The sequence below is a fragment of the Zalophus californianus genome, chromosome 1 (assembly GCF_009762305.2).
Source record: "Zalophus californianus isolate mZalCal1 chromosome 1, mZalCal1.pri.v2, whole genome shotgun sequence".
Taxonomy (NCBI): Eukaryota; Metazoa; Chordata; class Mammalia; order Carnivora; family Otariidae; genus Zalophus; species Zalophus californianus.
In genome coordinates this window covers 39,001,969-39,146,147 of record NC_045595.1, presented here as the reverse complement: position 1 = coordinate 39,146,147, position 144,179 = coordinate 39,001,969, and positions in this window count along the sequence as shown.

Sequence of the window (144,179 nt, the reverse complement as noted above, 5' to 3'; positions counted from 1 at the left end):
CAGTCAAGGTGTCAGCTCCCCTCGTTCAGGAATCAGTAGCTGAGGCCAGTCCACTGCAGATCACAGGGCCTACTGTTGGTGAGGAACTCATCCGTCATGAGCCTGACAGACTCGCCAGGGCTTCTGGCTTTTTAGTACCATCCTTGAGAAGAGCTCTTTGACTCTGGGGCGGAGATGGGGGTCTTTGATATCCTCAGAATCCCCAGGCTCTGTCCCACGTCCTCCTCAGCTCCTGCCCCTTGCTCTGCAATCCCCCTCTCATGGGGTACAAAACACCTTCTAACTCTTCATAACCACAGCCTGGAACTTGAGACTGTGGTGTTTGTCAGCCCCCTCCTCCCAAAGCTTCCAATGATGGAGTCAACCTCATTAAAAGGAGGGGAACTAGGGTAAAGTGAAAGAAAGCCCTTCCCATAAATGTTTCATTTTTATGGGGCCATTAGTACACTAATCTTCTATGGGACTCCGCCAGGCCCTCAGATGCCCGAGAGTCTCAGCCAGATCCCAGGAAATGGGCCAACATGGAGGAGTTAACAGCCCTTCCCCTCCCCTAGTTTCTGTAATCTGTGAGTGTGTGATTTGGGAACCGAGAGACAATTGGGAGAGTAGAGGAGACACAATGACCCACCCAGACCGTGTTGTCGCACAGAGAGCGAGGTGACCGGAAGCCTCTGGGGAGAGAAGGTCCAGGGAGCTGGACCCAGGAGTCCAGTCTGGATTCCGTGTGGGAGAACTTTTGCTGCGTTTCACTCTCCTTCGAGCAGAGCTGCCAGGTCTGGCCAGTGCTCAAGACCCTGCTGTGGCGGAGGGCAGGGCCCGGGCGAAGGGGTGTAGGAGAAGGGAGCAAAACTGGCATTTACTGGGCCTTTATGATGGCCAGACCTTTCCCATTTATAGCCCATTTAGTCCTCACAACAGTGCTGCGAAGTGTTAACAGCCATGGTGGTGTTAGTCATGGTGGTGGTGGAGCAGTAATGGCGAAAGTAGTAGTAATGGCGGGAGTGGCAGTAATGGCAGGAGTGGCAGTAATGGCGGGAGTAGTAGTAACGGGGGAAGCAGTAATGGCGAGAGTAGCAGTAATGGCGGGAGTAGTAGTAATGGGGGAAGTAGTAATGGCGGTGAAAGCAATAATGGTGAGAGTAGTAGTAATGGTGGGAGTAGTAGTAATGGTGGGAGTAGCAGTAATGGAGGGAAGCAGTAATGACGGGAGAAGCAGTAATGGCGGGAGTAGTAGTAATGGCGGCAAAAGCAGTAATGGCGAGAGTAGCAGTAATGGCGGGAGTAGCAGTTATGGTAGGAGTAGTAGTAATGGAGGGAAGCAGTAATGGCGGGAGTGGCAGTAATGGTGGTGGTGGTAGTAAGAGTAGTTGTAGTAGAAATAATGGTAGTAATAGAAATAGTTCTCACACTCGCAACAGTAATAATTAAGATGTCTTAAGTACTTAACCGTGTGCCCAGCACTGTGCTGTTGGCCTTTATAGACACTATCTGTTGAATCTTCACAAGGACCCCATGAGAGGATTCTCTGGACTCTCTGAATAAACACAGAACAACCAACCAAGGTAAGTACACTCTGCTTTCCTGTGACAGCTCCAATGTCATAGCATTTTAGAGGGGAGGAAACTGGGGTACTACAAGTTTACTAACTTGTCCAGTGTTCCATGGTAGAACCAGGACTTCAACTTGGAAGACTGACTGCATGCAGAGTACTCCCCTAGACCACTGTGTTTGCTGTTCATCGTGGCTGCCATGGGACAGGCAGCGGTAAACAGCACCGGCCTGTGTAGGCCACATGGTCTCTTACAAATACTCGGCCAGCCTTGTATAGCGAAAGCCGCCTCAAACAGTGTGATGACTGAACAGGTGAAACTGTGTGCAGAAAAACTTCATCTACAAAAGCCCATGGCAGGTGGGTAGGGTTGCCAGAGAAAATCTAAACCTGCAACCTTAGGCGAGCCAGATTTTGACCACAAGCCATAGTTTCCCAACTTCTTATCTAATGAGTGCCTAACTTTCACACTTTATAAGCATCCCCTTAATTCCTGGAAGACATCAGTAAGGAAGGAGTTACTGTTTGCCTTTGACAGATCAGGAAACTGAAGCTCAGAGGGAGTAAGTGACTTGCCCAAAATTATACGGATGGCAAGTGCAGACCTGGGTCTAGAATACAGGTCTCTTTGATGCCTTAGCCTCATTGTACCCCAAAGACCTAAGGCTCAGGGAATGAAGAGCCAGTGCTCCTGGCAACCTCATGAAATTTAGGCAAAAGGGAAAGACCTTCCCTGCTTCCCTGCCCTCTCCTCCATGTCTGAAACCAGGCTGTTGTTCGGCTTGTATCTGATTTCACCTGGATTAATGGGGGAAGAGAAGCAAAGGATGAGGAGCTTGCTTCCTGGTGACAGCTATGAGCTTTCGGTTTAGTTGTGACTTCTTTCAGAGAGCAGGTAGACGTAACTCCCTATTCTTTATTTAAGCTGACTTCTCTGGCCTCACCCAAGCTAATGCAGCAGAAAAATAACTATAGGTCCCCTGAACTCTGCCATTGAGTCTAGGTCCGTGGTTCTCAATTGAGGGGAGGGGGTCCCAGGAAATCATGGGCAATGTCTGAAGATCTTTTGTCATAACTTGGGGAAAGTGCTGCTGGCATCTGGTGGATAAAGAGCAGGAATGCTGCTCAATATCCTACAATGCACAGGACAGCCCCCACAACGGAGACTTAGCTAACCAAAAAATGTAGGTAGTATGAAGTCAAGAAACTCTGGTCTGTGGTAAAGTGGCCAGTGGAATGGGTCTGCTCTGGACCTATGTGCTCCTCTCCTTTGGCTCTGTTCCCTTGCTATCCTGTCCCTCCTCCATTTTCTTGCAGGTGGGAAGTAGAGTGTTGACCAGTCAAGGCCCTTTGGGGTGAGAACTGCTGGTTGTTCTCTCCTCTTCCCTGTTCTCTGCAAAGGGTGGCTTTCCCTGGCCATCATAAACTTTGCCCTTATTTGCCAGACCACTGGATTAATCAGGGTCCAGTCAGAAAGACAGAAACCCTTTCGGCTGTTTGCAGCAGAGAGAATTGAATGTGGAAAACCGGAGGAGCTGAGAAGACAAGGGGATGGGCCACGACCAGGAAAGTGAAGAGGCGGGAGTGCGGGACCCCTGCGGCAGGGGCCGCCTGGGAAGTGGAGACCCGGTGGGCCTGTCCAGTAAGAACTGGAGCGTGGGGAGTTGCTGCCGCTGGAAGGGACAGGATGGAGAGGGGGAAATAGCCCTCCCGCCTCCAGCTGGGCAGAAGAGCTCAGCGAGAACTCAGCTGACCCCCACACCTGGGCAATGCAGCGTTAGCTCCTTTGACGTACAAAACAGAACTGGGAAAGAGTAGGCAATGGATATAAGAACAGGTCCAGGAAAGGCCTCCCTACTTCTCTCGCTGGAAGGAAAGCATAGAGGAATTCCGGCTGTACACAGGGACCCTGGGCCCCCCTCAGACTTTCCTGAAAGAGGGAGCTTGAATTAAGAACTGAGGTTACCTAAGCATTACCAAAAGCGTCTCAGGGAGGACCTGGTGTATAAATCTTCTGTATATTTGTACTTAGAAAAATCCCGGAAGGCGTTATAGATGCTTGAGTCAGTTTCCAATGGAGAGCTGTTTCTCCAAGTAGCAAGATCACTTGTGTCAGAATCCCCTAGGGAATTTGATCATGATAATTCCAGAGTCACACCCAGAGATCTAGAATTAGAATCTCCAAGGGAGGAAGAGGAGGAGACCAGCAATCAGCATTTTTTACAAAATTCTCCAGTGGTTCTTCTACACCCTGCAGGTTGGAGAACCACTGCTGGAAGGTCCTGGTCATGTTAGCCCTGGTTAGGGTAACCTCTCCTCTCCAAATTTCCCATTGTGTCAGTAATTTATGGGTATAACTCAATCCTTGCCATTCCCTGCTTTGCAAGTTTCTCTGGAGTGTGACCCAGCCTGTTGTATTGATAAACTAGATTCTTCAAAAAGCGAGAATTGGTCAGCTGTTGCTTTTCTCTTTGCTCCTGTGAATTGTATAGTGTGTGTTTGTGTGTGTGATTGGAGGCACAGGGGATGGGAGAATGGCCCAATCCCAAGACAGCGTTGATCTGTGATCCAAGAACAAGTGTGAGTTGGAGCCACTATTAGGTGTACCTGATTCTGAGATCCATTTCTTGAATGGGCTGATTTGCTGTCTGAGCGCCCTCTAACATTTCAGGAAAATGAAACCCTACTGTGTGTCAAACACTTTGAATATGTTGTTTGAATTCCTTACAAAAGCTCTGCCATGTCGGGATCAAATTTCCTCATCACAGTAGATGAGGAACAGAGACATGAAGAGATAAAAGAATTTGTCTGAAATCACAGAGCCAATGGAAACAGGATATGCGATAGAGTTTCAAATAAGGTTCAGAATAAATCCCCTCCTTTTCTCATTCTTCCAGGAAGATTATAAGTCAAATTAATATTTAAATACTCAGCTGGCTTCCACTTTTGGCATAACAGTGTTCAGGCCCTTGCTGACCTAGTGAAACTGGTGAAAACTGAAAACAAAACAAAACAAAACAAAACAAAACCCAACTCTGGTAATGATTCCAAGGGCGCACAGCAAATGAAGAAACATTTATTGAAGAAAATATAGTAATGTTCGTTAAGAGCAAGGAGAGTCTGTGATGTTTGAACCAAGACCTGCTCGCTTTCAGCTTAGTGAAACAGACTCTTTTGAGGCTGACACAGCCAAGAATACAGGGCTCTGTTTCCCCCCAGCTCCCAGTCAGAGGGCCATCTTCCCAGAAGGGACGGGGTACCAGCTGTTCCCATCCTGTGTCCTCCTACCTGTTGCTAGGGCTAAGTTTGGGGCAAGTGCAACTGAGAGGTGGGAACTCATTTTTTTTTTTTTTTTTTTTGCCGAGCCCACATTCATGGAAAGGAAGTTCTATCTTGGATGCAGTGCTGTGGAGGGTACTGGGGACCAGAGAGTTCTTAGTTTGGCTCGTGGCGTGGTGTTCCATGCTGAGACACAAGCTGAGGTGACTTGACACTGCTGTCCCTCCCTCCACTGAGTGCTAGTTAAGATGTGAGCACACAGTTGTCCTGTCTCCAGCATGAGAGCCTTGACTTAGAGATTGATCCGGGGGGTAAGCAGGACATAGAATAAGGATCACCAAATACCTCCCCAAAGGAGCTGACTTCATTTGCAACAAGAAATGGAGAAGTTCAAGCCAAAGGGGTCTTGCAAAAACAGAGGTGGGGTGGTGAAAGGCAATTTGGAGATTGAGAGATTCATTGGAGGTATATGTTAAACTCTAGGTAACTAGTGTGCTGGAGAGAGGGAAAGATATAGCTGGAAAGAGCCCTCATGGCATCAGAAAAAAATCCCTAACATTGACCTCAGCAATTATCCCCTCCGAGCAAGCAGAATTGACTGGATCTGCCTGTAAGCGGTTGAGACTCCAGAGCATTACTGATAGCAATAAAGCGTCCAGTAGGTAAGTGAAGGCACTTAACAGCTGGGTGTGGTCAGGGAGAAAGAAAGTCAAAGAGAGTCTGCCAAAACCATTGTCATCCCAGGGTGACAGGCTATGACCCCTGAGGAGAAATGCGAGAAGTTTCACACTACAGAGTGACTTCACTGAGATATTGTAGCCAGTCATTAAACAAGTAAACAAGCAAACAATAATAATAACCCCCCAGAGAAGGTGGACTAATATCCAGAGTTGCCGTAGTATATAATCTAAAAATGTCCAATTTCCAACAAAAAAATTACAAAACATGCAGAGAAACAGGAAAGTATGGTCCTTATACTGGAGAATAAACAGCAAAAACACTGCCTTTGAGAGTGACCAGATATCAGGTTTAACAAAAACTTTCAAGTAGCCGTTATAAATATGTTCACAGAACTAAAGGAAACCATAATTACAGAAGTAAAAGAAGGTATGATGAAATATCACATTAAATAGAGACTATCAATAAAGAGAAATTACAAAAAAGAACAAAAGGCAAATTCTGGATTTGAAAAGTATAATAATTAAATGACAATTTTACAAGAGGGGTTCATCAGTAGATTCAAGCTGAGAGAAGAAAGAATGAGTGAATTCAGATAGATTAATAGGGATTTTGCAATCCAAAGTTAGAAGAAGAAAAGGAATGAGAACAACAGAGAAGAACAACAAGAAATGTGGGACACTATTAAACTCACCCAACATACGTGTAATGGGAGGAGAGAGAGAAGCCGAAAAAAAAAATAATGAAACCATGACTGAAACATCCCAACTGTGAAAAAAACTTTATCCGTTCAAGAGGCTCAATGAACTCATAGTACAATAAATCTAAAGAAATCCACAAATGGACACATCATAGTGCAAATGCTGAAAGCTGAAAGCAAGGAGAAAATCTTGAAGGCAGCAAGAGTAAAAGGACTCATCACTTACAAGGAACCCCAATAAGATTAACAGCCAACTTTTCATCGGAAGCAATGGAGACCAGAGGCAGTGAGATGACATATGTAAACAACTCAAAGAAAAACAACCGTGAACCAAGAACATTTTTTTCCAGCAAAGCTCCCTTTCAAAAATGAAGGCAAAATAAAGACCTTGTCTGCTAAATAAGAATTGAGAAAATTTATTGCTAGCAGCCTCACTTTACAGATACTAAAGGAAGTTGTTCAGATAAAAACAAGCAACTCAAGATAATAATTTGAATCCATGAGAAAAGGCATAACAAATTACAAGTAAAGGTAATTAATTATAAAAGACAGTATGCATGCATGTTTTTTCCTTCTTCTCTTAATTGACTTAAAAAGCGATTGCGTAAGACAATATGTATATAATATATTGTTGGAACTATAACATGTAGAAATGTAATATATTTGCCAATAGCAGCACAAAAGAGCCGGGTTGGAACAAAACTATATTGGACTAAGGAAAGACTCCAGATGGTAACCCAAATCTACAGGAACAAATGAAGAGCATCAGGGGAAAAAAAAAAAAAAAAGGCTAATATAACCAAAGCTATAAATATATACTTACGCTCAGTTCTTCTCTTAGCTTCCTTAAAAGACATAGACCTATAAAAAAGTAATAATTGTAACAATGTGTTGTTTTGGTTTTTAACATTTATGGATATAATTTGTATAAGATAATAACCCAAGAAAGGGAAAAGGGGAATGGAGTGATAGATGAAGAACATATCCATGTCTTACTGGAATTAAGTTCTTATAAATCTGAAGCTGATTCTGAGAAATTAAGATGCATTTAGTAAGCTCGAGAGCAACCGCTAAGGAAATAATTGTAAAAAATACTGAGAAAAATCACTAAGAAAGTTAAAAATGCTTCTTTTATGTATGAAGAAGTTTATTGAGAGGAGTCAGTGCGTGTGATTGTGGCAGCGAGAGGCTTGTGGTGGATCTGAAATCCGTAAGTCAGGTCCTCGGGAAGAACAGGATGGAAACTCTTGGGCAGAACCTGGCATTGTAGTCCACAGGTAGAATTTCTTCTTCCTCAGGCAACCTCAGTTCTGCTCTTTAGGTCTTTTGACTGATTAGATCAGGCCCACCTGATTATGGAGGGTAATTTCCTTTACTTAAAATCAATTGACTGTAGATGTTAATCACATCTACAAAATACCTTCCCATCAACACTTAGATTAGTGTGGAATCAAATACCCGGGGACTCCCGTCTAGCCAAGCTGATACATGAAACTGACCGTCATACCTCCCAAATAAACTCCTTATGCCCAAATTTTTGCTGTAGAGGCAGCTTTTGGAGTAAGCTAAACTAAGATCCCTCCCCCCCCCATACCACCCTCTTCCTTGACTCAGGATGGCATGCTGTTGCCCACCCCAAGGGAGCAGAGTTCATTTCGAAGGCCAGCAGTTCCCATGACAGCCCATGCTCTCAAAACCCTGTGGCTTGTTGGGTTTTCTCATCCAGAATGTTATACGTTTGGAGATTGTGTCAGCTCTCTCTTGGATGGTGTTTGCTCATGCAAGGCCAAGTTTGACACATTATTTTGGCTGCCACAACCCCTTGTATCCATAAGCCAGTGTTTTCTGTCATCACCTTTGCTAAGCGTCCCCGGATCCAAATAAATACCGCATCCCCTGAGTAGTATTTAAACCTGTCTTAAGAAGGTATTCATAGGAAGGTTCCTGATTTAAATTTTTTTTCCTATTTCTCCTGAGCCCAGCTTTGAATATTTTCACTACAAATATTTCACTAACTCAGGACAGAAAAATAGCAGATAAACACTGCCATATGTTTTTTAAACCACGTATGATTTTTTTTTTTTTTTTGCAGTGAACTGATACTACTCTAAAAGCTTCAGATGGGGATCTCTTATCATTTATAGTTATTAAAAACAGAAGGAAGCAATTGGGCTGGAGAGGCTTCATCCTTTCCTTTAAGACTTTTGTAATTTCTACTGGAAAAATGCAGCCAGAACCTAAAGACTCTGAGAAGTACATGCGGGGCAGGGGGCCAGGAGCCAGCAAAATACTGATTATCTCTATTTAGAATAACAAGAGTTGAGACTTATTATCAGCTTCTGCTTGCTAGACACTGTGTAAGTGCTTTGCATGCTGAATCTCATTCGATTTTCAAAAACCACCCTGTGAGATGGGGGCTGTTTTTGTCCCTAGTTTCAGGATGAGGAGATGGAGACCCAGAAAAGCCAAACCATTTGTGAACAGCCCTGCAGGTCTAAGTGGCAAAGCTGGACTCGAACTCTTTCTTTGTCCGATTACAGAGTGTGCACATGGAACCACTGTGCTATGTTGTTGCTTCTCGTTCCTAAGGCCACCTGTGAAAATGACTTGGGCCTATTCCTAGCTCCCTGCTGGTCCTGGAGGTGGTCTTGTTTGGATGTTTGTGTCTCAGTGCTGGTGTTTAAAGTCATTGTTGCCTGTTGCCAGGCTGTCACAGAAGAGGAATAAGATTCGGAGGGAATGGTGAAAATTCGAAGCTGTATTCCCACAGGGGGAGAAAAGAACACCTCGATTTCCCGATTGCTTGCAACGTGTAAAGGGAAATAACCTTTGTGACATGGAAACAATGTTGCTTAAGACGCGGACTTGTCCTCCTACATTTAGTTAAATGATTAATTTTCTTCGTATTAACTTAAAATGAGCCCATTTAAAAGAGTACTTTTTTCCTTGAAAGCATTGCTCATTATGCTATCATTTTAAGTAATTAAATCAGAATAAATGGCTCTGTGAAGCTATTTTAATGTAACATCTAATTATATCTGACCTAGACTGTGAACTATAATCATTAAGTACATGAACTGTGTAATGTTCTGCGCGTTCTTTAATAATTTATATGGCAGGATTCAGCTGCATGGAGTCATAAGCAGGAACTGTATCTTTCATGACACCTGTTATCTGCCCGGGACGGCAGAGGTGGCCTGTCAGCTGCTATCCCCAGCTCAGCAAACTTTCCTCTCTGCGAATGCTCAACTCCCAGTGGGGGGAAATTGTGTTTATATTTTGGGTGCACATTAATTATTTTGACAAGAAACTCACAACAAATCGATGAAATGGGTAGCATTTACATGCATCTGGCAGTTGAAATGTTTTCTGAGCCTGACGAAAGGTGGCCTTGCCAGGGTAGGCACCTCCCCAAAAGAGCTAATTCGGTAGCTCAGAAGGGGGCTGGACCACCAGAGTCATGTTCTGGTTGTTACCGGAAGGGCCTCTCTGTGTTTGCATTTGCAACTTTTAAGTCTTGAACTTGGACAGGGGAATGTGTTCTTGGCTTCAGTTCAAGAGAAGACCTCTCCAAAACCAGGAGGGATGTTTCAACCAAATTTGGGAAGACACTTCAGTGTGACAGTTTTTGTTTTTAAATTTGTGAGCAAGGAAAAATTTTTTTAAATCCACGGCTGTTACTAAAATTAGTTTCAAGTTTGGATCCTTTGTTTTCTCCTTCTTTTTTGCATGTATCATTCTTATCCAGATATTGTAGTATTTTTTTTTCTCTTTTTAAATATGTAAGTATGTCATGTTTTGGGAAATAAAGATGTTTATTTCCATTGCCTCTTCTTAGGGGAGAGTGGAAAACAAAAGATTTGGGTTTCCAAAGTGTAAGTACAAACCCACTATTTTTTTGCAAGTTTGAAAAGTTTTGAAAACCGAAAGGTCTTTCATTACTCATTTGGTGTTAAAACCTGCCCTGACCTCCACTCATTTTGGCTAAACCTGACCTGTACTGACCGATGTTGTTGGTTAATCTCTGTGGTTGACCCGCCTCTGTCAATATTCACACACCCCACCGTGGAGGTGTTGATATGTTTGATGATCCCCTGCTGTGGGGAATCACATAGTACACTGCATACCTGAGAAGTTCTGATTCCTTAAACACTTCTGGATTCCAGGGTTTTAGAAAAGGAGCTATGAGTTAGGAATAACGATGGTATTAATAACTATAATTTATTAAACCTCACCATGTCCCAGACCCTTTGTAGGTACTGTCCCTTTTAATCTTAATAGTCACTCATTTTATAGATTATTCCCATCTAGCAAATTAGAAAGCTGAAATTCAGAGAAGTGACTTGCGCAAGGACCCGCGGCTACTGTGTTTATTACCTGAATATTCTTCTGGATAGATAAGGTATTATTGTAACATTTAGTTTTTCTGGCTGGATACGCAGAGTTTAGGGATTACTCAAAGTGTCTAGCAGAGAGGAGACTAATGAATCCGAACCGTTTGTTATTTGTACTTTATTTTATGTCACACCCAGAGCATTACAAACATTTCTTCATTCAGTGCTCATAGCTAATGGTCAAGGAGCATTTTCTACACATGACATGTGAACCATGGGTTTTTACTCATTTTATCCTCACAACAATTCTATAAGATAGGAACTATGATCTTCCCTCTCCTGCCCTGTTTTACAGATGGGAAACTGAACCTGAGAGAAGTTATATAACGCTTCAAGGATACACCACTCTGAAGTGGCCAGGCTGCAATTGGAGGCTGTTCCTCATGATATCTGGGCCAGACGACCAACCACCTCCTTGCCAGCTCACTCTAAAGCTTTGAAGTGTCAATATTCACCAAGATATGGGGAGAGAATTAAGTCACAGCCAATGTAACACACAGCAAAAGAACACTTTCCAACTGCAGGCCCATAAATCTGAAAATCTCCCAACTCGGTTTATGGAGCCAGCCCCCCAAGATGGGCCTCATTCCTGTCTGGGCTGGTGATGGAAGATCAGCCACAGAGAATCTGGCCATGTTGGAAGCATGAGAGTCACGGCGGGTGGAATAGGCCCATCGCAGACCATTCCTGGTCTTCTCCCTTGTCTCAAAAATCTCAGGTCAGTTTCATGAAGGAAGCCTCTGGCTCCTATATTAAATCAATGGATGGTTCCTTGAGTTACTGCCAGGTACCAGGTCCTTTCTGAGGGGACAGAGACAGACCTGTGAACAAATCAAAGTCTCTGCTCTCAACAAGCTGAAGTTCTAGTAGCAGAAGGGACAGTCATTAAGAAAATAAAGTAAAATAGGGTATGTGAGGTGACTGCTCCATAGGTATGGGCTTCTTTCTGGGGCGATGGAAATATTCTGGAGTTGGACAGTGGGGACAGTTGTACAACCTCAGGAATATACTAAAACTGACTGAATTGTGCACGTTAAGTGGGTGAATTTTATAGCATGTGATTTATAACTCAACAAAAGCAGTATCTTAAGAGGTAATATATTGAGAGATAAGATGAGAACTAAAGCAAGATGAAGAGCCAGAAAGTGATGGAGAGGTGCTGTGTTAGAGGGCGGAATGGTCAGGGAAGGGGCAGAAGTTGCTGTGGTACCCTCTCACCTCCTGGCTGTCTGTCTCGGATTCACTGGGGAAGCTGGTGTCCCTGCTGGCAGCTCCCTACCTCTAGCACCTGCATTGCTGATTCTGTGCCTAAATGCCTTCTTTCCTAACATGGAATATGCCCCATGGGAGCAGGTGCAGTCGAGACAACTAGGCAGTAGGGGGGATACTATGGGCTGAATTGTGCCCTCCTCATCCCCTAATTCATATTTTGAAGCCCTAACTCCCAGTACCTTAGAATATGACTGTGTAGGGGTGCCTGGGTGGCTCAGTTGGTTAAGCCTCTGCCTTTGGCTCAGGTCATGATCCCGGGGTCCTGGGATCAAGCCCCACATCAGGTTCTCTGCTCAGTGGGGAGCCTGCTTCTCTCTCTCCCTCTGACTGCCACTCCCCCTGCTTGTGCTGTCTCTCTCTCTCTCTCTGTCAAATGAATAAACAAAATCTTAAAAAAAAAATGACTGTATTTGGAGATAGGGTCCTTTAAGAGGTGAGTCAATTAAGATCAGCCTGTTAGGATGGGCCCTCATCCAATCTATTTGGTGTCCTTATAAGAAGAGGACATGAAGACACACAGAGATACACCAGGGTGGGTGTGCACAGAGGAAACACCATGTGAGCATGCAGGGAGAATGAGGCCATCTGCAAACCAAGGAGAGGGACCTCAGGAGAAACCAATCCTGTCGACACCTTAGTTGTGGACTTGTGACGTCCACAATAATGAGAAATAAATTCCTGTTGTTAATGACTCTCAGTCTATAGTATTTTTGTTACAGCAGCCTGAGCTGACCATGACAGTTGCCAAACCCACAACTCTCACTCGTGGTGTCAAGAGTAATATAATGTGAGGAAGGCGCAACCAGCCGTGGCCAGCTTGAGAAGGAAAGGGGGCCACAAGGTGAGGCATGCAATCACCCTCTGTAGAAGCTGGAAAAGGCAAGGAACAGTCTCCCCGAGAGCCTCAAGAAGGAATATGGCTCTGACAGCATGCAGATTTTAGCCCAGGGAGGCCCATTTTAGATGGCTGACTCCCAGAAAATATAAGACAATAACTCTGAGTTGGTTTGTTGTGGTGGGTGGCTTAAAGCAACACCAGTCATTCCATTCTCTGTGATGGTTGCTATGGGTCAGGAACTCAGGAAGGGTTTGGCTGGGTGATTCTGGCTCAGGAACCTTAGGCAGTTGCACACCAATTGTGATGGGAGCAGAGCAGTTAGGACTGGCTAGGCGTCTCTCTGTCTTTGAGTAGCCTCAAGGCCTTTCCACATGTTCTAGTTTGGGCTTCCTTACAACATGGCAGCCTTGAGGCTGTTGGATTGCTGCTTACATGGTAGCAGAAAGTGTCAAGAGTAAGTACTCTAGCAAGAAAGGAACTGAAGTGCATTTTATGACCTAAGCTTGAATCAGATGGTGTCACATCCGTACTGTTGCTTACAAGCTTACCCAGAATTCAAGGGGAAGGGATTCAGACACCATCTCTTAATAGCAAAAGTAGCAAGATTCTCAAATGTGAGTTGTTTTCAGCAACTAAGTTGTGGTACTTTATTACAACAGCAATCAGAAGCTCATACATGTAGTTTGAGTTGCAACTGCTCGGCACCGCTGTGGAAGCATGCAAGCAGTCACAGACAATATGTAAATGAAAGGGTATGGCTGTGTTCCAATAAAACTTTATTTATAGACACAGGTGGTGGGCTGAATTTAGCATGCTGCCCATAGTTTGCCACTGCAGGCAATATAAGTTCTCTACAAGAGAGTATTAAAGGAAGAGGTGGGGCTTTATGTGTTAGCATGGACCTATCTCCAAGATACTGTTAAGGAGAAAAAGAATGGTGCAGGAGACTCTGTTTATTCTCATTGGCAAGGAAAACAGAGATACAGATTCACACAAACACATATACGCACAAGTACATGCATATACAATTTCTGGAAGGTTACACAAGAAACATTTTCAGTGGCTCTTCTGAAGAACAGGACTGTGGGTCTGGGTGAGAGAAAAATTTATTATACAGTTCTGTACTATTTGAATCTTTGTGTTTGAACCATATGTATGCATCTTTTTTCTATTAAATAATTTTAAAAATGTTTACAAAGCACTTATTCAAAAGCAACATAAGGATTGTGCCAAATGTCCATTGTGATTTCACTTGGACAGCATTTAAGAAAGCTTTTAATTGGAGTCTAGTCTAGGTTCTGAAAGTCACACCTATTCTAAGTGTGCAAGCTGAGGAATTTTTATAAAGTAAACACACCTGTGCCCCAGTGCTCTATGGGAGAAAGAAAATATGCTGGCATGCTAGCAGCCCCTTCTGCTCCCAGATTAACAGCACTTGAGAGTAACCCCCCTCCCAAAGCACAAGAGCAGAAATGAGCTTTGCTTGTTTTCGTACTTGACCCAAATGGAATCCTATAACACCTACTCTTGTTTTGTGTCTTGTTTTTTCACACAATTTTATGTTTGTGAGACCAAGTCTTATTGTGTGTGCGTGTGTGTGTGTGTGTGTGTGCGTGCAGTTATCGATGGTCGTTCTCACTTCTGTAGCATCCTGTTGTGTGGATATACCACACTGTATTTATCTTTTTCACTCTGATAGATGTTTAGGTAGTTCCCACAGCAGGACTGTAATGAATAGTGCTACGTGCCATTTTTATTGTTTTGCCCTGTTTGATCCCTTTTTAAGAATTCTTTGCCTAACTCCATTATTTGAATGATGCTCTACTTTCTCGTCTGAGATCTTTATCTTTTACCTTTCATAATTAGGTCTGTCATCCATTAGGAATTAAGGGAAGGATAAGATACATTTTTTCCTCATAGAAATAGCCAGTTGACTCACCAGTGTCTACTGAAAAGATCATTCTTTCCTGACTGCATTGCAGTGTCCTGAACTTGACTTTTAAATTAGTTCGGAATTAAAGTGTTTTATACTTGAAAGTAACAAAAAATAGCTAGGATATCTGACTGATAGAATGTCTAGGGGCAGGGACACAAGTATTCTTTCTTAAACAAAAATGTGTGTGTGTGGGGTTGGGTGGGCGTGCGTGTCTGTTAGGTATACTTGTGTATGTGTAGCTGTGTGTATGCACGTATAGGTGTGTCTGTGTGTTTTAGGAGTGTGTGTATGTATATTAGGGGTGTGTGTGTGCGCAGTTAAGGGCTCCTATGTGGTAATTCTACTCAGGTCACCAGTAGAGGGTTTCAGGCCTGGGGGAGGATGGGGATTAGAATCCAGTGATATGGTAAGTAGGGCAAAGGGCAAGCGGCTGGCTTTTCGGAACGGGGATATAAGCTTAAGAGCCTAGCTGGCCGCACGAGAGAGTTTATGCTGAAGATCCAGAGTTAGGTCTGGGTTTCTCAAGATGGGAGCTCCTCGCAGAAGGATTTGCGGTGGCTGCCCCCATCGGGAGCTGGAGTGCCAGTGGTGGGGGTTGGGATGGCGGGCAGGGCCGGTGAATCCTGTGGTTCTGGTCGACCAGTCCCCCAGAAGGAAAGAAAGACCATGGATTCTCTCCCTGTTCAGCAGGCTAGGATGTGGGTAATCTGTGCAGACTGCCCTCTTTTCACTAAACTAGGAGCCTGCTTTTAGCTCCAAAAAATATATTTTTTAGTTTCAATGGGTGAATTTTCTCCACATCTACTTAAATAATACAAATTCTGCCACCCAATTTTTCTAAATGTCTGTCTTCTGTGTAATTTTTATGTCATGCTATCGAGACTGCTGCTTGAGATACTTCAGCAGATAAATTATTCTCTACTCCACTTCTGCAAAAAATTACACTCTTTGATGTGAAAATTATATGCACTTAGAGATATGCTAATACGAAAATGATTTGAGAAGTGTAGAAGAAGGGGTAGCAGCTGACTCGGAGGCCGCTATAGTCGTTTGCACCTGCACCGGGCGATTCCTGAAGGCGAGTGAGATCTTGCCAGCTCTTCTCAGCCCAAAGTGGCTTTTAGTTTCAAAAGCCATTGATTTCTTGAAATCTGATGGGGGGATTTTTATGCAAAATATGACCGTTTTTAAATATTAAGCGGCTGGGAGTTACTCGTGGAGATTAGCATGGTATTAGGGAAACTTTCATTCATCCATTCTTGCAAGAATTCAATGACTATTTATGGAACACCCCATGCTAGATATTCAGCAGAGAATAAAACAGATGGTGTATCTGCCCTCTTGGAGTTGTCAGAATTTAAGACGGCGAAGGTCTGTGGGCAAAGAACACTTGGAGCCTACTCTAGATGAGACCGTTGCTACTCTAGATGAGAGCCTACTCTAGATGAGACCGTTGCTACTCAAGTTGTGGTCCGTGGAGCATCCTTGGCAAGATGGTCAGAAATGCGAGAATCTCAGGCACCTGCTCCTCCAGGTTTAGTGAACGAGAATTTGCATTTTAATAAACCCTCAGGTGACTCATAGTCATGTTCACCCTTGGCTACTCATTAGAATCATCTGGGGAGCTTAAAAAAGTTCTAGAGCCCAGAATGCACTCCAAGCCAGTCAAACCAGAACCTCTGGGGATGGGACTCAGGCATCTGTAGAAAACCAGCACTCCTGGTGTCTGCAGTCAGTTTCTGGGGGCGGGATCCAGGAATCTATTTATGACAAGCCACACAGACAAGCGCTGGTGGGTAAGTGCTCAGTCAGAAGCCCTGGAGAGAGGAGGCCTGGAAGGGTTTTGGCATGGTAGAAGGAAACGGGGACATGAAGCAGAAAGGGGAGCTCAGTTTGGGAAGATGGGGGGCGGATTCCTGAATCTCATAGCTTTATAGTTTTCTTTCTTTCCTTTTTAAAAATATTTATCTGAAAGAGGGAGAGAGAGAGTAAGTGTACATGAGTGGGCAGAGGGAGGGGGAGAGGCAGAGGGAGAAGCAGGCTCCTTGCCGAGCAGGGAGCCTGATGCGGGGCTCAATCCCAGGACCCCAAGATCATGACCTGAGCCGAAGGCAGACACTTAACTGACTGAGCCACCCAGGTGCCCCTATAGCTTTCCATTTTGTTTTTTTTAACTTTTAATACTGACATTCAGACTTACTGAAAAGTTGCAAGAACACTAGGAAGAACTACCTTACACTTTCCACTTCCCAACCTAAATGTTTACATTGTATCACAGTTGTGCTCTGAGTTTGTGCTCTCTCTCTGAGCGTGAACTCCTTCTCCCCCTCCACACACACGTTTTCCCACCTCCCAATCCATTGAGAGTAAGTTGCAAACATGATTCACTTTTATTTTAGCATGAATTTCTAAAAACAAAGACCATCTCTTATATAATCACTGTACAATGATCAAAACCAGGCAATGAACACTGAAATAATACTATTATCTAATCTACAGACTATATGCAGATTTTATCAATTGTCTCAATACTGCAAAAGGAACCCCAAATCATGTGTTGCATTCAGTTCTCATCCCTCTTTCTCAGGTCTTCTTTAATCGGGAAGAGTTCCTCAGTCTTTCTTTGTGTTTCATGACATGACATTTTTGAAGTGTACGAGGCAGTTATTTTATAAAGCATGCCTCAAGTTGGGTTTGTCTGATGTGTCCTCATGAATGAACTCAGGTTATGCACTTTTGGTGGAATACCGCCGAGGTGAGGGTACATCCTTCTTGGTGCATCACATCCAGACATCCTCGGCATTGACCTGTCCCATTACTGGTAATGTTAACTTTGATCGTGTAAAATGCTCTCTGCTGGGTCTCTCCACTGCAAAGTTTCATTTTACCCTTTGCAGTTAATTTTACTGTGATGAGATACATTGGGATTGTGTAAATATTGTTACTCCTCAGACTTTTACCCACTGGTTTTAGCATCCCTTGATGATTCTTGATGGAATTCGTTATCATAATGATGGTTGTCAAATGGCCATTTTCTAATTTCATCATTCCTTTGCTATTTTTACTAGTCGGCTTTATTCACAATAAGGAAGAGCTTTTGCTTCTCCCCTTTTATTTATTTGTTTGCACAAGGTCACAGATTCTTAGTGTATTTCATGTGTTATGCTCATTTACTACTTAATGTTCAAATTGTCCCAGATTTGGCCAGTGGGAGCCCAGCCACCCGACTCCTGTGTTCTGTGGACATGTCCCCATGAGTCTGGAGTACTTTCTTACTTTCTGAGACACTAAGATATTCCAGGTTCAGGTCTTTCTTTATTCCCATCAAAATAAGTTGCGACCAACATCTCCTAGGAGGGTTATCACAGTTTAACGCTGACCTGAAGGAAGGAAGAGAATTTTTGTGAAGCACATTTGTAGGATGATCCCCACTGGGGTTTTAGAATATATGAGTGCTACACTTGACTTTCAACAATGGATGTTTTCCTGAAACAATGTACAAAAGTGGAGTTTGAGAGGGATTCAGATCTGTTTAAAATAATACAGTTGTCTTGTCTACACCTAACCCTAACATTTTTTTTTAAAGATTTTATTTATTTATTTATTTGAGAGAGAGAGAGAGAGAGAGAGTGTACACATGCACACACGCTAGTGGGGGGGTGGGGGTTGGTGGTGCAAGGGAGAGCAGAGTGGGAGGGAAGAGGAAAAGGGAAAAAAATCCAGAACACACTCTGTGCTGAGTGCAGAGCCTGGCCTGGAGCCCCACAAAGGGCTTGATCTCATGACCCTGAGATCATGACCTGAGCGGAAACCAAGAGCTGGACGCTCAACTGCTCAACTGACCGAGCCACCCAGGGGCCTCTAACATTTTTAAAGCAAGTTTCATTTATCTCCATAAGTTTCCATAAAATTTTAACTTAGTTTTCGTAGAAACAGCAACTTTTATTGTCATTTCAGTGTTTGAAATGAGTCCTCACCAATAATACTCTTTTAACAAATAATGATGGTGTTAAAATGGGCTCTTAAAAATAGATTTGGTATTGATCCCCTGAGAGACAGTGTTCTCTTGAATAGTAACTGTGTATTTTCTTGATCCCAGAACTTTCCCTAGAGCAGAAGTGGTCATCTGAGCGTGATTTTTGCCCCCAAGGGACATCTGATAGTGTTTGGGGACATTTTTGGTTGTCACAACAGGAAGGGGAGAGGTTGCTATTGGCAACCGTGTGGGGGAGGAGACGCTAATGGGCAGAGACCAGGGACGCTGCTGAACATCCTACAGTGCACAGGATAGCCCCCCAAACCAAGAATTTTACCCCCTGCAAATGTTAGTAGTGCTGACTTGAAGAACCCTCCTCCATGGTTTGCCAAGGTGTGCTTTATAAAAGGCTAATCCCCAGAAGTGCACACTCAAAATGGATCTGAGGTTCTTTGGAAAGTGCTGCGTCCCATGGCTCAATCTTGGGGATTTACAACACACCCAAATATATGAAAGGCCCGAGAAGACCTGAAGTTAAACAAGGAAAACATGAAGACACTTTGCTATTTGAATCAACTAAGTTATTCCTAATGAGCTGGCCTCTGGGACCTGTTATTTGTGGGAAACGTTGTGAAATCCTGAACTAACTAGTCTCTACTCTAGAAAGATGCACATGTCTGCTTTTTTACTGAGTTCAGTGAATCTGGCCTGTGGCCTCAGATAGCAGGGAAAAACGAGGGGTGGGGAACATCCCTAAATTCTCTATTCCCAGTAGATTTGGTGGTCATCGACTCACTTGCTTTCTATCTATTTTGTGGAGATCTAGAGGAGAGGTGTGGCGCCATTGGGATGTTTTCAAGAGCAATGGTGTTCTCTTCTCCCATTACCCACAGGTTTTAATTACGAATTGTTATGGGCTAAGTTGTGTCCCCTCTGCCCCCCTTTCCCCCCACCCCCTCTCCAGTTCATATGTGGAAACCCTAACCTGCAATTCGACTATATTTGGAGATAGAGCTCTAAGGAAGTAATGAAGGTTAAATGAGGTCCTAGGGTGGGGCCCTAATCCCATAAGATTGGTGTCTTTGGGAAAAGAGGAAGAGACACCAGAGATCTCTCTCTGCACATGTGTATGGAAGAGAGGCCATGTGAGGACCCGGTGAAAAGGTGGTCACCCCCAAAAATAGCCCTGCCGGCACTTGACCTTAGACTCCCAGCCTCCAGAACTCTGAGAAAAGAAACACCTGTTGTGTGAGCCACCCTGCCTGTGGTTTTCGCTGTGGCAGCCTGAGCAGACTAAGACACCAATAAATAGTGAGGAAACTCTATCGTAAGTTTAAATCCACAAAGGTGTGCATTTTTTTAGATGGGTGATTATTTTCATATTTGCATTTCAACTTTTGAATCTGTCTAATCAGGTTACAGATAGAAACAAAGAAACGTGATTAATTTGAACCTGTACATGACAGCCCATCTCTGTTCTAGACTTTACTGGACATATAGAATAACTTGGTCAAGTTTACTTTTAGTTTTCCATATGTGGCAGAGGCTGCTGGTTGCCATCCATTATCCATTCTCCCCTTCTTTCTGAGTAACGAAACCCCAGTTCTAGTTGAGGTGGCAATGTACCCAACAAAAAGGCAACATTTCAGTTTTACTTACAGTTAGGGGGTAGAGATGACTGTAATATGTTTGGGACTTGGGGGGAAGACTATGCAAAAATTGATACACTTGGAGGGCGCCTGGGTGGCTCAGTCGTTAAGCGTCCGCCTTTGGCTCAGGTCATGATCCCAGGGTCCTGGGATGGAGCCCCGTATCGGGCTCCCTGCTCTGCGGGAAGCCTGCTTCTCCCTCTCCCACTCCCCCTGCTTGTGTTCCTGCTCTCGCTGTCTCTCTCTGTCAAATAAATAAATAAAATCCTTAAAAAAAATTGATATGCTTGGAAAGTACACTCCTTTGTCTTTCTTTCCTTCATGCACTGCTGGCCTGGTATACACAGCCGGTAGTTGGGGCTCCAAGAACCATCCTAGGCCCTAACCTGACTCCAAGGATGGAAGCCACTCACTGTGAGTAGCAAAGCAGAAAGATAGGAGCATGCATGCCTGATAACACCACAGAGACACCATGGTAACACTGAGTTATCTGAACTTGGATTTCTCTTATTTATATGTGAGAAAAAAATTCTACTTGTTTCTATTGTGATTTGGGGCACATATAATTTTCAGTTTTTAATATAAACAGTTAATGATTTTCCAACTTTGCATTTAATACATATGTGTACATGCTCAATACAGATAGCCCTTGAATTAGAACATTTGTAGAGAACAATGTTCCCCTTTACAAAAGCATGTCCTTTCCCCTGAAGATAATTTATTTTCAATGAATACCTTCCCACAAGAGGTATTTTGCTGCTGGCAGAGGGAAGGAGTTCTTTTGAAAATGGTACAGTTTTTCTTCTGCTTACTTCATATACATTCCAAAATAAATGAGTATTCTAAAATTTAGTGCATGCCCAATGATTGGTGCCATATACCCCTGTCAGGAATAGAGGGGTTCGGTGCCTTTCCTTATCTGAGTGTTGAATTGGGTTCCTCACCTCCTGGCCAGCTTCCTCCATTTAGATGACCATCTGACCAGGACAAATCAGGTCTACGGGTAGCTGGCCTCACTGCTTCATCACAGTGGAACCTTCTGAGTATCTGTATTCACAGAGAGGCATTTCCCCCTCTTGTAGAAGATTTAAGTTAAGGGGACTCCAAAGCTAATTGGAAGGTTAGGAGAAGGAAGGCCATGTGTCTGCTCAGTGAGAGCTTTGTCCCGTGCTCCCTTGGGACATAATCTGTGCATTCAGGGTGAGGATGAGCATTACCTAGCTTTTAAGAGTTCTCCCTCCCTCCCTCCCTTCCTTCCCATCTCCTTCTCATGTGGAATAACAGTAGTTGACATTTATTGTGCATTTATTCCATGGTATATGTGTTCCACAACCTCTACTCATTTTATCTGTAGGCACCATTATTAATATCCCCAATTTGTAAAGGGGCAAACCAAGGCTTCTCTTTTTTTTTTTTTAAGATTTTATTTATTTATTTGAGAAAGAGAGAATGAGAGACAGAGAGCACGAGAGGGAAGAGGGTCAGAGGGAGAAGCAGACTCCCTGCTGAGCAGGGAGCCTGATGCGGGACTCGATCCTGGGACTCCAGGATCATGACCTGAGCCGAAGGCAGTCGCTTAACAAGCTGAGCCACCCAGGCGCCCTCGAGGCTTATTTTTCAAATGTTATGGAAAGTGCCATCTCTGAAGACCCCATTTCCAGACAAGGGTGCGCATGAGTTTGTAGGGGACACTCTTCAACTCACTCGAGTGCTTACATGTTTAACTATCAGGGCAAGCTATCTTATATCAAAGCCATCCCCATGCAGTGTTTAGTTTTGATTATGTGTGTGTGTGCATGTGTGTGTGTGTATTCCTCAGGGGGGAGAAATTTTGTGTAGAACGTTTAACGTTTCTCTAAGCACAAATTCTCTCCTAAGAGACTAAGATGTATTCTCTTTAACAGGCGTGAGGACAAGCCCAGCCCATTTGGCTTTTACTGGGTGCCCCTGCTCCATCTATCAGAGTTGCCTGTGTCCAGAAGGCTGTTTTCATGCATTTTTATGGCTGCTGGAGACTCCATTAAAGGCACGTTCAATCAGCAACCTGACAGTGACAGAGCCCAGTTGCTCACCAATTCTCTCTCTTGAAATTTATAGAGATCATAAAAGACTCGTAGGAAATCCTTTGGCCTCGGCATTTGGGTTGCCAAGTGTCTCCTTTAGACGGCCAAGTGCCACAGAAGACCACTTAGACACTTGTTTTTTGTATTTCCTGGGGTTAGGTTCCTGTAGCTGACCTTCCCGCCCAGCCCCTGGGCCTCAGGCTTCAAAACCCAGGCTTGAGAATGAGGGGGACTCGTTAGAAGGAACAAAAATCGTGCTTCTTCGCCTATTTTTTCTTTACCTTTCCTACCTTCCCACAGCCTGGAAGCCCTATCAGCAAGCCCCGACTTTGCCATAGTTTGCATCATAGCCAGCCCCGGATTTTACCATGTGGAAATAACTGGAGTGGGGCCATTTGTCATGTGGCCCTCAAGCCAGGGGTGGGCCTGACAGTCCTGGACAAATCAGATGCCTTTCCGACACTTGTGTTGGAACAATTAAAAAGCCCCCTTTCCAGGGAATTGTGCTGGGCCTTTTGCCTTCCTTGACTTTCCTCTCCCCTTGTCTGTATTCCAGGGGGCTGGCACCTGCACGCTACATTTCTCAGGCACCCTGGCCACCCTTCCCGCTGGGTCAGGCCAATCGAAGGCACTGGGGAGACTCCCTAAAAGTAGGGAGAGGCCAGAGTAGTTCTCCCTCTCCCTCCCTGTCCCACCCAGGCAGCAGCTGCATCTCCTCTGTGGCTCTGGTCCCCACCAGGCTGCTCCCCAGCTCCTGGGCTCCGGTTATACCCTCTTGTTCTCTTTGTCTCCGACAGAAGGGAGGAAGGGCCTTCCTACTATGGCTAAGGTCCAGATTAGTCAACATCCCTGGGTTGTCTTCTCAGCAACTCCATCACCACTGTAACCAATTCCCTGCATTAAATTTTCTCCAATGTAAATATCCAAAATGGTTTCTGTTTTCAAGAGTGATGTAAGAGAAAAGTAATCTGAAACTGCAGCAGGCCACCACATGGGAAGAGTTAGCCTGAGAATGACACTAATAGGGAGAACAGCAGGGTTCAGAGGGGGAAAATAGAGGAAGAGAGACCGAGTCCTAATGATGTGTGAGCTCCTGGATACAGCTGTGCCTGAAACCCCTGGGCTTTTCATTTATGTCAGCCAATAAATTTTACTCTTTTCCCACCTTTTTGTCCTTGATCCACTTTTAGTTGGGTTTGTGTCACTGCAGTTGGGGGGGCCTGTCATAGCAATATTGAATGTAGTGAGATACCCATTAAACATTGTTTTTTGTTTTATTTTAGTTTTGTTTTCAGCAAAAGGACTGCTTTTCAAAGGTACTTCGGTGGCAACAGACATCTTAAAATAGACAGGTTTTTTGGAAAGTCTTCAAAGATTCTCTTTTTGGCTAATATTCACTCAGAATTCCCAAAGACTTGAACAAACGAATTATTTCATCATTCTGAGCTGTACTGTTTTTTTTAAATCTGATTTATAAAAATCTATGTGTACATCATTGATATATACATGATACAACTAATCACACTGTGTATTTTATGTACTGAGTCCATGTTAATGATTCTTTAATCAAGTTGGAAAATGCAAAAACAAAAACCACATATAAGAGGCAGACAGGAATACTATTCAGCAATAAAAAGGAATGACCTGCTGTCAGGCTGGATACTTTTGATTTGACTCTGCAGATGAATCTTAGACTCGTTATGCCAAGTGAAAGAAGCCAGACACAAAAGCAGACATGTGGTGTCATTCTACATCTATGAAACTCTAGACAATACAAATCTAATCTATAATGACAGAAAGCAGATCAGTGGTTGCCTTCAGACAGGAGTAGGGGAAATTATATGAGATGAGACACGAAGCAACTTTTGGGGATACATAAATGTTCCACGTCTTAATTGTGGTCACGGTGATATGGGGGTATAAATAGTCACACTCATTAAAATATACAACTAGAATAGGTGCATTTTATAGTATGTAAACTACACCTCAATAAGTCTGATATTGTAAAAATCGATATGGACGTTCAATATAATGGTATTGTTCCTGAATGAAACACTATTATTAAATCCACAGTACGCATCTCCATGATTGGTGCATTAGAATGGAGGGAAGAGGCCACGTAAAACGAAGCCCCTACAGCCCAGAGCATGAGTGTTGTGTTCAATGGGGAGAAGGCATGGCCAGGCCAGGGAAGGCAGGGGGCCCTGAGAGTTCTTTTTGGGGCCTTCTTAGCTGGTACCTCCATTCTAATTCAAAGGCCTCCCGAAAACCAGGCGGGAGCCTCTGACAATACCTCTAGGGTCCATGGGTTTAAAGTGGAATTGTGCAAAAGCCGGGCAAAGACAGATGGGGGGAATCCACATTCCCAGAAGGTGGATGCTGGCTAGGGCCCTGCGAGTTTGGGTGAGGACAAGTGGACCAAGGCAACTGACCATGTTCATATGATTTTTCTGGACCAGATGTCCTCGCTGCCAAAAGTCTTGGAAATTCTTTGGTAGCCAAGTGCATGACAACACAGTGGACTTTGTGCCATTCACTGGATGGGCTGGGGGTCATCACAAGAACATTAAAAGAACACTAACAAAATGTTGACCTCTGTCCTGATGGAGGAAGGCATTTGGTTACAATACAATTTTGTGATCAATGCCACCAAGTGACCTCAGTTGAAAGAGGGTAACAATCGCCTAGCTGAGCCCCACGTGACTTTCTGGCCCACAAAATCACAAGATGATAAAATGGTTGTTTTAGCCACAAAGGTTTTGGGTAGTTTGCAATTCAGCAATAGATAATCAGAACACATGCAAGCCCTTAGCACTGTGTCTGACTCATAGTTGGTTTAGAAAATATTGCTAGCATCATTAGATCTGGGTAAACTCCCAGCTCGCCTCCCCCATTGGGTTTGGAATGCCTGTGGCTTAGAATGGAGGAAAAGATGGTAAAAACACATCTGGAGTCAAATATTTCACAAACGGTGTCCTAGACCTCCCCTAAGGGTAAGAACAGAGCAGGAGCACCCCCAAGGGCCACAAGGGGAGACCTAAACATGTAACACTGCTAACGTGGGGAATGGTAGAAACTCCTGCCTTCTCTTGGGTACACTTGTGCCTGAACCTTTGAAGAAAGCCAAAATTCAACAACTTTGATCCTCTTGAAATTCCAGGTGAAAGTGCTGCACCTACATGACACCTTGCGTTGCCTGGGTGAGTAAATGTGTCCCAAGACACCCCCCACATACCTTTAGGAGATTGAATGTGTATCTCACTTCAAGAAGCAATGCCTTACCTTCTAGAGTTGGGAAATTTCCCTATTCGAGAATGAAAATGTAGATAAATGATAAATATAATAAATATATCTGTGTTGGTGTTGTTCCTTTTGTTGTTGATTTGTTTGTTCCCTTGACATAGGGATTTGGCCATTTTCAAGGGAAACTGAGCAAGCAATATTGGGACTTCACCAAGTCCCATCTCCTTTTCTTCATGAGTCACAGCTAGACCCTATTTCCCAGTCTCCCCTGCAAAGAGATGGGACCACATGACTGACACATGCTCCGTGGGATGTAGGTAGCAGGGACAGACGCCCCCTCCAGGCCTGGCCCCTGATAGATCTCCTGTGTGATTCTTCATGCTTTCTTCCATCATGAGCCAGATAGTTCATGGAAGGACTCTGAGACCTTAAGGGGTGGTAGAAGCAAGGGTGGAAGAAGGTTGGGTCCCTGAATGACTGTGTGGAGCAGAGTCCCACTTCCTGGCACCATGCTGACTAGCACTGGACTGTGGGCTGGGCAAGAAGTAAGGCTTTTTTACATCAAAGCTACTGAGACAGGGGGTTATTTGTTGTAGTAGAGAGCCTTTCTTCATTCACACAAAAGTATGGGGTGGCAGCAGGTGGTGTCATTCTTTCTCCAAGGAGAACAAGCTGGGGAGTCCCAGCGCCTTTGTGGGAGAATTTACTGACAGCAGTCAGACGGCATGCCAAAACTCCAGAAGAAAGGAAAGAGCGGCTTGCAGGGCTGCCCCTGCCCTCCCCAGTCTCCTAAGGGTATGAAGGAGGAATCTTCTCTTCTCTCTTTCTCTCCGCAGGGAAACAGCGGGAAGATATCTAGCACATCATGTTCTGCTAGCTCCAGTGACAAGTAGATGAAATTCTATCACTTGTCCGACAGCAGACCTCAGAAGTGACTAATTTAATCCCTGAGGCCTCTTTAGAAGGAGAATCCTCTGCTTTCTCGGCAACTCCTCCCTTCCCTCAGCCTGGTTTCCACGAAGCAAGATAGTCAGTCGCACTCAAATCAGCTCGGCAGGGAGCAGATATTCTTGGAGCGATTCTTCCCCAATTTGGCTGACTGAATGGAATAGCTATTTATTAGAGCTCTAAAATGGTGCCTTTTGCATAACATGGTACCATACCCTGGAAATCAGTCCCTCCAGAATGAAGCAAGGGAGACGGATGCACACACCCGTGAGAGGCAGGATGGACCAGTGTCTGTGCAGGGCCAGAGTGTACTTGTGCAGGGAGATGAAGGGGCTGGGTAGGGCAAGAAGTCACATGCTACTGACTTCTTTAGCTTCAGGGCTTTGGATGTCCTTGGCCACCATTCCCTAGAGACTGGAATCCTGGAGGTTAGTATAGCACTGAGTGACTCAGAAAGGCAAGAGCCCAAATCTGGAGGTCCCACAAACCTCAGTGTGACTCCCAGCTCCAGCAAATGCTACCTGCTGTGTGATGCAGAGAAGTAACTCAACCTGTCTGAGCACCTGTTGCTATACCTGGAAAATGGGGACTGATGAAACCCCACTATGTCACAGAGCCCTTAAAAAGGGCAAATGAAATAATGAGTGAAGTGCTTGGCATCATAGCAGCTCTTCCCGCATTCATCCCCCACTGCTCTTCCATATCTGGAACCATACCTTTGGCAATGTCCAAAGTCACTACTCTATTTAAATTTCTGAAGTTGACCTCACATCTCATGCTCCTCAACCGGCCAGTGTATGAAATTTGCGGTGGAAACAAGCTAGGAAAACAAGCTTGAGATTTCAGAGTAGGAGCTACTGTGGACCTGGTAGCTGAAGCTGTGTAGCACCGTCGGGGAGAATAGGGGATCGCACAGCCATCTAATGCTTCCAAGGGCACTTATATGACTGCAAATCCCCCAGCCACCTCAATCTCTGCCCTACACTACTGGACTATGGGAACAGGAAACAAACAAATAAACAGAAAACCAGAGGTTGGCTGGCGGATCAGGCCATGCCCTCCTGTCATATCTGAAATGCATTGCCAGATTACCTTACTGGCCAGGATTGCGAATAGATGGCAGGCACCCCACTACTCTCCAGTTCTATACCTGTGGCAGACATCATTAATCAATCACATCACTCTTCCCTGCTAAGCCCAGACAAGGCAGCAGAATCCCTCCCCGCACAGCTCTCCAGCAGATACCACCAATCCATCAGAGCTGTCATGCAAATGGGAACCTATTTACCAAACCATAAACATTTGCCCTTTGGGGGGCCCAGCCATGGAAGGTGAACAGGCAGCCAGAGAGACACGGTAAGGAGGAAACCAAGATGGATTGTTGAGCTGCCAAGTGCTCACAAGAACAAGTACTAACACAAAATCTGGATGACACAATGCAATTAGCTATGGCATCCGGGATTGAAGGGCTATTTCCAAAGCATGATTTCTGCACTTTCGAGATATTGCTTTGCTGGGCATTTTCTTCCCTATGGCAAGGAGGTTTTCTCAGGAGAGTGAGCAAGCATACAGAGAGGGGACTCATTTTCAAATAGTTCCAGGCATCGTTAGGCAACCCCCTAATGAAGCACGGGTGTCAGCAAGACTAGTTAACCAGGGCTCATCCCACCTCAAGAACTATTAACAAGACAGTGACATACAGTGCAGGGTGTTAAATCTTCCAAGGCATGAATCCTTGTCTTTGGTGAATGGCCATGAATCAACTAAACAGGATATGCCAGGATGTTTAAGATGGCTGTATATTTATTTATGAGTGAATGGTCAGTTCAGTATTTCTGCCAGTTACCTTTATGGTTTTTATGAGATTTGGATAATGTTTATTTATCGTCCATACTGTGTCCCATTCACAATGGAGCTTTGTTCGACATTTAGACACATTGCTAATGTTCCTGCCGGTCTCTCTGGCAAGAATAAAGGGATCTTTTTTCTTTGGGTTTCTGCAAGGAACTCATGCAAGGCTAATTTGGATGATAAAATGATACCATTTCAAACATCTTCATGCATGGATTATATTATTTGAACCTTTTCATAGGAAGAGATTAATCAGGTGATTTGCACCATCAACCTTATAATTTTAATAACAAGGCTGGCCAGATGAAGAGCCAAAATATATCTTTTACAACAGAATATGCTACATCATGAAAATATCTTCTCTTCCTGCTGTTGGACTGTGCCTAGGACATTGGCAGTCTGAGAGGTGAATTTTTTTCCACAATGGGCAATATATACACAAGATGAAACTCTGTCATTTAGTACTATTGTTAACTATGGTATTAATAGCTCTCATTATTGAAAGTTCATTATGACTCAATTGTATACACAATCTCTCAAGCCAGGGAAGGAAGAACCAGCATCCCATATTTTCCAGATGAAGAAACTGAGGCCCAGCATTGGTAAGTAACATCCCCCAAACCCACAGTTGGTGCTGATGGAGCTGCATTGGTCTAATACCAAAGTCTGCCACCCCCCTCTTCCCCCAGCTATGCTCTGCTGTCCTTGTGGCCTATGCCTACAAGATGCCTTCCTCCCCTAAATTATTTTATGTGGTCAAATCCATGAGAAAAAAAAAATCACACTGGCTGCCAAATACCATGTAGACATAACAAAAAGCTAATTGACTGCAACACTTACTTTCCAGCCTCCTCTTGTGGTTTTAGAGGAAGTAATCTCAGCCGTGGAGCCGGTGACCCACTGGTTTGAAGAGGCCCCAGGGGCTGTGTTGTCCAGCTCGGAGGAGCTGAGCAACAGAGCCTCACCTCCGCCCTCCTCTGTGCCAAGTGTGCTAATCATCCCTGATGACGTCTCCCACTTCTGGCTTGCCATCAAACAGGCAGGACAGAATCGCTGCCACCATTTTAATAGTCCTCATAGTCATTGCAAGCCACACTGGCAGGCTCACAACAGGCCACTTTATGGCACATCATTTGTGCCAGGCTATAGGGCGCTATAGAATATTCAATACTGGGCAACCACTAGCCGTGTATAGTCTTATTTTATTCTCCCAGCATCTCTGGATGGAAGGAGGGTGTTCTTCCCATTTGACACCCTAGGAAACTGAGGTTTAACTTGAGTCTGTCTAAAGTCACACAAGAAGGGGGAACAGCTGGGGACTGGAATCCAGGCTGTGAACCCCAGAGCCCAGGTGCTTAACTTCATACTTTTAGAGACTGTGGACCTTTTTCCAAAGGAACAAAGCAACACACCAGCCCCTGCCCCCAGGACAAACTATCTATATAGTCTGAGATTGGGAATGATAACCAGGGCTCTCTCCTCATTCTAGAACTTTCTCCACCATGTCACACCGTCCCATTCTCTCTCTCCGTTTGTTCCCCGGCGTCTGGACAGACCGTTGGCCTCCAGTATATCAGGAACTGTGCTATATGCGGAGAAGAAACAACAACAATCAAACAAAACTAAATTAGAAAGAATTCATGGCTCCTGTTGTCAGCAACCCGAGTTACACTTTACTGCCTTTGCCACCGACTAGCTTTGCAAACTTGGGCAGATCACTTTACCTTTCTGGGCCGCAGTTTCCTTGTTTGCAAAATGGGATGATGTCAGTACCTGCTTTATAAGGTTACTGTAAGGAAAGAAAGAAAGCAAGTTTAAATGGGGTAAAGTGTGTAAAATGCCTGGTACCTTCTCTGGATATTTTTAAGCTCTCAGAAAATGGTGGCGACTATTTTGTTTTTGCCAGCACATTAAAATTTACATATAATTACACTCAGAATTTGGCAACCAAGTGCCAATCTTGATTTACAAAGAGGAATTCTAAAGGAGGGAGTGGAGATGTGAGTTGGATTGCTCTGGGATGCTCTCACAGAGGAAATATGAATTAATTTGTTTCTTGAAAATTGTATACAGAGAATTCAGATGATGGGGGGCACCTGGGTGGCTCAGTGGGTCAAGCATCTGCCTTCAGCTAGGGTCATGAGCCCAGGGTCCTGGGATCCAGCCCCGCATCAGGCTCCCTGCTCAGCAGGGAGTCTGCCTCTCCCTCTCCCTTTGCCCCTCCCCTGCTCTCTCTCTCTCTCTCTCTCTCTCCCCACTCTCTTTCTCTCTAATAAATAAATAAAATATTTTAAAAAAGAGTCCTTGATCTTAGCTCCTAATCTTCTGTGTAATGGTGAAAATAAAGGGGCAAGAGAGACCATGTGCTTGAGTTGTGTGTTTGGCCATAGTAGTCTTAGTCAGTTTGGGCTGCTATAACAAAAATACCATAGTCCAGGTGCCTTAACAATAAACATTTATTTCTCACAGTTCAGGAGGCTGGGAAGTCCAAGATCAAGGTGCCTGCCAATGTGGTGTCTGTTGAGGGCACACCTCCTGGCTTGTAGACAGTTGCCCTTACATGGGTAAGAGAGAGGGAGGGAGAGAGAGGAAAAAAGCAAGCCCTCTCATGTCTCTTTTTTAAGGGCACAAATCCTATCAGGAGGGCTCCACCCTCATGATCTAATTCCTTCCCTGGGACCCAACCTCCAAATACCATCACCTTGGGAGTTCAGGCTTCAACATAGGAATTTGGGGTGGGCAGAAACATGCAGCTGTAACAGCTACGTAATGTACAGATTGTCTGATCTTTAGCTCGCTCAACAGCTTATGTGCTAAAGGCCCCTCTGACTTTCAGGAGAGAGCCCCTGACATGCTGCATGGCCTGGGGATGCAGCTGAGTAGTTCATTTCATCACAAGAGGGCAAAACTGTATACATATATTTTGAGCATCCTATAGTATTTCACAGTGCTTGTGAGATAGACATCACTTGGGATGATTTAGCCTTTCAAGCCTGACTCCTTTTCTTCTAAGTAACAAGAGAAAGAAGGAGAAAGTAAAACAGAAGCACAGATGGTTCATGAATTATAAGGTGTCGAGGGGTTATCTGGAGATCCCTTCTTTCTCACTGTTGTGCAAAGAATCACCACTTCTTCGTAGTTCCTGGTTTTACTGGGCCATAGTGCCCTGAAAAGAAGAGGGTTAGCATACCATGGTTAGGATGAGGGACTTCATCTGGATATGGAGGAGCATCCTAGCTTATCATCTACGCACTGGGTTTCTCGAATCCACACTGTCCTGGGCAGCATCTCTTCTTTGTCTTAGAGTATTTCCCTTTGCCTCCTACTGATATGTAGTATATAATTTAAAATGATTTTGGCTACAAGTAACATAAACCCAACTAAAATAGATTTTATGACAAGAAGTATTTATTAGCTGGCATAACCAGAAGCCTGGAAGTAGGGCAGTTCTAGAGTTGCTTAATTTAGTGGCTCACTGATATTAAAGACCCAGGTCTTTCCATCTTTTTGAATCATCATCCTTGGAGCATTGGCTTGTCCTCTTAGGTTGGTTCCCTTCATGGTCCCCTTCTCTTGTTCCATGTGCAGAAAGTAATGTCTTCTATTGAAAAATGGAACTTGCTCCTCATAGGTTGGCTTAGAGCATTTCCCCAGGATAGAAATTGGAACGCAGGGAGGTTATTGGCCAGCGCTCCCAGGAACAGCGACTACTGGGGAGTGATAGGCAGGATTGTTCAGAGGGAGGAATCGGCCAACATGCAGCTGCTTTTGGGATTTTTTTGTTTTGTTTTATTATTTATTTATTTTTTACAGAGGCCTCAGCTGACCCCCATGGGGCACTCTGGAGCTGGCTGGATCTTAACAGGTTCCCAGGTTGAGGCAAGAGTCCAGGCCTCGGTGCCTCTGCATTGACCAGTCACTGGATGTGGGCTGACCCTGACGAGGGGGCATATCTTTAGACAGGACCCTCCTGGAAGCTATGGGAATGAGCTCCTTTGTCCTGAAGAGGAATCTGGGTGCCACACCCAACATCTACTATGCATATGTCTCTTTATGAGCACAGACATGTTTCCCAATATGACCTCTTGTACCCCCCTGGCTAGCATTGTTTCTCATATCCATTTCTAAACCACTTATTGGTCAAGACAATGGAGTTACCATGGTTGATTTTGACGGAAAAAGAGTCACGCTCTGGGGATAGCTGGGGTTTCTCTTGAAGGATACAGCTGCTCTGAACAAGGTGAACAAAATCCAGGTATGTTAGCAAGCAAGGTGGAGGGTGGGGTGGCCATTCAGCAGCAACAGAAGCTGGTCCATGTAATTCCGAATATTTCTCTGATCTATTAATGCTGAACACAGTGAAGGGAATCCCAGATGAAAGGCGTCTAGCAATGTCTGCCTCTCTCAGTGCTTACAGGCAGAGCAGACAAGAAGATAAAGGGTTGCCTCCCAGGGTTAGTGTCACGCTGTGGTTGCAGTGGCAATATGGGAGGAAAGTGTCTTCTCTTCTCCACGTAAGCTTTATTCAGAATGGTTCTCGTGGAGGTTGGCTGGTGGCCCCATTGTCCTGGTTCCCATGGAATCCAGATGGCCCTTAGAACATCGGTCAAATCTCTGCTGTGTACAGACATGTTTTGTTCTTCATTATGTCACTCTACATCATAGTTTGAGGTCCCCCTGCGACAGACTTTGAGACAAAGATTCAAGGACAAGCCATTTATATGGGAGATGGAGGTGGGGAGGTGGGGGTATGGAGGAGCAGCGAGAGAGGGAACACCAGCAGGCAGAGCTGGAGAGGGCGAAGCAGGCTTCCCGCTGAGCCGGGAGCCCGATGCGGGGCTCGATCCCAGGACCCTGGGATTGTGACCTGAGCCGGAGGCAGAGGCTTAACTGACTGAGCCACTCCCGAGGCGCCCCATGAGAGGTTTTTATTTTTTTTAAGTTTTAATTTAACAAGTCTAATTTGTGGGTTATTCACTGATGGCTAAAAGCCTTGTCTGATGTCTCTGCCAGACAGACATTTGAAGTTTGGTCGCTCTGGCCCCTGCTGCCCCCCTTCTCCGACCTGCCCCTTGTCTTTCCCCATCACACGTGCACAGCAAGGCCGACTGTCCTCTTTACCTGACCCTCCAAGTTTAGGGGAGAAAAAGGGAGCAACACCATCCTGCCCCCTTGCTGCCTGGCCCAGGGGAATGCCGACTTACATCTGCTCCGAGAGCAGACCTCAAACCAGATCAATCAGAGGTGGGTGGCCACACTGCATTTTCAGAGAGAAACAGCACAAGCCAGAGTGCTTTGAATTCAGGGGGCAAGAATTGCCAACGTGTCTCAATTTTCACCATTTGCATCTGACCGCAAGAGGAACCCCCTGACAATCTGTTTTGTTTTAATATTTTCTGCAGGCCCTTTGATATGTAATACGGTTTATTACTCTATTTATTTTTCTGGCTTGTATAAAATGACTAAAGCCATACACTTGGAAACTTCCAGCAGTCCAGAAGTGGGTGGAGTTCCCAGGGAAGATCTTCTCCTGACCCTGCAATTCCACTCCTCAGGACGGACCACAGTAACAGTGTGGGCACAATCCTGCCAGATCTTTCTATACAGTTAGCACACGTTAGTGTCCATCCATGAAATCATATCCGAAGTGTGCAGGATGGTCCTGCTTTATTGTCTCCACGTAATATTGGGGCCAGGATAGGGTGAGGTGAATGAGGCAGCCAGGGCACAAAATTTAAGGAGGCACTCACCCTGCGGTGCATGCTGGTGCAGGGTCGGCACTTGGGCAACTTGGAGAATGTGTACCTCCTTAAATTTTGCACCCCAGACACCTCCCTTAAAGAAATACTCATTCCCAGGGTCCTGCAAGCATGCCTTAGGCTGGCCTCTTCTGGGCTTATTATAGCTTAGAGTTCTTTCTGTGTCTGTTCAAACAACTCTACCTCACCTTTCTTCATAGTACAGTTTAAGTGTAAATGGTAACTAGTTCCTTTAATTTCTACTTACCCACTGAGTGTATGACAGGAACAAAACTACTTGGATACAACTTTTGAAGACAGCTTGTCTCCATCACCTTCTAGAAACTTCTGTGTGGGTGTTGCTTAGCTCCTGACCCCCTTCTCTGAGCTGCCCAGGTTAATGGGTGGGAGGAGAATGTTCAGAAGCTCAGAGAGACAAAGTAGATGTATATCAGAAAAGGCTCAAAGCTCCTTGGGAAAAATTCACAGAAAAGGTAAGAGAAAAAAAAAAAAGGCAGAGAGAGTCTTTAGGAAGAAGCAGAAAAGGGTGATTTGGGGCAGACAGCTGCCTCTGTTGAGTATTCAGGAAGAGGAAATTAAGCATATGTGATATCATCACATATGTCTTTATGTCAGTCTTTATGACCCTTTCAAGTCCTCTCGGAAGAGCGTTCTATTACTCTTTCAGGTTTTCTGGAGGTGAGTTTGTGTTGTTTGGGGTGCATCATGCCCTAGAACCCAACTCTAAGGCCAACTGGCCATAACTGGGTTACATGTATCTCTTTGGCTAAGTTGATGTGGGATCATTGGGGTCTGGAAGTTTACTTATTTTTCAAATAATCAGCATTCCCACTAATAGGGAATCACAGACCGGGTCATAGACCACTTTGGGAAGCTGCGAACCTATGCAGAACAACGCAGGTAAACGATACACATGAAATTTTGCCAGTGGGATCCTTCAGGGGATCCTTGAACCCCAGAGGCCCATCCTGGGACCCTCTGTCAAGCACAGTGGGGAAATTTCTGCCTAAGGGTGCAGTCCCGGCCAACTGTAGATCAAATCGTGTTGAAAATTTGCCAAATCAGTGAGCTTCACAGTCTCCAAGAGGACCTAGTGGCGGCAGATAAAAACTTGAAACCCGAGTATTTTGGACTCTCCCACTAGACAGGAGGAGTACTCAGGAGTTTGGCAGAAATTTCTGACCCAGAAATCTTACAATGGGAGTTTGTCTCTGAAATCCCAGTGGAGACCATTAGTGGGGCAATTGACAGGCCGTTGCTTGCTAGGTGTGCCAAGAGCTCTTCTGTTTTTAAGAGGCAGCCATCCAGGACTGGGAAGGGGCAGGCTAGAATATTCTAAGCCCCATGGAGGGGTCCCTGGTAGAAGATGAAGAAAAATGAAGATGTAAATCCTTGGTGTCAGGGAAAAACCTGAAAGACTGGAGGTTAGGACCAGTCTTGAAAAGATGTAGCAGGACACTTGTAAGGTGGGGGGGGTGGGGGGTGGGGGGGCAGGGTTCCCTCATTGTCTCAGAGTAGCCGACAATGGCCCAACGCTAGGGAGAAAAGGCATTAGATATTTCCTGCTTTCTGATGTCTGTCCTACATGGGAATGGGGAGGCAGCAGTCTGTCCTCCATCCTCACTGAGCTTCCAGAACTGGCCTCTGTACATCGTTACTGCCTTTCTACACTCCAAGAGTTGATAAGAACAAAGTGAGAGAGAAGAACCTCCCTCTCCCTTCCCTCCTCCTGTGCTCCCCCAAGGCCTCTTCCTTCTCATTCTTCCTCCTCCTCCTTCTTTAAAAGCTATGGCCTCCTCACTGGAGAGAGGAAGGGACTATTTGCCTTTTGAGTTCCTCTAGAAACAGGTCCTAAGACAAGAATGTTACTGCAGGCCGTTTATTTAGGCGGGGACCCCAGGAAACACTGGTAGGGGAAAAGGGCAGTGAGCCCGGGAAGGGAAAGGCAGCCTCTAAAAAGGTGTGTTATAGAGTGAGATGGCACTGCAGGCAATGAGACCTTAATTCTCCTAGAGGTCTCTGAGGGCGCGTACAAGGGAGATTCCACATAAGAGGCTGGGGTTATTTATTCACCAACTCTGGAGGGCCATTGATTAAGGGCTGGTCCCGGAGGGTGTTAATTCCCGGGCAATTTCAGCGGGCTGCATGTTGGGCAGGGTGGACCCCAGCAGTCAGAGAAAGCCTTCGGGCGAAGAGATTCAGGAGCTGGCCACTGAAAGTCAGGCTCCTGCATACTAAAGTAGTAATAGCTGAAGAGATCCACGGGGCGCCACAGCTTCTACTCTATTCGTGAATGTCCGCAGTGCATACAAGCAGCAGAGACTGGCCTCAAGTTCCCCACTTGCCTGTCTGCTGAGCTGCCGAAGCTAGCAGGCACCTCTGGTGTCACCACCGGACAGGAGGGCGCTGAGAGAGCTGTTGGAAGAGCTCAGAAGTTGGGGGTGAACTTTACCAGCCCTGTGGCTACTTCTGGAAGGTGGATGGCCCTTGACAGCAGGACTTGAAGGGGCCACGGTGTATTGCAGATGGAGGAAGATGGGGCAATTCCAGGACAAGTCCGTGGAAATTAATAAAGGGAAGCCTCACTAGAATGGAATTGGGAGGTTGGGCAGGGGAGCTCTCCGGCCCTGCTATCGTGGTCCATTGCAGACCGAACAGGAAGGAGGGAATTTGCAGGTGGATACTACTTTATTACCCCAGCAGGAGGAGGAAAGGCTTTCCTCCACCCCCCAGCAACAGCCCAGCCAATGAGAAGCCACTATACTTCCAACTCCCACTTGACTCCAATGGGCTTTTTGTTTACAACAGCCTTCCGAGAGCCCCACCCCCCCTTTCCTGCATAAAAGAACCTCCTCACCGTTGAGCCACTGACTTGCCTATGGTTTTTGCTACAGCTTTATCGTCCGGGATTGCAGTTCTCTGCTATTCTTGAATAGACCCATCTTTTACTGGTAAAATGACTTGCAGGTTTATTTTTCATGTTAACAAGCCCCATTCTCCACTGCAGTTGGAGGGTGCAGACAAGGACCCCAGCGGTTCCTGTAGCTCAGCATGAAGAAGCGTGGAGGTCAGAGTCTGGGAGGAGCTCTGGGGCTCACCCACATGGCCACTGGACCGACCCCATGATGGGATGTCTGATGTGGAAAAGTGGTTTCAGCTCCACTTGCTGTTGGTGCCAAAAGGAGACATGGCTGCCCCTCAGGGAGAAGTCATCGTCACTGGAGAGGGACTGGGAAAAACTCAACCCAACCCCGTGTGCTGTGCACTTATGGCAACGGGGACAGTCCGCATCACAGGGAGCCCCAGGGAACCAGCGATGCCACAGACGCTCCAGCAGCACTGGAACGTGGGCACTCAGGTAAGGGGACCACTTGCTCTCCTCTCCCTTCGCTCAGGTCCCAGCGCTGAAGAAGCTCACACCTAAGGGGGCGGGGAGGAGGTCATCTTTTCTCTCTCTCTCTCTCTCTCTCAGGTTTTATTGAGATATAGTTAATATTGCATAAATTTAAGGTGTACGACATGACGATTTGGTATGTGTATATTGTGAAATGATCACCAGGATAAACTTAATTAATGTCCTCATCACCGTACATCGTTACAAAATATTTTCTCCCTTAGGATCAGGACTTTTAAGATCACCTGCCTTAGCAACTTTCCTATATACAAAAGAGTATTATTAGCTATAGTGCTCATGTTGTACATCACATCCCCAGGATCTGTTTATCTTGTAACTCTAAGTTTGACCACCTTTACCCAATCCCTTCACCCTATGCCCCTCCTCTGGCAAGCGCAAATCAGATCTCTGTTTTTGTGAGTTTGGTTTTTTGAGATTCCACATATAAATGAGATGTGCAGTATTTGTCTTTTTCTGACTTATTTCACTTAGCATAATGCCCTCAAGATCCATCCATGTTGTCGCAAATGGCAGGATTTCCATATATATATTTAGTGGCTAAGTAGTATTCCATTGTGTAGCTGTATGCCACATTTTCCTTACCCATTCATTCGTCAATAGACACAGGTTATTTCCATGTCTTGGCTATTGTAAGTGATGGCTCAATGAACACAGGGTGCAGATGGCTCTTCAGAATAGTGATTTCATTTCTTTTGGATATATACCTGGAAGTGGCATCGCTGGATCATATGGTAGTCCTATTTTTTATTTTTTTGAAGAACCTTCCTCCTGTTTTCCATAGTGGCTGCACCAATTTACATCTCCACTAACACAAGGGTTCCCTTTTCTCCATGTCCTTGTCAACCAGCACTTGTCTCATGTCCTTTTGATGATAGCCATTCAAACAGGTGTGAAGTGATACCTCCTTGTGTTTTTGATTTGCATCTCCTTGACGATTAGTGTTGTTAAGCACCCTTTCAATTACCTGTTGACCATTTGAATACCTTTGGAAAAATGTCTATTCAAGTCCTTTGCCCGGTTTAAAATTGGATGATTTGCATTTCTGCTAGTAAGTTGTATGAGTTCCTTATGTATTTTTTATTAACCCTTTATCAGATGTGTGGTTTGCAAATATATTCTCCCATTCTGTAGGTTGTCTTCATTTTGTTGATGGGTTCCTTTGCTGTGCAGAAGCTTTTTAGTTTGATGTCCCATTTACTTTTGATTTTGTTGTTTGTGCTTTGGGTATTATAGTCAAAAAAGCATTGCCAAGACCTGTGACGAGAAACTTTTCCCCTATCTTTTGTTCTAGGAGTTTTATGGTTTCAGGTCTTACATTTAAATGTTTAATCCATTTTGAGTTAATTTTGGGCACTGGTTTAAGATAGGGGTCCAGTTTCAGTTTCTGACATATGAATGTCCAGTTTTCGCAACAGCATTTATTGAAGAGACTGTTTTGTCTCTACGGAGTGTTCTTGGTTCCCTTGTCAGGTATGAGTTGACTGTATATGTGAGGGTTTATTTGTGGGCTCTCCGTTCTGTTTCGTTAATCTTTGTGTCTGTTTTTATGCCAGTACCATACTGTATTGATTATTAGAGACTTGTGGAACTGTGATGTCTCCAGCTTTGTTCTTCTTTGTCAGGATTGCTTTGGCTATTTGGGGCCTTTTGTGGTTCCATACAAATTTAAGGACTGTTTTTTCTATTTCTGTTAAAAATGCCATAGGAATCTTGATAGGGATTGCATTAACTCATGGCTTTAGGTGGTATGGACATTTTAACAATACTAATTCTTCTGACTCATGAACAGGGGTATCATTCCATTAATTTGAATTGTCTTCAGTATCTTTCATCAGGTTGTATAGTTTTCAGTGTAGAGATCTTTGACCTCCTTTGTTAAATTTATTCCTCAATACTTTATTGCTTTTGATGCTATTGTAAGTGGGATTGAGGTCTTCTTAAAGTATGCCAGCCCCCTCCCCACCCCCGCCCCATTCCCAGCTTTAAACAACCGAGGGCCATGATGTTGGCTTGTACCAAATCTCTGAACTGTGTTTGAGACTGAAATTTTTAAAAATCTGGAATGAGTCAACTAGAACCATATAATGGAATGCTATACCACAATGAGACTGAACAAATGATAATAACATGCCACAACATGCATAAATCTCATAAACAAAATGTTCCCGTGGGTGAAGCTAGACCATGGGTATACACATTATTTGATTCCATTCACATGAAATTCCAAAAGAAGCAAAACAAATCTGTGGTGTCAGAAGTCAAGGTAGTTGGTACCTTGTAAGGGGCAGTGATTATAGGAAAAGGGCACAAAGAAGTTTCTAAGATTTTGATCTTGTTTCGTTTCTTGATCTGAGTAGAGTTTACGCCGATGTGTTCATTTTATGCAGATTCGTTGATAGACACTTATTTGTGATTTGTGTACTTCTCTATAGACCTTTTAGACTTGAATATGTTTACAAAAATTTACACAAAAATAGTAAGTCTTAGACCTCAGAATGAGCTCTTCTAGTAACTAAAAGTGGCTGAAAAGTCCTGGGATTGGCCCAAGAAAGTGGGAATTAAGCCGAGTAGGGATGGGTCAGCAAGATCCAGACATGACACATGCCCTTTTGCTTCAATAAAAACTTTGAAGAATCCAACATAAAGAAAGGAAACGGATAAGAAGTCCATTCTGAGATCATACCTCCCAACAGCCTCCGGTTTTTGCATAACCAGTTGCAAGTGTTTGGCAACAGCTTTGCCAAGGCTGTCCTTTGAGAAAAGATTACAGATGAGCAGGACATTTTCCAATCACTCCCTAGTCTCCAGGCTCTGGGGAGACCTGGCAGGGGCTGGCAGCGATGCAGCCCAGCACACATGAAAGACCCATTGGCTTCTTCAACCTTCCCGCAAGATGTTGTGATTAACCACGCTGTGGCTGCGATGAGATCAAATAAAAGCAACATGTGCGAAGAAGAGCAGTGGGAGGTAATGTGCCTCTCACGAATGAGTAAGGCACAAATGCAAGTCTTTCGGTGGGTCTGATGAAGAAGTGTCCCATGGAATTGAGATGAATGCAGAGTCTGCTGGTTTAAAGTTTCGCCCTGAGCTTGCCCGGGATTGGAGAAGGGGCATCAGAATGGCAATAACAATGAAGTGGCTTGTATCAGCCCCATTTTATACTGAGGAAACTGAGGTTCTAAGCAGTTTAGGAGAATTGATAAAGGTTAAACAGTTAACTAGTGCCTGGCTCTGCCTCAATCCACAGTTCAGCTGCTATATAATTTTTATTTTTTAAAATTAAAGAACAAGCGGGACACCTGGGTGGCTCAGTCGACTAAGCACCTGCCTTCGGCTCAGGTCACGATCCCAGGGTTCTGAGATCAAGTCTCACATCGGGCTCCTTGCTCAGCGGGGAGCCTGCTTCTCCCTCTGCCTGCGGCTCCCCCTGCTTTTGTGCATTCGCGCGCGCTCTCTCTCTCTCTGACCAAAAAAAAAAAAAAAATCTTTAAAATTAAAGGACGATTTACATACAGGAAATCACACGCATCTTAAGTGTGCTTGATGAATTATTACATATGAGTACCCCCATGCAAACACCACCCAGATCAAGATAGGGAGCATTCCCGTCCTTCCAGAATGTTCCTTTGTGCCTCTTCCCAGTCACTATCACCCCCAACATAAGTACCATTCTGATTTCTATCTCCATGGATTAGTTTTGTCTATTCTTGAACTTCACAGATGGCATTATGTAATGTGTGCTGTTTTGGGTCGAGCTTCTTTGACTCATAATGTTTTTGAGCTTGACCCATGTGTGTACTGCTTGAATCAGTAGTGCCTTCATTTTTTATTGCTCAGTAGTATTTCATCGTATGAATATACTGCACATTGTTGATTCATTCTTTTGATAGATACTTGGCTTATTGCCAGTTTTTAAGGTCAAGTGCTCCTAACACAAATATTTCACTGCAGATGGCTCAAGGCAGCCGAGTTACTTGTCATAGCAGGGAGGACAATTAAATGAAAAAAGAATAGGGCTTCAGAGGTCGAGACCGTGAGCACTCAAGCTAAGAAAAAATGGAAGCTGAACTGGACCCTCGTACCCTTGGATTTCTGCAGGGCTCATGCTCTGGCTTCCTTCGTTCAGATCTCTGCCCAGATGGCACATCCACAGAAGGACCACCCCACTTAGAAGGGCACTGCTCAGTAGGCAAGACGACAACACAGGGGCACCATCAGCAAAATCCAGACTGTGGGAAGTTCTGTAGACACACGGCCTGGTCATTTCAGCAAAAATCTGCAAGAAACAGAAACAAAGAAAGGAAATGGACGGGGAGCCTATAGACCAAAAGATGTGTTTGAATCACAATCAAAATAAGGTTTATACCATGTAAGCAAGCAAAATATGCAAGACAGTGAGGACGTGTGAGTGCTCACGGACTGTGTGAGAGCATCTTAGGAAACGCTTGTTCGTGTTTTAATAAGGGTGCTAATGGTGTTGGGGTTATGTCTCGTAAAAAGCTCTTTCTATTTTAGGGTTAAAATAAGTGCACCCCTCCACTCTGCTTAATGGTATGTAGCAGCACTTCCCTCCCCTGACATTATTCCTTTTTGATTTTTCGAGTAGAAGCTTCATACAGGCAGGGCCTTTGTCTCGTTCATAGCAGTTTACACTAGCACCTCAAGTAGCCCCTGGCATACTGAAAATATTCAATAAATATGTGTTAAATGGGTATGCAAAGGGTTTGAACAAATAAAATGTCAAAGAATTGAGAAACAGAGGGGAATGATGAGGCCAAGGGACATGGTTTCTGCAAGCAGAGCATCTTGCAGTGAGGCTGGCTGGGAAAGGCAGGTTTGTTACCAGGATTGATGAAACTCTCACCCGTGCTTGACCAGAGAGGGGAGACACAAATCCCCCTCCCCAGAGGATCCCTGCTTTTGAGTTGTGGGCTGTGTTTTTGTTTTCAGCAGCTGGGATCCACCAGGAAACCCCATGACAAGGGCAGGGGTGGCAGCATTTGATGACATGCTCTGTGAATACGTAACTAAGTCATCCTGGGCATGTCTTGTCACTTCTCTGAGCCTGCTTTTTCTGTTAAGAGGGGTGCAATTGTACAGCTACCACACAGGGTCTTTGAGAGGATCAAACAGGGATATTCATGTGTGATGGGTCCTAAGACATGCATTGGATGAGCCCCTTTCTTCCTGTCCCCCAGTACTTGGGGGCAGGTGTCCCTAGGACCACACTTTGAGAAATGACACAGATCCAATTCACTTGATACACAGAGGGGAAGTTCTAAAATTTGCCTAAAACAAAGTGCGAAGAGGAAAAATTGCCTCTGAAAATTCTTTGGGAAGGTGCTTCATTGGGGGGTGGGAGGGGACAGCCGTATGTCCATGAATGACACAGATTTCCATGTCCTAAAGAGCTCTTGATGAAGGAGGTAGACACCAGGCTTACCATCCCTCTCACTGAGGAAGGCACAGAGAAACTGGGACTGGCTAGGAAGCACCTGCTCATGGGCCTGGGCAGGATCTGAACCCAAGCCACTTGGTCCCGGAAGCTGAGTCCTTAACCCCCATGCTCCGTGGCCTCTAGCAGAAGACCTCCAGCATCCTCTCTTGATGCAGCAGGGCGCGGCATAAAGTGGTGTTAGGAACATCAGCCTGGATTCAGTACGCAAGCTGATCTGAGGATGGGGAGAGGAGTGGTGTGGACACAGCAGTGATGGCCACAGAAATCCAGGTGATGGGGATGTGTGCGGCCTTGGCCCACCTTTCCACTTGTCACTGGTCCTGAAGGGCAGGGGTAGAGGAGGTCAGTCTTGCTTAGAAATGGGTCCAGCCACCAGCCCTCAGTCTGAGCTGCTCACAAATCAGAGGGGCTGGCTCCTCGGAGTTTCTCCTTGTTTGCTGCTTTTCTTTTCCTCCTTGGGTGTTGGTGTGAAGAGGTGGTGGAACAGCCCCCAACGGGACCCTGGGGTGAAATATCTCGACCTGAAAATCAGCAGGGGGCTCACTGCCATGGGTCAGCAGGGACTTGCCTGGGCATGTCTGCAGATCCCTGGGGGCTTGGGAAGAGGCTGCAGGATTCCTGGTTCTCCTCCAGACCGGGCAACTGCTTCCCCTCCTCCCTCTTCCCTGCTAGTAAATTTCGGTCTCTTTCCAACCGGTCTGTTTTTGTAAAGGCCCCAGTACTCCTTTCTGCTTTGGCTATTACCTCTGAGAAACCAGCAGCGAACTGCCAAAGAGCTGCTGGTGGCTCGGAGCCTGGACTCAGGCCTGCCCCTTGGATGAGTCATCTCCACTGGGAAGAGCCCTCCCTCCTACGACCCCAGAGCTGCTTCGGAAAGGGCCATAAAAGCTTGTATCAGCGTCGCTTTTGCCTTTTCCCCCTTTGCCCCCACCTTCCCGCTCCTCATCCCGCCATCCTCTGTCCTTTGCACCTTCGCCTGGATTCCTGTTCCTTCATTCGTGCAGTCTGCCGCAGACACGGATGGTGCCCTGCCTGAGTCCGCCTACCCTGCTGCCTGGGCGGGCAGATCTGGTGAAGGCCTTCCCAGTGCCATCCTTGCCTGCAGGCTTTCTCTGGCTCCCCACGCAGCTCAGCCCCAGTTCAGGACAGGCCAGAAACGGCAGGGTGTGGATGGCCCCTAGCAGCCCTCAGCCGACGCGTGGTGAGGGTTCACGGATACATGCCCAGCTCCCTGGCCCTCTATCGGGGGTGGGGGGGGGCAACCTTAAGGTGTGATCTATACCGTGTGCCAGGTCGCATACAGCAGTCAGGGACACACGCTGTGTGGCTCCTTCCCTTGCCTGTTTTATTTCTCCTCCCTATTAAGTCATGTCCCAAGGTAACAACTTGCACTGGCTTCCTTTTTTTTTTTTTTTTTTTAAGATTTTATTTATTTATTTGACAGAGAGAGACAGTGAGAGAGGGAACACAAGCAGGGGGAGCAGGAAAGAGAGGGAGAAGCAGGCTTCTCGCTGAGCAGGGAGCCCGACGCGGAGCTCAATCCCAGGACCCTAGGACCATGACCTGAGCCGAAGGCAGACGCTTAACGACTGAGCCACCCAGGCGCCCTGCACTGGCTTCCTTGTCAGCGGCAACTCAACCTGGGTCAGCGTTTCAGATGATTCACCTGTGATGGATCGCCCAGGACCGGCTGGGCCCTCTCTCAAGCAGTGGAGGTATGACAGCAGACGGACACGCCTGACTCCAGACCTCGGGGAGAGGGTCTTCTAAGAGATAGGAGAGTCACTGAAGCACTCTGCCCAGACTTGCTAAGTCATTGAAAAAATTTGAGTTCCTACCATGTGGCATGCCCTGTGCCAGGCTCTGGGGATGTGGGGATGGGCAAGGGAGACGAGGACCCTTCCTTTACTGGGGCGTACATGTTTTTTGTCTTTTTTTTTTTTAAAAGATTTTATTTGTTTATTAGCATGAGCAGGGGAGGGAGGAAGGGGCAGAGGGAGAAGCAGACTGTCTGCTAAGTGGGGAGCCCGATGTGGGGCTCGATCCCAGGACCCTGGGATCATGACCTGAGCCGAAAGCAGATGCTTAACCGACTGAGCCACCCAGGCGCCCCTGGGGTGTATATGTTAGTGTAACAATTAAATGACTGTGAAAACATGTGGGTTCTAAGTGTTAGGCTGAATGTAATGTTGCTACTTTAAGTTGGGTGCTCAGGGAAAGTGGTGTTGAGGCTGAGGTATGAATTACAAAAGAAGGCAGGTGGATCAAGTAAGACAGAAGGAGGTCACAGCTAAAGGGGGGAAAACAAGCAAACACAAGAGATGTCCGAGTGTTAATTAAGTAGTTGCCTATAAGTAGGGCAGTGACTAAGGACAGTGCCTAGTGCAGAATCCCGGCTTAACCAAGGAAGCCAACCTGGTCTGGGAACGAGGGCAGACTTCTCTGAGAAAGTACGAAGGAAACCTATATCTGAACAATCAGAAGGAGTAATAGAGGATTGGGAAGAGAAAGGGCCTTCCAAACAGAGAGAGCATCATGTGCAAAGGGCCTGAGACTGGAGATAGCATGATACGTTCAGCATAGCTGAGTAGGAAATCAAGGGTGGAGGGCTCAAGACGAGGCTGGAGGGAAGGCGGGACAGTGTAGGTGAGCACTGTCCTCCCTGCCCCTTTAGGGATATGCATACTTGCCCATTGACTTGAGGTTTAGCTTTGTAGCTTGCTTTCATCAATGGAATGTGAGCATTTGTGACATAAGCAGAGACCTTAAAAGTGTTTAAGCATTTGGACTGGGCCTCTAGCATTCCTCGATGTGGGAGACCATCAGGAGCTTATGTAGGAAGTCCTTCTACTTGCTCAGGTTGGTCTGTTGGTTTGGGAGTCCACTTCTATGCAGTTGTCCTACAAAGGTGATATGGGAAAGATGGATTGATAATTGGTGGGATGCTGAAAAGTTGCTTTTTTGGCAAGAGAGTGGGGCCAGGCTTCTGGGAATATGCCTTCATAGGGCACAAATCCTGAGTTTGTCCTTACTCATCAGTCCCTGGGGATCCCCCATTAAACGGTCTGTCTGTGTGCATGGTCTAGGATGTTTATTTGGTGGGAAGCCACTTCCAGACTCTTGTTTCCACAGTGGACAACTTGTGGGCAAAGACTTCAGGATGGGCAGAAGTGAAGGTACACATCCTGGCAAATGAAGAGAAAAGCAGCCAAGCAGAGGCATATAACACTCAGGAAATAAAATGTTAAGGCTTTTAAAAAAAAAGTTAAGCCTTTCAGCATAATAGTGGAAGGCTGGCCCCCATCTTGGCTCCCCAGAAAGAGCCTGCTGCCTTTTGGGATGCACACCCCAGCTAGATCGGTGGCTCTGCAACGGGAGGGCCTGCTCTCTAAAAACAGGAATCTTTGGTGTGGAAGAGAGTGGATAGCTTAGGAATAACCAGATAGGAAACTGTCTGGGAGAAGCTGTTTAAGACCAATGTCAACAAAATCCAATCTTGGTGTGGGCTGGAGGCTGGGTCAGAATGAGGGAGAGCTCTTATGAGGACGTTTCAGCAAAAGTTCCAGCCTTCTCTCACCAGCTCTTGGAAGAACTAGATTTCCCTCATCATCTTAGAAAAATGCTTCTAGAGTCAACTGATAGCTATTGAAATAGTAGAGCTGTCTAGTTCTTGCTGAAATCCTGCTTTCACTGTGGCCCCGAGCCTTGGGTCTAGAGCTGCTTCATGGAGTGCAGGGATCTTATGAAGTCCTACCTGGTACTTTGCAGCCAGGACAGAGGAGGGAGAGGGAAGGGGTGAAGCTGGTAGAGGATATGTCTCACCTCACTGAAGATGGAAAATCTCTTTCTCTTGCCAACATGTGCAGGCACAGAAGCTCTCCCAATGTGGGCACTGAAGCCTGACTCCCACTTCAAAAACGTTCATCTGATTCTTCTCCTGTAGCCATTTAGGATCAGAGAATGTTTTCATCTCCAAAGACCGGACCCCCATTTTATGTCTCCATGGCAGCCCGCAACTCACTTTGCTAACCTTAGTATTACACTGTTCTCTGTCTTGATTGTAGAATTAGAGAATACTGAGGCACAGATGCTCAGTGGCTCAGGTAAGTTGTGTGGTCTCATGTGCTCGGCTTGGCAGAGGTTCAGAGCATTAATCAGTGACTCCTTTTATTCATGTGACAAATATTTTTTGATAATCTATGTGCCAATCACTGGAGTTACAGAAGTTAATGCACAGTCTGGTAGGTGAGAACAATGCTTTTCAAGTTTTTGATGTCAAGGCACATAGTAAAAATGATAATTTTATGTGACATACTCTGAGATGCTCTCAGGCTAATACATAGTCTCTTTCCTTTTCTGGCTTTACAAAAACCCCTCTTCTGTTTTCTTTGTTTGGTTCAGACCATGGACCCCAAAGGGCCTATTAAGGGGTCATCCTGTAAATAGTAAAAAAATTTGAAATAATCTGAATGCCCATTTTAAGAGACACAGATTCAGAGACAGATATTTGAGTGCATTTTTCAAAGGGGATGTGGAGACAATCCTGGAAGGGCATGGAGAAGTGATGTAGGGAAGAGCAGGCCGCTAATGAAAGATGTGTTGCTAAGTCAGGTACCACTGGGGTGGGCACCCAGAGCTGGGTTTCCATGGGAAAGCTCTGGAACCTAGTGTAGAACGCACACCTCAGAGTTGCCTCACCCAGTGGGCAAGGGAGCTGGAGTATTTATATGCTAACCTCTCCAGTGACTGGCCAAGAGCTGTTCCTGGCAGTTGTTAATTCTCAGTACTTGCCCCTGCTGCATTCTGCAGTTCTGGAATAAGACTTCCAATGCAGAAATATGTATGTCCACAGTGGCATTTGGCTGGCACACACAGAAATGTTAGGGACATGGCTGGGACACTGGCAGAGATTGCTGGACCCACCAGGAAGGGGTTGGGAAAAAATTTTATAACACATGATCTCAAGCAATGGGTAATATAGAACTATACTCATTCACACAGAAATGCTAGGAACATAGTAGCCTATGGAACATCAAGTGAACAAGAGTAGCCTACGGAACATCAAGTAGAATTAGACCCACATGTGACCCACGTACAGGAAGGCAAGGCCCAGTCTAGCCTGAGGCAAAGAGGTACTTGCAGGTTCTATGGGGACATAAAAAAAAAAAATCAGAATCAAGATAAATAATATTTCCATGCAATATTTTAAAAATACAAAAAATCAATGAAAAAATGTTATGATGAACAAAATATCAACATTTAAAAAAAAAAAGTCAGGATCTGGCCCTCTGTTTGCACAACTTGGCATCATTCACTTCATCTTAATCCTGCCCCTGTTGGATTTTGGCTCTTTAAAATTTGGATCACTTGAGGTGGAGAGAGGGTTGGGGAGATGCCCTGGTTACTCTCTTCTTCCAGCCCTCCAGCCTCTTGATAATGCCTCGCTTGGCCAATCCCAGCCACTGCTGACTTCCGAGCCTGAGAAACCCACCCTGCATGGGGCAGTCTCTCCTCCTCCCCCGTCCTCCCCTTTCCCTGCTGCCTGCTCAGCCCCGCACACAGGGTAGGGAAGCTGAAGGGCAAGGAATATATACAAGGATTTGAAGGCCTAGACCAGTACAGTTCCCTCCGGAACCACAATAATTTGCCAGCCAGAACAACTGATTCAAGAGCAGGCTAACAAAAGCCCTAGCAACTGAGACTTTTGTCTTCCAGGCCTGGTCATCAGTGGCCAGTTAACAATGCCAGTTATTTGACATTCCCCTGGGGCGACAACCTGGGGTCAGGCTGACCTGGCCAGGCTCCGGTTCGAGAGCTGAGAGCACACAGCCAAATGCCAAGTAATCAACGCCAACTGGTTAAAACCACGCCACCCTGACCTCTTGCCCCTCCCTAGACAGTCGGTCCGGTGCCAAGAGCTTTCTGATCCCGGCTCCTCGGGGAGTCTGCAGACTGCACGCTTATGTAGCCAGCCCCTTCCCAAGTGGGGATCTCCATCAGCCAGGGATCAAGGACATCATGTATGCCTCTTCTCTCCTCGTGGCTCAGTGTGGTGCTGACCCCTTACCCTTGTGGGGGAATAGAGAACCATGGTCTCCATTAGAGACCTAGGGACTAGAACCTATTGGAGGTTCTCTATAGAGAACCATGGTCTCTATTAGAGACCTAGGGACTAGAACCTATTGGAGGTTCTCTATAGAGAATCATGGTCTCTATTAGAGACCTAGGGACTAGAACCTATTGGAGGTTCTCTATAGAGAACCATGGTCTCTATTAGAGACCTAGAGACTAGAACCTATTGGAGGTTCTCTATAGAGAACCATGGTTCTGCCAGGTCTTTCCAGGGCAGTGAACAGAAAGACCAAAGTAGCTTTGAGGAGTGTAAACTAAAGGATAGAATGGAATTCTATTTCATTTGAACATTCCATTGATCCTCAGTAGTGTTCTTTTTGGGGGAATGTTGGCCTGCGCCAGTGCGAACAAAATAATGTTTCCGTCTTGACTGAGTCATCTGGCCAAAGTGTCGGTTTCTTAGCCAACGTTCAGACTGATGAACATGACCTTTAATGTTCTTCCACAGAAGACTGAGGCACAGTGACTTGTTGTCAGGGCCTTGGCAACTAGCAGTGGTGGGTTTTCTTTGTTTTGTTGGACATGGTGTCTTCCATTCCCTTCTACCTGATGTACTGTAATGAATGTGTGTAGGGAGGTCTCAAAGGCAGAAAAGTAGAGAAAGGAAATCAGGGAGGGGGGGTGAAATATTCCTCAACCAGTATGAGTATCTTGTTGAAAATGGAACAAATCAGAGGAATGCTCTTTCCCAGGATAACTGAATAATGACCCTGTGTTCCAGTGGGTCAGAGAGGAAGAATTTGATCTGTAAGTCCTTGTCACACTTCAGGGCCCAATGTATTGGCAGCCGTGGTTCAGGAGCATGGGCTCTGAGTTCCGGTCCTGGCTACACCACTTTTCTCTGCAGGTGACTTCTCTGAGATGCAGTTTCTTCATCCATAAAATGAAATATAACAGTACCCTCTACATAGTGATGTGGCAACTGAATTCAACCATGCCTTTGATCACAGTATCTGAGAAACAGTTAGAGCTTAATAAATGCTATCTTTTATTATTGCTACGGGAAAGGGCCCATCTGGAGGTTCCGTGTTAAATGTCCACTCCATTTTCTCCAGCAAGCCCATAACTCTGGGTCAAATGCTTGCAGTCAACATTTACAAGTTTGATATATGTATTGCATGTCACAACCCAAGAAGGATGGAGGGAGAGCAGAAGATGAATAACCGTTTATCTGAAATCCCAGCCTGCTTTGCCATTCTTTGCCCTGCTCAATTCTCCTTCTTACACTTACCCTGTCCCACCATCTATGTAATAATGCCAGTCCACAGAGAGAAACACCAGATACTGTCTAGCACATGGTAGGTGTTTGAATAATTGGATCCATTTATCTTTGGTTGAATCTGCACCACCCCCCCCGCCCTGACCTCTGCCACCCCAACCCTGAGAACAAGCATTGCATGTCAGTGTACTCTCTTTGGGGTTTGAACCCAGGAAGCATTGGTAAGCAGCCGAAACGAGGTAGGGAAGGGAAGGTATATGTACATAAACAAGCGGGTCAGTGCTGTGGGGCAGCTTCTCTGGGTTGCTGTGGACAACTGCTATATAGGCTCAGTCCCACTGGTAACTTGTGTGAGGCACTGGGGAACATGCCTTAGAGTTGCCTCACCCCAGTGGGGAGGAACCTGGAGATTTAGCCACCCATTCCCATCAGTCATTGGCCGAGTGCTGCTTCCAGGGGCATGCTCCTATGGCCAGAGCCACAGGTGGCTTGGGAAAGCCATCAGGAGTAGGGAAGCCAGTCCCAAAGAGACACGAGTGGGGCACTGGCAGCTTCAGCTGCACCATCCTATGAGTGCTGACCTTTCAGATGACCTTTTGCATTTGACTCAGGATACGCAGTGCCTGTTAAATAATTGTCAGATCGGATGGGATGATTTCATGTCCCTGTAATGCCCCTGGGAGCATGGGTCCTATTAGGGCAATGGGATTTCTGCTACGTGGGCACAGCTACCTGCTAATAAACCTGCCTTGAATGGATTGCCTTTTCTTGAAGGGAGCAACAGAGGCCAAGAGCTAGTGCTCACTCTCTGAGTTATCCATAGAATAAGGCAGCATCTGGATCCTGGGGTTTCCATGTGATAAGTACTCAGCTGAGCAATTAATCTCCTTAAGAGTTCACCAAGAACCATAGCTTTTGGTCAGGGTGAACTTATAGGCCTGGACTGACAATTAAAGAGTGAACCATCGAGGTGAAGGCTGCTGACATGGGGATACCACGACTGTAGTCTCCAAGACCATGTTTGGGGCCTTTCTATGTTCCTTGGTTCTTCTAACTTAACAGTAACTATCATTCATTGAGCTATTTTTATATGCCAGCCTCTGAGCTAAGTACGTCTCACATTTATTATGTCAAGAGGCAAATAAAAAGGTTATTCCTGTTTCATAGATGAGGAAATAGAGACAAAAAGAAATTATGTAACTTGTCTAAGGTCATAGAATCAATAAGGGACGGTACAGTTGATTCCAGGTCTCTCTGACTTCACAACCGATAGTGTTAACCCCACTACACTATAGTTTATGTACAGGTTTTCCCATTTTAACCCTGAAATGTTCTTCCCAGTAGTATAGTAGTAAACTGGTTCCAGGGAGTAGGGGTGAGGGAGTAAGGTGGGGGAGGGTAGAAGGTACAGAGACCAGCCCGGATTTGTAGCATCTGCCAATTTCTGTGGTGTAAATACTCCCACCATGGCCAATTTCAAGCTACCAAGGGTTTAACAACCAATTTACAGAATTCCTGAATATTTAACAGTTGGCTTGCGCAAGCCAATTTGAACCAGCTCCAGCACACCACCGTTGGTACCACATTCCCAAAGGTCTTAATTACCAAGATTTCTAGAGAACATCGTTGCAATAGCTTCTTTCCTTAACCACTCCACTCTTTGCCCTGGGGCTTGAGGATGATAAATAAGATGCCAGTATTCATTCATTCAACAAATAAAATGAAGTGTTGAAGAGGCACAAGGGGTCCAGAGGGGATTGAGGGTCCCAGGCTATCTTAGGTTGAGTTCCCCAGGAGCAGACCTGGAGGCAAGGATTTGAGTGACTAATTAGGAAGTGTCTCAGGGGAAAACTGATAGGATGGGGGGGGGGGGAAGTGGTGTGGTATGAAACCAAGTCCTATAGAGGGTGCATTTGATTCAGTTTTGTTGGGGGAGCTCTGGGAAGAGAGTGGGGTATACTCAAAGTGTACTGATGGAGGAGGGACAGGGCTAAAGTATGAGAACTTGCTACCCTCACCTGTTAGTCATTGGTTGAGGGCTGTACCCAGAAAGGCATAATTTTCAGGCACTTCCAGCGCTGCGCTGGTACGGACCAAGCTGGCTCTAGCACCCCCAACAGAAAAGCACAGGTGCGGGTGGGAGGGGGCCACAGCACATCTGGAGCTCATGCACCTGATCATGGTAAAGGGATCTGAGGGTTTAGGTGTAGAGTTCTGAGAGTGTCTGCTTTCCAGTTATTCATTCAAACAGTGTTGACTGAGCAGCTACTGTGTGCCAGGCATTGTCCTAGGCTCAGGGGATTAGAAGGATGAGTGCAAAACAGCTAGGGTGCCTGTTCTCCTGGAGCACACGGTCTGGAGTAGAGGGGAGTCTGATCAATCCAGCCTGCAAGTTGGTCTTTACAAATTGGGATAAATGCCATAAGGAGAAGTATGGGGTCTTAGGAAAGTGTATAAGACAGACACTGGGTTAGCGGGGGGTGAGGTTGGGGAAGGCACCCTTCATAGTTTGACAGGGAAACTCTTAGCTTTCGCCCAGGGTCTTGAAATAGTGTGCAGGACAACAGTGAATCTTCCCTTGTCTTTGAGCTCTTTCAGGTACCGGAAGCCTGGTACCAGAAACACAACAGGTACACCCAAACCAGTGTTTACTTACTTGGTGATTCACGGCACCTAAATCAACTACTCCAACTTACATTGTAATTATTCCTAACTAAAGCCCTATACATGACTCTAGTCATTTATAACTATTCAATGTGCATTTATTCATAGAGATCTTTGGACTTCCATACTTTTGACCACTATAAAGCCTATAGACTCTAGAATCAGAGTGCCTGCATTCACAACTTGCTGAATCACCTCATTAGCTGTGTATCCTTAGGCAAGTAGCTTACCCTCTCTGTGTCTATTTATTCATATGTAGAATAGGAGAAATAGTACCTACCTCACACTAGTTCTTTTGTGAAGAGTAAAAGGATATGAGTTGATGTATGCAAACTGTTTAGCACAATGTCTGAGCACATTCTAAACACTTAATAAAAGGTAGGTATTTATATTATTGAATATTAGCTTTGACATCAAAGGATATCCTTGGTACATTTTTTAAAAAGATTTTATTTACTTTAGAGAGAGAGTGAGTGTGAGCTGGGAGAACACAATAGGAGGGAGAGGGGGAGAGAAAGAATCTGAAGCAGACTCCGTGCTGAACATGGAGCCCCATATGGGGTTGGATCCCATAACCGAGAGATCATGACCTGAGCCGAAACCAAGAGTTGGACACTTAACCAGCGGAGCCACCCAGATGCCTCTATCCTTGATACTTTTTAAGTGAAAAAGTAATTTATGCATAAAATAGTTTGAATAGATGTTCTCAAACTTTGATGTCAGAACTCTTTATACCTTCAAAACTACAGGACTCCAAAAATCTTTTTTTTAAATGTAGGTTTAAAATATTTATTAATTCATCAAAATAACAAAAATAAACCCATTACATGTTCACACATTGTCTTCGTTTGGGCTGGTATAACAAAGCATCATAGATGAGGTGGCTTATAGATAAAAGAAATTTATTCTCACGGTTATGAAGTTTGGAAGTCCTAGGTCAGGGTGCCACATTGTTAGAGTCTTGTGAGGGTCCTTTTCCAGGCTGAAGACTATTTATTTGTCATTGCCCTCACATGTGGAAGAAAGACGGTGAGAGAGCTCTCTAGGGTCTCTTCTATAAGGGCACTGATCACATTTGTGAGGGTTCCCCACTCATGACCTAATCACCTCCCAAAGGCCCCACCCCCTAATACCATCACACTGGGGATTAGGATTTTAATTTAGGAATTGGGGAGGACACATTTAGTCCATAACACATATAAATCACATTTTTAGGAAAAATAACTATATTTTTAAGGCAAGATCTAGTTTAAAAATTTGATTGTTTTACACCTTTGCAAGTCTTTTCAGTGCCTGTATTAATTGAAAATAGCCAGATTCTCATATCTGTTTTACATATCATCTGTTGTGATGTGTTGTTTTGGTTGAAATATATGAGAAAAATCTAGCTTCACAGAGTTGGAAAAGGAAGGGAAATTTTAATAGCCTTTTCAGATAATTGTGATAATTTGATATTACATGAAAACTCACCAAGTGGTAGTTTTTTAGAGGTTAGTTGCAATATGAAATCAAACCAGTAAACTTTTTATACCATATTATATTGAAATCAGTTGGTCTGTTTGTATTTTAAATGGATCCTTTACCCATGCATGATTTTGTGACATCATTTGGAAAATATTGGTTCACTGAGTTGTGGAGATCTTTCAAATGTTGACACATTTCATTATATAATATCAAAATGTCACATTTGTTAATATCAACACTGATCTCATCAGAAAAGTCTTTAAACACAGGAAATCTGTCAAGCACATAGTAGATGATCCAAGTTTTTCAAAATTCCAATTTTTGCTTGAAAGCTCAAATTTTTCATTGGCAATGAATACTGTCAGTTGCTTTCTTTGAGATGACAGGCCACTTTGTAAATTTTGTAAAAATTTTCTGCCAAATTTCCAAGAACGCAATAGCCAAAGCTTGTCTGACAGTAATACTTTCAAGTGAAAGTGGTGTTCCTTGAAAAATGTGGCTAGTTGAGCTGGCAACGCAAATATCCCACAAACACTTTTCTTTGAGACAACCATCATACACAATATGCAGCAGAAGTGCTTTGTGCAGTCTTCCTGTTTCATCACCAAGAATATTGGAAAAAAAAGTGTTCTCAAAAAAAAAAAATGTTCTCAAGGGTAGAGGTTTAATAAAAGTAATAGTTTGTAATGCTTGCTCAAGGACAATTTTTAGGAAAATCCAGTTTCACTTAACTGCAAAAGTGGAAGTGATGAACCCAATGACTGACAATGACAATGATTTATTGGTGCTATGCCTTGATTTGTGCTAAGGTGCTAGTTTGAACCCCCACTGCTTTTGTACCATCAATGCAAATCACATAGTGAAAAAGGCAAATAATTTCCTAGTACTATTATGAAAATAATTTTGACCCGAGGACTTTCTGAACGGGTTGTGGGACCTTCAGGGTCTGCAAGTCACATTATGAGAAATGCTGGCTTAGAAAAATGTACACCAAATTGCTGAAGCATTTATTTTGAGGAAGAGGCATATGACACTAGGGGCCTTGGAGTGGGTGGTAGATTTTTACTTCTGTATTCATTGCAGTTTTTACATTGATCATATGTTGTCAGGAATGAAACAGAAGATACTCCCATTTTAGAAAAAGTATTAAAGAGACTTTCATTCTGGTCTTAGGTCTTTTTCTTCTGTCTGAGAAATAGGTGTCTTTCCATCCTCTTTCAGGGAGCCATGAGAACCTAGGTTCCCAGTATTGGAAAGAGTGCTAGATTTAATTGTCTCTTCCAGGCAGAGTGGTGGGGAAGGTCAGTGAAGGTGATGGGGACCCAAAACTAATGGACTCCCCAGGTCCTTTGATTACCTTCTGTGGAAGACTTCCTAGACTCATCCCAGCTCTAGCCTTTCTTAGCTGTGACCTTGGGAAAGTTACCTAACCTTCCCATCCATCCGTTCTTTCTTGGCAAAGGGGCAATAATATTACCTTTATCTTGTAAGGTGGTGAGGATTAACTGAGTACCTGAAGAGTGTCTGACATACAATTAATGCTTAATAAATGTCAGCCTTTATGAGGATGATCACTCTAACAGCCAGGGTGGTTTTTCTTGCTGGAAGTTTCCAACATGGTCAGCCATTCCACCTTGTCTTCCCTGCTGGTATCCATGGAAAGAGTCTCTGTTGAGATGAGTCCTGGCTATTGAGCACGAGCTCCCTTGCGGCTGTATATGGAAGTGTCTCCTCTGAGCCTTTAGGGTCTCAGGGGGTTGAGCAGAGGTGTGGTCTGTGTTCTTTGCCTCTGGAACCAGGCCCCCAGGACACCCCAGAGAACTGGGCCCTGGTTCAGACCACCGGGCCTTATTTGACAGTTCAGATCTGGTGAGGGCAAAGAGAGGTCTTGAGATTTCCACCCAGCCTTAATATCACATAGGCTCAAAGCTTCCCTTCCATGACCTCTGTTCTTCATTGCCCCTACCATGATTCAGAGGTCATTGTTCTCACTAGGCTTCAGCAGGGTGCTTTTGCAAGTGAGTTGACCCTATGTTAGCTGTTGTGATTCACCAATTTTTTTTCTTTTACCTTTTCTCCATAGAACGTGGGCAAGGCCATTATTTCTGCCTCTAGCCCCTTCTAGTTTCAAATGACATTCTCTTTTTCTCTGTGGAATGATATATTTGTTCCCATGAGCAGTTAGAGACAGGATAGGGCATAGCATGAGGTCACCTACTGAATAGCTCTTGAATCAGTCTGCTTCTCTTCCTCTGATCCTTCCACAACTTAGCTAGAAGTCCCTATTTCCTTTGCTGGGATTTTGGCAACAGCCTGGCAATGGGTCTGCAAGTCTCCCCTAATATACTCTCCTCACCAGCCAACAAGCAAATCTGTAGTAGCTGGGGCCTGGGAGAAAGGTATACATGGAGGCCCAGTCCTGGGATATTCCCACCTCCAGCTCCCCATGTGTGTGGACACCCCAAATCTGTAGGTCCAAGGACTGTCCCCTGTACACGCACAGCTGTGTATGTGTATCTGTCCCAGGGCTGTGGACCAGGCCACAGTGGCCTCCCTGGGGAAGGAAGAGAGACCAGAGACAGGCTTGCAGAGGCCTCAGAGGTGGGTTCGGGCCCTTTGGAGCAGGAAATTCTGAGCTCTGGGTACTAAGTCTAGAAGGGAGCACAGGCTCTAGGTCATGTGTCCTCTGCCACCGCAGGCTCCTTGACCCATGAGGAGGGGACAGAGGAGGCCAAGGGTGGGTTCTTCTGAAGCGCACTCTGAGCAAGGACGTGGGGTGCCCGTGTGTGGGGGTGGGATGGCCTGGAAACCTAACACACACCTCTACTAAAGCTCTTCCATGGCTCTGCTCCAGCCACAAGATCCGGCCCCCACTTGTTGGTCCCCCAGCCCTCTCCCAGTCTGGCTCCTGCCCACTTCTCCACCTTGCCCTTGGCCATTTCTAGCTCTAGCCTTACCCTTCCCTTGGTGGTGTCTATGTCCCATGCTGTCTCACTGGCAGGGACTTTGCAGGATGTCGTGTCCTGTGGACCTTCCCGGCTTTTTGCTGCTTCCTGCACAGGAATGATTCTTGCCTGACACCCCACTCCCTCAGCCTCCCAGTCTAAGTCAGGTCAGATTCTTCAGCCTGCATAGCTTTCGTCCCTTTGTTCTCTGTCCTCTACCAAGAATCGTTACCATTGGGGAGTGCTTACTGTATGCCCATTTCACAGGTGAGAGAACTGAGGCCAAGAGGGGGAGTTAACCTGGTCAGTTGACCAAGTAATAACAGAGCCAGGCTCTGAGTTTAGACACCACGCTTCTAACCACCGTGCCGGGGATTTGTTGTTGTTTAAAACAAAATACACTAATTGTGTTATAGTTCTAGAGGTCGTGAGTCCAGTGCAGGCCTCAAAGGGCTGAAGTCAAGGGCTGTATTCCTTTCTGGCAGCTCTAGGGGAGAATCTACCTCCTTGCCTTTTCTAGCTTCTAGAGGCCACCTATGTTCCTTGGCTTGTGGTTCCTTCTTTCATCTTCAAAACTGGCAGTGGCTGGTTGAGTATGATATCAGCCTGGTACTAACTCTTCTGCCTCCTTTCCTATTAAAGGATCCTTGTGATGACACCAGCTCACCTGAATAATCCAGGGTCATCTCCTTACCCTAGAGTCACATGATAAGCCCGTAATTCTTGATTCTTAAGCTTTTGAGTACAACAAAATCTCCGATGGTAATGGGGGTGAGGGGAGGGAATTTGTGAAAAATGCAGGTTCCTGGGCCTTGCCATTCCAATGATTCTGAATCTATAGCTCAAGGGTAGGGCCCGGAAATCTGCATTGTGGTATGCTTTCCAGGAGCTTCGGATGCAGGTGCAGTAATGGTGAATTACATGATTTACTGCAACCACAGGGCCTAAAACTGCAATGTGCTAAATATGATTAGACCTTCTGGGCTCAGTGGGGCCCAGAGGAGGAGGAGAAAGGTAGAAGACATTGCCTGCACCCAGCAGGCAGGGTTGGAATAGGGTGCTCTCCTCTGGGTGGAAGATGCAAGCCCTAGTTGTACCATACACCAGACCTGTAACCTGGGCTGTCGAGAAGCCATCGGACCTTCCTCTTGCATCGTGCCTCCTCCAGCAGAAGAGGAAGAACCACATTTGAGGGACAGTGTTCAGCTCTGGCTTAGCCTTAATTACCTGGAACCTGCTCTGTCTGGTCTCCCTGCCCCAACCCAAGCTCCGCAGCTTGGCTGTTAATTGGAAGCCAGTAGTCAGATGGAGAATGTGGTTGGCCTGTGGCTCCTGGCGCCCGTTCCAGACCAGCCACGGAGCTGTTTTGGACCTTTTCTATGTCCTCATCTCGTCTCTGAGCCTTGTAGACACTTAAGCAGTTGAGCAGCAGCTGCCACATAAGTGCCAGAAAGCGGATGTGCGCACGTGTGTGTGTGTGTGTGTGTGTGTGTGTGTGTGTGTGTGTGTGTAGGGGGAGGCAAAGGCAATGAAGGCACTGTGTGATCGGGCCTCATTAGGTAGGCCCTGCTCAGACTAGGAGCTCCGCCAGCAAGAACGGAGTGACAGGGCCACTCCTTGCAGAGGAGCGGAGACCTGTCCCCAGGGGAATCCCCAGAACAATCAGGGAGACATCAGGCTCTTTTTCTCTCTGATCATTTCCTCTGCCGTTAATGTTCCCTGCCCTTCGATGCCTTCGTCAGTCATGGATAATCCTCCTGGCCCACTTCCCCTTCTGAGAGAGCTTGTTCCCAGAGCTCCGGCTGAGGGGTCTATAGTCCTTGACTCCTGCCCCCTCATCTATAGGCTATTGACCACGTGACCCAAGCAGGGCCAGTCAGATCCCCCCTCCCCCTCCCCCTTTACCTGTCACTGGGACTCAGATTTGAAGTAAGCAGCTCCACAGACTAAACCTTTAAGGTGCATAGACTCAGGCTGGGATGGCCCCTGTTGGAACAGCCACGGCTATGGTCTGAACGTTTGTGTCCGCCATCCCCCCCCCAGATTCGTATGTGGAAACCTACCCCAAGGTGATGGTATTTGGGGGGCGGTCTTTGGGAAATGATTCGGTCATGAGGGCAGAACCCCCAGACCCCTCACCACTTCGACCTGTGAAGACATAGAAGCTGGCCATCTGCAGTTAGGAAGCAGACCTTCCCCAGAACCCAACCCTGTTGGCACCCTGATCTCGGACTTCCAGACTCCAGAACGGCGAGAGAGAACTTTCTGTTGTCTCTCAGCTCCCAGGCTGTGGTATTTGGCTACGGCAGCCAGAGCAGACGAGGACGGCCATGCTGGGCAGCCATCTTGGGGCCCCGAGTTATGATGAACGAACGGAAAGAGCTAGAAGGCTGTTCTGAGGTACGAGGTGGGAGAATGAAGCAGAGGAAGAGGAAAGTGCTCCCCAGGGACCCGAGGAGAAAGAGCCGATTTGATTCCTGCCAGCTTTTCAATTCCCAGTACCAGTCTCTTGTGAAGTGTTTCTCGTCTTAAATGAGTGGGTACCCAAATGAATTCTTGCCCTTGGGGTCCACGAGATAACCTAACTCCTCATAATTGCTTTCCTTTTATTTAAGTTAGCTCAAGTGAGTTTGTTTTTGCCAAGCAAATGATCCCTGATTAAGACAGCCCTTCCGGGAGAGGTGAGGCCTGGCCTGACACTCTCTGAAGTTAACAAACACTGGCTGAGCCTGGATGTGTGCCAGGAAGTGGGAGACACACGCGGGCCTGTTCTCCCCCACGGGGAGGGCAGGAATCCGTGGTGCAGGGGAGCAGGGAAGGGTGTTGGGAGGTGTACAGCACAGGAAGGGAGCAGAGAGAGGGGGGACACATTTGAGAAGCAGGTCGTTTGGTTCGTTCTATTGTGTACTGGCCAGAACATAAAGTAGCAAGTTCCTGGGTCAGGGTCAGAGTGCCAGGATTTAAGCCCGGTGCTCTGGACACCGGTGGCCCTGGACACCTTTCTTAGACCCTAGAGACCTCAGCTTTCTAAGCTGTGACATAGGGATGGTAACTCTGTGAGGGTGCTTGACTTAGAACAGTGCCTAGTGTGTAGGAAGCACTCAGTTATTTGTCCGCTGTGAATTTTTTTTTTACTGGGGTGGGGGAGGGGCTGACAAGAGCCGAAATTTGAGCAGGGCCATGTCGCTGAATGTTTGATAAATCCAGCAAAGGTGTTTGTATTTTGTCCAGAGAAATGATGGGAGACTTGAAGAATTTTGAGCATGTAAGTGATCTGATCTAATTTTGTACCCTCCCCCTAAAACACACACACCCAGGGGACATATGACAATGTCTGAAGACATTGCTGGTTGTTAACACTGGGGTGGGGGTGCTAGTGGATAGAGGCCAGGGATGTTCTCAACATCCTCTAGTGCACAGAACAACCCCATGCGACGTGCATAGAGCAATCCCCAGCATTATCTCTCCCAAATGTCAACAGTGCCAAGGTTGAACAAGCCTGGATTCATTATGAAGAAGAGAAATCAGTCATGTCCCAACTTGGAGACTTAGTTTCCCATCTGTCAAAAGGTGGACTTGGAAGGACTTGGAAGGATCGATCGATTTGTTCCTTCCATAGCAATCTGTGTATTTTTCCATCGTGATTGACCCTGTGCCCTGGACCCCTCTTACACCAGCTCTGGTGCTTTAAGCTTCTCCTTACACATAATCCTGACTGAACCAGAGAGTTTGTGAAGAATATAGGCTCAGGATCCCGCCACCCATGGGATCAAATCCTGGCTCCACCCTTGCCAGTTGCAAGACCTGGAGCAATTTTCTTTGCTTCTCTGAACTTTGGCTGTTCTCTCCATAGACAGGGACTGATAATAACACCTTGCTTGTAGCAGAGTTGAGAGGGTTTGAGAGGCCTTTAGCTCAACACCTAGCCCATAACAGGTATCCCATCAACCTCAGCCACAGGGGCACTGACCGCCCCACCTCTAAGGGTGTGAGATTGATAAACACAGGAAATGTTTGAGATCTTCACCCGGGGCTCTCTCTGGATGCCTGTGATAAACCCCATCAGTCAGAGGAAACTAAAGGCACACACACTCCTTTGAATAGCTGCTGAAATAATCACAAAAGGGGAGCAGGAAAGAAAAAGAAAGCCGCCATGTGGTGCAGGGTGCACAAAACCAGTGCCTCAGGGGCTGGCGAGGTAATGGCAGACTGTAGGGTTAATAAGTCCATTCATTACCTTACTGAATGGTACCAGAGACATGGAAACAAGAAATGATTCTCTCAAGGATGCTGGAGGCAGACCTGGGAGTCTGAGTGGTGGGTTCTAATCCCATTTGTGCCTGGAACTAGCTGTGGGAACTTAGGCAAGTTACTTTACTGCTCCATGCCTCAGTTTCCCCATCTGTAGAAATAGTGATCTAGAAGTGATAGTAATACCTACCTCAAAGGGCTCTGAGAATTCACTATATATAATATACATGAAAGCACAAATATCTGTGCCTGGCACAGTAGAAGTGCTAAGGATGTCATAGCTTCTCACTTCTGTTACCATTCTTACACCGAAAGCAAACACTTTCAATCACCCTGGGAGTGAAGCAGTGTGGTCTGCAGACCAGCAGCATGAGTATCACTTGGGAGCTTGTTAGAAATGGGAATCCTCAGGCTTCACCCCAGAACTACCCAATCAGAAACTCTGCTCTCAGCTTCGTAGTGTGACATTGGTCTTTTGTCAGTTTCTACACTGTGCCAAGCTCTTGTCTGCCCCAGGGCCTTTGCATGTGCTGTTCCTTCAACCTAGAATACCTCTTCCTTAGCTTTCCCCATGGCTGACCCTTATCATCTATCAGGCTTCAGCTTAAATGTCACCTGGTTAGAGAGGTTTCCCTTACCACGCCTACTTCCCATCCCTTGTTACTCTGTATCTCTACACATTATATACTTCTTTCCTGGTGCTAATCCCAGTCTACAGTTACCTTGTGTCTGAGTCAGCTTATTTGCTTCTTGTTGTCTTCCCTCTCAGTACATAAGCCCCACCAGGGCAGGGATTGGGTTTCTGTGCTCTATGTCTGACACAGGGTGAGTACTCCATAAACATTCATAGAAGCAATGAATGCGTCATATAGTGAATAGAGAATATGCATCACACTGCTGGGCACATGGTCAAAGTCTCATTATAAAAATAGTGTTATAATACTTTTAGAACAAAATGGGCTTCCATGCAGACCTGGGCTTCTTGTGATTGTGGACCGTGGCCTTTGCAAACAGCTACTCGAGCAAAGCAGAGGCTAACAGAGGCCTTTCCATCTCTCAGCCAGCCCCAGGCTGTCCCTCCTGCCCAGTCATGTAACGGGGCCACACTGAACATGCTATCTCCTTAAAATCTGGAAACAGCTGTCCTGTTGCTATCACCTAGCCCCAACCATCAAGCACTCCAAATTGGTTTTTGCCATTTTATACAGCACAACATACATTTGTTAATTTTTCAAACAGTAAACACCACCTGCAAAGTGCCTTTAATATTTAATATAACTATAAATTGTTTTGAAAATAAATCCAGCCATGTGGAAAAAGCAGCAGAAGGGACAGGAAGCACATCTAGGCACCTGCTCGGTGTAGGGCAGAGCTGGTGAAGCCAGCACTAACCACGGCCCTGCTGAGCTCTTTTGGCCAAACCAGCTTTTCGTCTCCCGACCAGCTGCACTGGCCACTATCATGGGGAGTGGGCTGTGTCTAGTGACCCACGTGTTTCATTTGCTCACCACGTACTGTGTTTTCTCCTTCGAGTCTCTCTCTGTCCCTTCTCACACGTGGGTCTAGGGCCTCAGAAAGTTACTTATCTCTTTTTGTCTTACTCGCCTCATACATGAAATTGGGATGCTAATATCTACCTTGCTGCATTGCTTTAGATGTGAATGGGGGAGTCCAAGTACAGGTGTTAGAGCAGTGCCTGGCAGACAGGACAACGTAGGAATGTTTTGCTGTGGGTCTGCTGCTGGGCCTGATGGGCATCATGCAACCCACTCTTTTTACTCCCACTCCAGCTGCACCCACCTCTCTGTGCCTACCGTGTTCCCTGCTCCCTCCCCCGCTGGGCCTTTGTACCAGCTCTGTCTTCTGCTGAGAGCACCTTTCCTTCCTTTATTTGCCTGGCTAACTCTTGTTTATCTCTCCAACTGTCAGCTCTGTCAACTGAGATGTTGAACTTTGGGGGAAAGGCAAGCTCGCTCCTCTTGGTGGCACAGGTGCCAAGTGAATCTCTGGGCTGGAAAGGTGGGAGTTCTTGGGTTGGTCTACACAGGGTCCTCTGCCCTCTTGTCACTGGGGCCAGAGGACCGGGATCAGCAGTCGCATCAAAAGCCCTGTGCTGGGTCCGAGGGATTTGGCAGCGCCCCAGAAGAAGGGAGCTGCTCTTTTTGGCAGACAAAACTGTCATTGTCCATCACAATGAGATGTGTGTCCCAGAACAGCCCCCCTGGTGACCACGTGAGGAGGAGTTAGGCAACTTCTGCTTTGGTCGAGGCTAGAAGGATGAGGGCTAATGATTTGGAAGACATTTCAGAGAAAGGAATGAATGAGAGAGAGGGAGAGAGAAGAATTCTGGGGCTTCTGATTTGGGTAAGAGAGTGTATAATAGTACCTGGAAAGGGAATGACTGCATCCATGTCTTACCGTTGACCTTACGTGAGGTAGCGCAAACAAGAAGGCAGTGATGTAGGGCTCTGAGACAGTGGTACCAACTCAGACAGGAGGACTGCTGTGGGATTAAACAGGGAGCCCAGAGTGACTCATCTTGTACCATTTAAGCAGATAGATAAATGAATGCTGGTAGTGACTCTGCTAATTGGTAAAGGGGAATTAATGCACCGTAGTTAATGCTTGGCCCTTCTGGCTGAACTCAAGCTAAGACTCATTATGTCTTCTCGCTTGCTTCTTGATCTTTCTGAGAACAGTGAGGGCTCCCATGTAAGGATATCTGATCGTCAGTCCCCTGAGTTCTTGACTCTCCGAGTGACTGCTCCTCCGTATGAGAAGTTTGGGTCCCCTCCATATGAGAAGGTTGGGTCCCTTCCTGAGCAATTTGCTACTAGCCGCTGAGTTATCTAAATGGCACATGGATCCAGATGGACCCATGGATGGGAAGATGTTCTCGGCTCTGCTCGTCAGTGGGCCATCAGGCATCTCAAAACAGCACGCCCAGAGAAGACTTCTTGGCTTTCCTTCCCAGACATGACCTTCTCATCTCAGTACATGGCATCACCGTCCACCAAATCTCAAGCCAAAGGCCTGGAACTTGCATGTCATCTCTCCCTTTCCCCCCATCCAATCTACTAACAAGTCCTGTTGGCTCTCCCTCTAAAATATACCTCAGTGTCTTCCCATCCAGAATAATCCCCATCACCTCCACTTCTTTCTAGTCCAGGGGTTGGCCAGCTTTTTCTATAAAGGGTCAGATAGTAAATGTTTTGAGGGCCAGATGATGATCACTGTTACAATAACTCAACGTACCTTTAGTGCAAAAGCAGCCGCAGACAATAGTAAACACAGGCATGACTGCATTCCAGTCAAACTTTATTTACAAAGGCAGTAAGTTTGCCACAGTTTGCCAATGGCTGTTCAACTGTAAGTCCCCACTGTGTCCAGACCAATACCAAACCTCCAGGCTGGTCTTCCTGCTTCCACTCCTGCCACCTCTCTCATGCATGATCCTCATGGCAGCCAAAGCAATCTTTAAAAAGTAGTCAGATGGTATCTCTCCCTGGCTTAAAATCATCCAGAAGCTCCCCACTGCCCTTCAGTGATAGTCCAAAGTCTTTTCCAATTTTCTCTGCCCTCCACGCTGACCTCCCCTCCTGCCCCCATCCTTGCCCACAGTGACACTCGTTCACTAATCCCCTTTCTGCTCTGCTTCCTTCTGTCTTCCACTGGAACATTCTTCCCCTAATCTTCTCCTCATTCAGCTCCGGACTCAAATACCTCCTCCGCAAAGAGAACCCCTCTGATGCTTCCCTAACACTGCCCACCCCTTTCTCATTACCCTGGGTGCAAAGGTCTTATTTGTGGATTTGTTGACCATTTGTCTTCCCACTCTGGCACGTAAGCTTCGTGAAAGCAGGGACCTGGTCTCTCTCTTTGGCACCAATAGCAGCTTACAGCAATATAGGAAGTCCTCAAATATTTGCTCACTGGATCCAGAGAGGCTTCCGTGCTGTATTTCCAGGCAATGCCTGTTGCACTGTCTCTTTGCCTTCAATTTCTCCACGTTTGACCCAGCCCTTCTTATGCTGGCCCAGGAAAGGCTTGCTCGTAGCTCATTCAGTGCATGCAATATAGCCAGAAAAAAACCCTGCTTACCAGAGTCGTGCATGTCCAGGGACCCCTGTGCAAACTTCTGTGTCATCCCAAGGCCACATCGGGAGAAGGGCTACTCCTCTGACAGCTGGGCTCCGCATGGGGGCCCGTCTGCCAACAGCTGTCATGCCCTGGAAGAGCAGTGGGGATGCTCGGCCCTCTGGAGGCTCTGGTTCAGGAATCTGCCTTCTGTTCCTGGCACTCCCTGAAGTGTGCTATCGGCTTACTCGAGCTGCATTTCCCTGTTTCTCGAGTGTTCTCGCTCAGGGGTTCCCATGTCTCTTCCTGTCCTCTGCCACCTACTCTTTGCATTATTGACACTGGGGCACCGGACTGCTAGTTGCCACCAAATATCCTTTCTTCCCTCTTCCTTGGTCATAGAACCCCAATTTTATTGGAAGTGGCAATGAACCCAGCAAAAGACTCCACTTGTCTCTTTTGCAGTTAGGTGTGGCCGTGCGGCTACATCTGGCTAATGGGATAGAAACGGAAGCTCTGATGGAATTTCTGGGAAGGGTGGTAAGAGGGTGCTGACTCAGCTGTGTCTTAGTCTGCTCAGGCTGCCATAACAAATATGTAGACTGGGGGTTGCAAACAACAGACAGACATTTTCTCACAGTTCTGGAGGCTGGGAGTCTAAGGTCAAGGCCAGCCAATTTGGTTCCCTGATGATGACTCTTCCTGATTTGCCGCTGGTTACCTTCCCAATGTGAAGAGAGAGAAAAGACATCTCTCTTTTTCTTCCTTTTCTCATAAGGCCACCAATGCTATCAGATTAGGACCCCACCACTATGACCTCATTTAACCTTAATTACTTCCCCCAAAGCCTTATATCCACATACAGTCACAATGGAAATGAGGGCTTCAACCTATAAACTTGGGTGGGACACAATTCAGTCCATAGCAGCTAGGTATGACATCATTTGGCTTTCCGTTTCCTTCCTTCTTCTTTCCTTCCACTTAGAACGCAGATATGATGACTGGAGCTTCAGCAGCTATCTTGGGCCATGTGGTGACATTGAGACTAAGTGCCAGGTGCTGAGGATGAAAGTGTAGAAAGATGGAGAGGATCTGGGTTGACTTTGTGGAGCTACCATCTCATCACTGGAATGATGTTGGGATTTGCCCTATGATCGAACCCCAGTTTTCAACGGCAGCTGTACATTGGAATAACCTGGAGAGATTTGAAAGATCCTGGTGTTTAGGTGTCACCCCCAGAAATACTGATGTAATTGGCCTTTCAGGGTGCAGCCTAGGCATCCTGATTTTCTTAAAGCTTTTCTGGCGATCCTTATGTGTTAAGGTTGAGAACACTGTGTTAAAGAATAAACCCTTGCATAAGAGAATAAACTATATTTTAAACTATGGTATTTTAGTTTTGTTATATGAGACACAACTCCTAACAATCAGAAATCTAATTTTGGGAGATGAATCACTTCCATCTTCTGAGATTTTCAGAGCAAGGACTAGCCAGAGCCAGCAAGAGCCCTGGTCACATCCTACCACTTTCGAGAGCACGAACTGGTAAATCTCAATTCAAGCCGAATGGTGACAGAGCTGTGACATATTAACTACTATTTTCTGTCCCTCCACCCACATGAATAAAACAGTGTGTATAACTAAAAATAAACTTCAGGATTAAAATAAGCACTTGAATTAAAAATAGTCCAGTGTGGCACTTTTGTCAATACATTTTTTTCCCCCTGAAAGTAAGGATCATTAGAGGCCAGTGAACACTTCCTCTGTGTGACCCAGGTACCTGTCTGTGTCCCTACCCCGAGGGAGAGGAAATGAAGAGTAGGAGCTCTGCCAGCTGGTGAGAGAGCTGGTTTAAAATAAGCAGGGGCCCGGGTTCGAATCCCAGCCCTACCACTTAGAAGCTGAGCGCTCCGAGGCAAGTCATTCAACCTCTCTGTGCTTCAGACGCCCTCTGTGCAAAATGGGGTTATGGCTCACTCCAGGACCCGGGATGGTGGTGAGGACGATAGCACAGCATGCAGAAAAAGTCCTCAGCACTGTGCCTGACAGGCCATCACTGTTCAGGAAGTGTCTGCTGTCACTCTTAGGGATGGCCAGTGGCTCTTCCTAAATGGCGTGTCCTTCCTGTGGCTGGGGATGCTCTTGCCCTTCATTTCTGGGAAACACGGCCAAAATGGGGCTACATTTATGAGTAGGGTGCTAAATGAGCAAACACGTGTCTGGAAATAAAGGTAATTCATCCCTGGGGAGATGCCATCTCCCAGGCTTGGGTGTTAATGGGCTCGGAGGATCCTGAACAAACGGGCCCGAGACAGATTGGCGGAGCGGCTATTGTTCATCAGACAGCTCTTCAGCTGTGTCCCATTTATTAGCATGGCTGCCTGAGAAACAAATTAAAAGGCAAGCCCCCTCAAAGATAACAGAAATCGAGCGCGAGGGGCCGAACGCCCTGCAAGTTTGAGCCAGTGCCAGGGAGGCTGCACTTCTTCGTCTGCTGCCCGCCTCGGAGCGCTGGGCTCTGGAAAGGGGCTGGACGGAGCCCAGCGGCTGCCGGCCCGGGCTCTCCTCGGTCAGTATGGGAGCCGCCACGAACGGGGGCCGTGGTCTAGAGTACTCACAGCTGAGAGGGAAGCACACAGCAGGCCCGGCCCTCTGCAATCACAAAATGCAACAGGGAGGAAGACAAGAGGAAACAAACCACTCTCTCTGGGGCCGTCCATCTGGAAGTGTGTGGCCAAGAGCGGTAGTACAGATAAATGTGTCCACCCAGCAACGTCTGGGAGTAATTGGATGTTTTCATCCCCCTGGAGCATGTGGAGGAGCTCCTTACACAAACACAGGCCTGGAAAGCCACAACAGACAGCCCCCCCTTCCCGCCCTGCGGCACCCCCTTCCCCCACATTGCTGGCATGCGGGTTCTGCTCTTCACGGCCTGTAGATTGGTTCAGGCCGTTTTCTAGGGAAGGACAGTGAGTGGTGAGGGCTTAAGATGGTAGAAGCTTTTGAGTGGGAGTGGGAGTCTGGGAGAGAGACAGGAGTCCTTGCAGACTCGTGGGAAATGGGACCAGATGGAGTGCAGGCCTCTGTGGGGAACTGGCTTCCTTAGGGATTCTCAGAGTTGGGCCCTGGACCATTTTTATCCCAGGGTACTGGCTAATCATCTGGATTCCTGCGCCCTACTCCAGACCTCCAGGATTTAACCCTTCGGGAGCGAGTGCAGGAATCCTGCGTTTTAGTACATCTTGAGACATTCCTCTGCGTACTAAAGGAGTCTTTCCCCAGCTTGAGTGTGCATCAGAATCACCCACAGAGCTTGTTAAACACAGGCAGGAGAGCCCCACCTCAGCAAGCATTCCTGATTCAGTGGGTCTGAAGGGGCACCTGCAGGCTTGCATTTCCAGCAAGTTCCCCCTGATGCTGCTGAGGCTGGTCTGGGGACCACACTTTGAGTAGCGCAGCACTAAAGATTGCAAACCACTGGACCACAGGCTTTGCCTTCAGGCTGAGCAGAGTCCCATTTGTCAACAAATGAGTACATACCTCCCTGTCTTCAGTCATCAGACTCTGGGGGCCAAAGCTTCACTCCTCGGCCCCCAAAGGCGCCTGAAGATGTCCCTCGAATTAATAATGATCCCGGGAGGACTTCATGCTATGGCTTCCTTTGCAGAAACAGAGGGCCTACCTCGACGGTGGTTCTCAGCTGAGTGAGGGTTTTAAAGACACTCCATCGCCTGACAAGAACACTAAACCAATTTATTTAGACCCTCTGGGGGTGGGACTCAAGCACTATCGGGGTTTTTTAACACTGCCCTGGGGAGTCCAATGTGCAGCCCGGGCAGAAAACCATGTGCAAATGTTAAAACCACCCAGGAAGTGATGAAAGACCCCACCACTGGTCTCCACTCCACCCCCGAAATTCTGATGTCCTAATTTGGGGTGGAGCCTGGACCCTGGCATCAAAACAAAGCCTGCACGTGATTCCCAGTACAACCAGAGGACAGAGGTGCACACCTGCTGGCCTAGTGGAAAGAGGCTTGGGAGCAGCAGATCTTGGGAAGGATAACGGGGTGGTACGAGCCAGGGATGGGGCCGGATTGCTTTGGGTCACCACACTCAATGAGGTTGGTAAAGCAGGTCACAACAGCATAAAACAGTTTTGTAAAGTGCGATCAAAACAAATTTCTTGCCCTTATGCCGGAAACAAATGCAAGTTCTTGTCTTCCTCCCCCGGGCAGGGCAGGCATTTGTGGGCGGGGTAGGGAGGACAGCACAGGAACTTCCTCTGCAGCTTCGACCTGCCTCCCCTGGGATGCACAGAGAGGGGCGTGACCCTGCCAGGCATCAAGCCCGGGGACCTGGATTTCTACAGCTTCGCAGGGGCCACGAGGAAGTTCTTGCTAGAATTACTACCTCACCTGTATTCTCGTTTGTTAAAATGCTCATTCCCTGGGCGCCATTTCAGTCTGAACCTGGGGGTAGGGCACTGAAACCCACATTTTAAGAGGACACTCTGGGTGATTCTTATGTGTATTATAATCAGAGAACCACTTGGGTGAAGCTTCTAGCTCTCTGAGGAAAGGTGAATTTTAGAGAGGGCAGAGAACACAGAGGGGGTAGGGTAGTTCTTTGCCATTTTGGGGTTACCTGAGGTCTCTCCTGGGCCCAGGATCTCTCAGAAAAAACGTTTCCCCCAAAGATAAGAGCCTGACCTTTTAACACAGTTTACATCTGGGTCCAATAAATGGAGCTGACTTTACCCATGTGAGCCTGGGTGTCATAGTCAGCTGTCTTTGTTTTGATGTGTTTTTAAGGCCTCTCTAGTAGAATGAGCTAGATTTCTGGCAAAGAAATGGATTTCTCTTCTCTCTGGAGAATTCTAAATCTCCTCACTAGAGATTTAGGCTGCCCTTCCCAACAATGACGAATATTTAATGGCCCAGCTTTGGCCAGTAGTCCTGGCCTGCTGTGTCTGCCCATGACAAATGTTCCTTTGTAATCTGCTCACTCTGGGGTTACCGAGGATTTCAAATGGGGAGAGGGGAGTGAGGTAGGGCAACTATTTGAAGTCCACCATGACCTTGGAATTCACAAACCAACTGAAGGCCCCAAAGATCTGTGACCCGCAGCCATTTGCTATGTTGATGAGGCACAGATTTGGACAGTGTGTCTTGGGGCTACTGAAGGTGAGTAGCTGGGGCAGGGGCAGAGATGACCACCAGCATCTTAGCTTTGTGGGACTCACGACATGGTGCAACTTTTGTTTCCTGGTGGTTATGGGCCATGTGGTTGGAGAGAAACTATCAGAGAATAGAAATAATTAGCAAGTTGTGGTCAGAGAAAGGTACAGGGTGCTCATGACTCTTTGAAAGACATGTGATTGGGACAAAGCCAGGGATCAGGGTCATCATGTCCAGCACACTGAATCCAGGATTCCTGGAGGTCTCAGAGTTAGCCCTCCCAAATATCTGTGGTCTGTGGCGTGCTGGGTCATGGGGGAAGGAACAGTAAGCAGGAACTCAGATTTGAGTCCTTGTTGTATGTCGGGAAAAGTGCTAAGAGCTTAGCACGTGTCATCTCGTTTCATCCTCATGTAACCCTAGAGATGCCTACTTTTGGGATCACCATTTTCTAGATGAGGTACAGAGAGGTTATCCAGTTCTAACAAGGCCTCACAGCTAGACAGCGGCAGAGTCGGGGTTTGAACAGACAGACTCTCTCCTTGGCCATCTTCTTAGACCTGTCCAGCCCAGTCTTAGCAGAGAATCCTGCTGAGTCATTGAGGGAGAATCCCACCATCCTTGATGTCTGATCACCCTTAATATCTGGTTAATGTAGTCTGTCTTTGACGTGTAAGTCTTTGACCGCCATTCATAAGAATCCTGTGAGGTCAGTTTACCAAAAGTCCTTCCTACTTTTGATATCCCCTCTTAGTAATTTTCCATCCACCAACCCTCTCTCTCTGGCTATAAATCCTTCCTGGTCCTGCTGTCTTCCACATTGAGCCTGATCTCTCTCCCCTATTGCATTTGTCTTGAGTAAAGTCTTTCTTAGTATCTTAACAAGTGTCCAATAATGTTTTCTTTAACAGCATATAGGCAGTTGGACTCTGGTACCTGCATTTTTAATCTTTATGCTGTCCCAGCAGGTCAGTGGTGTCAGAACGATCACGCCAGCCATATTTATCACCGGAAATTTTCTGGTGCCGCATTAAAAGAGGAAAAAGAAACAGGTGAAAGTAACTTTTTAACTTTTTCTTACTGAATATATCTGAAATATTTCAACATGGAATTGATACTCAAAAAAAGTATGGACATATTTTACATTCTCCTTTTCTAGTCTTTTTAAGCCTTCAAAACCCAGTGTGTATTTGGCAGGCAGCCCATCTCACTTCGGACAAGCACGCTTCAAGTGCGCAGTCATCACAAGTGGTGAGTGGTTACAGTACTGGGCAGCGCCGTGCTGGACCAGCCCCCAGCAGCAGACTCGAGTCAGAGGATTTGTTTGTGCAAGTGCCCGGGACAGGCACAGTGCTGAGGGAGGAGAGAAGAATGAAGAGACAAGAAAGCTAGCTGAGCAAAGAAAGGCCCTGCTGACCCCCGCTGACTGTGAGAAGTTGGGCCTCGCTGGGGAGTGTGCCTGGGATGGAGATAAAGGAAAGGACCCAGATTAGGAAGTGAGAACAGGGGGTGGTGAGCAGCCTGGCGGAACTGGCTCCAAGGCCAGAGCAGAGAAGGCCTTGTGTGGTTGGGAAGGGCAGGCCTGGGGACCAGTGAGGACAGTGTGTCCTCAGTTGTAATGTGTACTCCTCTCACCTGGGATCCTGTTCAATTGCAGATTCTGACTTGGTTGATCTGGGTTGAAGCCTAAGAGTCTGCATTTCTAAGGAAGGCTAAGCTACGGTGATGTTGCTGGTATGTGGACCACACTTTGAGTGGCAAGGGCTAGAACACATATTCATGCTTTGAATGGTCGACAAGCAACATGGAAAGGGGATGACGTTGAGACTTTCTTAAGCCACGGAGAGCTTTTGGCTTAAGTTCCTTCTAAGCTGTGGCAATAATTACAGCTCCCACCTATTGAGTACCTTCTCTGTTCGGTGCTTTGTACCAGCGGTTGGCAAACTATGGGTGTCCGGCCAGATCTGGTCACTTCCTGTTTTGGTGAATAAAGTATTATTGGAATCCAGGCACACCCATATGTTTACACATTGTCACAGCTGCCTTCATGGTACAATGGCAGAGCTGAATAGTTGCAACAGAGACCATATGGTGTGCAAAGCCTAAAATATTTACCATCTGGGCCTTTCTAGAAATGTTTTGCCGTCCCTTCATATATTGTCTCTTCACTTCTCATCACGTTGCCCAGTGAGGGAAGTACTATTATTGTCCCTTTTTACAGATGGACAAACAAAGGCTTGGAGGCATCAAGGCACTTGCCCCACGCCTCACAGCTAGTTAAAGAAGCAGAGCTGGTCCTCATGCCTGAGCTGACCTGTGCCAACAAGGCCAAAGCCCAGGCTCTCCACTTTGTTAGTGTCATGGGAATAGGAGTGGCTTCTACAAGGTAAAAACGTCTGTGTGGAGCGGCAGAAGTCAGAGCGGTTACACATCGCTGTTTGGGGAATGAACACAGCTATGGATTCCGTGAGCACCACCTCTGTTCTAGCTCTGTTCTTTCTGCTTCTAGCTCTTACCCTCCCCCATCCTCCCCCTTGTCCACCTCTGCCTTTGCCCAAAGCAGTGGTGGCTCTCACCTCAAACTGGCCTCTCTCTCCCTGCTGGTGAATGGCATTTGTTGGATAAATACCCCAACTTTCTGTCCCTCACTGGGACAAATCCGAGGCACGGTCTACACGCTTCTTGAAGATGTGGATGGTGGTGACCTGCTCCCTCTGAGCTTTCTCCCTTCTGCTCCCCCTCATCACCTGTCTAGCCCCCGACTTGTGCTTCTGGGGTTAGCTCCCAAACAAACTACCTGCACCCGAATCCCATGTCTGGCCCTGCTCTTAGGGAAACCCAAACTAAGACACATAGCGGGTCCGATACCACAACAACTGGGAAAGTGCTTACAGATCCACAGTCGACAGGTGAGGAAACTGGGAGCTTGGGAGGACAGTAGCTTGTCTCACTTTCAGGGGTTCATAACCAGAGCTGTCTGACACATTCCTTGATGAGTCACACCGCCTGCTCTTTGATGATGAGGATGGTCGTGGTGACGACGCCTGAATGCTTGCTGTGAACACAGGCGGAATCAGTGGTTCACGGCAGTTAGGCAACTTGCCCAAGTTTTGCTCATGTGTGAAGAGATTTGACCCAAGGATGCCTGGAGTAGCAGGGGCGGAGACCCACACACGCCAGGCTGCTGTGGGCGTGGCATTGGCATCTCAGCCCTGCCCACTGGGTGGGATGAACAGCTTCTTCAATGACTGCTCCTGGGGCTGGTTGCCATGGTTACCACCGGGTAACCCTCTGAATCATGGAGGTCAGTGATGGTAACTGCAGCCACATCACCGCCTCTGTGTGACATTCCCCCCACCCCTCCAATTCCTGGTGCAAATGAAGCTGGGGAGTGGGCAGGCAGCGGCCTGGTTGCCATGGGAACCAAGGGGAGCAGCTCTCATGATCTCATCTCTAGACACCAGTGAACTTCACCACAGGGCCTGGGAGTTACTGTCGCTCTCCCCTACCCCCCCCCCCCTTTAATCTTTCCCCTACCCGGACATAGGCAGGAGTCTGCCTGCCCACTGCGGGTGCTGCTCCTGCTCACGTCACGCCCTTGCCGCCCTGTTGCTCAACCCCTGATCTTGTCTCTCCCTTCCTCTTTCTCTTCCGTCCACCCTCTCAGGAACGCAGTCTTACAAAGGCTACAGACCCCTCCCTGTGTTAGGAGAGAGGCTTGCCGAGTCCCGGATGCCCCCTCCTGGGGCTTTAGTGCATTTTGGTGATTATCCCAGTCTTGTCATCTGTGAAATGGGGACACCGGCTACTGTGAGGATTAAATGTGAGGACAATAGCAGGACAGTTAAGAGCCTGATCTTTGGGTTGGATGGACCTGCCTTTGAATCCTGGCTCCACCACTGTGTGCAACCATGGGCCGGTTCATTTTCTGAACCTCTGCACCTGAACCAGGAGCACAGATGTAGCCACCTTCCCTGGATTTGTTGTGCTGACGGTTCTAAAGCACAGAGCACAGTGCCTGTTTGTCTTAATTCCTGTGTCCCTGCCTGCCCGTGACCCTGTAAGGCTTTGAGTCTGCTAAGAGCAGTGACTTCTTGTTCTAAACCAAGCACAGTGACTCAAGACTGTGCCCTTCGTTGAGAGGGAGCAGCTTGCCTTCCAGCCAGATGCGGGCAAAGGAGATATGACACCTCTGTTTCCTCCCTTGACTCGCGGCGCCTGTCACCCGAATCTGATACGATAGTACCAGCCAGGGTAGGCCCCCATAGCTCCGGAGGGAGATTAAGAGCTTGGAGCTGACAAGGACATGGAACTTCTCGAATCCTGTGGTGGTGGCACCCCTCATCGCTATCAGGCACGGGGCAAGGGTGGCGGAGGTTGAGGATTCGGAAATGGGAAAGATCTGTAAAACTCCTTTCCTCAGACTATATTGATTTTTCCTTCCCTCTTTCCTACCAGCCCTGAAGATGCTCTGAAAGCACAGAACAGAATAAGGGGGATGGGTCTCTTCAAGATCCACCATGGGTTTTGGGATGTCTTTAAACTCTCCGGGAATTTTGGGAAAATTTTGCAAGGATGAGCATTTTGTCCAGGAACAGAGTATTCATGCAATTCTCATCAACGGGGTTCTTCAACTCTGGTTCCTGTGGCAGTGTGTTGGGGCCACACTCCCAAGAGCCGGTTGTTACATTTTCAGGGATTTTGAGAGCTGGTTGTGAAACACAAACACTAAATATTAGATGACAGAAACTTACAATGAAATAAGTATACTGAAAACAAAGGTAATCGGTACTTCGTGATGAGTATACTTCCTGTTACCGTTGTCTGGCTCTGGGAGCTGGGTACGTCTGCTGTGTCTGTAGTGCTATGTAGGAGTGTGTTGCTGAACATCTCCCAGCTCTGCCTCAGTGACGTCACATGGGTAGCCGGATGTTGGCCATAGTGGTAGTATTCTTAGCAAATGCTACAAACCAGCCCTTCCCCAAAGCCCCCAAACTCTTAATAACTCATGTCACAGCCACCCACAACAGAATTATCTGAGGTTGTCTGTTACAAATGCAGATCCTGGAGCTCCTCTCCAGACCCACTGAATCCCTGGGTGGGGGGGGGGTCCCAGAATTTGTGTTTTTAGAGAGCTCCACAGAGGATTCATGAACACCTTGTAAACCCTGAGAGCCTGGAGAGGAATTAGGGGGGGAAGGAGAGTGTAGAGGGAAAGTGAACGTGACAGAAAAGAAAGGGGTCTCGGGAGAGTTTGTCCCGGGATCAGCCATAGGATAATGGTAATGTGGGTGAAGACTGAATTCCAGTGTCTCCCACCTTTTCTTCTTCTTCTTGTATTGAGAGAGACATCTACTGAGCACTCACTATGGTTCAGACATAGTGCTAAGTGCCTCAGTGTATGTTTCATCTCCGTCTCACCTTAATGCAAAAGTCATTTATTGTACCCATTTTACAGATGAGCAAACTGAGGCTCAAGCTCAAGTGCCTTGCCCAGGGTCCAACCTAGTAAGAGTTGGAGACAAAATGCAAACAACAGGAGTGACAACAGAGCTGGTGATTTTATTCCAAACTCAGCAGCCAGCAGATAGAAGGGCCTTGGTAAATCTCAGTAGATGGGCTTATCTTGAAGTCACCACCTGGCCAGAGCAGCTTTTCCTCTGGAGTGGATTTTATGATGCAGGGTAATTTCTTGAGTGCCATTAACTATGTCACGTAAGGAAGGACAAATACACCACTTCCTCAGATGTGAACAGTCAAGATGGAGCATCGCCATGCAGGAGTCAGGCATGGGAGACATGCCTCACATTGTATTTCGTGAGGCAGAGGGCTCCTCACTGGCTCATTTTCTTCAGTTCCTTTGATGGGCCAAAGAGGCTACACGCTGGTGAGGGTGAAGAGGAAGATGGCAGTGAGCATGGAGCTCCCAACCTGGTCTGGCAGATTCAAATGAAATCAAGCGAAAAATTAAAAACACGGCAGGAGTCAAACAAGAAACCAAGTCACTACCTGTTGTAACAAGTTCAGTTTACAAGTGCATTAGGTTCAGGAGCTAGCAGGCAAGTCTTGTGGGGGCACAGGAGGCTCAACGTGGAGCAGCAAGAGATGGAGATGGGGAGTCTGGTTGATGTCACGTGTGAAAGGGGGGTGGGTCAGGAGTGCTCTGGAAGTCAGGGAAGGATGTGCTGGTTTCCAAGAGTGGAAAGAAGCTTGAAAGGGCTGTGCTTGGAGGGCCCCCAGGGAGCCCTGGAGTTCTGCAGGCACTCTAGAGTGAGCATCCACTGGGGGGTAGGAGGCCATGGTGGCCAGGAGGCCATGGTGGGTAGGGAGCGGAAGGCCTGGAGGCCAGGCTGGCTGGCTTCCCCCGAGGTTTCAGAGGACTTCAGGATAGCACTCAGTTGAGGCTGAAAGAGAAACCCTTTCCTGCTCTCCTCTCCCACCATGCACACCCCTAAGAGTGCTATTTCCCCCAAACTCTGATCTGTAGGAATTCTGGAAAAAGTGAGGCTCATGGACAGGTTCAGGAACTGCTATGTATCATCTCCTCTCCCCTAGAGATGGTAATGATCACATGAAAGGTTCTGAGAAGTTCTGCACCCAAGAGACATTTTTAGCTTTGTGGGTCATGTCAGATTGCAGGTAGCAGACCCTGGCAGACTCCACCCAGATCCCTCGGAGCCCTGGTTCTTGTGTGTGTGCCACGCCCCCTCCCCGTTTTATCATGCTGTCATTTCTAATGGCATCCCTGGCTCTTCTTCAGAGAACTCCCCTCTGGCTACAAGACCTAATGATGCCTTGGGATTTACTCCCCGCCCCCTGGGCAGCCCTTAACCAATGACCAATATGTTGTCCTCGTTGGGGCAGCTCTGAGGCTAATTTAGGGCCCAGAGCTCCCCTGCGGGACCGGCCCAAAGCTGCCCCTGTGAGAATTTGCTTTATAGGTCATCCCGGGAGTGTGCCCTTCATGGCTCTCTCCACTCAGGGGCAGCCCCTGGGGAACTGGGCCCGCAAGACCTCATTTCTCCTGCATCAGGACTGTTTATTCCTGAAACGCCCATCAGTGTGGTTTGGATCTCCTGTTCTTCTTTGGCATGCGCTTTGATAAACTCCGCCCCAGAGAATAGCCTCCATACCACCGAATTGATTTTCTGGAGAAGCAGAGCCCTGATTTGCTGAGAAAAGAAGGCATCCACTGAGGCCTGTCTCTTGCTCAGTCAGTCCCTCCTTTCTGAAGCCTTCCTTTTCTGTCCTCAGACCCCAGCAGGGTTTCAGCAAGGGCTCTGAAAAGAGATTTCCTATTTCAGCATCCAGCCTGGTCGGGGTCTCAGGAGCGTAACCTGGGAAATTCAGCAGATCGGGCCATGCAGACTGGGTCTTCGAGGCATGCATAATTCGTCTCTGCCACAGTGCATGTTTATTTTTGGAGAGGGGATCCCCATAAACTACACCTTTCTCGCCCTCTTGCATCCACCCACATCTCCCTCTGTGGCATGAGATGTGCCGGGGTAAGCAGTCAGATGCGTGCCTGGGCCAGACAGGTCACGGACGGTGACCTGTCAGTGGTGGTGTGAGGTGACTGGGAGTGACAGGGGCTGGGACACAATGGGGGTGTGTGTGTCCCATTTGAGGGGGCGGCTGTTAGCGGCTCCAAGCCAGTTTTGCCATGTAGGAATTGGACTTGCAGTCCGGGAATTTTTTGATAAGCCAGCGATCCAGATATTACTCGAAATTCCTTTACTCCCCAGCATTAGCAAATAGTTCCGGTGTTTTGCAGTGTTGTGGTACCCAGTAGTACAACTTTGCAGGCTTGATGAGAGTTGCCCGGTATGATCTTGGTCTTGACTATCTGCAGGAGAGCAAAGGTAGATGGGGGAGAGACACAGCGTGGCTTGAGAGGTCCCTGCAGGTTTACCCTCCTCACACGTGCTGTCCACTCACTTTGCACATGCTGGTCCCTCTGCCTGAAACACTTGTCCTCTAACTCTTTGCTTGGCTAATTCCTTCTCATCCTTAAGACCTCTGCTTCCTCCTCACCCCAGGCTCCTGAGATGGCCTCATCTTCCTATAATAGCTCCCATTGTCTCTCAGCTTCCCCTTTTGTAAGACTCATCCCATTTATAACTACCTGTTCAAAGTCCGTTCCCTACCCCCGCCCCCCCCATTCTGCAGGCTTCATGAAGGCCAGAGCTGTGTCTGCCTTGTTCTCTGTTACTTTCCCAGCACTGGACATAAGCCTGACACACACTGGGTGCATAGAAGGTTTCTTTTCAATGAATGAAAGAGTAAAGCATCCAAGATGTCCCCTAAGGGGTAAGGAAGATCCCACACTCTGCACGGAGGGTTTTGCTGTGCCCTTGAAAACCGCTCCACCTGGTTGATGGTGGTAGGCACTCACTGCTATTATTCTTGTTTTCCCCAATTTGAGGCCCTAAGGGTAGACAGTGCTGAGCAGAGCCACAGCTTAGGGCTGTGCATGTTGAGCTTTGTGAATAGAATCTCCTCGAGCGAGGGGTGACAAACTGTAGCCTTGAACCAAGCAAAGTTTTATTGAAACATAGCTATACCCATTCATTTATATATTGTTTGCAGCTGCTTTTGTGTGACAGCAGCAGAGCTGTGTAGTTGAGACAGAGTCCATGTGGTCTTCGAAACCTAAAATATTTAATATTACAGTAAAAATGTATAGACCTCTGCCCTAGAGTGGTGCAGTGCCCATCCTGTACAGCCATACATGGCTACCGTGGTTAAGTGCACCTCAGCCCAGATTTGAGAGCCACTAGCTACTGAGACCAGGCACTTCCCTGCAGGGCTTGTGAGTAGTCCTATTTTGGCGGAATCCTCACTATCATCAGCACCCTTTCTCCATTGCCGCCCATGGATAGAAAAGAAGAGAGAGCGAGGTAGTAATTTGAGAGCCACAGATGTATGTGGAATAGGACCACCTTTCCCCTTGCCCCCTCCATGTCTTACAAGATGAAAAGTGTGGGACAAGTCAGAGACTGGTGATGGCCCTTTAGACCCAAAGTTGTCAAGCTCTGGGCCAGGGGCTCCTGAGTGTGGAGAAGGGGCAGGAAGGAGCTAGAAGAAATGGGACAGTCAGCAGGCCCACCTTCCAGCCTACCAAGGATAAGTCAGTCTCCTATGGTGCTGTGGACTGAGCGTTTGCATCACCTCCCCCTCCCCAGTTCGCAGGTTGAAATCCTAACCCCCAAGGTGTGATGCTCTTGGGAGGTGAGGCCTCTGGGAGGTGATTAGGTTAGGAAGGGGAGCTCTCATGAATGGGATTTATGTTCTTATAACCAAATCTGCCAGCACCTTGATCTTGGAATTCCCAGCATCCAAACAGCATAAGAAATACATTTCTGTCGTGGCTAAGGCGCTTGGTCTGCGGTGCTTTGTTATAGCAGCGTGCCCAGACTAAGACACGTGGGTCCGTGGCTACTAGTGAAGGTAGCTGGCCGTTCCCACCAGCAGGGTTGCCCTCTGGGCACGGGGATCTCAGCAACAAGAAGCCGTGAGACAGATGGCCCAAAGCAGAACCTGGGGGTGGGGGCAGGAGGACGTTGAGTCTGAGCCAGATCTCCTGCATCGAGGGCCTATATAGCAGGGACGTCCCCCCAGGCTTTCCAGAGGACCAATGATTGCTGCTCTAGCTATCTAATGCTATAAATAAGCAAACCACCCCATCACTGAAGAGCTGAACAAAACAACAGGATTTATTTTGCTGGGAATATGCGGTTTGGGTGGTTCTCAGCAAGGACAGCTTGTCTCTGATCTCCTCATCCTCAGCGAGGGGGCCACCCAGGCCAGGGCTGGCATCACATGGGGGCTTCTTTCTGGCATGTGTGGTGGGGCCCAGCTGCTGGCTGGGACCTTCCTTGGGGCTGCCATCTGGGCCACCTCCCCAGGGCCTCTCCATCAGCCGCTGGCTTTCCTCACAGCGTGGTGGCTGGTCCCAGGGCGAGTGCCCCTGAGACAGAGCTGGACGGAATTTGGAGCGCATCCTCTGCCTTAGCCCTGAAGTTCCAAGGCATAATTTCTGCAGCATTCTGTTCCTTAAAGTAAGTCACGAAGGCTGGCCTATAAGGGGAGCGCATCTGGAGACATTGCGCGCACATTTTAAAACCTCCACCAAACACTTCACAAAGAATGAGTCTTTGGAATCGCGCTACAGAGAGCCCAGAAACATTGAAACAGGAGAAGGCTGCAAGCTCGGCTCAGGCTGCAGAAGGAAAAGGAAGCCTGTTTTCCTTCTCTCGCTCCATCACGGGGTGGGGTGGGAGGGGGCTTGTGTGGGAGACGGGGGCAACCCCTGTGGTCAGTGCAGCCCCCCAGACACCATTCTCAGGCCATCCTGGGCAAGAGTACACAAGTCTTTCAATCAAATGTTAGACTCAAGCTTTCAAATGAATAGGGCTAAGCCTTAAGATCCAAAGGGAGCCAGCTTTAATGATCAGATGGCAAAGTTAGGGAATGAGATGAAAAGTCAGTTGAGGAATCCTTTATCACTTGAGGCAGCAGGGATGGAGTCGGGGTTTGGGGGGGACAGGTGTCCACAGGGCAGTACGGATAGCAGCAACTACAAAAGTAAAAAATCGTCCGTATTTCCAGCCCAGCGTCGACAGGCTGAGATTCCTCTCCTGATGGTTTCCTTTGAAACGCCTTGCTCAGTAGTCTGGTCCCCTGAAGTTTGCTTTTCAGGCCTATATTTGGGCGGGTGTGGGAGGGGGGAGGAATTGAATAAATTGATCTCTAGGGGCCCTCCCAGGACTAACACTCCCTGATTCTCGTGCTAATAGGGGCTGGGTGCTGACAATTTCGTTAGGAAATGGTGACTAAGAATGTATTAATTTCATTAAAGCATCTCTCAGTACAGGAATCATAAGAGTAGCTGGAGGAATTAGCTTTGGTCTCTGATTTCACTGAAAGAGAAGTAGTTACATAGGGTCTTTCCCAGTGTCTCTGTCTCTCTCTGGCCTGTCTGGAGATGGTGGTCTCACACACCTCCAACTGTGATTTGACAAGAGACTTTAACAAACTTTTAGGAGTGGAACCAAAATTTGGAGCCAGACTTCTTGACTCCTGGGAGTCAGTTTTACAACCCCTGGTCTTTAGAGCTTTACAACTCAAAATGTGGTCGGGGAACCATCAGCATCACCTGGGAGCTTGTTAGAGATGCAGGCTCCCAGGCTCTGACCGAGACCCCCCCTCCCCCGGTCCCCCATCAGATTCTGCATTTTAACAAGATCCCTGGGCAGGGTGGGGGGATTCAAATCTACATGAAAGTAGGAGAAGTGCTGTTTTAAGGATCCCAATCCCAGGCTTGTTATTATTCTTGCTTTGTCTCTGGAAATAGAAGGTTCTCAGAGGTAAAATTCTTCCAATTTTGACCCTTGGAGTCCCTGGTAACCCCCTGTCTAGCTGGCTCTTCAGTGATGGCTGGACAACCTAGGGGTAGCTTGCTGTAAATCACTAGCTAACAGAAATCATGCCACACAGATTGTGCTTGAATTTAAAATGCTCTTCTTTACTGTGGATCTGGAGAATGCTAGGCAGAAATACTTTGGTAGTTGGTTTCTATTCAAATGGCCATGTTGTGGAAAACCAATTTTTTTTTTCTTAAATCCAGTCTGATTCTGGAGCTACTATAGCAAGCTTTCCTAACACCCAGAGCCACTTCCAGAGTCATTTCCAACTGTGTACTTCAGTCTTTAGTTAATGTCAAATGGCTTGTCCTATTGCAAATCTCAGAAACATTTCTGTTACCACGTGGCTTGCCTGTAGCTATTTGTATACAAAGCTAAATGAGCACTGAAAAGGTACAATAAAAAAATCCTTTATGTACTAGAAATATCACACCTTTGTTTCGGGCTGTTGTGCATACTTCTGTTTTACCATTCCCCCCTTAGACCATGAACATAAAAACCAACAGGGAGAGGTTTATAATTTTAGACACCCACAACTCTCTACATTTAGGAGGGTAAAATGCTCTCATCTGACCTGATGAAGTACTTCAAGAATTTCCGTTTTCATTTCCAGGCATTTCCATTTTGAACAAATTTTGGTTTCATCAAGTGACCTCAGTCAACAGGGGGACTTAATCCATTTTTAGGCCTAAAGTGGTATCTTACTAAAAGCATATCGAGGTTCTTGGGTACGAGCTAAGTCTCTGAGATCGCCCACCTTAGAAGCAAGTTTTCACAGTGCCCACGAACTACAGACCCCAGGTGAATAATGATAACAGTGGGCATTTTAAAAAGGCCTGTTTGACATTTGCTAAGCTTGCTTGTGATTTTTAATCTTCGTAAGTTTGGGTTTCTTTGATTGCAGAGCCCAAAGTCAAGGGTTTGGGTGCAGGGGATTGACTTGAGAGGTGATCTCAGGAAGCAGGAGAGAGAGTAGGGAATGGGGAGGGTGACCTGGGGGGCTGGAGGCCCACCGGGCCTTTCTCTACCTCTGTAGCTCCCGGCTTCCTCCCTGGGCTCTCTCCCCAGCAACAGCATGCACACGGCTTCCAGACGGTCCCTCGCATCCCTTGCTCCACTTCTGCATTCCGGTGAGGTTGTTTCCAAGTAAAACCCAGATAAATTTGGATTTCATATGGTGGTTTCTCCTGAGTGAACCTTTTCTGTAGAAAGTGGGAGACCAGAAAGTTTTGAGTTTTTTTTTTTTTTCTTTTTAAATGAGGCCCGTTTATTCTAATGGTTGGGGGGAGGGTATGATGACTGTAAATGAAATTTGATTTTATCTGCTAAGTGTCCATTATTGTTTCATTGCTTCACTAGGGTTTTTTTTTTTTTATTTTAATGAAAAAAATGTGTGAGAGGGTGTGTGTGTACGCACACATCATAAGTCTACGTACATAGTTTCCTAGGGCTGGTATATCAAAGTACCACAGACGGGGTGGTTTATCGGATAGACATGTATTGTCTTGTGGTTCTGGGGGCTGGCATTTCGAGATCATGGTGTTGTCAGGGTTGGCTGTGAGGGAGAAGCTGGTGCAGGCCTCTCTCCTTAGCTTATAGTTGTCTCTCTTCCCCCTGTGTCTCCGCAGTGTCTTTCCTTATGAAGTTTCTGCGTCCATACTTCTCCCTTTAAAAAGGACAACGGCCATATTGGATTAGGGCCCACCCTAATGACCTCCTTTTGACTTGATTGTCTCTGTAGAGAACTTCTCTCCGAATATGGTCACATTCTGAGATACTGGGGCTGGGACTTCAACATATAAATATGGGGGGGGGGGACACAGTTCAATCCATAACCCCGTTGCCCGGAATAACTAAGCGGGTCTCAGCAAAACTGAGACCCAGTCATTATTCCCTTCCCCTCTTCTTTCCCATCCCCTTTGATGCTCCTCAGGGTCTGGGAGGATCCCAGTGACGCAGCTCTACCTCCTGTCAGGATATCTCAGGCAGAGAATCATGAAGTGTGACATTCCTCCATTCACTGACTCACACTTTCAACAGCCATTTATTGAGCACTGGCTGGGCTGCCTTGCAGTGAGCTAGATGCTGGAGGACATAACAGAGATGAACAAGACTCAAGCCCTCTCTTGAAGCTCACACAGGGTAGTGGGAAGACTCTAGTCCTTAGAGCCTAATGCCCTTTGGTTCAGATTTTTTAACCAGAGTTTGGTGGCCTTGGCTTGCCACATGAGGTCTCTGAGCCTCACTTCTTCTGTCCTTGGTGGTAGCAGGCAGGGTGGGTGATGAAAGTGCTCAGCCTGCAGGGTTGTTGCGAGGAGTAAGACAGAGTCCAAGTAAGTGTCCCGCACAGTTCCGGGCACACAGTAGCCAATTAGTTAATAGCTGTTCAGTGAATGAAAAGTGTGTGCTCAAGTAGTAGAATCAAAGTGATTATTAGTAATAGCTAACTGTATAAACAGATAAAGGAAAACACAAAGTGGTAGGTCCTACCCCAGGCTGCGGGGGTCTGTGGCAGTGTAATTTTGGTCTGTTTGGCATGTTTCTTTGGGTATCCCCTCCTCACGCTCTGGGTCCCAAGGAAGCTGATCTAAAGTGCCCTGCATCCTCAATGCAAAGTTAGGCCCATGACCTCAGGCGGCCAATGACTGAAAAGTTCATCTTCTCTGGCCAAAATATTGGGTTCATTGATGGGCAGGGGAACAATGGGGCCAATGATACCTCCCTGGGAGCGCCATCTATGTGTTGAGAGGGTCTCGTTTTCCACCTGGCTTGCTAAACTGGGATTACTTATAGATGGCAGTCATTGTCCCATGTTGCGTAGAAGAGGACATCAGGGAAGGGACAGACCTAGGAAATGGAGATGAGGGGGAAGGAGAGAGGAAACTGATGAAGTTGATGCTATTGTCTGAGACCCTGGATCCAGCCATGCTTGAAGCCAGGCCTGCTTCTGAACATCCGCTGCTTGAGTGTGGAACTTCTCTGTACCTGCCTAATTTGAGCTGAGCTGAAGGATCCCTGCCTTAACAGTGGGTATGAACAAAGTCCCTGGGAACCCAGAGGCTGGTCCCACTAATCCTGATGAGGGGAATCGCCTTTTCTTGAAGGGCATGGCATGTGGGCCCTCTTCAAAGATTAGTCCATTCTCACCCAGCGGAGGAGTCCAGGGGCATTGGAAGGGGTGATGTGTGTGCAAAGGGAGTGATATGTGGAAGGGCAGGGTGTTTTCAGGGCTGGAGAGGAGCTGGCTATGGTTGGAACTGGGCTATGTTGTTGGGGATGGAGGATACGGTTGGACCATGAAGGGCCTTGAATGCCAAGGCAAAGTGTCTTTCTGCACTCAAGTCAGGATCCTCCTTGGGAGGGAGACATGGGGGTGAGGGGAGCTGTTTGAAAGGGGGAGTAGTCTTGTCTCCAGACTGTCAAATGTCAGGGCAGGCATGCATTTCCCCCACATTTCTCCAGTGTCTGAGTACCCAGTCTGAAAACAATAACTGAAAGGGAGGGACCAGTTCATCAGAAAGTGAGGGGCCCCATTCTGTCGAGGGCCTATGGTTCCTGTGCTAAAAATACTGACAGGTGGGCAAAGGCCCAGAAAGAGGACCTGACACTGAGTGAAGAACTCAAAATGCTTTAGCATGATTTTCTCTTCAAATGGAATGAGAGGAGCATGAAGGAGCAGGTAGGCAGGTATTGTAGACAGAATAATGGCTCCCAGAGATGTGCACATGGAATTCCTGAGACGTGTGGATATGTTACCCTACATGGTGTAAGGACTTTGTAGGCATGGTGAAGGGAAGGATCTTGAGGCGGGAATGTTATCCCGATTATCCTGGGCCCAGGGTAATCACAAGATAAGAGGGAGGAAGGAGGGTCAGAGCCAGAGAAAAAAGTGTGGTCATGGAAGCAGATGCCACCTTGATTTCATTGCTGGAAGGGGCTACGAGCTGAGGAATAAGGATTCAATCTCATGGAGAGGTCCAGGTTGGAAGTGGGTGTTGAGATTATTTCCCCGCCATCTGACATACCAAACCAAACTCATGGATCTGGGTGTGTACTATTTCGGTGAAGGCCATTGAATCACTCAGGGGCCATCTTGAAAACAAGAAGACACACTATTTTAACAGAGGGAATATAATGTTCAGCCTTATATTTAAGGTTCTTAAAGCAGAGTCCCCTGACCAGCAGTGTCCGCATCTCCTGGGAACTGGATAGAAAAGCAAATTCTCATGCCTAACCCTAACCCCCTGAATCAAAAACTCTGTAAGATAGTGCAAACAGGAATAGATTCTCCCCTAGAGCCTCTGGAAGGAACCCAGCTCTGTAGACATGGTAATTTTAGTCCCTAAGATCTATTTTTGGACTTTGAACTACAGAACTGTAAAATAAAAAGTTAGCATTGTTTTCAATCCCTCAGTTTGTGTTAATTTGTTATAGCAGCAGTAGGAAACAAAGTATAGAAGAAGTAACATAGATCACAGTTCTGAAACAGTAGAATAAAAGATTAGTGCATGGGCTCCAGAGCCACCCTAAGCTGGGTTTACAGACCGGCTCTCCCACCGTCTGGCCTGCAAGATAATTCAAGCTCTCTGGGCCTCGGTTTCTTCCATGTAACGTGCATTGACTCATACCCACTTCTTACGAGACTTGGAAAAAAATCAAATGAAGTTGTGTACACAATAATAATCATAGTACACAATAATAATCACATACAACTACACAGTATGTAGTAGGTACTTAAGAAATATTAGCCATTTTTCCTTTCATTTTCTATTGTGATATACAGAAAAATGTAAAAAGTATGATGAGTCATATTCAATATAAAAAAAGATTTTTTTTTCTCTTCTTTTAAATGTTTATCTTCCAAATCCTTTGCCGTGGGGTGTTTAGGGATGTCATTTGTAACATAAAACAAGAGAACTATGAAGGTTCTTTTATGAACACTTTTAATAACAATTTTTACTTTTATATGGTGTTTCTTCCTAAACACATAAACTAATATGAAAAAAGAAAGCAAGCTCCAAACAGTTATATTAAACACAATCAAACCACAACTTATTTTTCTAACAGTTGGTTATAAAACATTTCAGCTGATTGGATAAAGGTAATCAGTTGTTTCAAATTATTTACTTTTTGATGCAGAAATAAGGACTGTTTCCATTTTTAAAGCACGTCGTGTTGTCCCACACACTTTCCCAGACGTGTTTCCATTTTACACCGTGGGGAACTCAATCTCTCCCGGATCCATGTCCTTGGGTCCCAGAGTTGGGGCATGTTGGAGCACATGAAGGCTTTGTCCTCAGCCCCCCTTCCCCCTCTCCTGGCTCTTCTTTCATCTGTCCCTCCACAGGTGATCTTACCCAGGTCAGTGATTTTAAATATCACCGTGTGCTCATGAATCCGAAAAATATACCTCTGGCTGTGACTCTGTGCTTGCACACCAGACTCGTGTATTAACTGCCTACGTGACATCTCCATTTGGATGCCTGCTAGGCACTGCTGACTCATCATGAGAAGAACTTTTGATTTTTTTCCTTCATGGGCTTGCTCCTCCTCCAGCCAGTCCCCTCTCAGTGAGTGGTGTCCCCATCCAAAATCCTGGGGGCCTTTCCGACAGCTAGTATGGTTGACCGTGTACCCACAATATGACCCAAGTTTGTCCCTCACTCGCATCTCTCTGCTGTCATCTGTACTTAGATGCCTTCACCTGTCCCTTGAAGTCCTGTAATATTCTCCCATATAGTCTCCCTGCTTGGCGCTTGCTTTACTACAGACTGTCCCTCACAGTAGCCAAGGGGAACTTTGAAAACCACCAGTTTGATCTTGTCACTCTCATGTTCAAAGCTCAATAGTAGCTTCTCATTGTACAGCCAAACTAAACTCTTTACCATAGCCTGTGGGGCCTCCAGGAGTAAGTTTTCAAAGGGCATATAAAGAGAATTTTCTGGCTGAGATGATGTGTTAGGGGAGGAGCACAAACTGTCTCAAGGTCTGCTTTAGGGGAAGCCAAACTAAGACACCTTAACCAGGCTCTCCACATAAGGGGATAATCAAGTCCCTAATGGGGAATTGCCAACATGCTCTTCCTAATTACTACTCTATTCTTTTTCCTTAGTAATAACAGCCCTGATTTGTATTTTGCACATGATTGGCATAAAGATTAAATTTCCCAGTCTCCCTTGCCACCAACTGTGGTTATGTAAGTTATGGACAATGCAACGTAAAGGTTTGTGTGTACAATTCTGGGAAGTATCCTTTAAAGGAGAGGGCATGTTCAACCCTTTCCTTATTCCTGCTAGCTGCAAGGCAGATGTGTTGGCTGGAGCTCTGGCAGCCATTTTGAACCATGAGGTGACCTTGGAATAGAAGCCACACCATAGAACACAAGAATGAAAGCTGGGTCTCTGGCAATTTGAAGAGTGTCATACCATCCCTGAATTGCTAATCTCCACACTTCTCTATGCTTTTATTTTGAGTTTGTCTGTTACAGCAGAAACAAATGCTAACTCTTGTGGAGGAGGGGCATGACCTGACTAGAAGATGGGAAAAGAGTTTCAAGATGTCTGCAGCTGGCCAAGGAAAAGACCCGAGTGGGCTGGTGGAGATGGAGAGGTGTGGAAAACATTGAGGAAAGTGTAGGATGCAGAAACCTTGATAATAAATTAGAAGTGGAGCATAAGCACATGAAGGACAAATGTCGAGGATGCTTCCCAGTTTTCTGGCCTGAGCAACCACATGGTTGTTAGTGCTAGTTACCGAGTGAGGGACTCAGAGAGCACACAATTAGCATTTCTGTGAAAGAGCTTTGTAATGCTGTTTATCTCTGGCATTTTGTCATCTGAATCCCTGTATTTATGTCACAAATTTGAGTAAAGTGACCCACTATTTAAATCAACGCATATGATAGTGCCATGGTATAAATTTCAGTGCTTTTCCAAATATCTGTAATTTCCATTTCTCATGAAGAGAAATGCCCTTGTTAGAGTCTATTTTTAGGGGTTGGTTCGCAGGTAACAATGTTGTTCTCCCTTTGAGCTCTGGGTCAGTAAAATCTACAACATGCACAGATTGAACCCTGGGCTCTTGGTGAGTAAGAGAAATTCCGTGAAAGATAATCTGCCAGGCCCTTATCCACAGGCCTTCCTTACATTAGATTTATGATTTGGTTGTGGGGGGGAGGGTAGTTCTAAAATGTGCTTGGCACTTTAACTCATGTGGCCTTCCCACTTATTTGGGTTGGCAGAGTCACTCATCTTTATAAAGGCTTGGCTCATTGAGGATGGTATTTTATATTTTTTATGTCAAGCTGGAATTTCCGGATTGGGTTCTGCAGCATATGGCTCTGTTTTTACTAGGTTCTGGTGGGCTGACAAAGGAATTTTCCCTCTTCTGTTTATTTCTTGCTGGCCTTTAGGATCTGATCCCCATGAAGGAGGAAGGGAAGCATTGGCAGGGGAGAGCTTGTCTATCCAAACACACGTCTATCCAGCACAAGTCACATTTTGGTTCCAACTCTCGAGATCTGGTTATCCTCAGACTCCAGGCCAGAAGCGTAAGCACAAGGGAAATGAACTGCACTGAGGTCCTTCTTTTCACAAAACAATTGGGCTACATATTAAGCTCTTACCCTAAGGCATCTAGTTGTGGACCCACTAGTTGTAGGATGGGGGTACCTGACTCCACTCGGTAGAATTATCAGTCACTTTTTTAAAGACTTCCAAAAGAGTTGGCTGCTTTAGAAGAAAGTGGTACTGCATAGTCAGCCTCGAAAATGGCCCTCGGTATTCCCCACCTCCTGATATTTACACCCATATGTCCACTGCTTCCACTTTGAATAGAGCTGACTTGTGTAACCAGTAGAATTCTACAAAAATGAATGATGTGACTTCCAAAGTTGGCTCCTAAAAGACACCACAGCTTCCATCATGGCACTATTCTTGGATCACTCATTCAGGGCAGCCAGCTGCCGTGTCTGGAGAACACTCCGGCAATCCTTATAGGGAGTCCATGTAGTGAGGAGCTGTGGCCTCCTGCCAACGGCCATGGGAACAAGCCATCCTGGAGGCCTCGGTCAAGCCTTCAGATGACAGTGGCACCCCCCACCAACATCTTGACTGCAACCTCACGAGACCCTAAGCCAGAACCCCCCAACGAAGCTGCTCCCAAAATCCTGACCCACAGGAACTGTGAGATAGTAAATGTTTATTGTTTTAAGCCACTGAGTTTTGGGAATAGCAACTGATAACTAATACAGATGTACTTCTAAAAACATGATGGTACAACTTGAGAATCTTCCTTAATTCATCTTGAAATAAAAGAGCAAAATAAAAACTTATAATGGGAAACATTTTCTATAATTTTTCCCCTTCTTAAAAATCTTAAGAAAAAGATTTTTTTTTTTTTTTTTTGAATTGTTGTGAATGGATGTGGCAGTTGTTCGTCATTTGCAGTTACTCTTCATTTCCCTTCTCATTGCAGTTGGAATTCCTATCAGGGATGCGATTCTCCCCTGATGTAGAAAGTCTGGTTAAAATGTCTTCCTCTGGGTTCCTATAAGGCAGACCTTGAGACAGGGATTTGAGTGCAAGCAGTTATTTGGGAAAAGATTCCAGGAAACCCTGAGACAGTATGGAAGTATGACATGAAAAGGTGGAAGAGACTGTCTCTTATTTGCATTAAAACTCCAATCATCACTGTGGACACCTGGGCTCAATCACACTGAGGACCTTCTAAGAAGGAACAGACTTAAGAAATTTCTTCCTGAAGGGCGTGGGAGCTGGATTGTGGATCTTCCAGACCCTGTCCCTCATTGGTTGAGGGTAGCCCACTGGCCAGGGAGAGGAGCAGTCTGTATGTAGGTGAACATGTAGGTAACTTCTGGTGTAGGACAAGGGGATAGAGATGGCCATTGACTGCAGCTTCTCCAGAGGGCAATTCCTGGTGACCACTTCCCACAGGGAAAGCCAGTTGGTGGAGAGGGCAGGGAAGATGTGGGAGAGGGAATATAAGACCTCAGCTGAGTTCCCCAGACATTTTCTCTGGATACTTCGGGTCCCAAGCAGTACAAGAGGAGGAACAGTCTAGAAGTCTCTCAGGGAGTTAAAAGCATTTGAATCAGACTGTTCTAGGTTCTGGAATGCAGCTTCCTTGGTTCCTGTCTGTCCTAAACCCAGTCCCCACAAATCATGGAGGTCTCCTGTAAATTCCACAAGCCCTGGACATCCTTTCTAAAAGTTCCTCTTTGCCTAGGTTGGCCAGAGTTGGGTTCTGTTGCCTGCAACAAAGAAGCCTAACTGAGACGACAATGGGTCTCACTGAGATTAATAGTAAAGTTCACACTTTTCCAGCCCAAATCCCAGCAGGATGGGATAGATTTAAGAACTTACTAAATGGAGTCTAAAGGTCATCTGTATGTGCAAGATATTCAAGAAGGCTTTGAAAAAGAAATGTGAGGCTGCAAAGATCTATGGCGTCATTAAGTGGGGACTGCAGTTTATAGAACCACTGGTTTAAAGATAAAGGGCTGCTGGCTGGTTCTAATTTGGCAGACAAAAATTTCATCATCCAGAGCACATAAGACTCTCCCTCTGTCAGACAAGAGATGAGATCCTGTCTATAAACACTTGCTCTCCATTTCAAAGGTCAACACTCAAAGCGTGTACATTGGCCACCCTCTTACTGAAGACCAAAGACTGGGTAGGAATGACTTGATATTTAAGCATGACCTGCCTGTCTAGACCTTTTCATTCTCTCGCGCTCTCTTTCTCTTGCTACCACTTACACTCCAGCACCTGCAGACCTCATGGATTCCACACTTTTATTAGCCCATCAGAAAAGGATGAGGAAGGGCTGCTTGCAGTGAGAACCTCTGAGGGTCATCAGTAGTAATGCTGTTCATTTTCATCAGGTGTAGACCAGCTACTAATCTCTGGTGCTGAGGGGTGGTAACCAGTTTCTGAAAATATATTATTGACCTGCTGAAGTCGTGTGCATGGTGAGGTCGGACAACCATCACAGCAGTAGAGTGTGGTGGTTCAAATTGTAGTCGGGGCTCAACCAGCCTGGGTTCAGGTCCTGGCTTGTTATTTTCTGGTGGGTGATTTGGAATTTCTCTAGGCCTGAGAGTCCTCGTCTGTAAGGTGGAGTAATAACACCCACCTCATGGAATGCTTGGGGAAGAAGATTAAATGAAACCGTTCTTGCAAGTGTTTAATAATGCCCATGCCATTTATCTCGGTGAAGGTCACAGCAGGAAGCAAACGGTAGTCTTCTACTGGGCACCTTGGAGGGAATTTAATAAACAGACTGTTTACAAAGTGTAGCCAGGCTGTAGGGACATCAAAACGGTCAAGAGTGTAGTTACCTAGGGCTTTTACCATCCCTGGTCAGGGAAGTGGGGAGGGCGGAGGGGCTCACCGGATCCCTGAAACTGAGAGAGTTTTTGTAGAGAGGGCCCTCTGACAAAGCTGTGATATGAGGGATGCTGCCACCATGGCGGGCCTCGAGGAGGAGGGTGGGCAAACCACCCTCCTGACCTCCTCTTCCCTCTCTCTAAGGGCCTCTTGTTGGCGCTCCCTGGGGTTGACCCAGCTGGGGGAAGATATGAACAGGGCACAGAGCAAGATGGGAAAGGGTACAGCATGAATCTGGAAGGGACAATAGGAAATGTGCAGGCTATGATGACTGCCGGTGTTTCTGGGACACCTAAAAGAAACTTAGAGGAATGCCAGGGGCTTCTAGTCAATGTGTCCATGGAATGGCCATGGAATTTTTTTTCTTCTGAAAAGTCTCTGTTGCCTGAAGTTTTTCCATGTTAAGCTGTCTTGATTTGAAATTATTAGGGTTCCTCTTTTTCCAAACTCTCCACCTAGTTTTGGAAGAAGACTAGATTGGTTGAAGCAGCTTCTCTCCTCCTTTACTCATCTCTTTCTAGAAGTTTCTAAATTCTGGTAAATTTCCCATCACCAGCTTCCCACTGAGCCTGTGGATGCAAGTTCAGTTATACTGGCTAGAAGTTCATTACAGTCTCCCCAGGCTAAAGCTACAGGAAGTGTGGTAGCTAGATTGAGGACAAACAATTATACACCACGCTTGGGCCATGAGCATCCAGCTTAGCCTTTGAGGGTTAGCTGAAGTTTGTAGATGTGGCTTACCCAATTGATAAGACTTGATCATTCCCTCCCTTCCTTTTTTATATCCTCATGTTTTTGTCATTTGATTGGATTCCTGTGTTATTTTAATAACTTCCTGTTTGAAAATACATTGGCTTATTTATAATAATTTAAAATACTTATATTTTGAATTTATATAATTAATTAGCAAACTATTCTTCATTAAAAAAAATTTACCATAATCTTTAGCTCCACCTAAATTTTGGAAGACTAGGTATGTCTTTTGACTTTAACAAACTATTTTGAAATGCCTACATTGACTCCCCAATTTAAAAAGTTTATAGAGAAATGTTTGTGGACAATTAGAAGTTCTGAGTCTCAGCTCTTTGGAAATGGTCAGGCCTTTATAAACCCCATATCAATCAGACATAGATGTGCCCCCTCCCTCAAGGGTTCTATGCAGCTGAGACAATCCCTCAGGGCTGATGGGTTTTCAGCTGAATTACCAACAGCACTTCTGATCCCTTGGGCACCAAGGCCTTCCTTGAAGGGGGATTTAGGAAGAGCATCACCATGTCCTTCACAAAGACCTTGAGGGAAGATGTGATTTTTATACCCATCTTATAGATGAGGAACCTGAGATTTAAGGAGATGAAAGATCTGACACAGGATCATACAACCATAAATCAACAAGCCAGTGCCCGATACTCTCAGGACAAGAGTTTTATATTCAAAATTTTCTCTTTCAGAAAGGAAATTTAGTGCATACACTGTATGTCACACTATATCTCTGTATTCATTTCTGTTGCTGCTGTAACAAATAAGCACAAACTTAATGGCTTACAACAGCAGAGATTTATTATTTTACAGTTACTGGAGGTCAGAAAGCCTGAAATCAAAGTGTTGGCAGGAATGTGTTCCTCCCAGAGGCTCTAGAGGAAATCTGTCTCCTCGCTTCTCCAGTGCTAGAGGCCACCTGCATTCCTTGGTTTGAGCTCCTTCCTCTGGCTTCAAAGCCAGCCCCTAGCCTCTTCCAGTCTATTCGCTCTCTTTGACCTTCTTCTGCTACTGCCATCTTGGCTCGTGTGTCTCTGAGCCCTCTGCCCCCCTCCTGGAAGGACACCTGTGATCACAGTGGGCCCACATGGATAATGCAGCTCACCTTCTATCTCAAGGTCCTTCATTCAGTTAGATTTGAACAGTCCATTTTGCCATGGAAGGTAACATTTTTTTCAGGTTTCAGGAATTAGGACAGTTTCAGAGGCCATTTTTCTATCACAACCCCAGAGGTGTTCAGGAGAGCCATCGTAATCAGAATCATTAATATTTCTGCAGCAAAACGTGTATACATTCATACCAAATCATATACCTCAGTGGTTAGCAAACTATAGCTCATAAGGCCAAATCCCACCTGTTTTGTAAATCCATTTTATCAGAACACAGCCCCTCCCACTTGTTATGGCTGCTTTCATGCTATAGGGGCAGACCTGAGCAGCTGAGACCCGTAAAATCTAAAATACTTCCTGTCTGGCTCTTTACAGAAAAAAAAAAATGTGCTGGTATAAGTAATATCTCTAAACAGTTCAGATCAGCTTTGCCACCAAGTGAATTTTCCACAAACCTAAAGAAACTCTTTCGGTTTGCAAAATCACTGAATGTCGCAAGTACAAACAAGACTCCTCCTTTGTGACGGAGCAGAGGACTCGAGCCCAGATTGCCTCGAAGCCCACACTTTTAACGCAAACAGTCCTTGACCCCATTTCCTTTGTATTTAAGGCAAGACTGTGATGTGCGTCTTTACTTGGACCCATTTGAGGATCTCAGATGCCAGAGTCTTGGAGTGGAATGTGGCCCTGGGCACCAGCCAGTCCTTGGGTCTGAAGGTAATAGTCCAAAGGTCACTTGGGACCAGAGGTCTGGTAGCTAGAGCAGTGATTTCATAGCCACGCACCTGAGAGCCTTTAGCCAGAAGCATGCACTGCGATCATCGAGGTCACCAACAGACCCTGCCTCCCTGTTGCCTCACCCGAGCTCCTTCACACATTGACATTCGCAGCTTGGTCCCTGAAGGCATTTGAGGTTTAACTTCTGACCTCCTCTCCTCCCTCCCATCCTACAGAGGGAGAAAACAAGGTCCAAAGAAGCAGCTAGAGTCAGGTCACATAGAAAAGACACAGCAGAGCTAGGACCAGAACCCGGTTCCCCTGCTCTCTTTGCCAGTTTCCCTTTACTTCACTACAGGTACTTGGTCTTGGCGCAGGGCCAGTTGTGATTCATACACACAGCCTCTACTGGCTTGCCCCCCCACCCCACCCCCCCAGCCACGTCAGTCCCCTCTGCTTGACTTTGTTTTCCCCGCAGGTCACCAGTAAATCACTTGCCTAAACAATCATCACCTTCAGATGTGCAGCAGTGGTCCCAGATGTTGTAATCTCTCTTGGCTTCCTTTAGTACTCTGGAGAGAAATTTCCTTGGAGATCTTCCAAATTCGGGACTGCGAACTTGTTATCACATGAGTTTCAGACTATGCCAGACCTGGGCTTTCCAAACCATCCCAGCTCACCTTTCCCCTAAGTCAGGGTTGAGTTGTAGCCTGAGGACAAAGGCGCCCAAGTCTGGGCGGGTCAGTTCTAGATGGGGTTCTTGGGGTCTTGTTGTTAGAAGGAAGAACTTTTGGCCCTGGGATGATGATTCACTGACATCATTCTCCCTGAGGTCATTCCTGAAGGGATTCCAAAAAGAAAAAAAAAATCTACCTTAATGAGAAAGGGTATAAAATCTCTTCCAGCTGTTGGACTTTTGTTAGGACGATAAAGTTCCCTTACGGAGCACTCCTCCTCTGGTTTGAACCTAGCCAAACCTCCTCCATAAAGTATCCACCATAGAGAAACAAATCACTTTTTAATTAGAATCCATAACGATAAGTTCAGGGATAGGGCCAAGAACACCCTGGTGTGCTCCATTACATCTTCCTCTTGAGAGACCTTGCAGAGAGCTGGATGTTTCTAGAAGCTGAATATCTGTTCTCTCTGCATTTGAATGTCAGTATTATTTTCATTACTATTTAATTCCTTCAACAAGTATCTATCTGGTCATTGATGTAGACTGCAAGTTGAACCTGGAAGAGGTCTGGTTCAGGGAGAAAATTTAAATTCCCCCATAATTTCCATCCGCTAATCCTCCTCCAGCTATTCAAAACAAACATACAATCTGAGTAAAAATAAGGAGATTCTGTGCAGATGCACTTCCACACCAAGACCTCGAGCCATTCCCTTCCCTTCCACCATATTGTCCCCAAACATCTCTAGAGGGAAATTGTTCAGAGCCCCTGTTTGGAAGTCAGACAATCTTATTGAAACTCTATTTGCTACTTGGATAATTACCATTATGATCTCCACCATTCAATAAAATAATATTTTTCTGGGATATATGCATAGATGTTTTTCCAAAGGCCCAAACTGAGGGAGCCCTGCGATGTCCAGTAGCCCCTTGATATTTCATACGGGCTACCCATGTTGGTGGGCATTCCATCTTACCAGCCCTTCATCTGGGTGAGCCCAGAGTTTGTGTGAGGCTCTTGTGCATAGTATTTGAAGTCTTCATTTATTCTCCAACTGTGCTTGTATATGCCTACTAAGTATGCTGGGCTCTGTGAGGAATAGTCTACTCCCTCTCCCATAACTCTTATGAGTGGATAAAGCTGACATTGGATTTCTTCCTACACACCAGGCACTCTTTTAAGTACTTGATATGTATTAACATGTTTAACCCTCACGAGAATCCTATAAAGCAGGTACTACAGTGTTATTATTCACATTTTACAGAAAAGGAAACCACATCAGGGAAAGGTTAAGTAACTTGCCAAAATCACACAGCTAACGAGTGGCAGCATGAAGCAGGAACCTAACTGGTTTGGGTCCCAAGTCCGTGCTTTTAACCATCACACTCTATGAAGATTAAGAAGGGATGCTTTCTGCCCTCAGCCTTGTTACAGCAGGGCTGCAACAAATGCTGACAGGGAGCAGGCCAGAAACGGAAAGGAAATAGGCTGGGGGGGGGGGGGCGGGGCATGTGGAGAAATGGACAGTTCCATCCCCTTGCTGGGGGCAGCTGCTATACAGACCCTGCCCACCAGAGCCCCATTAGCCCAGCATGGCCCTGCTCACCCAGGCTCAAGAGAAGCCAGAAACACAGAGGTTTGAAGTCTGAACTCTCTTGCTAAAAAAAACAATAATAATAATAATTCAGGTTTAGCAAGTATCTGCAAGCTGAGTTGAGGCTGTGGGTTGTCAGTTTGCAAATCCAGGTTATCTAACACACGTATGCTGGTACCCGCCCTGTGATGGGGGCAGTGCTATGCCCGAACAGAGGCACATTAAGGAAATGCTATGGGAATTCAAAATAATAGAGAAAGGTGACGTCTATGAGGCATATGTAGCAAACATGGTAGTTAAGGTGGTCTGTGAAAAGGGACCAGATTTGTAAATGCAGAGAGGCGTGTGAAGGGCATGTAAGGGGAATGGAAAGTTCTGTTTGGCCCCGGGAAAGTCTGATAGTCATCAGGTGTTCAAATGTGCTGTACTGGTTGGTAGGCGGCCATTGCTCCCCTCGGTGTCGTCTGCCAGACCTTTCCTGGAGCCAGAAATTAAAGGGTTAATGCTGGGCCCCACTGACTTCTCCTCTGCTTGGTCAGTGCCTGTGGCTCCTTGCCAGATACTTCAACACCGCTGCCCCTGACGGTAGTGAGGGTCATGGAGTTAAGGCTGGCCAGGGGAGCCAGGCCAGGCATAGTGACCCTGGGTGCCCAGACCAGGTGCGGGGACCCCGACTCCCGAGAGCCGTGGGAGGTTTTTGTGCAGGCCCTGACTCAGCCCGTGTTGGGCCTTCCAGTTCTGGGTCAGGTTATTGGAGAGGCAGGAGTCCGGAGTCAGGAAGTGGAGGAGGGGAGCCCTGGTGACAGGAATTGGGGCAGAGGCAGTGGGAATGAAGTGGGAGGGCAGAGGCCGGGCTGGTGAGGAGGTGAACGGGGTGTTGCTTCCAGAGAGAAGCCCAGGCGCATGCTGGCTTTCCTAGGTACCTGGAGCTGGGCGGGGGTGGGGTGGGTGGGGGACAGCGTCGGGGAGGAATATGAATAAGCTTCAGGACATTTTGGTTTTGAAAAACTGCTGGAACGTTCAGGTCATATATATTATTGAATATCTTTCCCGGGAGGATAACATGCCTTCAGAAACAGTAACTATACATCCATCTCCTTCCCCATTCCCCCGGAAGTAATTCGTTTAAAACATATCAGTGCTTTGAGGGAGGGGCGCCTGGGTGGCTCAGTAGGTTAAGCTTGGCCTTAGGCTCAGGTCATGATCCCAGGCTCCTGGGATCGAGCCCCACATCGGGCTCCTCGCTCAGTGGGGAGTCTGCTTCTCCCTCTCCCTCAGCCCCTCCCCCCTGCTCGTGCCTGGGTGCTCTCTTTCAAATAAATAAAATCTTTAAAAAACAACAATAAAGCTTTGAGGAATGGAGCACGGGACTGGTAAGTTTTATTTCAGAAGATAAAACACTAGATCTGGAAACTTTGTGATAAAAAGTCCAGGTAGGCATTGCCGGGGGCAGCCCGGAGCAAAGGAGGTAACTTTTATTGAACACCTGCTCTGTCCCAGGCATGAGGCAAGACTTTATGTAGATTATCTCATTTGATAATCAGAGCAGAACGACCCTATGACTAGGTACTCCAACTATTCCCATTCTGTTTATTTTTACCTTTTGTTATTCCCATTTTAAAGATGAGGCAGCGAAGGCCCAGAGGTGTTTCGTCATTTGTGGGAACCGTCCAAAGGAAAGACGAGGACTTGTAAGGCAGACTGGATTCACTTTATGATGTGTTTCAGAGGTGGCCCTAGTTCTAGGGGACATTATTGTCATCAGTCGCAATTCTGACATTTCTACATGTGTCTCAGAACAGTGGGTTTTGATGAGCCCGCAGCCCCGGTGGACTTGACTTTGAGCCTTGCTGATGCAGCAAGCACTCGGCTTTTCTTAAGAGTTTAAGGTGCCTTCCTGTAAATGTTATGTAATATTCAGAGAACTTCGATATGAGGGGATATTTTTATTTGTTGTGTGAATTCATGTTGGGGTCACCCCTTGATGACACAGTGGCTTCTCTGTGTGGGATCAAGTTGAAGAGCACGGACTTTGTTTGGTTTTGTTTTTGAAAAGCATGGAATTTGGAGTCAGAGAGACTGACTCTCTGATTGCCCATCCTGGGTCCATTATTTACTGACCCTATGACCTTGATCCAGGCATTTAAGCCCTCTGTGACTCAGTTTCTTCATATTTCATGTCAGCCTCACTGGATTGCTAGGAGGGTGATGCAGTCTTTTAAATATATGCTTTTATTGGGCCACCTGGGTGGGCAGTCAATTACACGTCTGACTCTTGGTTTTGGCTCAGGTCATGATCTCAGGGTCGTGAGATTGAGCCCCACACCGGGCTCCAGGCTCAGCACAGGGTCTGCTTGTCCTTCTCTCTCTCTCTGTTCCTCTACCCCTCCCCCCACCCACTCACTTGCTTGCTCTCTCTCTAAAATAAATAAAATCTTTAAAAAAAATTAAAATATATATATTTGCTTGCCCCCCCCATTCTCTTCTATAATTCTCTTATATTTTTCTCATACTTTCTCCTATAGCCTCTATTTTTCCAACTCCTCTTCCCTTTTGGATATAGTCTAGATCAGGATCAGCAAACTTTTTCTGAAAGGACCAGGTAAGAAACAACTTAGGCTTTGGTGGCCCTCTACTCTCTGTTGCAACTACTCCACTCACTTTTGTAGAAGAAAAGCAGTCGCAGCCAAAGGATTCACAGGTGGGTGTGGCTGTGTTCCAATAAAACTTTATTCATAAAACCAAGCAGCGTCTGATTTGGTCCATGGGCTGTAGTTTGACAAGCCCTGGTCTGGACTGTGCAGTTATGGGGACCACCCTGGCAGGTTTGGGAATGAAAAGTGCTCTGCTGGCAGGAAGCACAGACTTTCTGATGGGGGGGCGGGGGTGGATTCCAAAGAGCTGCTTTCTCTAACATCCCTCACAAACATGATGGGAACTGTGTTTCTAAGGAAATGCACAAAAAGGCCTTAGGGATTTCTGAAACAGCTTCTAGAAGATGAGATTTTAATCACTTTTAATGGTTCTGAGATTAAACTGATCAGATTTATTTTCAAAGAGGTACTTGTTAAAACAAACAACAAAACAAAACCGTTGGGCATTGGGATTTCTGCTGCACTAAGAATGTGCTCTGCTTTATGGCTTACAGAGGACAGGGAGCCATTGCATCCAAATGGGGCTTTGCTCACTGCTTGCTTTTCTCCCACAACTCTGTTGCAGGACCATTAATGCCACCAATGTCCATGGCCCCTGGGGTCTGATTCTGCTGGCTCTTGTGCATTTTTTTTTTTTTTTTTAATTTGAGCCCCAAATAGGCCTTCTGTGGCTCAGACTCAAAAAGGTATAGCAGAGCATCTCAATTCTCTGAATGTGTGGGGTTTCTTTAATAATATATGTGGCTGCATTGGGTGTGAGCCATTTTAACTGGCTAGTGATCCCAGCTCCCGGGCTCTGAGATCCATTTACACCAAAGCCATGCTTCCCACGGATTGCTCCCAGCCAGTGACTGAGCGGGGATACTGGGGCCGACTTATTCCTGGGACATACGGACTCCTTTGCTGCTGACTTTGGCTCTAAACCTTCTTGAATCTTCCTTAGTCTTCACACATCCTAGGCTGCTTTTCTCTACACTTCCATCCTCTTCTTCAGGCTGGGTCAGATGGGTGCTGTGGTCTGAAGGCTCCCCCTGCCTCTTCTCCTTCCTTTTCTCATGAGTGTTTTCCATAATGAAAATCTTATATATCTAATCCCATCTTGGCCTCTGTTCCTCAGAGGACCTGGACTGACACAGTATATACTTTTAAAAACATATGAACCCCTAACACTAGGGTAAGAAGGCCCTCTCAGCGATAGCAGCCCCCTCTTACAGAGAGAGCATTTTGAATCCCCAGCATCCCTGCCTTAGATTGGGTCCGCCCAGAAGACCATGAAGACTGGCACTTGACTATAGTCGTTCGTATGGAAGACGGCTGTGGGCGTCCGCAGCTGGAGAGTGGGCAAGCGAAACAGGGAGGACCCAGAAACCAATAGAGGGTGTGTTCAAGTCACCATCATGGGCAACTAAAAGTGAGTCTTGTGGGGGACCCCGGGAGACCTCTGAGTTGTACCACTGAGGGAGGGGTGGGCAAGGAAGCTGGGGTATTTTCCATCCATTCCTGTGTGCCATTGGTTGGGGGCTGCTCCTGGGGGTCTTAATTCTCTGACCCTTCTGCCCTCTCTGAGCATGGGTGGAGCATGCATCCCTCTCTAGTGGACGCTCACTGATAGTCACAGGTAGTCACCAGTCATAGCTTCCCCTGGGAAGCTATGGATGTAGGAACAGTGAGTGCCAGGAATTATGGTTAGAGCCCTGCCAGTGCTTGCTCCAACCCCCCATTTTCTGGTTATGAGGTTCAAGTGGTACTGACCCAAGGAGTGCTCCCATGACCTAGGTACTATTGCCTCCCAGCCACAGTGATGGGTTTGGGGCCCCAACTCGAGCCGGACCAATTGCAGTCCTCCCTGGAACTTGTGCTGACACTATCTGGAAGGAGGTGCTTGTGGCTGAGATCAAGAGGACTCCACACTAGCGAGCGGCAGCAGCTGGTAGCCATTTTGCCCCCACAAAGGAATAGCTGCCCCGAGGCCAGTGTAGAAGAAAGTAAAGTGAAGGGATGGAGAGAGGCAGAGAGGGGCCGGTACCTACTGGTGATGTTACTGAAACGTCTGGATCCAGCTGTGCCTGAAGCCAAAGCATGTCAGGGCTTTCTGATGTCAGGGTGATGAACTCTGTTTCTTGCCAAAGCAAGTTGGGGATGGGGGTGCCATCATTTGAAAACAACAAGATTCTGACTGATATGAGTAGACCCCCCCACCTTCCCAGGTATTAATGCAGGATCTTGACAGATGGATTTGAGAAAGAGAAAAGAACTACTTCTTAGTGTAGAATCTTAGATTTTATTGAGAACACTTGCCCACAAGATACTGTGGTCTACCAGGAAGGCGTGGCCGGAGCCTTCAGAAGACATCACAGGCCACAGATTTTGGAAGGACCCCCTCCCAAGCCCTATTCTTCTCAAAAGAAAACTTCATGGAATGACATAATGGAAGCTCTTACATCCACCCTTTCAAGCTTTTCAATAATCATAAAGTAAATGAGCACCACAGGGCTAGATTTCCAGGTAGCCATGCCACAGGTGTGTGCTGGACAACTATTCGAATTTTTACCAGTATTTCATTCCATGTATTTTTGAAGAATTCTCTGAGCTTGACTTTCTTTTCCTCTAAGTGCCCATCTCCTAAAATGCCTTCTGTGGCTGGGGCCCGTAGTTACTTGCTTTTTAGCCTGAGTTCTTGACTTTGCATGAAAAAATAACAGAGTAATTTTCCCTTTCTGCAAGGTTCAAATAGCCATGGAGTAAGACCGCCCAGCAAGGAATTTTGCCACCCCCATTCACATGTTAAACCCTCAATGTGATGGGATTTGGAGATGGGAGCTTCGGCTGGCAATTAGATTTAGAAGGGGTCACCAGAGCGGAACCCTCATGATAGGATTAGTGCCCTTCTAAGAAGACGCACAGCCTGCTGGCCCCCTGTCTGTTCATGTACATACAAAGAAGAGGTCACAGGAGCCCACAGATGACAGTGCTCTGCGAGCCAGCAAGAGACCCTTCGCCAGAAACCAAATCAGGCAAAACCTTGACCTTGGACTTTCCAGATTCCAGAACTAGGAGTAAACAAATTTCTTTTGTTTAAGCCACTGACTCTCTAGTGATTTGTCATGGCAGCCTGAGCAGACTAAGACAGAGGGAAAGTTGACCTCCCTGTTTGTAAACCTGGGAGTAGGTGGCTCTCTGTCACCATCTCCAGGTCTATAGTCAGAGGTGCTGCTCAGCACAGCCACACGGCCATGGTTGGTGGCTATGGAGGGTTTGGGAACTGGAGATGTCTCCCGTGGTTTCTCACCAGGATTGATATTTGGGGGATGCTTTGAGAGGGGTTGTCACATGCATTACAAGATGTTCAGCAAGCCTGTCCCTTGCCCAGGAAATGCCAAGGGGGCCTCCCAGTGGGCCATTAGGACAACCAGAATTACCTCCACTCATTTCCAAACTCAACCCCAGGGGGAAGGCAGTCCTGTTCCTAATTGCAACCAACTGGAACCCCCAGGTTCTAAGCGTTTAATCACCTTGCTTTATTACCAGTCTAATAGTTGGCATGTTAAAGCTTGCCCTGTGCTCAGAGGTGCCCAGTGAGTTGTAGGAGAGAGCATTTCATTCCTTCGGTATTTGGTGAGAAGGTGTCCTTGTGCTGTAAGCTTTCCTGGGCTAATCAGAGGCAGTAACATCTGAACTCCAGGCCCCGGAGAGGCGGAATGGCATGTGTCCCAATGGGTATTGTATGTCGAGAAGTTATTTCATTGATTTCTTGCTTCAAGACAGAAACGTTAAACTTAGGGAGAGTGTTACCTTCTTCCCGGGCTGTCTTAGTCTCTCTCCCATTTGTCTTAGTCTCTGCTCTCAGAAATACCTTCCTTAATTGGTCTTGCCGCAATTTATACCACCTTCTCCTTGCCTGGGCATCCATATCTAATTAGATCAGAATGCACAGTGGTCTAGAGATTGATCTCTGGAGTTCGGTAATAGGTTCAAATCCTACCTCTGTCCTTATTAATTGTGTAACTGTTAGTTGTGTAACTAAAGAGCAATATATTTTTTTTCATTTATAAAGCAGGGGTGGCAATAATAGTTCCTATCTCCTTGGGTTGCCGGGAGGGTAAAGTGAAATTCCTGGCATTTGGGGGATGAAGAAGCAACAGTTGCCCAAAAGTCTTGCCCAGAACATTCTGTGGCTTTACTAAGGTGCAAGAAATCCTCAAAGTTCTCTGCCATTTTGGGGTTAAATTATTAAAAAGCTCCAGTTTAAAATGCAAATATTGGGGAACTCCTGGAACACAGAGGTTGTGTGTTGTTTATCTTTGTATCCTTTGCAGGAACCCTTAGAAGGTGGGCACTGAATGACTGTGAAGTGAGCAGGGTCCAAAGGCTTTCTTTGGCCATTGGGATGGTAATGATCACAGCCCCCCACCTTGACCGTACTTACGGAGTGTCACACAAAGCTCCAAGTGTTTTACATATATATTGAATTATTTAATCCTTATAAGGTAGACAGTTTTATCATTTCCATTTTTTCAGGGAGGAAACTGAAGCTAGAGAGACTGATTTGCCCAAGTTCACACAGTTGGTAAATGTGACCTTGGAAGAAGACAAAGCAGCTTGAGAGGGAGGCTAAGTTCTGTCCCAGGAACCCTCGCCTGATAGCAGCTCCCCGGGCCTGGGTGGGTGGATGCTGATGGCAGAGTGGATGGTGGTGGTGGTGGGTGGTGGCTTTTCTCCAAAGAGTGATCGCACAGGATGTCATCTGTTCTCAATTTCCACTCTGGTTGTCCTCCATGGCAGTCCTCCAGCCCAACACACGTGCTCAGGCTGTTGGCCAGGAGCTAAATTTATTTGCAAGCTCTGGGTTTAAACAGGTACATAAATTACACGTATACACCCTCATTCCTCGGTTTAGCTTGACACAGCTGAGTACCCATAAGGTTTTCACAGGCTGTGTCCTCCCAGGCCTACACCATCAGCCCTTGTCAGACTGCCTCCCGCTGCCCACCCCCCCTCCCCCACCACACACACAGCGGGCACCTTTATAGCCTACAACTCTGGCACATTTCCAGCCCGTCCACAGTCTTCGGCGGGCTGAACTCTGCCCAGCTCAGTCCTTGGGTTCTGCTCCGTCACATCCTTACCTCACCTCAGTCTCCTTCATGCTTTTCCATTGCTCCCAAATCAAAACCTACCCCATTCGAGGGATTTCTAAATCTCTTCACCCTAGGGTTCTCACCCACCTCTACAGGCTACCCCCAGCCTTCCCTTGCCTCCCTGTACCTCCCTGAACTTCCTTAGTTTCTTATGAGTGAGCAAGATGTTTTGTCATCTCAAAGATGGGAGAGTCACTTCTCCTTAACTATTAGGGAACGGTCTTCAGGGATGGAGGAGTCTGTGTCCACCAATATGCTTCTTATTTTGCTGGGACTGGAGGAATCCTGGCAAACTGCTCACGGTGTAAATCGCCTCCTTAGAAGTCTCGTCAGCCAGGGAGTCGGTCCAGACTTCTGTGTTACCTTCAGTCTCATCGTGTGTATGGCTTCCAGAGGCCATTTTAGGGAGGGAGGCCCACATGATAGGAATTTCAGACGCTCCTTACACATTTGAGAAAAGACCTGGTTTCCCCCAAACTATAGGGTTTTGGTTTTTGTTTTTCTCCGGAGATTAAAGAGTCCAGTAGCTGAATGGCATTGCGAAGAGGGCTTTAGTTTTGTGTCTTTTGCAGAATTTGGCTTTTGCTGAACTGAATGGAAAGGGCTGGAGTGTGGTTAGGACACTTTAAAGGATAAGAAGGTAGATATGCTAGCTAACATTTGTGGCAGCCCTAACCTGCAGCAAGTACTTTCTTTACATCATTTGACACCTGTTAATCCTCAGAACAATTCTTGGAGCGCATATTATTATCCCCATTTTGTGAAGAAGAAAGCATGCCCAGAGAGGGTGAGCAGGTTACCTAGGGCCACGTAGCTGGTCATAGGCAGTGGCGGGGTCATAACTCAGGCCTTACTTCCCTTCTATGGTACTGAATTCCTGATTGAAGTCAGTTAAACCATCACTGTGCTTTCAGTTAGATAGATCCACTTGCTTTCCCCTGTTCCCATAAGACCCCGTTTTCCAAACCTTTAGTGAGGGCCTCTTGATATCCCAAGAACCTACAACTCAGTCCAGTTTCAAGTGTTGTCAGAATTCAGAAGTTTTGGAAGGCTGGCAGATAGGCAGATTTTTTTCAATGGAATTCTGGTAGCAAGTTGTCAGTGTTTGGAATCCACTATCTGAACATTCAGGAGAGTGTCAGAAACCTAGCTGAATAATTTACTCAAGTTTCATTCAGATGTGCCTGCATTATGAAATTACAGTCTTTTTGCTTTTTTAATTATGGGAAATATTTGGGGTCGGGCTATTTCTAACAGGGAGCATTTGTTTATGTATTCAGAGGCGCTTAATTTTGGTTAAATACTGAAATACATTTGGGGAACCTTAATTGCTGCAGATATGGAAATAGGACCATTGGGTTATGTGTTACCAGTTGCCAATCTCGCACGCGCCTCCACAATCTGTCTCCTTTCAAAGTATGACATTTGGCAGAAATTCTCCGGCATACGAGACTGTGATTGTTTCCCGACATTAAAAATCAGCCTTCAGATCATTGTTCCCACATTCTAGCTCCCTCCTCTGCTTGCCTTTCCTGCACAGCTGTAAGGCACTGGCGTCCTCTGGCCCCGAGGAGACCCCCCCCGGGTGTGCACACGGGGGGCATCGCGTTGGATGCTCTCTACCTTCGCTCTGGGGTGGCGAATGGCTGCCATCCCCTCGTGTAGAGAATCCATCAGCTGCCTGGAGAAAGCAGTGAAGCATGTGAGACCCAGGAACTCTATTTCCTAGCAACCGGGGATAACCATTTCTCCTCTGTCAGCAGGAATGCTCAGATTTATGTAAGCTACAAACGCCCGTTATCACTATAATAAACCATATATTTGCAGGCGGTATTTACAGCCAGCTAATCGTGGCACTCCATCCTGGCAGCCCCTGAGCTTGAGGGTTTCCCGTTTGGAGCCCCCCAAAATACGATTAGGTGGATGCTGAGTACTAATTTAGTTAACAGCAGTGACTGACAAAGCTACTAACCGCCTAATTATGAAGGAAGATTACTGATACCATTAATTGAATGGTTGTAAAACTCTGGTAAAGTCAGATGGTAGTAAAGTCCATTTTCAATTTACTAGGCTATTAAAAGTATTTCTGGCTATAAAATAAACAGACACAAGCATACTAAACAGGCTAATATGGTAACATAAAAAGAGAAGGGAGAAGCTTGTCGTAGCAATTAGTGGTCGTGATTAGCTGCACCACAGACCCGGCGGTGGAAATTAAAGATTAATTTATGACGGCGCTCTGGCGAAGGAGATCTGCTGGTGACTGCTTGGCCTACAGGTGGGCTGGGCACTTGTCATTTCAGTTGTCCAAAAAAAAAAAAAAAAATCATCTCTGGCTTAGGCAGTGCTTCAGGCTTCTGTGGGACTGTTGTGTTTGTTACCTGTAACTGAAAGCTGCTTCGTTGATACAGTTCCTTATTTGGAGCCTCAGTTTCCCTGCAGGAGCGAGCTGGGTTAGGGGCATGGTGGCTGGAGGAGACCCTAAGATGACCTGTTCTGACATCACATCCTACCAGCTTGGATCCTTACTAACCCTTAAATACAGCTCATCTGTTCATGGTGTTCCTACCCGGACACTCCTCCCCACCCACTCTTGGGGCAACTCTGCCTGGTTTCCACATTTTGGAGAGGTTTTTAAGAGAACTTGGTCTCACTTGCCATGCGTCCTCACTGCCTCTTCATGTCTCTATTTTCAGTTCACCCAGCTGGTAGGTTCCTGGGGGGGCTCAATAAAAGTGTGTGGATTCATTGAAGGGAAAGTATTCCAAGGCCATGAGGCATGTCACATCTTGGTCTCTGTCCCATAGAAGGTGTGGGAAAGTTGAGAAGAGGTTACATAAGAACCTGCTAGTATCCAGAAATAACAGGCATAATGTGTGGTGTGGAATTTTGCTATCGAAACATCTTTCATGTTCTGATGTCCAGAAGCAGCGGTAGAAGAGGCTGTAATAATAACGGGTATTATGCCGCTCTCACTACCGAGAAGATCGAAGCTCAAATAGGAGCGTTGACCTCTTCCCAGGTCTCAAACTCAGCAAATGGTAGAGCTAGGAATAGAAGCCATGTCTCTGGCCCAGGCTCTGATGGATCGAGCACAGGAACTCCTCTGGGGGTTAGTATTGGCCTCTTAAACCCTACAGATGCACTGAGGTTCTTATTTGCAGAACGAGGGGAGCACTGTGAGGGGACGTCTCAGACTCTCTTTTGGAATGTGTGTCACATAGAGCTTCATCCAGTGAAAGACATTATGCTCCAGCAGAAGCACAGGTACATTACCTTCTTTCTAATTTCTTGGACTGAACAATTGGGGGATGGCGTCACCAAAATCTTAGCCACCCCATCACTTTCTTGTTTCTCCTGCCTAGATCTGGGCTACTCAGAGTGTGGTCCCTGGGCCAGCAGTATCAACATTTCCCAGGAGGAAGGAAGAAATGTAAATTCCTGGGCCCTACCCCAGACCACCTGGGTCAGAATCTGTTCCCTAACGAGATCCCAGGTGTTTCCTGGGGGTGTTTAATGAACATTAAAGCGTGAGGAATGCCACTCCAAATGTTTTTTCCTACATTAGGTAAGAATCATCTGAGGTGTGTGTTGAACACACAGCTTCCTTGCCCCCTCTCTGGAGATTCCCCACCGCATTGGGTCTAGATGGGTCCTGGGGCTGGATGGGTAATGCCTTCAGGGGTTCCTTTTCCTGAGTGGAAGTCAGGATTCTCTGCTGTAACCCTGTGGTTCTCGGTCCCAGCTGTCCATTAGGTTCCACCTGGCAAGCTTTTCAAAACTACTGAAGCCAGGAGTGTACTCAGAACAATTCTACTCCACCGGGTAAAGGTGGATCCCAGGCCCGTTCCTGGTGATTCTCATGTAAAACCCGTGTTCACAGCCACTGCCTCAATCATTGGTTCTCAAAATATGGTCTATAGAGCAGTAGTACAGACATGACCTGGGAACTTGTTAGAAATGCAAAATCTGGGGGCTCACCTCCCAAACCTACTGAATCAGAAACTCTGGAGGTTGGCTCACTTTTCTGTGTTTTAATAAGTTCTCCAGACAAGACTGGCTACATAATTTGTGGGGCCCGATGCCAAAGGAAAACACAGGTCCCTTGTTCAGAAATTAAGAATTTCAAGGAGGTGACAGCAAAGCATTGAACAAAACCTGGAGTCCTCTAAACACCCATGAAGTCAGCAATGCTTCCAAGTGATTCTGGTACATGCTAACGGTTCAGAACCATTAGTCCAGATTCCTCTCCATGATACAGCTTGTGTCCAGGGCTGACTCTCGAGACTCACCAGCCATTGTCCCTGGGATGATGATAATAACAGTACTATTCATTGATCATTTGTGAGGTACCAGGCTTGGCACTTCCCACACGTTATTTCATTCAAACCTCACCACACCCCTGAGAAGCAGGTTCCGTTATCTTCATTTCCATTGCACAGATGGGAAAACTGAGCTACAAGGGCAAGGCCAATGGCCATCGGTTGGTTGACTGTGTTGAATATCAACTGCCTTCTCCCTCTTCACACTTCGTCCTGTTACAGTAATTATCAGCCCTGAGACCATCTTTACTCCTAACTCCATGGGTGAGGACGGATTGGAAGAGGAGGGCCTGAAAGGCTTTGCTCTGGTAGGATATAGGTGTTTATTAATCACAAGTTTTCTACCTAACATTTTACCAGTAGGGAGCTGGAGGCTCAGACAGCAGACAGAGCTAGTAAGTGACAGTCAGGATTTGAATCCAGAACCTTCTGATCTCAAGTTCCTCCCACTGTTTGAGGCTGCCAGAGTCCTAAACCCTCATTAACAGGACAGATAATTTTCCTCCTCTAGTAGTTCTGAAACCGAGAAGAGGAGTAACAAACCAAGGAAAGAAATTAAGTCTCCAGAGAGCTAGAAAAAGAGAGCAGGGAACAGCAAATTACACTAGGGAAGAGAGAGAACTCCAAAATGAAATTGTCCCGTCATTGTCAGCTGGGCACCCCTGAGCAAATGACTTCACCTGAGTCTGATCGCTCTCCTATAATCTGGGCATAATAACAATACCCACCTTTATTGGGTTATTGTGACAATTCAATGAGATTATGGTCTAAAAGAGCCAAAGTGCTTAATATAGTATGGGCTCCATAAAAGGTGGCCACTTGTGTTATCATTGAAGTGGGCTTTGCTCCAGGCCATGGGATTGTGAGTAAAAGTCTCTGCTCTACCCCTTTCCCCATCCCTCCCTCCCTCCATTTCTGCCTTCCTCACAGTGGAGTTAAGTAGATGAGAAAATTCTGGACAGAGCTGGGAGATTTAGGGTTCTGTCCCAACTCTACCACCATCACTTAGACTTTGGGCTTGTCTCTCCCCCGTTCTGGGCCTTGGTTTCCTCGGCTGACAGTAACAGGCTTGGACCAGTGACTTGTAAGGCTCTACGATGCCCCACTTGCCTCTGAGCATCACAGAATCCATTTGCACTTGAAGCCTCACTCCTGAGAACTTGGTTTCTTGAAAAACATTTGAAAAGAAAGCCGGGAAGGGAGAGATTCCAGAGATAGGTGGGCTTGAGGTTTGAATCTGGTTTCACCCAGCTATTTACTGGAAGAAGCATGGAAAAGTGGAAATCCCTGCCTCTACGTGCTGACCCTCGGGGGCCAGGCTTCAGGGGTTTTTCCTGGCATTTCCCTGAAGACCGTCAGGATCCCTGACCTGCCATGAGCCCCAGATCTGAATTCTGAATACCATAAATTGTGGTGCAGCTCAATTTTTCCCGTCTCCCTTTTGCATATTGGGTTCCCCCTGGGTGGCAGCTCTGAGGTGGGGATTGGTAAGCAGGAGGCAACATCTGTGGGAGGGAAGGGGAGAGGAGGCAAGGGAGGGGGAGGAGAATCGGGCAGAGGGTAAAATAGAGCTGCAATGCAGTCACAAAGAAGGCCTCAACCACCTCTGCAGGGAATTCTTGCCTGGGAATGACCTTCAGAGTCATCTGAGTTGGAGCTGGAGTCGGGGGTGGGGAGAGTGTCTTGATGCCCCCGTGTCTGTCAGTATTAGACACAGTCCCCATGGAAGGGAGCAAGGCTTTGGAGAGGAGGCAGCTCTCTCTGGCCAAAACAATCCCCTTACAGCAGTGACAGCTAAGGGCCATCTGCAGGGAGCTCTCCCAGCAGCTGGGAGCCTGAGTGCCTCCCTCCTGAAGGGGGATTTGGATAGCTCATTGCCCTACGCACCACTCCTTATTCCTAATGGTGCACCTTGGAAATACAGACGTCCTGATCTTAGCTTTTGCAAGTGTTAATTGGGTGGAGGTTCTATGGTCTCTTAGTTTTTCACCGATTTGGCCTTTTCTTCTTGAAAATAGAGCACACTGGGGGGTCAAAGCTGGCCAAGAGGTTGAGCAGAGGTAGCGATGTGGGATGATCCTGTCCCAATACTGATATTAAGAGCTATTCGTTGCTATCAGTTACTGAATGCTAACTCTGTTCCAGGCTTAGGATGTCTCTCATTTTCTTGAATGTCCTTTCACAGATCTAGTGTGACATTCTGAGTGCTGTCTCCATACCCAGTGGTACCGAGAGCAGCCCAGTCAAGAACGTGCGGTCCAGGAAAGGCCGGAGAGGCTTGTTCTAGAGAGGGCTGCTACAAGGCCTTTTGTTTCCCACATCTTGTGTAACAACCAAAGCTTTGCTCCTTAGCATCCGGAATGTTGGAAATGAGGTCGTTGGTGTGTAAATATGAACCTTTGACTAGCCTCATGAATATTAGAAGTGTGCTCTCTTTGGTGAAACTAAAGGCATTCACCACACACGGATTGGCTTAAACCCCTTAGAGACATCCACATGTTTTCATGAAGAGGGTATAAGAATTCAGGGAGGTCTGTAAACTTGGCCCTGAGAAAATCACTAGGCACAATCACTAAATGCCTCCGTAAATGCTCACACCGAGGGGTGGTCGCAACAAAATAGGTCATGTGAATTGTTTTGTGCTCGCTTGTTAATAAAATAATAGTGGATCACTCTTTTTATGTGTGGTAGAGTCCATCTCTTTAAAACACAGGAACAAAGTGGTACAGGGCATGGCTCACCCTCGTCACCTCCAGCTTCATCAGCGACTGCTCCATATAAACACTGTGAAAGAGCATGGGAGTTGTCCCTCAACCACACTGTCTCTGGCCCATTGGCACCTGGGCACTGGGCCAACACCGTCTGTGTGTACTTCACTGAATACCCACCGCAACATGAGGACATAGGCGCTCTTGTTTATATCCACTTGACTAGTGGGAAACCAGACCTCCGAGCCATGGGCGACCCCCATCTGAGGTCCTCACAACCCACCAAAGTAGAGTGTGGGTCCCTGCCTGTGTGTGTCCTGAGCCTGTGTTCTTTACTTCTGGTCTGGGCCGCCTACCAGAGGGTTCTCTGGGGGAGGCAAGAGGCAAATTGAAGTGGGCTTCGTGCTGTTTGGCTAGAAGTTGTCTTCCCCTGTCACCGTGTGCTAAAATAATATTAAGGAAGTGGCCATTTTTGCACATCTGGGTGACATATTTCTAAAGGATTTCAGCCAGCCCGTGTGTCTTGAATTTCACCTCAGCCACGAGAGCTTATTTCTAATATTTATCAGGCCGGTCAAGAGGCCAATATTTTCACCTGAATGAATGAATGAATGAATGAATTTTTAAAAACCCCATTTCTGATTCTGTAGGAGCGAAGGTCTGCACCTGCCTACTGATCCATGTGACCCTGAGCCAGCTCCTTTAACCTTTCCAAGTTTATTTACTTCTTCGAAAATGGAAATCGTCTGTCCTGCAGATTTATGTTTGTGATACGTGTGTGTATGTTTTAAGAAATATGAAGTAGGACCCCAAGGTGATGGAACTAATCATGGGAATACTCAAAACTGGCAAAAATACCCACAGAGGACACATCCGCTGCCCAGACAAGAGCATCAGGAAGCGTGGGCTTTCTGAGCCTTTTCATGAGTAGAACTGGCCTAGATGGAAAGAGGAACGGCTCTCGAATCAGCCTGTCCTGGTGTCAAAGATGATGGCAGCCCCTCGTCCCATCCCACACCCCTTGGCACTCACCGCTGCCTTGTACAAACACCGATCTGGGGCTTTCTGTGGCCACAGGAGTATGCTCAGCTTACAGATGGGCATGGCTGGGGGTGCCCAGGGATGATGCCCCTGACAGCCCCAAACAAAGATGAATGGGGGTTGGTGGATAATACCAACTGCCCCCGCAGCTTCCTCGTCCCTGAAGCATGTTCTACATAGTCTCCCTGTGGTCCCCAGCAGGACTGAGCCCCAGTTGCCCACAGAGGCACCCTACGCACTCATGCATTCCGTTGGCTTCCTTCCCTATTTCACTTCCCTATTCCCTTCCAGCGCTGCCTGGGACCACCTCCCAGATGAACTCTTGGCTCTCAGATATCAGTTTCAGGGTCCGCTTCCATGGGAACCAAGACGCCTGGTTCACATCCCTTCTCTGCCACTGACCAGTTGTTGGTCTTTGAGCAGATTACTCCAGCATCCTCCCCCAGCATCCTCACCTAGAATAGGGCGATGGCAAAAGCAGAACAAACCTCACAAGATGGTTGTGAGGATTCCAGAAGATACCCCGTGTAAATGGTTTAGAACAGCATCTGGCACGTGGCAGGTGCCCAATAAATGCTACCATTTTTTTTAATTATTGTTATTATTCTTATTATAACTGATAGCTCCTGAAATTCTCTTGGCTGAGTCTAAATCCATTCTGAGCGCTCTCAGCCCTCAAACCTCAGACTGACTCTGGCTGAATCTCCCTGGTTATTTCAGGGAATCTAATTCATGCATGCATTTAACATATCTTTAGCAAATATTGACTTACCACCTATTATGTTGAAGACACAGTGCTACGGTGGATATAAAGGATAAGATGAGGTCACTGGCTCCAGGGAGATGAGACATATCCACACATAGCTCTGGTCTAAGGTAAACTGTGATAAGTCCTCTAGTCTCCCTGCCAATAAAGTAGAAAGTGAGTTGAGAGGAAAGGGAAGATCACTCTATCTGGTGAGGAGGAGGAAATAGTATTAGAGGTGGGTTTTGAAAGCTGGGTAGAATTTCAACAGAGGAGGAGGAGGAGGGGGAGGGAAGAGAATGTGGTAAAACGTAGGAGGAGTCTGGCATTCCCAAGAGAGCTCATCGGTTCATATCTTACAGGAGCGCCAATAGACGGATGAGCCCCCTTCTCTCAGCTGAGGGGACAACAGATTCTTCCTATTACAATAGTTAACGATAGTGATAATACCTCACACTTACACGGTACTTACTATGTGCCAGGAACTACTGTGGATGTCCTATATATGTTAACTCAATTAATCCTCACCTTCAAGGTCGGTTCAACTATCAGCTCCGTTGTACAGATAAGGAAACTGAGGCCCTGAAGAGTCTAGTGTCTTGCCCAAGTGCATGCAGATACTAAGTGGAAGGCTGACAGACAGACCCAGGCGGTCTGGCCCCAGGGTTCACACGGTGCACTGCATCTCAAGAATGGCACCTTTTCGGAACTCTAAGGGACTCTGTTGCAGGGATGTTGGCAATGGAGTACAACCTGTGAGAGAAAGCCCCTGAGCTCCAAAGAAGAGGTCTCCAAGGGATGGAGATGGTTCTGGAAGTTGCAGTTACCCTGATAACGTTGCCCCCGGGCCAGCCACACGCCCAGGCTCACTGTCACTGGTTCGCAGCCCTGGCTTTGCCTCGGCACCAAGTCCCCTTTCCGGAGGGGCCCTCTGGGGAAGTATCTATGGCTTGTGGTGGGTGGCTGTGGTTTGGCACTTGGGACCCGTATGTAAGAGGAGCTCCTTGGGGGCAGAGGCCTGTGTTTGTCTCCAGAACTCAAGCCCCAGACTGCAGCAAATAGGTGGTAACATGGCTGGCTTGATCCAGATCAAAACAGGGCAGGATTTTCCTGTTTGTTTGTTTATTTTTCCTCCAGCGGGGAGAGAAAGGAATGTGCCCTGGCTGCTAATTGGATAGTGAAGTGACCGATTTATTATTTTCTTATCCATGCTGAGCAGAGCTGTAGGAAGTCTCTGGGGCGAGGAAGGACGCAGTGGGGAGTCTGTGGGTCTCTCTGAGACGGAGTTCACAGTTGGGACCAAAGCTGCCAGCTGACATGTTTTATTTGGCCTGCCCAGTGTTTAAAAAATGTTTTTAAATAGATGCTGACATTTTCAAACGGGGGAGATTATACATAAGATTCTGCATTCCTGGCTTGTATTGAGAAATTGGGAGATCTGGGCCCAAATCCCCCAAGTCAACAGTCTGGGCTGCTGAGCTGGGACGGCCCCTTTAGACAGAGGCCCGGAGTCCCCAGCACCAGCTTCACTTACTTACCTGCATTCCCTCTCTGGCCCCCTCAATGTTGGAGTCTGCGACCCCAGACAAAAGAAAGCCCTTCCTCCTAGGACACCGACCAGTCTCAGGACAGGCCCTAACATGCAGTTGTCGTGGTTCAGCAAGGAGACCAACAGCCAAGGCATCCTGCAAAAGGTGCTTCTAGAGTCAGTTTAATGGCAGATTAAGTTGCCCATTACGATGCCATTAGAACACAGCATGAAGCATCACTGGGTAAATGAGAGGGGCTGAAGTCAGAAACAGGCTCCTGGAGTGCTCCATCCAATTTAATTCTGCCTTCCCCGCCGCCCCCTCCCCCCCCCCCCTGCGCCCAACCCTAGGCAGATGAGAGTAGAGGCGGTAAATCACTCTCTTTGCAATGGCTCATCCTAAAGGATATGGAGAGAAATTAGAGGAGGCAAGAGAAGGAAAAGCGATGATGGACAAGGCAGGGTTGTTACAGCGTGATGGAAGACAGGCAGACAGTGCGTGTGAAGCCTGGAAATCCAGCTTGGGCTCCCAGGCTGATTTTGGACATCCTGAACTAACTGGCAAAGGCACCGTCCCGACTACTGCTTTGCCTCAGCGGGGGTGATGGGGGCGGAATTCAGGGCCAGAGAACTTCCGAGACGGTGCCTGATGGTGCCAGCTACATGGAATGTGAAGTCACTCAGGATGTCTCTTAACCCTGCTTCTGTCGCTTTGGGCGGTGTGACTTGGGATAAGTTACATAACCTCTCTGAGTCACATTTTCCTCATCTCCTAAAGGAAGTAAACATCCTAAATGCAAAGGGTGGTGCCAGAAGTCATTGTAGGCACTCACTAGGTGATGCTTTCTTCAGTGTCATGTAAAAGCTATAAATGGGATGATCCCTAAATGAAGGTAGGGTTCATGACCCCCTAGCTCCAGTGGCAATCAATTGAACAGGTTCTGTGCTGTTCCTCCTGAGGAGCGGTGGGAAGGCTTTCCCTTCCGGGGTTCTCCGAGTTTCCCAAGTGGCCACACAGGTTTGCCATGACACTCAGGTAGGCAATGTTTGAATGGGAGAGCTCAGTCACAGGGGAAGGCAGATCTGGGCTCACTGCCCTTCTCCAGGACTCCCCGGTACTGGGCGTGAGCCATGCTTGCATGGGCATGCTCGTCCCCCGCCATCCAAGGTTGTTCTCTACCCTCTTCCCCCGCTCGGTGCCCTGGGGCGCTGACCCCAGCAGTGCCTCACTCTCTGTCTTTGTTTGGGCTTCCCGCAAAGCAGAGCCTCAGATGAGGACATGAGGACTTGACTGCTGGTTTCTCAGAGGTCGGGTGAACAGGGAGCTGTGCCTCAGATCCCCCTTTGAGGAAGGACTGATGGCCAGGGCAGTCAGCTCCTTCAGAATCTGTCCCCACTGCAGAGAGAGCCGCTGAATGGCCTGAGGTCAGGCCCTCCCTCCCGGGGGCTGCTGGCACCCTCCTCTGCACCCACACCCACAGACTGAGTGAGGTGGGCGTGGAAAGGCCTGGCCATTCAGCCCAGGGGGCTCCCCCCAAACGCCCCGCCCTGATGCCCAAAGCTTTGTTGATGCTGCACCACGTCTCAGCTTTTGCCTCTGCCTAAACCTGCTTCCTTCCCTCACTTGGTTGGTCTCCTAATAAACATCTTGCCCCCTAAATCCCACCTGAGAATCTGCCTCTCGAGAACACAGGCCGTGGCAGAGCTGGTCTCAGCACCCAGGAGAGGGGGAGCAGGGAAGGCGGGAAAGGCAACATAAGAGTGTGTTGTCAAAGCCAAAGGTGCTGCCAGGACCTCCGAGAAGGGCCCGAGGCCTCCTGGCATTTGCCATTGGAGGCTCATCTGCCCATGAGCTGCCCACGGGGGCTCTCACGGCCCCACATTCCTGGGCATTGCTGTGTACTGGCTGAGAGGGCTCCCCACCTTCAGGGAGGACCCCGATCAGAAAGTGGGTGCACTGGAAATGGGATGCTATCCACATGAGTCTGAGCTTTATGATGCGTCTCACTGTGGCTATGGCTGAAGTCAGCAGAGGGTGCGGGGGGCATGGTATGGGATAACCCAAAACGTGTTAGGCATAGGTGCTGGGGCCCAGCAGAAGCACCAGCCGGGAGTTCAGAGGGTGAGAGAAGAGGGGGCGGGTGGTTATTTCTCCTTGCTCCTTGCTGCCTCCAGCAGCCCCTGGGGGCCAGCTCGCCCTGGGTCAGAGACCCCAGCCCCCCTCACCCCTCCTGGCTGAGGAACAAGGGCTTCCCTGGATTGCTGATCTCGGGGTGTCTCCACCCCCTTCCTGGTTCCTTTCGTCCTGCCCGCACCTCTGTGGATGGTCTCCTCAGGAAAGGGTCTCCGGTGGGACACTCTGGGGGGACCCTGGTTGACACGATGCACCAGGCCACCGCTGGAGGATGAAAGCCTTGTTTCTGAGTGACCCTCCCGGCCCTGTTAGCCACCCCCAACCCCAGCTCCTCCATCTCTCCTCCTCGCTGCCGTCTTGGGTCTCCCCACGGCATCTGCTCACTTTTGAATCTCTTTCTTGTAGATAAATTTATGCCCTCCTCCTTCACAGCTTTGCCTTTCGATTCGGAGGAGGAAAAAGCCCATTTCTATCAAGCTATTAAATGTTTTCCTTGCAGAGATACCAGTTTTTGTACCTCAGAAGTGCGTTGGCTTTCATGACTATCAAATTCTCGGAAATGGGCTTCAAGTGCCTATTTGCGGGAGTTAAAATCTGAACATCAGCTCTTTTTCCCTCTGTGCATTCCTGCCACGAAATCCTCATCTTCTCCGTGATGGGTCCCTCTGGCCGGGTAGAAAGAGGCTCATTTAAAGGAAACGTGAGAAAGAAAAGAGGGGAGCCTCATTTCAAGAGATTTTTCTCCCCGTCGGTTTTTTTCCACAGGTGAGAGGCAGTGAGAGTGGCCGCAGATTTTTCAGTGAACACATAACAACTCCACCACTCATATTGAGTGCCTACTGCATGCCCAGTAGCCAGGGACTGAGCACAAAGCGTGGGATTCCTTTCCCCTGTCACAGAGTCTATAATCTAGGTTGCGTGCTAGAGATGAATTCAGTGATTCACAAAATGTCGCCTTGCAGTTTTGTCTTTGCACTTGCTCTTTCCTCTGCCCGGACTGCTTTCCCCTCAGATATGCACATGGCTTGCTCCACATTTCCAGAGTTCTTCTGCAGTGATCCCTCCTCATGGAGGACCTCCGGGCCACCCAGCATCCTTGCTCTCTTTTCTCTTTTGTTTCCTTGTTGATGGTCAGTTTATGCCAGAATGCAAGCTTCGTGAGAGTAGAGATTCTCTCTCTCTCTCTCTCCCTCTCTCAAAGTCTTTTTTTTGTTCTCCTCAGTATTCTCAGAGCTGAGAAGAGTACATGGCACACAGTAAGTACTCAAACAATGCTTACTGAATGAGTGAGCTAGACCAAGTACTGACAAGTATGGGGCTCACAAGGACTAGAGAAGAAAAGCTTCTCAGGGAAAGTGCCAATCGGGTTGATCTCAGAAGCATCCCGAGCAGTAACCGTGTCTCACGGGGAAGGGCCTGATTGCCTGCAGGAAGCCTGAGCATGGGCGGAGGCCCTGGTCCGAATGGGAGCTCAGGGCCTTGAGGAACTGAAAGGACTTCCGTGAGGTCAGGTGCACAGGATGGGACAGAGATGTGATGGAGTTGTAGTAACAGCTGGTATAGAACAGCTTACACAGTGCGGGCAACTTCCTCACACACTGGTGAGGAAGGTGCCACACGTATCCCCATTTTAAAGGTAAGACAGTCAAGGCCCGGGTCGTTTAGGTGACTTGGGTGAATCACAGACCTGATGGGCAGCAGAGTTAGCATTCAGATCCAGGTACTCTGACGCCAGAGCCCATGGTCTTCTTCCCTCTGGCCGTCGGTCCCTCAAGAAGGAATAGAAGCAGCCAGCCCCTGTGGCGCTGTGGACTGACACAGAAGCCAGGGTGGGGGCTGTGTGGAGGAGTAGGCGGTTGTGGGTTGAGTGTCCCTCCCTCCCCACCCCCCTGGGGATTCTTCCCAGCCCTCCCAGCTCTGCCTGCCTCACCCCTGGGCCCCTGGCTGTCTTGAGCCACATGTGCTCTAATTGGATTGACTGTCAAAAACTTGTTCCCCATTTCTAGTCTGGATGGGCAAAATCAGCCTAAATGCCCTAAAGGTTTGGCTGTGTGCCCATAAGATCCCTTCAGAGATTATTATGAACCAGTGCTCTGTTCTCAGGGATGATGAGTTATTTTAAAAAACATTAACTAGGTCATGGGCAGTGCAGTGTGGGTGGTTCTCAACCTTGGCTGTCCACTAAAATCACCTGGGGAGCTTTTTAAGCTTGTCTGTGTCTAGGCCACACCCTGACCCTCTATATCAGAGTTGCCAGGGGTAGGACCCAGGCGGCAGTATTTTTAAAGCTCTCCAGGGAAGCCTGGTGTGCAGTCAAGTCTGAGAATCACAGCTCCTTGCTCCTCACAGGGTGGACCAGTGGCCAGTATCATCAGCATCCCTGGGAGCTTGTTCGAAATAGAGAGCGGCGCCTGGCTGGCTCGGTTGGTAGAGCATGTGACTCTGGATCTCAGGGTTGTAAGTTTGAGCCCCACGTCGGGTGTAGAGATGACTTAAAAAATAAAATCTTAAAAAAAACAAAAGGCAGAATCTCAGGCTCCCCTCCCGACCTACTAATTCAAAATCTGCATTTTATTTTTATTTTTAAAATTTTTTTTTTCAAAATCTGCATTTTAATAAGGTGATTCCTGTCCACACTGAGGTTGAAAAAGCACTGCTCTGGAACCACGCTGTCTAGTACTATAGCCGCTAACCACATGCGGCTACTTAGATTGAAATTAAAAAATTCAGCTCTTCAGTCACCCTAGCCACATGTCACATGCTCAGTCGCCACGTGTGGCTAGTGGCTACCATATTGGACAGGGCAGATAGAGACTCTTTTGATGATTGCGGAAAGTTCTATTGGAGAGCATTGCTCTAGAACATTCTGGAAAGGGGGGGCAATTAGCCACCATCTGTTTTCTTTGGCTGCTCCAGGCACATAGATAGCAGACAATGCTACTCACTTGGATGGGACAAAATTGAGATACATTCAATTTGGCACACAGGGGATAGATCTAGATTATTTTCCGTTCATTTTAAATCAAGAGCATGGCCATATCTTCCCAAGCCCTGGCTAAGTGCAGTTTGTGTGTGGGGTGGGGTAGGGGGGAACAGATGGCTGGGCGAGAGAGGGGCAATGTGAGAAGCAAGATGAATTTCAAGTGTTAGAAGGAACACAAGACTCTTACCCTGGTCCCCACCCTCCCTGCCAGTCCCAGGCCAAGGCAGCAGGAACACACTCCCCAATAATCACAATGCAGAAAAGCACTCGGCAACCAGATGTGACTGATGGGTGACTCCAGGTGCATACGAAAAGCGGGCGTTTTGTCAGCCGAATCATAACCAGGCTCCGGTGTGATGAGGCTGGGGGCTTAGGTGGTTTTTCTTTGCAAGGTAGAGTTTTTCTTTTCGGGAGGGAGTTCAGTCCCTTGAGCAAAACCCATCCTTTTTTTGAAAAAGGCCAGGCACTGTTTCTCCTGGAGACCTTTGGTTGCTGACAGCAGGGTGCTTAATGCAGCAGGAGCTGAACAGTATGGTAATGACAGCCCACACCAGCAGCGGAAAGTGACGTGCGTTTTCCCGAGAGAAAGCTGCTCTCCATGTAGAGGGCCACTTTGCAGGCTGACAGGAGGAGAGGGGCAGCGCCCAGCAAGCAGATTGCTTATTTGCTTACACAGTCCTTTGGGTGCTCATCCCCCAAATTACTGTGGGGCAGGAGATGGTTAAAAGGGTGAGACAGCAAAATGAGAGAATGGGCCAGCGAAATGTATGCCTCTGTTTTAGCAACACGTGCCATGGGGTGCTGTGTGACTCTTTACAAAATGTCAACCTCACGACTCCGTTAATATTGTTAAATCGAAATGCTTTGCATTTTGAAGTTGTTTTGTGGTGGTTTTATGAGATTGGTCCTCAGGAGGACTACCTCAGGAGGAAGTCACAGCAAGTCTCACCCTTCCCTTTCAAGTGGAATAAAGCCCAGAGTGGTCGAGTGATTTTTCTAAGGTCACACAGCTACTCGTGAGTTGAAACTTAAAGCAATCATTTGTTTATTCATAACTATTTATTGAGACTCCTACTAAGTGCCTAACTCTGGGGATGTTTCTGCATAGTTTCTATTTTCATGGAGATTGAATTCTAAAGAGGCTGATAGAAAAAGGTGGGGGGGGGGAGCAAGTTAGCAAATGATTACAAATTATGGTAAATGCTGTGAAGGAAAATAAAATCCAAACATAAAACAAATCCAAATGGCTGAGGATGGAAGGACGGGGAGAGGGGTGGGCTACATGGATAAGTGGACTTGCAAAGGCTTCTCTGAAGGGGAGACATTTGTGTCCAGGCTTGAGGGATGGGGGGCAACCAGCCAAGGCAGGAGAGGGGGAACACCACAGGCAAAGGGGACTGTGGAAGTGAGGGCTGTAGGGTGGGCTGCCTGAGGAAGGCCTTGAGCTGAGAGAGTATGGTGTGAGACGGGGCACCTCAGCTCCCTCCCTCCGCCCCTCACTCCACATACCTGGAGCCAAGGGGGATTTTGTCTCTCCCCTCAGTTTCTCCTCTGTGAGGTCCTCTCCTGAGCGTCAGATCTGTGGCCATTCTAAGATTTGGTGCTGTAGCTTCAGGGGATGGCGGAGAGAGATGGATCTGAACAGTTGGATGGAAAGGCAATAGGACTTCAAAGACCCTGCAGCCTGGGTGTCCGTGGAAGTGGGAGCAGTAGGTTGAGAATGAAGGATGGAGAGAGAGTCAGAGGGCAGAGGCTCCAGACCGGCTGCCAGCTGTGGGGAGAGGGGCGGAGACGTTAGCTCCAGACCGACTGCCAGCTGTGGGGAGAGGGGCGGAGAAGTTACAGCCGGTTGTGAGCAGAAGCCTCTTCAGTCTCTTCTGAGAGGTTACCTTTGGCTCTGTCTCTCTTTCGTTGCGCAGGCTACTGCCCAGAGACTGGATTACGTGGGTTTATGAGGGTTATTCTAAAATACGATAAATCAAGGCTTGACTCCCAACTGAGAGTCCTGCAGAGTTTCTCAAAAGACAGTCATAAAGATGGGCTCCTGCACAGAGAGATTTGAGCTAGAGCCATTCAGCAAATAACAGTTCTTTTCTTCTCTACACCCACTCTGATTGACCCAACACAGTATCTCCAGTGACTGCTTCGTTTGCAATCCTAACTTACTAGATGGAGCTGTATGCATTGTGAGGTTGGCCCTTGTTAAGTCAGATTAGGAAGAGAGGAGGACTAATCAGTATTATGATAGTCATTTCTCAAATACTCACTAATGTCACCATGCTAAGCCTATTACATGCATGAATTCATTTTAATCCACATGACAACCTTGAAGAATTGAGATTATATAATCTACATCCCCATTTTACAGAAGAGGAAACTGAGGTACAAACTCTTTTTTAAAAAGATTTATTTAGGGAGGGCGCCTGGGTGGCTCAGTTGGTTAAGCGACTGCCTTCGGCTCAGGTCATAATCCTGGAGTCCCGGGATCGAGTCCCACATCGGGCTCTCTGCTCAGCAGGGAGTCTGCTTCTCCCTCTGACCCTCTTCCCTCCCGTGCTTTCTATCTCTCATTCTCTCTCTCTCTGAAATAAATAAATAAAATCTTTAAAAAAAAATTAAAAAAAAAAAAAGATTTATTTAGGGAGAAAGAGAGAGGGGGGAGGGAGGGAGAGAGAGTGCATGAAGCGGGCAGGGGCAGAGGGAGAGGGAGAGAGAAACTTTAGCAGACTCCACACACAGCGTGGGGTCCAATGCTGGGCTTGATCTCATGACCCCAAGATCAGAACCTGAGCCGAAACCAAGAGTGGGATGCTTAACCAGTTGCGCCACCCAGGCACCCCCTGAGGTACCAACTCTTAAGAGTCAGTAGGTGGCACAGCCAGAACTTGAACTCCCTTGTAGCTCCAGAGCTCCTGCCCTTTAGCATGGTAGAGGTGACGCAGGAGACCCCGAAGGTCTCATCTGACCACAAATAACTACCCCCTTTGGCCGTAGAACCTGACCAACGTGACAATCACTTATAGAACACTTATTAAGGGCAACATTATGTAACTAATATATTAGTGTAAGCTCTCTTCTCCCTCACAAATATTATACATACAGGATTTATCAGTCAGGGCAGTTGATGAGGAGAGGGTAGCTTACAGGTATGGAATGACAAACAGCCAGAGGTTTAGAAAATTTGAGTTTCTACCAACATATTGCAAAGTACATTGCCATGCAATAAAAATTAAATAGTTTTGGGGCACCTGGGTGGCTCAGTCATTAAGTGTCTGCCTTCGGCTCAGGTCATGATCCCAGGGTCCTGGGATCCAGCCCCGCATCGGGCTCCCTGCTCTGCGGGAAGCCTGCTTCTCCCTCTCCCACTCCCCCTGCTTGTGTTCCCTCTCTCGCTGTGTCTCTCTCTCTGTCAAATAAATAAATAAAATCTTAAAAAAATAATAAAAATAAAAAAATAAAATAAAAATTAAATAGTTTCTAAAAGAACTCGTGAGAGAAATAAGTCACCACCCTGTGAATTCCACAAGCCATTGTCAGTTACCTACTCTGTGTAAGGCATCGTGCGAAATACTGAGTGTATTCCTTGGGGTTGCTGTGATGAAGTACTAGAAACTGGGGGGCTTAAAGTAACAAAAACTTTATTCTGTCATGGTTCTAGAGGCTTCAAGTCTGAAATCAAGGTGTTGGCAGGACCGTGCTCCAGCTGAGGTTCTAGGGAGAATCTGTTCCAGGCCTGTCTTGCAGCTTCTGGGGTTGCCAACAATCCTTGATATTCCTTGGCTTATAGATGCAGCATTCCAATCTCTGCCTCTGTGCTCGCATGTTGTTCTGCCTGTGAGTCCTCACATTTCTTCCTTCAGTACCTGCGTGCCTCCGTCTCTACTCCTCACAAGGACACCGGTCATATTGGATTAGGGCCCACTCTAATGACCTCACCTTAACTTGATTATATCTGCAAAGAAACCCCCATATCCAAATAAGGTCAGAGTCACAGGTACTGAGGGTTAGGACCTCAACAGCTCTTAGTGGGACATGATTCAAACATAGCACTTAGAAATAGTGAAGGTGATAGGGCGCCTGGGTGGCTCAGATGGTTGGGCGTCTGCCTTCGGCTCAGGTCATGATCCCAGGGTCCTGGGATCGAGTCCCGCATCAGGCTCCCTGCTCCTTGGGAGCCTGCTTCTCCCTCTGCTTCTCTCTCTCCCTCTCTTTCTCTCCTCCTCTGTCTCTCATGAATAAATAAATAAAATCTTTAAAAAAAAAAAAAAAAGAAATAGTGAAGGTGAATCAGATTCTTTCTCGACCATGGTAACTAAAGACCCGTGCATCTCGAACAGCAACCCATATGGTAAGCTAGCAAGCATAATTTGGGAATGCTTCATGGGCAAAGGGGCAATGTCATTGACCTTCAAAGGATGAGTAGGATTTTGACAGTTGGAAGAGAGATGGCATTTCAGGCAGAGACAAGAAGGGCAGAAAGCAGAGGAAATGTTGAGGGCTAAGGGATGGCTCTGTAGGAGGGAAGATTTGTAGCCTGGTTAGAGGGGTATTGATTGCTAGTCTAAGAATCTGTACCAGATTCTTGGAAGAGAATCTTTAAGTGCCTGCCCGTATCCCTCGCCTTTCCTTTACCATTTCCACGCCTGAGGTCAGGTGAAGGTCGGGGTATGGGATCTGGCAGGAACCCCTGGGTGAGGCAGCTCTGCCTTGGCCTCAGGGCAATCCTCTGGAGAGGGTTGCAGACAGCAGCTGGGAAATGGGAAGCAGAAGGCTCCTGCAGGATCTTGGTGGGCGTCCTAGCCTCTGCTACCCTAGGGAGAATCCAAGTGCCAAGATCCTGGCAGCAGGGGGGAACTAGGGCAATGGAGATTGGGAGCCAAGTCTGGGCCAAAGATTCGAGCTTGGGATTCAGCCATGTAAAGGGGATATGAACACCTGGGAGTGGTTGAGATCACCTAGACAGGGCATGAAGAGTTCAAAGGAAGGGGGCCAGATGACAGAGATGGAGAGAAACCTGAATTAAGGAGATCAGTGTGTCTGCACCTGTTTCATTAGGCAGCTCCTGGCACTAGATAATTGCCACCCAGGGTGAAAGCCAGTGCCTTGGGGAGTCTCAGTAAAACTCACCCCCAACATTCCTTAGGGGCTGAAAAAAAGCCACACTTCTCCTCCATGACTGAGCTTCATTTTAATGAGGTACCTTGGAGAGACACACAGGTCTTTACTCAAAAAATAGTGGCCCCAGGCCCTGGGGTCTGACTCTTGGAGTTGGATTTTTGACTCTATCACTTATTTAACTGAGAGACCCTGTAGAAATTACTTACTTTCTTGAGGCTCCATCCCCATCTGTCCAAAGGGAAGAGTAACAGTATTGACCAAGAGAGAGCCGGCAGGGAGACCGTGAGGTACTTCATGTGAGGTGTGTGGCGCGGAGCTGCGCCTAGGACAGGGGCTCTGTGAGTGACTGTCACGTTCAGTCCGCTGCTGTGGCCACACGCCTCAGAGGACAGCTGCAAGTCGGGTGGTCACCTATGCTTCTGGCCCACCTGCTTGAGACTGGAGGTTCCAACGACCCTCTCCTTGGGTTCAGTGAATTTGCTAGAGCGGCTCACAGAACTCGGAGAAACATTTTGCTTACTAGATTATCAGTTTATTATAAAAGGATATAACTCAGAAACAGCTGGGTGGACGAGATGCGTAGGGAGGATACTGCGAAAGGATGCGGAGCTTCCACGCCCTCTCTGAGCAAGCGTGACACTTTCCCCACATCTCCTCATGCTCATTAACCTGGAAGCTCTCCAGATCCCTCCTTTTGGGTTTTTATGGAGGCTTTAGCACAGAGGCCTGACTGATGAAATCACTGGCCGCTGCTGATGGTACTCCATCTCCAGCCCCTCTTCCCTCCCCAGAGGGGGAGGGGTGAGGTGGGGCTCAAGCTCCTAACCCTCTAATCACATGGTTTCTTCTCCTGGCAGCCAGCAGCCCCCACCCCCATCCTGTAGGTGCTGTCCAGAGGTCACCTCATTAAAATAACAGAAGACACCTTTATCACACTCCTCACTTAGGAAATTCCAAGTGTTTTAGGAGCTCTGTGCCAGAAATGGGAAGCTGACCCAATATACATTTCTGATTATAAATCACAATATCACACCATCCCGTGAGGGAGAGTGGAGAGTGAGTTAACTCCTGAACCGCAGAAAAGCTGGGTTGATATCAGAAGCAGGAGGAAAGATTCCCCCAAATAACCGATGTCTGTTTGGGGGATTGTGAAATACTGCCCAGTCCTAACAAGCCTAGATTAGACACCAGTGTGGTGTGGGTCCTGAGTCTCCTGGGTATGTGGACAGAGAAAGAAAGGGACAAAAGACCTTCAGCCATTGTACCGTGCTGTCTGGGAAGAACCCTGTTTCTCTTGATAATGTAGAATAGTAAGAAAGACAGGGCTTTGTAATCTGATAGGTGGGAATTCAATACCAAGCTCTACCAATGACTAACTCTGAACCTCTCAGACCTTCAGTTGTTTCATCTGTAAAACTGTGGTCGCAGTACTCACCCCCATAGGATTCTCACCGAGCTTAGGTGAGGTTGTGTATATAAAGTATCCAACAGAACACTGGCATATGTAGCTAAAAGATGAGAAGAGGAAAATGATAAGGGCTGAGGGACACTTAAATTCTGTCTTTCTGGAGAGGGGGGCACCTCCCCACTCTAAATGTGTTCTATTCTTCTATCATTATATGCAAGGTTAAAATCCCCAGGAGAGACACTCGGATGGGTCCAGCTTGGATGATGGGGAAGGCCAGGTGGGGTCAGCACACCTTGCTTGACCAACCCATCAAGACTGTCCAAAATGGGGGTGGCGTGGTTCCCAGAGGAAATTGGGATGCTGCTGGTAGAAGAGAGGGCTTGGATGCTGGGTAGGAGAAGCACAGATGTGCACTGCAGACGGTCCCCAATGCAGTGTTCCAGGAAGCCCTGCTGTACTTGGGTCCCCACACTGCCTGCTCGTGTTAGTTTTTTCCATGGGTGGCACCCACAGAGGAGGTGGAGTGGGTGATTGTAGCTGACGATGTCACTTCCCTCCCCGAAGGACCTTACTCCACCTTCCTCAGAGTTGGCAGAGCCTTGCTTAAGTTCAAGAGTTTAATCCCATGTTCCGAGGGGGATGTTGCTTTTTCTCATTTGATTGTGGTAGTTCCACTACCCTGGCCAACAAGGAAGGGCATGTGGCTTTCATAGCCAGTGGGTTTTCAGCGGGATGGCAGCTGGGAAGCTCTTGGAGAGACAATCCTCCTGAATAAAAAGAGACATATGGAGGAAAACCCTCCTCTTCTTCAGGCACATGCTTCTGAGTTCCCATGTGATACCCGGGACTGTGGCAGCCACCTTGTAATAATGAAGTGGTAAGCCTAAGAGCGAAGGGAACGTGAGGACAGTGGTAGGACAGAAAGATAGAGGCTGCTCCCTTATCACATCGTCATTTGCCGATTTACTTCTTATAATGCCTATCATCCAAACCGCATTCAGATAGGTTTTCTCTTACTTGTTGACAAAGCATCTGAGTGACATATGCCCATTCACCTCTGTATCTCCGACAACAAGGAAGACTTTTGGATCAGGGTTTCTCCAAGTGTGACGGTCCTTGGACCAGCAGCATCAGCATCACCTGGAAACTTAATAGAAAAGCCAACTCTCGGGCCCCATCCTGTCTTCCTGGATCAGAAAGGAAGAGCGAAGGCAGCAGTAACCTGTATTTAAACAGCCCTCCCCGGGCGCCTGGGTGGCTCAGTCATTAAGCATCTGCCTTTGGCTCAGGTCATGATCCCAGGGTCCTGGGATCGAGCCCCACATCGGGCTCCCTGCTCGGCGGGAAGCCTGCTTCTCCCTCTCCCACTCCCCCTGCTTGTGTTCCCTCTCTCGCTGTCTCTCTCTGTCAAAAAATAAATTTTAAAAGTCTTTAAGAGAAAGATAAAAAATAAAACAGCCCTCCCAGTAATCGTGATTCAGATGGAGTTTGCTGATGCCTGCTTTATATACCTGTCATACTCACATCAGAACTAACCACTGGCAGTGGTCTCACTTACTGTTCCTTCTTACTGTTCCTTTTAATGCACCTTGTCTTGTTACTGCTTTATTTGATTTCACTATCCCTAAAATTTAAATTAAAAAAAAGGAAGAGCAAAGAAAGTGTTTGAAAACTATTGGCCAAATAAACTTTGTACCCATTGTTTCAGTTTGAAACACTTCACTTGAGGTCATGACCTCCTTCCAGACAGTATGTTGGATTTCCTAGGAAACCTGTAATACCTAGAATGTGGCAGATAGTTCCAAATGTTTAGAAATGCTAATAATCTTTATTAATAATGGTCTGTGGGGGTATCCCCTGAGCTTTTGGAAGTGAAATTAGTAAGGAAGTTTGGGGATTTGGACACTGCTCAGGCTAAGCAAATAGCAAATGGGAAGAGCAAAAGAACTCCGAGAGTTAGAAGAGGGAAAGAATGAAGAAAGTTACTGCAAAAAAAAGAACAAAAGAAAGGAGAAAGAAAATCATACTGGTTGGGACAGTAGGTGAAGATGGGTTTGTTTTCTGGGACTCCCTGCATTTGAATAAATAGAGAGGATGTCTGGGGAGGCGATTCAGGTGGGGGGTGCCATGAACAAGGTATCAAGGAAGGAGGGCATGAGATGTGTCTAGAAAAGTGGGCAGCCATGGATAGAACGGTCCACAGGACTCCCTGTGTGGGATTGAGGACCACAGCAAGACTGAACTCTGGCACCACTACGTACTAACTGTGGTCTTAGCTTCCCTAGCTTCTCTAAGCCTTAGTTTTCTCAACAGTCCCTGGGCTCAATAATATAGGTCTGGTGGGAGGGTTACATGAACCAACACGCTATGGACTGAATTGTGTGCCTCCCCTCCCCATTCACATATTGAAGCCCTACCGCCCCAAGGTGATGGCATTTGGCAGAGAGGCTGGTGGGAGGTGATTAGGGTTGGATGGGGTCATGAGGGTGGTTTTGTGAGAAGGGGAAGAGAGCAAGATCCTGCTGTCTATCTGCCATGCAAGGGCACAGCAAGAAGGCAGCCATCGGCAAGCCAGGAAGAGAAGCCTCACCAGAAACCAAAGTATCTTGCCCCTTGCTCTTGGACTTCTAGCCTCTAGAATTACGAGAACATACGTGTCTGTTGCTGAAGCCATCCAGTCGATGGTATTGTGTTATGGAAGCCCGAGCAGACTAATACACAGCATATGTTAGGGACCTTGTAGGGTGCTTGGCTCATTGCAAGTGCTCAATAAATAAATAAGATTCATAACAATAAACACATTACTAGGCAGTAAGTTTGGAGGATGAGATGCCTAAGGTCTTTGAATGGCTAAGCTGGGTATATAATTTATTCTGTAGACAATGGGAAGTTTTTGAGCAGGAAACCAAAAGAGGAAGCATATGTGTGCAGAGCCTGGGGTCACTATGACAATAGAGCATTATATAAGGCAGGACTGGGCCCACTTTAGAATCTGAATCACCTCCTGGGATGCAGTCCAAGCATTTGCATTTCAGATAAGTTTCTAGGTGATGTAGATGCTGCTAGCCAGGGACCCCACTTCCAGGGAGGGAGGAAGAGAAAGGAATAAAGACTAGTGTGACCTCTGGCTGGTGACTTGCCTCCTGGAATGGCAGCAGAATGCTTGCTCCGCAAATGTTCAATCCACCCTGTGGTAGATGATGGATAATGTAGCTGGTACGTGGAGCTGCCGGAGAAATTGCTACAAGAACGGCAAGCAATTACGGCATTGGGTTTCTGTTTGTTTTAAGGGTAAACCACTATAATTATAAAACTTGCAAAACCCTGGCTTATGAAGTGAGTAGACAGTGGAATTGGAGAAACACCGCTTTCCTGCCTTTCCAACTTGTAGATTTCTGTTCAGGGCTGACTACTCGAGGCCACCTGCTACAATGACACAGACTAGTTGCAGGGTAATGTCATAAATAATGCTGGTGAAGTTAGCTGAGATGTTTGGGTGCACGTGGGAGGGTAGGCGCGAGACAGGCTTTTGTGTTATTTTTTTTGTATGACCTTGAGATGAACAGTGGCTGTTTCTTCCTCAGCATTCCTTTATATTATACCTGCACTTTCCCCTCATCTTTCTTAGGGAAATTGCTTGTCACCATAAGCTCCATATGGTGCTTGTCAGGTTGTCAAACTCCTTGGTCCTCCATTCTGGCCACAGGGTGGGCACCAGATCGAAGGCTGGCCAACCACAGAGCCACATCCCTCCCGCCCTGGTGATTGGGCTGAGGACGCACGTGACCCGGCACAGCCTATCAGAATCCTTCTTTGGGATTCTTCTGTGGGTGTCAGAAGAAAGAACCTCTTTCCTCTGAAGGCACTCAGCAGAGATGGTGTGAGTGAAGCATGCCGCTCACTGAACCCCCACACATGATGGAGTCGTCTTGTCATAGAGAGGAATAAGGGCAACCCTAGAGAAATGAGAACCTGACACTTGGAGAGATCTTTATCATTTGTATCACTAGAATCCCAAGGCCGACACTATAAGCAGATTTTCATTTGCATGAGTCAAAAATTTTTGCCTCTTTTCCTTAAGCTTTGAGTTGGTTCCTGGCACTTTTAATTAAAAGGGTCTGAACAACAAAGTTCACATATCCACCTATATGACCTTCTAACTTCCAGAAATCAGGTTGTACTCGAGAAATGGAGTAATCCATACCCAAATGCCTACATCAGCATAGGAAGGAGTCCTTTGGAGAAGCCTGAAATTTGAGGGCATTGTCTCCATAGGAAGCTTTGAGCATTACATTTGGGAATGCTAATGGGAGAGAGAAAAAAAAGAAAAGAGCAAAGGCTTACCAATCTTTACATGCCCGAGTCCTTCTGTTTAGGAGAGAAAAAGAAACAAAAAGTGGTTTTTGGAGAACACTGGTAGTGTTTTTAGCTGATGAGAAGGTGGAGGGTCTTCATCATCAGGTAGTAGAAAATCCAGTGGTCAGGAACGGTTCCTACAAGAAGCACCCTAGTACTTCTCATGTTGGTAGTGGGGACTAACACTCCTGGGGTGTCCATCAGGCTAACGTTACATAACCTACATATTTGACTAAAGTGAATTCACCACCATGTCCTCGACAAAGAGAGCCAGCAAAGGGCGTGACAGTTCAGGAGGGCGGCCAGCCCTTCCTCCCATATGGATGCTTGGAGGATAACTTCCGGCTTCTCACAGGTGAGCGTCTTGCTGGACTCATGGGCATTTGAGGGTATTTTCCAAAAGCTAACTGTAGCTAATTTTCATCTTTGTGAAAATTTAGAGCCTGACTCCCTCAATAAGAAGAGGTACCCCTACAGGATGCCCCATATTTCAAGTTTTTATTGGAGCATGTTCAGAGGGCTTGAGGGGTGAATCTGTGTGTGTGTGTGTGTGTGTGTGTGTGTTTCTCAAAATATATCTGGTGATTATTTGAGGCTCAGGATTAATAAGCCATATAATTACCAGGTTCTGTAGTATTTGAAATCAAAATCACTTTTAGATTCCTCTCCTCCTCTGGGCCGTTGTAAATGATAAGCACATCAAAATGCTTTGTGATGGCTTCTCTCAGCACAAATTACCAGGCAACTTTTATCCCGTTGAATAAACTCTGGGCAGTGACTTTGCCATCAACAACACATATGAAAGGCTGAACTCTCTGGTTGATCTGTTTTGTGTGAGGTGGGCACTTGCTGTTCTATTTGCCCAGTGGCGCTTTTTAATTGGAATGATTTTTATTTGGTCTGATTTCCTGAAATAGAATGCATTGCCTGCTAACCCCAGAAAGTCTATCAGCATACAGACCAAACTGTCCTGGGTTCTTGGCTTAGCCATTTGGGGAGGAGACATGGCCATGGAGGTGGGGCAGTTGCGGCATATTCAAATCTGATATTGAAACAGTTTGTGTGTGTTTAGGGAGTAACCACAAAATTTGACATGCCATCTCCACCCAAACCCCAAAACCCAAACCGGTTCCATTCCAATAGCCAAGCCTGCTCCACGCCATGGTCTCAAAGCCTCTTTTGAGGAGTTTATTTCTTCCTATTTACAACTCCCAAAGTGAGCTGTTTTTTAAGGGAAAATCAGTTTCTATTAATGTCTAGGACTTGGAGTGGGTCTGTGCCTCTAATTTGTCCCACTTTGTTTAGGCCAAAGCACACTCTGAGGTGGTAACCGGCGAGCAGGGGCCTGTGACGGGCACAATCACCTCAAGTTGATTTATGCATAGGGATTCAAGGAGCAATCATATTTTAAATGAGGCTAATCAAGCTGTCTTTTTGTGAAAGCCCCCAAAACCACACACAGACCTCACCCTCAGCGTGCTCTCATTTCCACTGAGGAAAAGCAAAGGCGAGAGGCTTATTAGGAGCCTGACACTGGCACACAGAATTAAGCTAATGCTGCCCAGTATGTACGCACCCCAGAATTCTTGTCAGACGGAGGATGACGAGGAAGCAGCACGGTTCCTGCCAATGAAGGGACTCGATGCTCCACTCCAGGTGTGATTTTCCTGTTTCAATTGAGCCCACTTTGGGTGTCTTGCCTTACTTTCTTTTGGTTGACTCTTCCTTCATTGTGTTTTTACTGCTTATTTACTCTGGCTCCAGGCTTCCAGGGCAGCATAACCAAGAAGATCAAGTTCACTTTTCAAGTCTGTCCTGTCTTCTTTGTTCGTCCCTCACCCCCTCTCACTTTCCTCCTCACACCTCCCCCAACCACCTCTGAAACACTAACCGCCTCCACGTGCCACTGGTTTGGGAACACACCCAAGCCTTTTTTTTTTTTTTTTTAAGCTACTACTTATTGAGTTTCTACTCTGTTCCCAGGATCAGCAAACTTTTTCTGTTAAGGGCTACCGTAAACAGTTTCAGCTTTGCAGGTCATATTGTACCTGTTGAAACTACTCCAGTCTGCTATTGGATAATGAAAGTAACCCGGCCGTCAGCAGTACATAAACAAACAGGTGTGCCTGTGTTTCAATAAAACTTTATTTACACATAGAGGCAATAGGCCAGATTTGGCCTGAGGGCCAAATGTAGTGAATCCCTGTGACATACATAGGAGACCTACCAGACTTTTGTGAGTGTTCTATCAGCAGAAATACCGCCAACTCTGACTGAAAGGGACAAAGAAAAAAGAGCAAGAACACTGTCAGACCCTCCAAATTCTACAAGCAGGAAACAGGCTGACAAAACTACTCAGCTGCGAACAAATGGAAGGAGAGTGTGGGGTCGGTGAAGTGTGTTCAGTCGGCTCAGGTCATGATCTCAGGGTCCTGGGATCGGCCCTGGGTTGCGCTCCCTGCTCATCGGGGAGTGTGCTTCTCCCTCTGCCCCTCCCCCTGCTCATGCTCTCTCTCTCTCAGATAAATAAGTGAAACCTTTTTAAAAAAATTGTTAAAAATAAAAGAAAAAGGAAGGAGAGAGCAGAGTGGTGGGCTCAGGGCAGAGCTGGGAGCCAGGCCTCAAAACCCTAATGGAGTTTGCCCAGTTGGAGTTAGAAATTGCTTAGGACCAGTGGCTCCTTTTTTCCTTTCATTTTTCTCCCTTTTTGAATAGGAATGTCTGTAATGTATCCTGGGGACTTCTGCCCCACCAGGGATAGCTAACTTGTTTGCTAGCTTCACAGGTCCATAAATGGAGAGGAATTATGCCCCTAGATGGATCATACCAAAAGTCTCACGCACACCTCATTTAGATGATTTAGGGGGTGAGATCTGAGACTTCTGAGCTAATGAGATCTAGATGAGTTTCTGGACTTGAGCTATGCTGTGATGGGATGAGAGTTTTGGGGAACTTGGGATGGGGTAAATGCATGTGAGGCAGACATGAAACTCTGGGGACAGATAGTGGATTGCTGTAGGTTGAATAATGCCCCCCTCCAAAGATATCCACACCCTGATCCCCAGAACTTATGAGTATGTTACCTGACATGATAAAAGGGACTTTGTAGATGTAATTAAGTTAAGGATCTTGAGATGAGGAGATTGTCCTGGCAGTCTCAATATAATCACAGAGGTCCTTGACGGAGGGGCAAAGGAACATCAGAATCTTACTGCAGTGATTCTTAACAATGGGTGATTTTGTCCCCCAGGGGATATTTGGAGGTGTTTTTGGTTGTCACAACTGGTGGAGGGGGCTACTGGCCCCCTCGAGTAGGTGGAGGCCAGAGATGTTGCTAAACATCCTGCAATGCACAGGACAGCCCTTACAAGGAAGAAGTATCAGACAAAAATGTGAATAGTGCTAAGGCTGAGAAACCATGTCTTCGCAATCTTGTGAATGTGGGTGTAGTTATCATGCATGGTTCATAAGTGAGAAAAGAAGGTAAGAGAGGCTGAATTACAGAAGGGGGTAGAAGATCGAATAGGTGGTACGTAGCAGAACTGGAGCAGAAGTCCTTGTGTCCAGGGTTCGAACGCACTGCTTTCTCTCCACGCCCACTTTGTCTACCAAGCCTGGCTCGAGGTACATTGATTTTAGCCTAGAGTCAGTAGATAAGAGGCTTCAGCCCAAGGGCGGGATCAGAATGGTGGGGATTTCAGGCACTGGAGCGGGCAGAACAGAATTCTTTCAGGAACAGGTATTTTCATTCTCTGTTGGTAGACAGGTAGGAATAGGGCTGATAGCCCTATTCCACCAGAATTCAGACACATTCCTAAATGTAGACCGGAGTTTTATATCCTTTTCCAACTCTTGTGAAGATTTTGGACCAACACAGACACTCATTCAGCCAACATTTCCGATCCCTGTTTCTGTTGAAATCCGTATCATTAAGACCTCTCAGTACTGTGTTAGCATCCCTGTTTGACAGAAGAGGAAGCTGTGCCTCCAAGAGGCTTGAAGTGACTTGTCAAAGGGCACATGGCTTTCAAAGGGCAGAGCTGGGATTCGAACCGAGGGCTTTCAACTTTAAGTGCAGATTGATTTCCACCATGGAACTGAGCCCCCTGTACACAACAAGGCACTGTGTGTGGATGGTAGGGATTGTAAAATACTCCCTACTTTTAAGGAATCTGTTATCTCAAAGGGGAGATGGAATCATAAGCAGGTCCAAAATATAAGTGAAAGTGAGAACATGTGTTTCAAATGGTTGCAAACCCTACACTTCCACAGGGAAGAGAAAGAGAGAAAGGTTCTTAGGGTGAGTTGATGGACATCTGGAAAGTCTACAGGGAAGAGGTGCCACTTGAACAGAGGCTTAAATTGCAGGCAGAACAAAAGGCCAATGCCCCACATCAAACAATAGATTCACCTCTTGAAAGTGGTTTCTGCCTCCAGATGCTGAAAGAAAAACTTCCTCATTTGACTTTCAGCCACTCCTCAGCGACGGGCTTTGGGACTCCACGTACGTTCTGATTATTGCTCTTTTTTGTCCATTCATAATTGAGCAGCCAAGCAGCATGAGTTCTGTAAGCTTCTGATCGGGCTGAAGATTTGCTGTATTTGGCATGCCTTGCGATTTCCATCGTCATCATGATTACACTAAGTTTATGAGACAAGCCTCTTATCACTGCTATCAGCACTTTTGTTTTCCCATTTTCTGCTCATTTTTCCAAAATAATAAGAGCCAAGTGGTCTTAAAACAGTCAGATAATCACACTAACTAATACTCTCCTGGGCAATCACAGTAGCAAGGTGGAAAGGAAGACCACATGCTCTGATACCATCCATTCAGCTGCTCATGAACTGAAACCTGATTTCTGGGAGTGAAGGATGATTTGGGGCTCTCAAAGCGGAAAGCATGAATGTGCAGATAATATAAATTCATTCATTTATCCATTCCTCTATACAGATTTATTAAATACCCACTCTGTGCCAGGCACCATTTCAGGATAGGGATAACAGCCACAGACTCTCCATGCCGGTCCTCTGCCAGAGCTTCCAGACTAGATGGGGGAGACCCACAATAAGCATGCAAGCAAACCCATAAACAAGGTAAGCTCAAATTGTGACAAGTAGGGTTGTCAGATCATTTGCCCTCCTGGCTTGCCCAGGGCTGAGTCAGCTGACTTAAAGTTCCAGGCTCCAAGTCCTGCTGGTTATATAAAGTCAAGAAATTCAGGCCCTCTGGTTTGCAAAGCCAGACATGGGGATTCATCTTCCCCCCAGTGGGCTCCCTGGCACTTTCCCCTCTCTGTGCCCGCAGCTCCCACCCTCTGGCCCTTCCTAAGGTCTCAGACGCTGCTACTTCTTTACCTTTTAGTTGTGGAGTTTGTTCTGCCCATCTTCGGATCACTGTCCAGGTTTACGTGGATGTGAGTGATAGCTACTTGTAAATGTGGGGCTGGGTGAGTCTAGGGCCCTCCCATTCGGCCATCTTCTGCTCTTCTCTAGGACTACGAGATCAAATACAGGATGTCCAGTGAAATTTGGATATCAGATTTTTAAAAACCACTGTTTTTAGATGTATTTATCAAAATTACATCCTGCATTTTTATTTGCTAAGTCACGCAATGCTAGTAAGTAAGTAAGAGTAAGTAAGTGGAGTAACTGGGATGGTGTATCATTCAGGGCTCCACCAGAGGAAGAGAGCCAGTAGGATATCTGTACTTGGAGACTTATTGCAAATATCTGCATTTGGAGATTTCCTGCAATATCCCGCTCTCTTATGGGAGCTGGATAGGCAGGTCCAAAGCCTGTAGGGCAGTCCATCAGGAGGGGTAGGCTAGAGCTCGGGCCCAACGGGAAGCTGCTTTCCACTTTCTTCTTCTTCAGGGAAACCTCAGCCCTGTTCTTAATACCTTTCAACTGATTTTATCAGGCCCACCCAGGTTACGGAAGACAACCTTTATTACTTAAAGGAAACTGATCATAGATTTAAGTGTATCTACAAAATACCTTCTCCGCAACAGCTAGACTAGTGTTTCATTGACTTACTGGGAACTTTACCCAAATTGACTGTCACAGATAGAAAGGGGAAGGGTGTCCACGGACATTTGAATTGAGACTTAAATTTGAGACATTGAACATTGAACTGCATCTAAGAGCCAGGAGATCAGAGCATTCCAGATGACAAGAATAACAGGTGCAAAGGGCCTGAGGTAGGAAAGAACCCATTTTGTTTTAGAAATTACCAAAAAGGTCGGTATGATTGGGAAGGCATGATCAAGGGGAGAGTGGTAACTGGTTGGGTGGGAGAGAAGGGCAGTGTCTGGGGCACACAGAATTGTGTATGAAAGTCACGTTTATAAAACTCCAGGACTATTACTCTTTATAAAAAGATGTTGCAGGGTAGAGAAAAGAGAGCATGCCTTTGAAAAAGGTTTCTTTCTGAAGTATTTCTGGGTATCTGGTGGGTATCTGCTTTGCTTAAAAAAATTCCTGTGGGTCATTTAGGCATGGGACTTCACCCACCTGACATTATCTGGGACTCCACAAAGTAAGACCAACCCTTTTTACTGCTTCTGAAAAGGAATCTTTTCAAGAGCTGAAGAAAAAGCCCAATAGGTAGGCAGCCACTGTGGGGTATCTCCAGTTTATAGGTTTTTCCTCAACCAGTCTTCCTTTTGAAAGCTAGAATAGTCAGATGGTGAGCCAATTGTTTGCAAGAAGTAGCTGGATACGAGTCAACACTTACTTTCTGTCTGTGTCTCAGGACTTACGGTTTGTTTAAGGAAAAAGTCTTACAATTTTCCTTAAAGAGAAAACAAATCAGTTTTATAGATTGATTCTCTATTGGAATTCCACAGGCAGCTTTACCTCTTGGAAATTGCAGATAAATCTGTGAACCCTCAGTGCTGGTGCAGGAAAAATGACTACGTGGACTTCTGGAGTTTCCTGGAATCCATAACTTACCAGAATTTGTCTGTTGCCTTGAAGTCAGATGCGATCCCTCCAAAATAGATATGCTATCTTCAGGAAAGTCACCTTTTTTCTCTTGACCTAGGTTTCTCTATCTATTATTTTGTAATGAAGATTTTTCTACTCTGAATTTTGCTCAGCCCCAAAATTCTGGTTCCATGAGAATTCTCTATATTATAAATTATTCCCAGTGTGGCACCTTGATGTGGTAGTGAATAAGGCAAGAAATATTGATTTCTCTTGTGTTCTAAATAAGGTCACAATCTGAGGTGCTTGGGGGTTAGGATGTTGGGGGGGGTATCACAATTAAACTCACAACACCCTGTGTATTCAGAGCTGGTGTCAGTTGTTGGGAGCAAGAAGATGTATCCAGTAGAGATCCTATCTCAGGATCTTTGGTATTGGCTTTTAGACCTGGGGCTTTCTGGTTACTTTTGGAAGAGCCCAAGGGTCAAGTGCAGCTAGATACAACATAGGAGACAGGAGGCCCCAGGTGCATGAATCTTTTCTGTCTAGGTGCTCAAGCTACAAATCTCTGAGTCACTCCTGATCTTCTTTTCATTTACTTACTAGTGCCCGTCCACAGCAGACATACCAGCTCTGCACAAACCTTTGTATCTAGAATCCATCTGGGGCTCTCCATCAGCCCTGACATTATCCTGCTCCGGGCGATCTTCATCTCTCACGTGAGTTACAGCTGCAGCCTCCTGCCTGGTCTCCCAGCATCTAATTGGACCTGCCTGAGAATCCAGGATCCTCTTAGAAGTTGTTATGGGCTGGGGGCGCCTGGTTGGCTCAGTGTGGAGAACATATGACTCTTGATCTTGGGGTCGTGAGTTGGAGCCCCAAGTTGAGTGTAGAGATTACTTAAATAAATAAATAATTTTTTTAAAAAGGAAGTTATGGACTGAATGCTGTCCCCCCAAAAGGTACATGTTGAAGCCCTGCCTTGTTCTGTTTTTAAAAGGATACACCAAATTTGCTTTTCAGTCTTCAGTTCAGTTTTACCTCCTTTTCCCTTATCTTTCCCTCCCCGTCCCCTTCTCTCTTCCCCACAGCCCTGTCTCTCATTTCCTCAGAATACATAATAGCACTCTGAGAAGATTGAAATGTCAGAGGCATGGAGTGTTTCCACAGAGTAATGTTAGTATAAATATTCTAGAGAGAAAACTGACCCAAACACAGACCCATCTAACATTGATTTCAGCAAAATGAGGTCCCAGCCTTCTAGACTATCATTCCCTCTCCTGCTGGGTTTTTGCATTACTTCCAAGACACATTTTCTCCTGTCCTTGACCTTGCTCCACAATGTCCCTTCCAAAACTACAACTATATATATATATATATATATATATATATATAAAATCCTATATCCCTTCTCCTGGGATAGATTAGTTTCTCCTAAAGTCATATCTGCCTCCAGAACAGAGATAGCAAGCAAGTGGCTGAAGCATTTGAAACAGGTGTTTTGAGCTGCAGTGTGTCTGTTTGTGCCCAGCCAGGCTTGGCCCATCAAGCTGGACAACATGGGATAGGAGATGGAGAGGATCCCAATGTTCCCACAGAGCCTGACTTTACAGCTGAGCCTCCCAGGCACCATCAGAAACCATCATGAAACCATCAGAGATGGATGTGGGGCCATATGCCTCTCCAGGAATCCCTTCAAAGGCATCTGTGGGTCAGGGTCTGGAACAAGTCACCAGATGGGTCAAGTGCCCATGCCTCAGCTCATTCCAGTTTTTTAATACAAGTGATACCTGGTTAAAAACAAGCACCAGAGAGGGCGCCTGGGTGGCTCAGTCGTTAAGCGTCTGCCTTTGGCTCAGGTCGTGATCCCAGGGTCCTGGGATCGAGTCCCACATCGGGCTCCCTGCTCCGCGGGAGGCCTGCTTCTCCCTCTCCCACTCCCCCTGCTTGTGTTCCTGCTCTCGCTATCTCTCTCTGTCAAATAAATAAAATTAAAAAAAAAAAAAAAGCACCAGAGATGATATTAGAAGAATTCAAGAGCTAGGCATTAAAGGGTCGGGTGTAGTTCTTTTCCTCTTGACTTGGTAATGGTGAGGAGGTCATGGATCTAGTGTACTAGGTCACACACTGCCACGCCTCACCTTTGCCCCTCTCCCTTACCACTTCAGTATGTACTGATTTGACTTCCACCTGCCAGCACCTCTATGTCTTCGCTTGGGAGCTTTCTCTTGCTGCCGGAATCTCCTTTGAGCAGCTCTCAACTAATTACTGATAGGAGTTGCTGTATAAATAAAAAATAAAATCCCAGCTCCCTCACCCCTGGGGTAGGGTAGCTCAGAGACACAGGCTCTACACTGGCTCCTAGAGTACAAGATACAGAAGACAAGACCTGTATCTTAAGAACTTTAAAAGTAAGGTGGCAAGGTTTTAAACCAGTGGTAAGTGTTAGGAGCCCTATCAGCCAGCCCCTTTGTTACAGAGAGAGAGAGGGAGAGAGAGAGAGAGAGAGATCAAGCCCAGCCAAGTCAGCTAGAACCTCATGGCAAGGAATAACTATGTGTATCACCTGGCTCTTCATCTCTGTATACCCAGATCTCTCTGGGGCATGTGCATCCTGAGTTGACCCAGCTTGGAGAGTGACTCACATTAACCGAGTCTCCAAGAGTCGGTATAGATCAGAATGCCAAGTTGTGAACTAAGAGTAAGTGGATTTTTGCCAACTGCCAGGCAGATTCAGGAGTACTACTGTAGGCTCGGCGGGGTTTCTCCTCCCTACAAGAAGAGTCCTAGCTGAAGCCAACTCGTAATCCGGAAGTCATGGGGTTATTTGGGGAGCTATAAACCAGAGCAAAAGTCAAGGCTTAGAAAAGATGCACAGAGATCTTAAGACTGAGAAGAGAGAATCTGAAGTCATTCATGTGTGATGGTTTTGAACTTCCCTTAGGAAGGGGAGGAAGGAGGAGGCATTTTCAGAAGGTGTGGTTGGTGAAGCTGAGGTTCAAGAACGGCAAAGTGTAGAGTAGCCATTGTGAGGAAGACCATGTAGAATGAACAAATCAGATTGACAAGATGTTTGAGCAAGAGTAAGTGCTCCTGGGGCACCTGGGTGGTGCAGGTAAGTGTCGGACTCTTGGTTTTGGCTCAGGTCATGATCTCAGTGTCATGAGATCAAGCCCCATGTCAGGCTCTGTGCTCAGCATGGAGTCTGCTTGGGATGTTCTCTCTCCCTCTGCTCCTCCCACTCATGCTCGCTCTCTCTCTCTCTCAAATAAATAAATAAACCTTAAAAAAAAAAAAAAAGGAGAAAGAGTCAATACTCCCTCCAGCCACCACACATTCACTAAAACAATTTGCATTTGAACGAGGCCAAAATATGGGCTTTCCAGTCAGGTTAGACCTGGGACTTAATTCTCACTCCACCAGAAGTGGCCTGTGTATGGACAGTAGTCTCTCACCCTCACCTGTAAAATGGGTAGAGTAACGCATCGGGCTCCTAAAGTAGATGAAGATTCAGTGAGATGATGCATGAGAAGTGCTGAGCATGGGACCTGGCTCACAGTAAGTGCTCAGGGAATGGTAGCCAGGTCAATGGTTTCATTTGTTGTTCAGTTTCCACTCACCTGGCTTTCTGCAGCCTGGGGACAGTAGCAGATAATGCAGGTGTCATCTGCACTTGGCAATAACCAAAGGGTCAGCCGCTGGGCAAGAGGATCGAGGCAACAAGGGAGCCCGAGACTGAAGTGAAAGTCAAATGCAATCCTGAGGGGGAGGGAAAGAGAGAGAGGGGCCTAGGACAGCGCTTCTCCAACCTCACTGTGCACACAGATCACTTGGGGGAACTTGTCGAAATGCAGATTCTGATCTGAAAGGTCAGGGCTGGAGCCTGAGATTCTGCATTTCCAACAAGCTCCCTGGTGACATCGGTGCTGTTGGCCCTCAGCCCACACAGACTTACAGGAGCTAATGTCAAGCCCAGAAGAAAAGAAGGATTGGAAGTTGGAAGACAAAAACTCAGATGTGGTCAAGGAAAGCCAGTGGTATGCTTGGAGTTATAGTTTCTTTTTTTTTCTTAAAGATTTTATTTATTTAAGAGAGAGAGAGAGAGCATGAGCAGGGGGAAGGGCAGAGGGAGAGGGAGAAGCAGACTCCCCGCTGAGCCGAGAGCCCGATGTGGGGCTCGATCCCAGGACCCTGAGATCATGACCTGAGCCAAAGGCAGACACTTAACTGACTGAGCCACCCAGGCACCCCTGGAGTTATATTTCCTATCCCTCCTCTGAAGCTGTGCCGTCCAGTATGGTAGCCACTAGCCCCATGTGGCTCTTGGCACTTAACCCTAATTGAGATGTGCTGGATGTATAAAATACACAGTAGATTTTAAAGACTGGGTGCAAAGAAAATATCTCAATACTCTTTTATGTTGATTATCATTTATGTTGAAATGATAATGTTTTGGATCTCGTATTGAATAAAATATATTATTAAATAATTTCACCTATTTCTTTTTACCTTTCTTTTTAATGTGGCTGCTAGACATTTTTAAAATCACATCTGTGCTTACATTAAATTACTATTGGACAGCACTGGTCCAGAAAGAGCCTCTTGCGCCCACCCCCTCTGAGTTCCTGCCCAAAAATCTCTCCTCGGCGATTCTCTTGGTACCTTCGGGAGAGCCTGAGACTAGAGAGGTTCATCGCTCTGAAGGGGAGACAGGCAGGGCCCGCACAAGGGAGCTGTTTGGGAGGAACGAGACAGAAACATGCCAAGTCATTCTCCGCAACAGCAGAGCTATTGCCATGGGGCCGGCTGGGCGGCCTGGATCCCGGAGATGCCAACCTGCCACGCTCCAGTGCCTTCTGTCTGGGCCTCTTCAGTTCTCTCTCAAGCTCCCTCCCCATCCTGGGCGACAGGTAATTAGCAGGGCCAGCTGGCAGCCTGCACTGGGCCCCTCCGCCAGAGAGCCGGCAGCCGGCCCGCACTTACTGTAATCCTGGCGTGGCCTTGCAAAGAGCGCTCTGTTCGGCTCTCGCTCGGCAGCGGGGCTCTCGGGTGCCAGGGCTTGTAACCTCGACATTCTCAGGGTGTCTCTTGGCAACGAAAGACCCACAGAAGAAAGTCTCCAGTGTGCCTACCTGCCGCAGACTTCCCTTGGTAAATAACGGGGCAGCCGGGCATACATCGCTGCCTGCTGGCCGTATTTGAAACGTCTCGACCGAGCCATAGATTCTGCAGACAGCTTGTTTGACGTGTCCCCACTATCTCCTCTTTCAGGAAAGCATTTCCCAGGCCCAGCAGCTGGTCCTTCCTACTCCAGAACGTTTGTCCAGGGCAGATCTCAGGCACCGAGCAAATGCATTCAGAATGGCGTTCAGAAGTCCATGGATCTTAGGTTCCATGAGGCTAGAAGGAAACAAGAAGGAAGGCTGTTGTATCAAGTAGGGATCTCTGGGCAAAGCCGGGTCTGCACAGAGGCGGCAGATAGATCCTCACTG